We start from the raw sequence: 121,896 nt of genomic DNA, 5'->3' as shown, positions 1-121,896 counted from the left end.
ACAAACCAGAAAATGTTACTTACCTCCATTATACATACACAAAGTACACACAGAAGAGTCAGTGCCACAACATATCCAGAGCTTATGGCGCCATCTAGTGCTCGACCCCCACACAACATAACATAATATATATGGTACAGTGATAAATACATGTCATTTAGGGTTTTATAATTGGGGTCATAGAACATAAGAAGTTGTACTGTCTTTCCCGAAGACAGAATTGCTAAAGGCACAGGATAGGAGAGACGCGTTTATTAGAAAGGTTTCCCACGTTCACATCAGAAGGATTAAAAAGTGCTGTAAACATACAAAAACAGAGATAAGAAGACCCAATAGTAATAAAAAAATAGAAAGTCAAGATAAATCGCGATGAAACAAAAAAACCCTAAAATCATGTCCCAAAAGAAAAAGAGGAATGAACTCAGGTTACAGAAAGATCTTATATAATTTTCACAGATGAACAGAATCTTTAAGACATGAGGCGACCTTTCCGAAAACTGAGAGGAACGGAAATCTGTGGTGTCGCTCATAGCAATCACAGGTTGGCTATGGGCAAACCATAGATGGTGGCACCAAATTTCCAGCAGAGCTGGTTACTAGAGACGAGCAGACAGTTTTCGATACTAATGATATTATTTGTAGAGTTGGACCCTGTTTTCAGTAAATTCCTGCAATTATGGCTTCTTTATCCTTGGGAGAAGACACTACATAGCCCATAAATTATCCCAATTGACTGAAATTTGTTCAGTTGCTATGTAAACACATCTTACTAGGGACTCCGGCCTAAGAAGCCTGTTTAGGAGTAATAACACAAGTGTCCATGGTAACCGCTCAGGTCTCAATTTCTACTAGATATAAGAGCCTCACTTTGGTTGCAATGGGCACAACACCCCCATAATGTGTATGAAGAGGGTCTTTTGGGGCAAAAAGAGTCACATTCAGTAGATTGTGAAGAAAAGATGTGAGGTAAAGATGTCTGACACATCACAAACCCTTGACAGGGCTTATATGTGGACATTGACCACCACATTATCATGTTATTATTATAAGGACGGAATAAGTCAGAATTTACATTATTTCGTCCCTAAGTGGGTGTTTCTGGGTGGCTTTGGGGCTGAAACATGTCACATTAATAGGAATGGGGAAGTTTTGAGGTGTGTACGGAAAGTTATATACACCACCTCCTGGCACCTCATACATGAGACCCTTTGGCACGTTAGTTCCTTCAGATGGCTCTCCGTCCTCCATGTCTTCCCTTATAATAGTGAGGTTACAATGGTGACTACACATGCATCATCCTACATATATATGGCTGCATTATACATCTATATACATTCTATCACGCCCCCCCCCCATTTCCCGCTTTGGTCTGAAGGATTTGGACCACATGTTTAAAGGTGTCTTCTAGTAAAATGAATACATAATGCAATTTTTGTATTCCAATTCATCGCTAAATTCAATAACTCTGCTTGCTGTGCGGCAAATGAGAACATATTCACTTGCATCACAGCTGAGGGTTTGTTACAACTGTAAACAACCTCGACCATTCACTTAAGTCCAAATACATTCGCAGTATGAATCCCTCTCCTGCCCTGATTTTTTGTCACAATGTATCATATATAAAACAGAGGAATGTAAAGGCTGAATAAATCTGTAACAAACCCGCATCTGTGAGAAGATCTATATCTATGCATCTGCACATAGTTAAGAGTTCCCCCCTCAGCAACAGCAAGCAGAGATTCTGATAGCTAGACATGTGACACTCTGGTGCAGGACCCCTGCTATCTTCATCTTTACAGAACCATGGCACTTATGTCCACCATTTCTGGGTATATAAGACTATAAAGGTATATATACTGTATATGTATATAACGAGCCAAGAATGGCGCCGCCTCTCCTACTAAATATATATATATTGTATATACTGATACATGAAACACAGGACGCAGTGAAATGACACTGGAATTCTATCCCTAATTCCCTGTTATCATCTTTTTTGGCTATAAAACTCACACAGTGTCAACTGCATGCAGCGCACAGAGCATTCTGTCACTGCGCTGGAATAGATAAGGATAATATATGGTCTTATCAATGCAATGCAGGCCACAATGGCTGACGGGCACTAGGATGGCCGCCATGTTGGTCGCTGTCCGGTAGATTTGGCTGCGGAGGTGTCCACTTAGATCCCGGTCAGGCTGTTACTGGTGAATAGAACCAGCTGGATAGAGCCAGAAACCTGCGGGTTACTCTTGTTTCCTTTGTCCTGGAGTGGGAGGCTGTGCGGGGTTTGCTGGTTGTTCGCTTCAGCCGTGAGGACCACCTGACCCATGAATTCATCTTTAATCACATTGTGATTCCAAACCTAGAAGGAACAACAAAAAAAATAGATACAAATAAATATACAATATAATCCAATAAACACTCCAAAAATGTTATATAAACCATATTTCATATTTTTGCAGATTATAAGACGCACTCTTACAGTAAGACAAAAAAAAAATCTTGCCAAAAAGTGTCTGTGTCTGGTGAAGTGCTGATGAGGCATTTCACCCTTTCTCAGAGAGATATCTACAGGACTTGAACCCTGTACAGTGCTAGTCCTTCTAATAGCTAAGAAGTAGATGTAATTGTATCTCGTCTAGACCATGCTCTGTGAGCTCAACACATCAGCTGCACAGATCTACATGTAATTTGTTACAATGTATCAGTCTGGGGTCACAGAGCATCGTTTGGACTGGATACAATCGTCTCCACAATGTAATACAACAATACTAACACTAGGGGCCCCCAGTGCATCGAATAGCAATATTTCCACCATGAGTTGCCAGTGATCAACGCTGATACTAGGTGATGGGACTAGAACCGCCAGATTCCTCTCATACTGACCTGGACAATGATTGGTTGTCCCGGCTTCTTCCGATAGAACAGACCCTTGACGTCAAATTGAGGAGTCACTGAGTCCTTGACCACCGGAGACTGGACCTTACTCCCCTCACAACTAATAATCACGTATGGGTCAGCACCTGTGGGAACACAGAATCGGGTCACCCTTATAATATGAGGCAGCAGCACAGAGTATTTCAGAATGGGACTGCATGTGACAGAGAGGAAAATTAGACGCCCCCCAACAGCACAGGGGATTTCGGTAGGAACTGGACTTCATGTAATAGAGACATTAGAGGACACCCGCTTAGGGTGAAAGAGACTATGAATACCAGCAGCACAGAGTATTTCAGGAGCGGGAGGCAGCTTAGGTGTTGATGTTAGTAAGGACTGGATTATATGTGAATAGGGTGAAAAAAGGAGAATCACTTTGTAAAAAGGGTAAGGAGTCGCAGCAGCACAGAGTATTTTAGCAAAAGCACATAAAACTAGTAAGTGTATAGATTCATCATTGCTATATCTAGTCAGCCATGTACTGTAAGTACTAGACTGTAAGCTCTTTGGGTGAACACACTCATTTCCTCCCTATATTTTTGTTTTTCTTACATGACGGCTCACACCTTCAGAGACTACAGATACACGATCTGGGAAACCAGGCGACTCCATTGTGACCCTGAAGTGGAGCTTCCTGCCATTTATACACAATTCTGACATTTCTCTCATACATTATACACTGAGGAGAAGAGGATTCTGGGAAAACATCTTTAATCTGCTGCTCTCCAGCGCCCTCCTCATATTACAGACACAAATTATAACACAATTATAAGAGTCACTTACCTCCTTCAGAGTCCTGCTTCTTAAGACCTGCAGCGCTGACCACATGTACCTGAGACACCACCTGAGGGAAACCGCACATCCCCGACCAACACGTCTTCCGAGGCTCATCCAGGGCAAGCTCACTACCAAGAGACAACACAGGGGTTATGTTACACTCCTGTACATAGGGGGCAGTATTATAGTAGTTATATTCTTGTACATAGGGGGCAGTATTATAGTAGTTATATTCTTGTACATAGGGGGCAGTATTATAGTAGTTATATTCTTGTACATAGGGGGCAGTATTATAGTAGTTATATTCTTGTACATAGGGGGCAGTATTATAGTAGTTATAGTCTTGTACATAGGGGCAGTATTATAGTAGTTATATTCTTGTACATAGGGGGCAGTATTATAGTAGTTATATTCTTGTACATAGGGGCAGTATTATAGTAGTTATATTCTTGTACATAGGGGGCAGTATTATAGTAGTTATATTCTTGTACATAGGGGGCAGTATTATAGTAGTTATAGTCTTGTACATAGGGGCAGTATTATAGTAGTTATATTCTTGTACATAGGGGGCAGTATTATAGTAGTTATATTCTTGTACATAGGGGGCAGTATTATAGTAGTTATATTCTTGTACATAGGGGCAGTATTATAGTAGTTATATTCTTGTACATAGGGGGCAGTATTATAGTAGTTATATTCTTGTACATAGGGGGCAGTATTATAGTAGTTATAGTCTTGTACATAGGGGCAGTATTATAGTAGTTATATTCTTGTACATAGGGGGCAGTATTATAGTAGTTATATTCTTGTACATAGGGGGCATTTGCCTGGAGAAAGCGCCGAACGGCGCGAAACGGCCCGTCGGCATAGCGGCACTGCGTGCCTCCCTGTATTTTACCTTGAATTAATAAAGAAGATTTTCCCACCATTGGTGAGTGCCATCCCTTCTTTTACTCTGCATCTATTTGGATTGTTGCATTTCGTTGGATTGAGCACCACTTCGATGGAGTCATATGCCTGTCTACCCCCTGTCCACTCCATCGTACTGCCTCGCCTCACATTAGGTGTCGGCTGTGCCCTCGTATTTTCTTCTCTACCGTTTTACCAGGGGGCAGTATTATAGTAGTTATATTCTTGTACATAGGGCGCAGTATTATAGTAGTTATATTCTTGTACATAGGGGGCAGTATTATAGTAGTTATATTCTTGTACATAGGGGGCAGTATTATAGTAGTTATATTCTTGTACATAGGGCGCAGTATTATAGTAGTTATATTCTTGTACATAGGGGGCAGTATTATAGTAGTTATATTCTTGTACATAGGGGCAGTATTATAGTAGTTATATTCTTGTACATAGGGCGCAGTATTATAGTAGTTATATTCTTGTACATAGGGGGCAGTATTATAGTAGTTATATTCTTGTACATAGGGGGCAGTATTATAGTAGTTATATTCTTGTACATAGGGCGCAGTATTATAGTAGTTATATTCTTGTACATAGGGGGCAGTATTATAGTAGTTATATTCTTGTACATAGGGGCAGTATTATAGTAGTTATATTCTTGTACATAGGGGGCAGTATTATAGTAGTTATATTCTTGTACATAGGGGGCAGTATTATAGTAGTTATATTCTTGTACATAGGGGCAGTATTATAGTAGTTATATTCTTGTACATAGGGGGCAGTATTATAGTAGTTATATTCTTGTACATAGGGGGCAGTATTATAGTAGTTATATTCTTGTACATAGGGGGCAGTATTATAGTAGTTATATTCTTGTACATAGGGGGCAGTATTATAGTAGTTATATTCTTGTGCATAGGGGCAGTATTATAGTAGTTATATTCTTGTACATAGGGGGGCAGTATTATAGTAGTTATATTCTTGTACATAGGGGGCAGTATTATAGTAGTTATATTCTTGTACATAGGGGGCAGTATTATAGTAGTTATATTCTTGTACATAGGGGGGCAGTATTATAGTAGTTATATTCTTGAACATAGGGGGCAGTATTATAGTAGTTATATTCTTGTACATAGGGGGCAGTATTATAGTAGTTATATTCTTGTACATAGGGGGCAGTATTATAGTAGTTATATTCTTGTACATAGGGGGCAGTATTATAGTAGTTATATTCTTGTACATAGGAGCAGTATTATACTTTTTCTGGGTTAATTCCTGAAGATGTTTACATGTCATCATGCTGCTCTTTCCTGCTGGTTACATTTAGCTCTTGTGCTCTGCTCCTCCTATGACTCAGAATTGACCCTTTTCTCACAGAATCCATCATCACAGCCGGAGTGATGGGGCTGCTCAGAAGAACAATGCGGTCTCTGATAACATGACTGATGTCTCTGTACTGTGTCAGCAGCAAAATGGAATAAACACTCATTTTAAAATAGGAAAGTAAAAATGAATCCCTCCTGACAAAAAACGGTAATGTGTGCGATGAATTCGCCATTATGTATTCAGACGACGGAGTCATCGATATACTTAAAGACACACCACATACAGTATACACAATATACCTTAATATGTTCAATAGTATGAACATATAAAAAGGATCAACATTCTGTCATTTCTAGATGTATAATATTTTGGTTTTTCTCCTACAGATCTCCAAATCTCCTACATAAACATAGAATGGAATAAATTCGAACTGCCTGCTGTTATCACTAGGGGGAGCCGAGGAGCTTACTGCATACAGTGAGATATGGGATGCAGAAAACAAAAAAATGAGGAGAGATCCTCACCAGCAATTAGAAGGCACATCGCTGAACACTCTGAGTAGGTAGTCTCCGGTCAGGCCGGGGTCAAAGGTTGTAGGAATGATGACATATCGGCCCTCCTTCATGTCTTTCCTGAGAAATACACTGCGAGAGTTGATGTATATGGAGCTCGCCACCTTGGGCTGCAACGTATGCATCCGATATTTACGATTCAGCTCCACCTGCGGAGGGGACAAGTATGAGGAGCGTGATGACAATGTATAGCCATGGGGCAATGTGCCTTTAATTCCCAATATCACATAACAAAAATTAAGCCCATCTCACCCTGTGAACATCAAACCCTATGGCTAGATTCTCAGCTTTCCCATCTTTTCGGGTCGTTCGTTTGGTTTTCTGCTGAAGGCAAATCAGAATCTCATCTTCTGGCTTCTTCACATCAAACACATACTAGAGGAAAAGAGATAAATACATCAGCCAAACCAAAACTGTGAGTGCAGCTCTGGAATATAATACTGGATGTAACTCAGGATCAGTACAGGATAAGTAATGTCATGTATGTACACAGTGACTGCACCAGCAGCAGAATAGTGAGTGCAGCTCTGGGGTATAATACAGGATGTAACTCAGGATCAGTACAGGATAAGTAATGTCATGTATGTACACAGTGACTGCACCAGAAGCAGAATAGTGAGTGCAGCTCTGGGGTATAATGCAGGATGTAACTCAGGATCAGTACAGGATAAGTAATGTCATGTATGTACACAGTGACTGCACCAGCAGCAGAATAGTGAGTGCAGCTCTGGGGTATAATACAGGATGTAACTCAGGATCAGTACAGGGTAAGTAATGTCATGTATGTACACAGTGACTGCACCAGCAGAATAGTGAGTGCAGCTCTGGAGTATAATGCAGGATGTAACTCAGGATCAGTACAGGATAAGTAATGTCATGTATGTACACAGTGACTGCACCAGCAGCAGAATAGTGAGTGCAGCTCTGGAGTATAATACAGGATGTAACTCAGGATCAGTACAGGATAAGTAATGTCATGTATGTACACAGTGACTGCACCAGCAGCAGAATAGTGAGTGCAGCTCTGGGGTATAATACAGGATGTAACTCAGGATCAGTACAGGATAAGTAATGTCATGTATGTACACAGTGACTGCACCAGAAGCAGAATAGTGAGTGCAGCTCTGGGGTATAATGCAGGATGTAACTCAGGATCAGTACAGGATAAGTAATGTCATGTATGTACACAGTGACTGCACCAGCAGCAGAATAGTGAGTGCAGCTCTGGGGTATAATACAGGATGTAACTCAGGATCAGTACAGGATAAGTAATGCCATGTATGTACACAGTGACTGCACCAGCAGAATAGTGAGTGCAGCTCTGGAGTATAATACAGGATGTAACTCAGGATCAGTACAGGATAAGTAATGTCATGTATGTACACAGTGACTGCACCAGCAGCAGAATAGTGAGTGCAGCTCTGGGGTATAATACAGGATGTAACTCAGGATCAGTACAGGATAAGTAATGCCATGTATGTACACAGTGACTGCACCAGCAGAATAGTGAGTGCAGCTCTGGAGTATAATGCAGGATGTAACTCAGGATCTGACCAGAATAAAACATGTAGTGAACTGACTGACCTCACCTGTGGGTTTTGAAGATAGCTGGCCTTGTAATTGAGGCAGCCCCCTGACCGATTCTGTAAGGGGTCATCATGCTTGATCCAGGCCCCTTGCAGTACCGCTTCCTCCCAGGTCTTGTGAATACTCAGGTATGAGGTGTTTATAAGTCGGCACATAATAATATCGGTGTAATACTTGCAAAAATCTTCAAATGTCATCCTAAAAACAGGGAGCACTGAGTAAACATTCCTAAAATATCCTTTCAATATAATAAGGTCCAGTGATCCCAGAGACAAACAACTTACCAAAATTCCCCATCGTCCTCCACAGTCACCCCAAGCTTCTCTCGTTCACTTTTGCTTACTTTCTGCCATTCCTCCGAGCTTGGTAAGAAAGAAAGAGATGTATACAGGTATATAGAAAACACCTATAGAATCTGGAGGCGGAAATACTATGTATACATTTATAATATTACCTGTCACTCCAGGCTCCATTCCATTCTCGCTCTCCCCATGGATTGCGCATCCTGATCATATCCAGCTTCTCCGATTTAAAGAAAGCGAGTAATCCGTGACCCAGACGCACTTTGCGAACATCTGTAACCGCATAGGCGTGACCCTTCACCAGACCACAAGCCAAGCGAGCTTCCATGTCATCAGCAGATGTGGCCTACATAACAACTCTGTTATTGTTATAGGTAACGGATTATATAACTACTATAATACTGCCCCCTATGTACAAGAATATAACTACTATAATACTGCCCTCTATGTACAAGAATATAACTACTATAATACTGCCCCCTATGTACAAGAATATAACTACTATAATACTGCCCCCTATGTACAAGAATATAACTACTATAATACTGCCCCCTATGTACAAGAATATAACTACTATAATACTGCCCCCTATGTACAAGAATATAACTGCTATAATACTGCCCCCTATGTACAAGACTATAACTACTATAATACTGCCCCTATGTACAAGCATATAACTACTATAATACTGCTCCCTATGTACAAGAATATAACTACTATCATACTGCTCCTATGTACAAGAATATAACTACTATAATACTGCCCCCATGTACAAGAATATAACTACTATAATACTGCCCCCTATGTACAAGAATATAACTACTATAATACTGCCCCCTATGTACAAGAATATAACTACTATAATACTGCCCCCTATGTACAAGAATATAACTACTATAATACTGCCCCATATGTACAAGAATATAACTACTATAATACTGCCCCCTATGTACAAGAATATAACTACTATAATACTGCCCCCTATGTACAAGAATATAACTACTATAATACTGCCCCCTATGTACAGGAATATAACTACTATAATACTGCCCCCTATGTACAAGAATATAACTACTATAATACTGCCCCCTATGTACAAGAATATAACTACTATAATACTGCCCCCTATGTACAAGAATATAACTGCTATAATACTGCCCCCTATGTACAAGACTATAACTACTATAATACTGCCCCTATGTACAAGCATATAACTACTATAATACTGCTCCCTATGTACAAGAATATAACTACTATCATACTGCTCCTATGTACAAGAATATAACTACTATAATACTGCCCCCATGTACAAGAATATAACTACTATAATACTGCCCCCTATGTACAAGAATATAACTACTATAATACTGCCCCCTATGTACAAGAATATAACTACTATAATACTGCCCCCTATGTACAAGAATATAACTACTATAATACTGCCCCCTATGTACAAGAATATAACTACTATAATACTGCCCCCTATGTACAAGAATATAACTACTATAATACTGCCCCCTATGTACAAGAATATAACTACTATAATACTGCCCCCTATGTACAGGAATATAACTACTATAATACTGCCCCCTATGTACAAGAATATAACTACTATAATACTGCCCCCTATGTACAAGAATATAACTACTATAATACTGCCCCCTATGTACAAGAATATAACTACTATAATACTGCCCCCTATGTACAGGAATATAACTACTATAATACTGCCCCCTATGTACAAGAATATAACTACTATAATACTGCCCCCCATGTACAAGAATATAACTACTATAATACTGCACCCTATGTACAAGAATATAACTACTATAATACTGCTCCCTATGTACAAGAATATAACTACTATCATACTGCTCCCTATGTACAAGAATATAACTACTATCATACTACTCCTATGTACAAGAATATAACTACTATAATACTGCCCCTATGTACAGGAATATAACTACTATAATACTGCCCCCTATGTACAAGAATATAACTACTATCATACTGCTCCTATGTACAAGAATATAACTACTATAATACTGCCCCCTATGTACAAGAATATAACTACTATAATACTGCCCCCTATGTACAAGAATATAACTACTATAATACTGCCCCCTATGTACAAGAATATAACTACTATAATACTGCCCCCTATGTACAAGAATATAACTACTATAACACTGCCCCCTATGTACAAGAATATAACTATTACAATACTGCCCCCTATGTACAAGAATATATCTACTATAATACTGCCCCCTATGTACAAGAATATAACTACTATAATACTGCCCTCTATGTACAAGAATATAACTACTATAATACTGCCCCCTATGTACAAGAATATTACTACTATAATACTGCCCCCTATGTACAAGAATATAACTACTATAATACTGCCCCCTATGTACAAGAATATAACTACTATAACACTGCCCCCTATGTACAAGAATATAACTATTACAATACTGCCCCCTATGTACAAGAATATATCTACTATAATACTGCCCCCTATGTACAAGAATATAACTACTATAATACTGCCCTCTATGTACAAGAATATAACTACTATAATACTGCCCCCTATGTACAAGAATATAACTACTATAATACTGCCCCCTATGTACAAGAATATATCTACTATAATACTGCCCCCTATGTACAAGAATATAACTACTATAATACTGCCCCCTATGTACAAGAATATAACTACTATAACACTGCCCCCTATGTACAAGAATATAACTATTACAATACTGCCCCCTATGTACAAGAATATATCTACTATAATACTGCCCCCTATGTACAAGAATATAACTACTATAATACTGCCCTCTATGTACAAGAATATAACTACTATAATACTGCCCCCTATGTACAAGAATATTACTACTATAATACTCGCCCCCTATGTACAAGAATATTACTACTATAATACTGCTCCTGTACATGATTTGACATCTTCAGCCTCTCTAGTACATGACACAGTTACATGTGACTTCCCCGTCCATGCGCTGTAGATATTCTCTGCCTCGTGCGCTGGGGGTGGGAAGGCCTCACCTTGATGGAGCAGCTGATGAGTCCTCCCCGGTTATGGACCTTCAGGACTCTCTCAAAAAGTTCATTCCTTTTGTTGGCGTCATTGATGTAATCTCCTTCCGAGAGCTCGATGGGCTCAGACACCCCACCGGTAAAATCCACCAGGGCATCGGCCGTATTTCCTCCATCCAGGGCCTCATAACATCCAACTAGTCTGTGAATGAAAGCCAACACCTGACTAGACGCAACCACCAGCCTGGGACGTTACACCGCCAACCCCCTCCCAGCCTGGACATTACACCTCCAACCCCCTCCCAGCCTAGGACATTACACCGCCAACCCCCTCCCAGCCTGGGACATTACAGCGCCACCCTTCAGCCTGGGACATTACACCGCCAACCCCCTCCAAGCCTGGGACATTACACCGCCAACTCCCTCCCAGCCTGGGACATTACACCGCCAACCCCCTCCCAGCCTGGGACATTACACCGCCAACCCCCTCCAAGCCTGGGACATTACACCGCCAACCCCCTCCAAGCCTGGGACATTACACCGCCAACCCCCTCCAAGCCCGGGACATTACACCGCCAACCCCCTCCCAGCCCGGGACATTACACCGCCAACCCCCTCCCAGCCCGGGACATTACACCGCCAACCCCCTCCCAGCCCGGGACATTACACCGCCAACCCCCTCCCAGCCCGGGACATTACACCGCCAACCCCCTCCCAGCCCGGGACATTACACCGCCAACCCCCTCCCAGCCCGGGACATTACACCGCCAACCCCCTCCCAGCCTGGGACATTACACCGCCAACCCCCTCCCAGCCCGGGACATTACACCGCCAACCCCCTCCCAGCCCGGGACATTACACCGCCAACCCCCTCCCAGCCCGGGACATTACACCGCCAACCCCCTCCCAGCCCGGGACATTACACCGCCAACCCCCTCCCAGCCTGGGACATTACACCGCCAACCCCCTCCCAGCCTGGGACATTACAGCGCCAACCCCCTCCCAGCCCGGGACATTACACCGCCAACCCCCTCCCAGCCTGGGACATTACACCGCCAACCCCCTCCCAGCCCGGGACATTACACCGCCAACCCCCTCCCAGCCCGGGACATTACACCGCCAACCCCCTCCCAGCCCGGGACATTACACCGCCAACCCCCTCCCAGCCCGGGACATTACACCGCCAACCCCCTCCCAGCCTGGGACATTACACCGCCAACCCCCTCCCAGCCTGGGACATTACAGCGCCACCCCTCAGCCTGGGACATTACTCCGCCACCCCTCAGCCTGGGACATTACACCGCCAACCCCCTCCCAGCCTGGGACATACTTGGCATAAGCTTTTTCCACCAGGGCGCACCACAGCTCGTTGCGATCATTGGAGTGGCAATAGATTAGCTCATTACGGATGGTCGGCAGTCGGTCATCGATCACCACGTCCACCCACTGCCCAAAGCGCCAGAAATGGAAATGAAAGATGCCAGCGTAGTTTTCCGGCCTCTCAGAGTTCCACTCCTGCTCCTTCCAGTTGGGAATGACCTGCAAAATGGATGAGTGATAATGCAAAGTCCCCATTAAAAGGAATCGGAATGTTGTTAGTAGCAGCGGGACTGCGAAATACAAATTTATATTGCAAGACTGTACTAGGGGGTGGGTCCTGACACTGTTGTGTTCTGTGCTTCCTGCAGCCAGTGTTATGTACTGTCCCAGGAGAGATGTGTAATCAGACTTTGTGAATGTTGTTTGTAGAAGCAGGACTGTGAAACATAGATTTATATTACAGGATTGTACTGAGGACGTGTCCTTACACTTCTGTATTCTGTGCTCTCTGCCCTGAGCTGCTTTACTGGCCCTAAAAGACTGGATATGTCATCAGTAAGTGAAAGCAGATGCAAAGCCAAAATTCTGCAGGATAAATCAAGTAAAATATGGGGGCCTATATAGCTTTATATATGGGGAAATATTTCGAAGGCTTAGATTAAACCTTGTCCTACTGCTAAGACTAAAGGCGGCGCCAAGTTAACGTAAGCCCCACCTCTTTTGTGAAGCCCCACCTCCATCCAAATCCTCTAGGAAAAAAACTATTATGTAAAATCTTTATCAAAATTTTTGCACTCTTTAATCTTTCTCATTGGTGGTTTACGAAATCCTCATGATGCATCCGGTTGGTCCAAAAAATATCTGATCATCTGGACCCCAGCAGCTGCGGTTTATACTAGATACAAGGGATAAGATCCCCTCCCCCTTAGTCGGGAACGATAACGGTTACAGATGAGTATTTAGCAGTTTTACAGTGTTTTTTTGCTGAGATGATGAGAAAACATGATTTGCGCGTGGAGCGGGGGATGACGGACATCTGCTTCCATCAGGCAGGAGCCAAAAAGATGAAAAAGTGCTGAGGTAAGCAAAATCCTACTCGAGGTGATAAATGACTGCCGGCTACTAAGCAGATGTATTATTTATTACAGAGGTCGCTCCATTACCTGCTACATGTAAACAAGACGCCATCTATTATATATGTATAATGGGACCGGGGGGGGGGGGACTTAATGGATCATGAAACATAGCAGCACCTTAAAGAGCACTAATATAAGTAACACAATATGGACAAAAAGTATTAGTGCAGTCACCATAGGCCAACAATGATTAGTCAGAAACTACAACCTAGACAAAGTGATATTTCTGTGTCTCCATACTTCATCTTAAAGATTCATCCTGATAAACCAGGGACATTACTCATAGATCCAGGCACCGGGACTGTGGTATCTTATTATATTTGCTATCCATGGCCTCCTTCCTTCTAACATCAACTTACAATTATGCCAAAGAATCTGAAGTGCTCTGGGTGTGTTACCAGAGCCTCACCATGCTGTAGCTTCACAGGTAGTTACACTGTGCAGGAGCACTGAAGAAGAAAAAAATTTATAAAATAGATTGCGCTCCCATAGTGCAGTAATCACACAGTAAATATAAGATGGCCCACTAGTACCCCGTCCCCTGAGATAAGGGGGTTACCTGTGGCAGGCTTAATTAAAGCCTGTAGTAATGGAGGCAGCACAGCGTCCAAGATTCTGGAACACGGAATGTCCAGTGTAGTAGATCATCAGTGAGGAGAAAAAAAAAAACGGACGAGAGGAGCCAATCCAGTGGGTAGATTTTTATTGGTTAAACCAGGGGTAGTGTAAAAGCGAATAGTAACACGTTTTCGAGGGCGGACCTAACTCTTCTTCAGACTCTTAACTGTAGAAAAGATAATAAAAATAAGCCAGCGCAAGTAATTATATCATCTATGTACTTAAATGTAAAAACATATAATGCAGGTAAAATAACAAATTAAAAAAAAAAATATATATATATACACACACAAATATATATACACATACACAAGTTCATAGGTACATGTCTATATACAAATTTAGCTGAGTATTAGATGACGCAATGATTAATTTATACTAAATTTGTAAATAGACATCTACCTATGAACTTGTGTGTATAATATATATACAGGCAGTCCCCGGGTTACATACAAGATAGGGTCTGGAGGTTTGTTCTTAAGTTGAATTTGTATGTAAGTCGAAACTGTATATTTTATAATGGAAGTTCTAGACAATTTTTTTTCTTTTGCCCCAGTGACAATTGGAGTTTCAAAATTTTTGGTGTAATTGGACCAAGAATTATCAATAAAGCTTCATTACAGACACCTTACAGCTGATCATTGCAGTCTGGGACTATAGTAAAGCATCCAGAGAGCTTCACCAGAGGTCACATGGGGCAGAGGGGTCCGTCTGTAACTATGGGTTGTCTGTAAGTCGGGTGTCCTTAAGTAGGGGACCGCCTGTATATGATAATATTTTTACCTGCATTATGTTTTTACTTTTACGTACATAGATAATCTAATTATTTGCGCTTTCTGATGCACTTTATCCTGCAGCTTTTTATACATTTTTTGCACACTTACGGTAAATGTTATATTTTATACTTTTTTGCTCATTTATATGATCTCTGTTTTCTTAACTATATGATGTGCAAACCTTTAGAATCTGAAGAAGAGGGAAGTCCTGCCACGAAACGCGTTACCCTTGGATTTTAACATTACCCCCTGGTTTTTACCAATAAAAATCCTAGATCTACCTACTGGATTGGCGCCTCTTGTCCATTTTTTTTTCTCCTCACTGATGACCTTTCCCCTTTGTGCGAGATTAAATCAGGCAGAGGGAGGGGGAAGTGCTGAGGAAGGGGAGGCAGTGTAACAGCCTGTGAAGCTATTGCACGTAGGGGCTCATTAGCATAATTTGATAAATAAAGGTTGATTTTAGAGGCCACGGATAACACATATAACACGGTGCCTGGATCTATGAATAGGCGTCCTTGGTTTATCATGATGAATTTTGATGGTAGATTTCTATTGGAGACCTAGCCGCTGTGACTCACAGCTCCACCTCTATGTACACTTCACTGAGTTTATGTCCATGTTGCTAGCAAAAAAAAAGAATTTAAAAAAAAAAAAAAAAAAAAAAAACAAAAACAAAAAAAAAAAAAGAGATGTTGATCACTTACAATTAGAGATGAGCGAACATTAAAATGCTCGGGTACTCGTTATTCGAGACGAACTTTTCCCGATGCTCGAGTGCTCGTCTCGAATAACGAGCCCCATTGAAGTCAATGGGAGACTCGAGCATTTTTCAAGGGGACCAAGGCTCTGCACAGGGAAGCTTGGCCAAACACCTGGGAACCTCAGAAAAGGATGGAAACACCACGGAAATGGACAGGAAACAGCAGGGGCAGCATGCATGGATGCCTCTGAGGCTGCCTAATCGCACCATTATGCCAAAATTATGGGCAACAGCATGGCCATGACAGAGTGACAGAATGAAGCTAGATAGCATCTAAAACATCCAATAATTGACCCTGACACTATAGGGGACGGCATGCAGAGGCAGCGGCAGCAGGCTAGAGAGTGTCATGGCGACATACCCTAAATGGACTCAGGCTTCAAACCAATGGGTGTCAGAGAGGAACCAAAGGAGGTGAGCAAGAAGCGCTCAAATAATATCGGTACATGATAAAAGTTTGCCAGTATATTTTGTGGATTACACAGCAGGGTGGCGACAAAGTTAACATGGAAGCCATGAAAACAACCCAAAATTCTGCCTGACACAGCTCGTTTGATAAGGGGACCATGTATGGAGGCAGTGAACTAGTAGTAGATTAAAGGTGCTGCAGTTAAAACTATGTTAGTTGGATCTTGGCATGGAGCTGGCGCTCCGCTGCCAGGCGAGCTTTCGCCAATCCAAGCCCCTGTCTCTAGGCTACTCCCCAAACAGCACTTCTAAGAACCTTTTGTATAAGATCAAGTGTAGTAGCGTTCTTATAAGTTTAGGATATGGCGGGTGAGGGGAATGTAAACAGATGCGCAAGAAGCGCTGAAATAATATCGGTACATGATAAAAGTTTGCCAGTATATTTTGTGGATTACACAGCAGGGTGGCGACAAAGTTAACATGGAAGCCATGAAAACAACCCAAAATTCTGCCTGACACAGCTCGTTTGATAAGGGGACCATGTATGGAGGCAGTGAACTAGTAGTAGATTAAAGGTGCTGCAGTTAAAACTATGTTAGTTGGATCTTGGGATGGAGCTGGCGCTCCGCTGCCAGGCGAGCTTTCGCCAATCCAAGCCCCTGTCTCTAGGCTACTCCCCAAACAGCACTTCTAAGAACCTTTTGTATAAGATCAAGTGTAGTAGCGTTCTTATAAGTTTAGGATATGGCGGGTGAGGGGAATGTAAACAGATGCGCAAGAAGCGCTGAAATAATATCGGTAAATGATAAAAGTTTGCAAGTATATTTTGTGGATTACACAGCAGGGTGGCGACAAAGTTAACAAGTTTGATGTGGAATGCCCTGTAATAGCTCTTGGGCGGTGTGCCTTTTATCGCCTAGGCTCAGCAGTTTGAGCACCGCCTGCTGTCGCTTAGCGACGGCACTGCTGCTGTGCCTAGAGCTACCGACTGATGGCGCCATGCCCACGGATGGTAATTCGGAGGAGGAGGAGGTGGAGGAGGGTTGGGAGGAGGTATAGTAGGCCTTTGAGACCTGGACAGAGGTAGGCCCCGCAATTCTCTGCGTCGGCAGTATATGACCAGCCCCAGGGTCAGACTCGGTCCCAGCCTGCACCAAGTTAAGTGTAGTAGCGTTCTTATAAGTTTGGGATATGGCGGGTGAGGGGAATGTAAACAGATGCGCAAGAAGCGCATGATGCGCATGGAGCTGGCGCTCCGCTGCCAGGCGAGCTTTCGCCAATCCAAGCCCCTGTCTCTAGGCTACTCCCCAAACAGCACTTCTAAGAACCTTTTGTTTAAGATCAAGTGTAGTAGCGTTCTTATAAGTTTAGGATATGCCGGGTGAGGGGAATGTAAACAGATGCGCAAGAAGCGCTGAAATAATATTGGTAAATGATAAAAGTTTGCCAGTATATTTTGTGGATAACACAGCAGGGTGGCGACAAAGTTAACAAGTTTGATGTGGAATCCATGAAAACAACCCAAATTTCTGCCTGACACACCTCGTTTGATAAAGGGACGATGTATGGAGGCAGCTATATGGACGACTTTTGGAGGTAGCAATGGAGACAACGTGTGGAGGCTGCTATGGAGACAATTTAATTTGGATAGTGCCTGTATGTGGCAGTCCCAAAAATTTTTCAAACCAGAGGAGCAGGTAGGTGGCCCTCCAGTAAAATGGAATAGATTGAGTGCCTGTATGTGGCAGTCCAAAAAAATTTTCAAACCAGAGGAGCAGGTAGGTGGCCCTCCAGAAAAATTGAATAGATTGAGTGCCTGTATGTGGCACTCCCAAAAATTGTTTAAAACAGAGGACCGGGTAGGTGGCCCTCCAGAAAAATTAAATGCATAAAGTACTATAGCTAGAGCCAGTGGGCCCTGTCAAAAAATAGCCAGTTTCCTCTGCTTTACTGTACAAAGAGGAGGAGAAGGAGGAAAATGAGGAGGAGGAGGAGTGGATCAATTATTCAGGTTGAGCTTCCTTCACCTGGTGGAGATTGGAAATTATGAGAAATCCAGGCTTTATTCATCTTAATAAGCGTCAGCCTGTCAGCGCTGTCAGTCGACAGGCGTGTACGCTTATCGGTGATGATGCCACCAGCTGCACTGAAAACCCGCTCGGACAAGACGCTAGCGGCAGGGCAGGCAAGAACCTCCAAGGCGTACAGCGCCAGTTCGTGCCACATGTCCAGCTTTGAAACCCAGTAGTTGTAGGGAGCTGTGTGATCATTTAGGACGATGGTATGGTCAGCTACGTACTCCCTCACCATCTTTCTGTAAAGATCAGCCCTACTCTGCCGAGACTGGGGACAGGTGACAGTGTCTTGCTGGGGTGACATAAAGCTGGCAAAAGCCTTGTAAAGCGTACCCTTGCCAGTGCTGGACAAGCTGCCTGCTCGCCTACTCTCCCTCGCTACTTGTCCCGCAGAACTACGCACTCTGCCGCTAGCGCTGTCAGAAGGGAAATACTGTTTCAGCTTGTGCACCAGGGCCTGCTGGTATTCATGCATTCTCACACTCCTTTCCTCTGCAGGGATGAGAGTGGAAAGATTTTGCTTGTACCGTGGGTCCAGGAGAGTGAACACCCAGTAATCGGTGCTGGAATAAATTCTTTGAACGCGAGGGTCACGGGATAGGCAGCCTAGCATGAAATCTGCCATATGCGCCAGAGTACCAACGCGTAAGAATTCACTCCCCTCACTGGCCTGACTGTCCATTTCCTCCTCCTCCAACTCCTCCAACTCCTCTTCTTCTGCCCATACACGCTGAACAGTGAAGGACTCAACAATGGTCCCCTCTTGTGTCTCGCCAACATTCTCCTCCTCTTCCTCCTCATCCTCCTCCACCTCCACCTCCTCCGATATGCGCTGAGAAACAGACCGGAGGGTGCTTTGGCTATCAACAAGGGAATCTTCTTCCCCCGTCTCTTGTGACGAGCGCAAAGCTTCCGACTTCATGCTGACCAGAGAGTTTTTCAACAGGCCAAGCAGCGGGATGGTGAGGCTGATGATGGCGGCATCGCCACTGACCATCTGTGTTGACTCCTCAAAGTTACTCAGCACCTGACAGATATCAGACATCCACGTCCACTCCTCATTGTAGACTTGAGGAAGCTGACTGACCTGACTACCAGTTCTGGTGGAAGTTGACATCTGGCAGTCTACAATCGCTCGGCGCTGCTGGTAAACTCTGGATAACATGGTCAGTGTTGAATTCCACCTCGTGGGCACGTCGCACAACAGTCGGTGAGCGGGCAGTTGGAGGCGGCGCTGCGCTGCCCTGAGAGTGGCAGCATCTGTGCTGGACTTCCTGAAATGCGCACAGATGCGGCGCACCTTCGTGAGCAAATCAGACAGATTGGGGTATGTCTTGAGGAAACGCTGAACTATCAGATTTAACACATGGGCCAGGCATGGCACATGTGTCAGTCTGCCGAGTTGCAGAGCCGCCACCAGGTTACGGCCGTTGTCACACACAACCATGCCTGGCTTCAGGTTCAGCGGTGCCAGCCACAGATCAGTCTGCGCCGTGATGCCCTGTAATAGCTCTTGGGCGGTGTGCCTTTTATCGCCTAGGCTCAGCAGTTTGAGCACCGCCTGCTGTCGCTTAGCGACGGCACTGCTGCTGTGCCTAGAGCTACCGACTGATGGCGCCGTGCCCACGGATGGTAGTTCGGAGGAGGAGGTGGAGGAGGGGTGGGAGGAGGAGGAGGCATAGTAGGCCTGAAACACCTGGACCGAGGTAGGCCCCGCAATCCTCGGCGTCGGCAGTATATGACCAGCCGCAGGGTCAGACTCGCTCCCAGCCTCCACCAAGTTAACCCAATGTGCCGTCAGCGATATATAGTGGCCCTGCCCGGCAGCACTCGTCCACGTGTCCGTGGTCAGGTGGACCTTGTCAGAAACGGCGTTGGTCAGGGCACGGATGATGTTGTCTGACACGTGCTGGTGCAGGGCTGGGACGGCACATCGGGAAAAGTAGTGGCGGCTGGGGACCGAATACCGAGGGGCGGCCGCCGCCATGAGGTTGCGAAAGGCCTCGGTCTCTACTAGCCTATAGGGCAGCATCTCCAGGCTAAGCAATCTGGAGATGTGCACATTAAGGGCTTGGGCGTGCGGGTGGGTTGCACTATATTTGCGTTTCCGCTCCAGCGTCTGGGGTATGGAGAGCTGAACGCTGGTGGATGCTGTGGAGGATCGTGGAGGCGACGATGGGGTTTTTGTGGCAGGGTCCTGGGCAGGGGGCTGACTATCAGCTGACACAGGGGAAGGAGCAGTGGTGTGCACGGCCGGAGGTGAACGGGCTTGTTGCCACTGAGTGGGGTGTTTAGCATTCATATGCCTGCGCATACTGGTGGTAGTTAAGCTAGTAGTGGTGGAACCCCTGCTGAGCCTGGTTTGGCAAATGTTGCACACCACAGTCCGTCGGTCATCCGGTGTTTCCTTAAAGAACCTCCAGACTTCTGAAGATCTAGCCCTCGCCGCAAGAGCCCTCGCCACGGGAGCTTCACTAGTTGACACATTTGGCGCTGATGCACCAGCTCTGGCCCTGCCTCTCCGTCTGGCCCCACCACTGCCTCTTCCAACCTGTTCTGGTCGAGGACTCTCCTCCGTCTCAGAAGCACTGTGTTCACCCGGCCTCTCAACCCAGCTTGGGTCTGTCACCTCATCATCCTCCGATCCCTCAGTCTGCTCCCCCCTCGGACTTCCTGCCCTGACAACAACTTCACCACTGTCTGACAACCGTGTCTCCTCATCGTCGGACACCTCTTTACACACTTCCACTACGTCAAGAAGGTCATCATCACCCACAGACTGTGACTGGTGGAAAACCTGGGCATCGGAAAATTGCTCAGCAGCAACCGGACAAGTGGTTTGTGACTGTGGGAAGGGTCCAGAAAACAGTTCCTCAGAGTATGCCGGTTCAAATGCCAAATTTTCCTGGGAGGGGGCAGACTGGGGGGGAGGAGGCTGAGGTGCAGGAGCTGGAGGAGTGGCGATTTCGGTGACATGGGTGGACTGCGTGGAAGACTGACTGGTGGACAAATTGCTCGAAGCATTGTCAGCAATCCACGACATCACCTGTTCGCACTGTTCTGGCCTCAACAGTGCTCTACCACGAGTCCCAGTAACTTCAGACATGAACCTAGGGAGTGTAGCTCTGCGGCGTTCCCCTGCTCCCTCATAAGCAGGTGGTGTCTCACCCCGCCCAGGACCACGGCCTCTGACCCCTGCAGTAGTTGGACGCCCACGTCCCCGCCCTCGTCCTCTACCCCTAGCCCTCGGGTTAAACATTTTTAAAATGAGAGTTATAGCTTTAATTTTTTTTTAACTTTTTTTTGTGTTTTTTTTTTTTTTTTTGTGTTTTTGAGTTTTTAAAAACAAACAATGCTATCCTATAGCTATGGCTATTTTCTAGCCAAGTATGAAAGCACACTACTATGCCAGATGAGATGACACTGAGTTATTAAACAAAATAAACGTAAAATAAAAAAGGACAAATGGCAGACTGTGCCTAATTGAAATCCAACCCCTACTAAATTTTCCCACTTCGGTCTTTGCAATGGATATGTGCGTCACTAAGCGCAAAACACAGCGGTCGCAAGTCTCACTACAAATTGCTCACAATTGGCAAGTACATGCACTGCAGCAAGTACAGCCACCAGCAGATCAACCAGAAATCAAATATATAGAACGCTACTGTAGGCGTAAGTAAGCCGTTTGGATTCTCCTATGGCTATTTTCTAGCCAAGTATGAAAGCACACTACTATGCCAGATGAGATGACACTGAGTTATTAAACAAAATAAACGTAAAATAAAAAAGGACAAATGGCAGACTGTGCCTAATTGAAATCCAACCCCTACTAAATTTTCCCACTTTGGTGTTTGAGGTGGATATGTGTGCCACTAAGAGCTAAACACAACGGTAGCAAGTCCCCCTGCTAATTCCTCACAAAATGGTACTAGATGCAAATAAAAAAAAAAAAAGTAGAACGTTATTGTAGCCCTAAGAAGGGCTGTTGGGTTCTTGGAGAATCACTCCTGCCTAACAGTAAGCTAATAGAACACCCTAACGCTTTCCCTGACCAGCAGCAGCTCTCTCCCTAGCGGCATCCAGACACAGAATGATCCGAGCAGCGCGGGCAGCGGCTAGTCTATCCCAGGGTCACCTGATCTGGCCAGCCAACCACTGCTATCGACGTGTAAGGGTACCACGTCATGCTGGGTGGAGTGCAGAGTCTCCTGGCTTGTGATTGGCTCTGTTTCTGGCCGCCAAAAAGCAAAACGGCGGGAGCTGTCATTTTCTCGAGCGGGCGAAGTATTCGTCCGAGCAACGAGCAGTTTCGAGTACGCTAATGCTCGACCGAGCATCAAGCTCGGACGAGCATGTTCGCTCATCTCTACTTACAATCAATGTCATTTACAGAATTCGGAATTCCATCACAAAAAAACAAAACAAAAACAGTACAGTAAAGGTACAAAAACAACTTTATTTGTCATGAAATACACAGTATATTGACATGGTATAATGATAATATCGAACATGCATCAACATAAAAAAAGGGAGAATAAAAGCAAAAGTAGTAGCAATTTTCCATCGAATTAAAAAAATAAATAAAAAATAAACAAGGAATTTCAAAGCCAAATTCAAATAGAGCCATTTTTTTTTTTGCCAAAGATTTGCAATCGGGAACAATAAGGAACTTCTTCTTATAAGTTCACCATAAGAAAAAGCGAGGAAAAAAAAAAAAGGTACATTAAAAGAACATAGAACCTTGGATCTTGTTTTACTATTTTTGGGATTAAAACATTTAAAATATGTATTTTAAAAGGACATTTACACTTTAGCAACCACATTTTAACTGTAATTCTATTGGGTTTTTTTTTTGGACACAGGTCATCTGCAGACCTATCTATTTCCATGGTTACTTCAAACCAGCCCTATGTGTAGAGCTACACAAGTACCAGGCGCTACTTTCTTCAATTCTCCCCCACTCCCCCCCCCCCCCCACAAAAAAAACGGAAAAACGATAAATTCAGAGAGTAAATGCAGGATCTGACTACACACTAGTTTGTTTGTAGTCTGTAACCCTGGAAACCATATAAAAGAATTTATAGAGTAATAACAAAATTGAAAAATTAGGAGGCAATAAAAATTGGATAAATTAAGGCAATAACTATAGGACCTGACTACATAGAGGTTTGTATGTAGTCTGTAACCACAAACCGAAATAGATTTTCAAGCTAAAGCATTTGTAAGGTTGGTTCGTATTTTTTGGTCGCACACTTATTCACACCCGTAAATATGACAGCATTAAGAAAGAATTTTTACGTGAATTATTATGAAACCACAAAAATTTTGGAAATTTTAACAAACAAACAAAAAACGACAAAAGCACATTCAAATCATGATAACTTTACGGTTATACATGTACATTTTGGTGAAGAAATCATTATTGCAGAAGACTGAGATTTTAGGTTCTTAATTTCAGATTTCTTGTAGCTCCTTGATATAGGAGATTTTTTTTTATGTTCTAAATCCCACCGAGCAGGAGACATTCCCCGGTTCAGCACCATCGGTAAAAGTCAGGACAAAGAACATAACCTTTCGGATTTTGGCGAGCTCGCACAACCTCTCCCCAAACTCTTGGGCGTCTGCCTCGTTGAACTGGATCTCATCATCATCCGTTTCTTTCCAAAAGATGGCTGAAGGATCCAGAAGTTGTCTATTCATGAGATTGGTGAGGTCTGGAGTCCAGTGCTGAGATGTCCCAGTGATGGTGACTTTCCCAGGAGTCTTGAGGAGGACTTTCCACCATAGGAACTTCAATTTCTGTTTGCCGAAGTCTAGCCGATAGATGTACTCGTTCGGTTTGAGTAACTTTTCACCTTCTTGGGGCTTGGCGTTCTTCTGTTGGAGGCCTAGCGCTCGTATACGCATGCACTTGGTGAGCTGGGTGTCCTCTGTGAAGACCAGCTCGATTTCCGATGCCTCAGTCGCCATGGTCTACAGTCTTCCCGGGGATGAAACTTATCCAGACGTCTTGCTCTCTTGGTAGTCGGCATAAAACTGAACTGGAGAAAAACCGCGTCTCTCTTCTTTACCTTTCTCCAACTCACAAGTGCTAAGCAACCGCACTTCATTGAGGCAACGTGTCCTTGGAGGATTCCCAAGGATGCTCTCTTGTCTAATTTGCAGCTTTGGCACCACGTAATAGCTTATGTAAATATATCATCAGGGAGAAGCTTTACGTGGATGTTACCATAGCCACATGACGCGGGGAGAAAGGAAACAGTAACAACGCTGTAAATAGGATGCCTTCACTGTATCACTGTACAAGTCTTCTCCTTCACAAGAGTGTCATTGTCCATTGAACTGGACCACTCTTGTGATTGTCTAAAAATGTACTGTTCATGTATACTCGTTTGAGAATTATAAATGTCTAGTACTTATCTGGACAATCACATCCATCTTGGGTTGTCCATCTACCTGGTGAGCCACATCCATCTTGGGTTGTCCATCTAACTGGTGAGCCACGTCCATCTTGGGTTGTCCATCTACCTGGACAGCCACGTCCATCTTGGGCTGTCCATCTACCTGGACAGCCACGTCCATCTTGGGCTGTCCATCTACCTGGACAGCCACGTCCATCTTGGGCTGTCCATCTACCTGGACAGCCACGTCCATCTTGGGCTGTCCATCTACCTGGACAGCCACGTCCATCTTGGGCTGTCCATCTACCTGGACAGCCACGTCCATCTTGGGCTGTGCATCTACCTGGACAGCCACGTCCATCTTGGGCTGTCCATCTAACTGGACAGCCACGTCCATCTTGGGCTGTCCATCTAACTGGACAGCCACGTCCATCTTGGGTTGTCCATCTAACTGGACAGCCACGTCCATCTTGGGCTGTCCATCTAACTGGACAGCCACGTCCATCTTGGGTTGTCCATCTAACTGGACAGCCAAGTCCATCTTGGCCTGTCCACCTTAGGTTGGCCAAAGTTTAATTGTTATCCCCTATCCAAAGGGAAAGGGAAATCGGAAGGATGCTTGACCTGCTGCTCCATCACGGGGTAATGGGACCCCTCTTGTAGGAATCAGTGGGAGTCCCATAGGTCAGACCCCTAACAATTTGAATGTAAGGGGATAAAATAGGTAACCTTTCAATAGGGGACAAGAACCAACCAATGTCAACCCTTTAAAGTCTGGTCATTCTGACAGAAGGTCCTTGGGTCAGTAGATGGAAATCACAGAAAAGGGTTATTATATAAGACAAACCAAAATTTACCACCAACACAGTTTTTGGGTTTTCCAAAGGAATCCACAATCTTTCACCAGAGAAAGTGTGAGATGTTCTGGATAACGGCTCAAGTTGTGATGTCTATTTAAAGGACATCTACCACCACAATGAAGGATTGTAACCAAGCACCCTTGTTTTAAGAGAAAAAGGCTTTACAAATTATACAAATAAGCCTGACGGGCTCCATAGGTGTCAATGAAGCCTTGAGCCCCTTTGACTAATTTGCATTTTTAAAGGCTTTTTCAGTTAAAAACAAGGTCATAGGAAGCTTAAAGAAGAACAGATCCTACCAGAAGGGGCACACACCAGTATGTCAGGGCGCTTGGTTTACAATCCTTGATCCTGATGGTAGATCGCCTTTAAAGGTACATAAAGGAAGCAAAGTGTTGTCTTCATCAGGCTGCCCCTATAGCTGAGGCCTAGCAAAACTTAAAAGGAGTAGAACACATCTGCTCAATATCATAACAGCACCACACATGTCCAGATGTTGTACCTGGTATTGCAGCTCTTATTTAGTCAATGGAGCTGAGCTGCAATACCACAAACAACCTGCAGACAGCAGTGATGCGGATTCTGAAAGAAAAGTATCATCATTTCTTCTTCATCTAGGATCTGGAGGTTCTCCCATTAGGACTTGTCACGCCAACCTGTATACTGGCCCTGGATCTAGCCCATAATTCCATCTATTTCATGTCTTTCTCCTTTGAGAACCCCCAAAATATGGTCTGCTCGGTCCTCCTGTAATTAGATAGTATCTAGAAGTGTTACATATCCTGACACAGACTCTAGATTTGGATCATCTCCAACTGCCCTTGAGGGCCTTCTTGGGTCCCCTGGTGTCCTCTTGAGGGCGGCCGGAGTTTACATTTACTGTACCTGGTGATGTTGGTTGAGCTTATCGATGCGGAATGGTAAAAAGCTTTTCTGTTCTACCAGATAGCACCCGCCCGGCAGTGCTCCGGAGAGGAATGATAAAATAACCTCCAGGTGGGTTAGGTGGCCTCTCACGCTTCACAAAATTTATCCGGAGGTTTTGGAGATCTGTTGGAGCTGCTCGGGAATCCAACCTTTCTGGCAAATGGTGTTTGATACCTACCACCGGGTTACTGGTAAGACCATACATGCTTGTACCCAGGTGGTTCTCCTCTCTGGTGATGCCGGGACTTTGGAAGAGCACCCACCGATTTACACGTAGACTGGAGGAGTTGGTGGCCGACGAGTCCCCAGGTCTAAGCAAAAGGAACCTCTGCAAGCACAACCCTAACCAAGACGACCTTTGTGGAATGAAGATTTGGGAGATACGCCTTGTATGTACTTTTTGCCCTTTCTTCGACCAGTAGCTGGAGACCCCGCAGCAGTCTTACGAAGTACTAAGTACGAGTACTAAAATGCTGCACCGGGCCTGACCACCGCTCATACATGAGAACTATAGGTCTGTATGTTACGTTTCTTCAATTCCTATAATATACTTGGATTAAACACAGAAGTGTTACATATCTCTGCAGCTCCCCCACAGGAGAACTGAAGAATTACACATCCTACACATTAGATTATACACCTTGGGTCCTCCAAAGAGGGAAAATCTGCAATAACTCAAAACTCCCTTCACATGCTGAACCCCATCGGTGTACAGGGGCAGTCATATCCTCCCCCCTCCCTTCCTCCTTATTTGTGGATCTCACATATTTGCTTATTTACTGGAAACAGGAGCAGCAGGTTTTCCATCCGGATTGACGAAGAATCGGCAGTCGCTGAGAGTCACAACTTGGAATAAACAGTAAACAGCGGCCTCTGGAGACAGGGGGCACCGCTGAGCCTCCAGGCAACTGGGCAGGAAAACCAGTGTAATGAGCTCTCAGAGGACACTTGTGACCCATAAGTGCGAGCCCCGGGGACGAGACGCTGCGGCTCATACATAAATATGTGATCCGCAGGAACCGAGGCTCCTCCCGACCATCACATGGATTCACTGACTACAGGACGAGCCGCCAGAAGAAGGACCCTGCAGGAGATCCTCCTAGTAGTTATGAATCATCCGTAATATATATATCTATAACATATATCTACACATATAGATGGATGTTGCAGAGCCAAGACTAGTATAATACGGCTAACGTGGTGAGATGTGTAATCAGACCTTTATGTATACTGATAGTAGCAGCAGGACTGTGATGTATGGATTTATATTCCAGGAAGTGTAGAGGGTGGTGTGTCCTCACACTGCTGTGCTCTCTGCAACCAGTGTTGGGTATTGTCCCTGGAGAGATGTGTAATCATACCTTTCTATATATTGTTAGTAGCAGCAGGACTGTGATGTATGGATTTATATTCCAGGAAGTGTACAGGGGGTGTGTGTCCTCACACTGCTGTGCTCGCTGCAAGCAGTGTTGGGTATTGTCCCTGGAGAGATGTGTAATCGGACCTTTGTATATATTGTTAGTAGCAGCTGGACCGTGATATATGGATTTATATTCTAGGAAGTGTAGAGGGTGGTGTGTCCTCACACTGCTGTTCTCTCTGCAACCAGTGTTGGGTATTGTCCCTGGAGAGATGTGTAATTATACCTTTGTATATATTGTTAGTAGCAGCTGAACTGTGATATATGAATTTATATTCCAGGAAGTGTACAGGGGTTGTGTGTCCTCACACTGCTGTGCTCTCTGCAACCAGTGTTGGGTATTGTCCCTGGAGAGATGTGTAATCATACCTTTCTATATATTGTTAGTAGCAGCTGGACCGTGATATATGGATTTATATTCCAGGAAGTGTAGAGGGTGGTGTGTCCTCACACTGCTGTGCTCTCTGCAACCAGTGTTGGGCACTTGTCCCAGGAGAGATGTGTAATCAGACCTTTGTATATATTGTTAGTAGCAGCAGGACTGTGATATATGGATTTATATTTCAGGTCTGTACCTGCGCGGGGAGTGTCCTCACACTGTCTAGCTCTTAGCTCTCTGCTCTTAACTACTCCCCAGACCCTACACTCCGCAGAAAATTTTAGCAGGATTCTGGTTGAAAATTGCAGCAGAAACAGTGGGGAAAGTCTGCGGAGCAGTTTGATGCAGAGGATTAAGAGCACAGCAGTGTGAGGACACGGCGCAAGAATATACTATCCAGAAACAGAATTCCTTATTTTACAGTACTGTTGCTATACACAAATGTAGGATTAGACATCTCTAAAGGGAAAATATCTAACATTACAGAGCACAGCAGTGTGAGGACCCACACCCAGTGCACTTGGAGAAGACGCATCCTGGTACACAAATCCATATTTCACAGTCCTGCTTCTACTGGCATACACAAAGATATAATTACACAGATATTGTCCCTTGAGATCTGTGTAATTATAACTTTGTGTATGTCAGTAGAAGCAGGACCGTGAAATAAGGGTTTATATACCAGGATGCATCTTCTCCAAGTGCACTGGGGGTGTGTCCTCACACTTCTGTGCTCTGTGTTCTCTGCAGTGTTAGATATTGTCAATGGAGATCTAACACTGCAGAGAACACAGAGCACAGAAGTGTGAGGACACAACCCCATTGCATTTGAAGCTGCAATCCTGGAATACAAATCCACATTTCACAGTCCTGCTGTTACTAATAACATACACATAGGTATGATTACTCATCTCTCCAGGGACTATAGCCAACCCTGGCTGCAGAGAGCAAAGCAGTGTGAGGATCTGGTCCACAATCCTAGAATAATCAGAATTTTTTTGATATCAAAGGTATACTAGGAAAAATATAAAGGTTTTCCCTCCGCCCCTGAACCCCTTACCTTCTGCCATAGAGGCTCCCGGGAGGCGAGGGAGGAACAGGCCGCCACAAACCAGCAGTTTCCCACCTGACCCTGGTGTAAGTCGTGGGCACTGATGCCGTCCACAAACAGATGAGGGTCCGAGCAAAACTCCTGCAAGTAGAAGAGCAAAGGGGTGAGCGCTGTGCACCGCAACTTGTCATCACACGTGTCCAACACCTAGGAAGCTGCACGGTCAGGCCCAAATCATTGTAAGCAATGTGTACAGCCCAGGATAACAAGACACTAGAGGGCGCTGCTGACTCCCATTACACAATTCATACAGCGTGCGCCCTAATAGGGTGTGTAACCAGCTACACAGGAGACACAATACACAATCTAATGGAGAGCAACACAAAACATAACAAGTACATAGTATACATACACATGTGATAACCATCAGCCAGAACTCCCACCCCACTGCCCATAGGGGGCAGTATTATAGTAGTTATATTCTTGTACATAGGGGCAGTATTATAGTAGTTATATTCTTGTACATAGGGGGCAGTATTATAGTAGTTATATTCTTGTACATAGGGGGCAGTATTATAGTAGTTATATTCTTGTACATAGGGGGCAGTATTATAGTAGTTATATTCCTGTACATAGGAGCAGTATTATAGTAGTTATATTCTTGTACATAGAGGGCAGTATTATAGTAGTTATATTCTTGTACATAGAGGGCAGTATTATAGTAGTTATATTCTTGTACATAGGGGCAGTATTATAGTAGTTATATTCTTGTACATAGGGGGCAGTATTATAGTAGTTATATTCTTGTACATAGGGGCAGTATTATAGTAGTTATATTCTTGTACATAGGGGGCAGTATTATAGTAGTTATATTCTTATACATAGGGGGCAGTATTATAGTAGTTATATTCTTGTACATAGGGGGCAGTATTATAGTAGTTATATTCTTGTACATAGAGGGCAGTATTATAGTAGTTATATTCTTGTACATATGGGGCAGTATTATAGTAGTTATATTCTTGTACATAGGGGGCAGTATTATAGTAGTTATATTCTTGTACATAGGGGGCAGTATTATAGTAGTTATATTCTTGTACATAGGGGGTAGTATTATAGTAGTTATATTCTTGAACAGAGGGAGCAGTATTATAGTAGTTATATTCTTGTACAGAGGGAGCAGTATTATAGTAGTTATATTCTTGTACATAGGGGGCAGTATTATAGTAGTTATATTCTTGTACATAGAGAACAGTATTATAGTAGTTATATTTTTGTACATAGAGAACAGTATTATAGTAGTTATATTCTTGTACATAGGGGGCAGTATTATAGTAGTTATATTCTTGTACAGAGGGAGCAGTATTATAGTAGTTATATTCTTGTACATAGGGGGCAGTATTATAGTAGTTATATTCTTGTACAGAGGGAGCAGTATTATAGTAGTTATATTCTTGTACATAGGGGGCAGTATTATAGTAGTTATATTCTTGTACATAGAGAACAGTATTATAGTAGTTATATTCTTGTACAGAGGGAGCAGTATTATAGTAGTTATATTCTTGTACAGAGGGAGCAGTATTATAGTAGTTATATACTTGTACATAGAGGGCAGTATTATAGTAGTTATATTCTTGTACATAGGGGGCAGTATTATAGTAGTTATATTCTTGTACATAGGAGGCAGTATTATAGTAGTTATATTCTTGTACATAGGAGGCAGTATTATAGTAGTTATATTCTTGTACATAGGGGGCAGTATTATAGTAGTTATATTCTTGTACATAGGGGCAGTATTATAGTAGTTATATTCTTGTACATAGGGGGCAGTATTATAGTAGTTATATTCTTGTACATAGGGGGCAGTATTATAGTAGTTATATTCCTGTACATAGAGGGCAGTATTATAGTAGTTATATTCTTGTACATAGGGGGCAGTATTATAGTAGTTATATTCTTGTACATAGGGGGCAGTATTATAGTAGTTATATTCTTGTACATAGGGGGCAGTATTATAGTAGTTATATCCTTGTACATAGGGGGCAGTATTATAGTAGTTATATTCTTGTACATAGGGGAAGTATTATAGTAGTTATATCCTTGTACATAAGGGGCAGTATTATAGTAGTTATATTCTTGTACATAAGGGGCAGTATTATAGTAGTTATATTCTTGTACATAGGGGGCAGTATTATAGTAGTTATATTCCTGTACATAGGGGGCAGTATTATAGTAGTTATATTCTTGTACATAGGGGGCAGTATTATAGTAGTTATATTCTTGTACATAGGCGGCAGTATTATAGTAGTTATATTCTTGTACATAGGCGGCAGTATTATAGTAGTTATATTCTTGAAAATAGGCGGCAGTATTATAGTAGTTATATTCCTGTACATAGTCGGCAGTATTATAGTAGTTATATTCTTGTACATAGGGGGCAGTATTATAGTAGTTATATTCTTGTACATAGGGGCAGTATTATAGTAGTTATATTCTTGTACATAGGGGGCAGTATTATAGTAGTTATATTCCTGTACATAGGCGGCAGTATTATAGTAGTTATATTCTTGTACATAGGCGGCAGTATTATAGTAGTTATATTCTTGTACATAGGGGGCAGTATTATAGTAGTTATATTCTTGTACATAGGAGGCAGTATTATAGTAGTTATATTCTTGTACATAGGAGGCAGTATTATAGTAGTTATATTCTTGTACATAGGGGGCAGTATTATAGTAGTTATATTCTTGTACATAGGGGCAGTATTATAGTAGTTATATTCTTGTACATAGGGGGCAGTATTATAGTAGTTATATTCTTGTACATAGGGGGCAGTATTATAGTAGTTATATTCTTGTACATAGGGGCAGTATTATAGTAGTTATATTCTTGTACATAGGGGGCAGTATTATAGTAGTTATATTCTTGTACATAGGGGGCAGTATTATAGTAGTTATATTCTTGTACATAGGGGGCAGTATTATAGTAGTTATATTCTTGTACATAGGGGGCAGTATTATAGTAGTTATATTCTCGTACATAGGGGGCAGTATTATAGTAGTTATATTCTTGTACATAGGGGGCAGTATTATAGTAGTTATATTCTTGTACATAGGGGGCAGTATTATAGTAGTTATATTCTTGTACAGGCGGTCCCCTACTTAAGGACACCCGACTTACAGACAACCCATAGTTACAGACGGACCCCTCTGCCCACTGTGACCTCTGATGAAGCTCTCTGGATGTTACTATAGTCCCAGACTGCAATGATCAGCTGTAAGATGTCTGTAATGAAGCTTTATTGATAATTCTTGGTCCAATTACACCAAAAATTTTGAAACTCCAATTGTCACTGGGGCAAAAGAAAAAAAATTGTCTAGAACTTCCATTATAAAATATACAGTTTCGACTTACATACAAATTCAACTTAAGAACAAACCTCCAGACCCTATCTTGTATGTAACCCGGGGACTGCCTGTACACAGGGGGCAGTATTGTAATGCACTAGACTCCTCTGTAGATCTTGTAGGGAGAAGTGACTAGGGAGCAGGACTGTATGTAATGACTCGGTAGATTGGATTACGTGGTCGGACATTGATTGTTTATAAAGGGCAGCGCTTTCTCTGGTAACATACGGGGAATTACACCTGAGTCATTATCTGGATTGTGACATTTACTGTATGTCACTAGGTCGCTATGTGCTGAGAAACCAATATGGCGGACACCTCCCCTTCCTGGGTCGGCAGACCCTCCCTACAATGATATAACCTTGGGGTTACATGTGCTATGGAGCCGCTGTAGCCCCCCAGTAGTCAGGACAAGTCTTGTAGAGATAACTCCCTGTACTGCAGATACTGATGTAGACAAACGACTGACAGGAAGCAGGGAATGCGGAGAACGATTTTACCGTTTACTCCCGTTCCTGATAATTCCGTGTCTGTGTTCTGTCTATGGGGGGAATGCGAGGATCTGTACAGTTATGTATTGTCCCTGGAGAGATGTGTAATAACCTTTGTGTGTGTTGTTAGTAGCAGCAGGACTGTGATATATGGATTTACATTCCAGGATTGTACATTCGTGGGCCGTGTCCTCACACTGCTGTGCTCTAAGTTTTGTGCATTAAATTTCCCCTCCGTTTTTGTTGTAGTAATCCAACAAGTATCCTGTAAAAAATGTTTACTCCGGGGATGGCGGCTGTGGAGCATTTCAATGCAGAGAGCAAAGAGCAAGGCTGTGTGAGTAGATGCCCCCTGAAGCTACAATCCTGCTGTATAAATACAATTTTCACAGTCCTGCTGCTACTAACAACATGTTGGTACTCTGTAATGTAATATAATATTTGTATATGTCCTCTATGATTTGTAAAGCGCTACGGAATTTGATGGCGCTATATAAATACAGATTATTATTACTACACAAATGTATGATTGCACATCTCTCCAGGGACAGTGCCCACAACTGGCATCAGAAAGCAAAGCAGGGTGAGGAAACGCCCCCATTACACTTGGATAGATATAGTACTGCAATATAAATCCATACATCACAGTCCTGCTGCTACTAACAACATACACAGAGGTATGGTTACACATCTCTCTACCAAACACTGGCATCAAAAAACACAGAGCACAGCAGTGTAAAGACACACCACCAGTACAATCCTGGAATATAAATCTGTATTTCACAGTTCTGCTGCTACTAACAATAACAAAGGTATGATTACACATTAATCAGGTTGGTGCCCTAAGTAGTAACAGTGTGGTGAGTGAATGCATGTAATTGTATGGCCATGACATCCTATATCTAGCCTGTAGGTGTAGGAAATGCAGGGTGTGTACCGATCCTGTACCGGGTCACTGACTGGAGTATGTACGAGGTGCGGGCTCCGGCCACAGCCCTGTCTGACTCACAGCAGGTAAAGGGGTCAGGTGTCAGGTGATGTAAGCCCTGACATTTACTATTCAAGTCCTTAACATTCTTTACATTTCCACTCATTGGGAACAAGCAGAGAACTTAAAGGGATCACAGATAAATGCCATTCCCCTTGAGGCTCCCCCTGTGCCATCCCCCCCCCCAGAGGCTCCCCCTGTGCCACCCCCCTTGAGGCTCCCCCTGTGCCACCCCCCCCAGAGGCTCCCCCTGTGCCATCCCCCCCCCCAGAGGCTCCCCCTGTGCCATCCCCCCCCCCCAGAGGCTCCCCCTGTGCCATCCCCCCCCCCAGAGGCTCCCCCTGTGCCATCCCCCCCCCAGAGGCTCCCCCTGTGCCATCCCCCCCCCCAGAGGCTCCCCCTGTGCCATCCCCCCCCCAGAGGCTCCCCCTGTGCCACCCCCCTTGAGGCTCCCCCTGTGCCACCCCCCTTGAGGCTCCCCCTGTAATATCCCCCCCAGAGGCTCCCCCTGTGCCATCCCCCCCCCCAGAGGCTCCCCCTGTGCCATCCCCCCAGAGGCTCCCCCTGTGCCATCCCCCCAGAGGCTCCCCCTGTGCCATCCCCCCCAGAGGCTCCCCCTGTGCCACCCCCCTTGAGGCTCCCCCTGTGCCATCCCCCCCAGAGGCTCCCCCTGTGCCATCCCCCCCCAGAGGCTCCCCCTGTGCCATCCCCCCCCCAGAGGCTCCCCCTGTGCCACCCCCCTTGAGGCTCCCCCTGTGCCACCCCCCTTGAGGCTCCCCCTGTAATATCCCCCCCAGAGGCTCCCCCTGTGCCATCCCCCCCCCCAGAGGCTCCCCCTGTGCCATCCCCCCAGAGGCTCCCCCTGTGCCATCCCCCCAGAGGCTCCCCCTGTGCCATCCCCCCCAGAGGCTCCCCCTGTGCCATCCCCCCCAGAGGCTCCCCCTGTGCCATCCCCCCCAGAGGCTCCCCCTGTGCCATCCCCCCCCAGAGGCTCCCCCTGTGCCATCCCCCCAGAGCCTCCCCCTGTGCCATGCCCCCAGAGCCTCCCCCTGTGCCATGCCCCCAGAGCCTCCCCCTGTGCCATTCCCCCAGAGCCTCCCCCTGTGCCATTCCCCCAGAGCCTCCCCCTGTGCCATTCCCCAAAGACGCCCTTTGTCTGCACAACTTGGGAGAGGAGACCCCTTTCCCCAATTTATATAAGATCCAAAATTAGGGCACTAACCCATCATCATTTCTTGGCAAGCACAGCTCCGTACATAGTAAAGTGGCCGTGTCTGGGGAAATGTGTAATTAGAACTGTGTTATATTGTTAGTAGCAGCAGGACTGTGATCTATGGATTTATATTTGAGGATTGCTCTGTGGTATGTCCTCACACTGCTGTGCTCCCTGCAGCCACAGTTACGTATTGTCCCAGAAGAGATGTATAATCATACCTGTGTATGTTGTTAGTAACAGCAGGACTGTGATATATGGATTTATATTCCACGATTGCACTGCAGTATGTCCTCACATTGTTGTGCTCTCCAAGTGCAGTGTGGGCATGTCCTCACACTGCTGAGTTCGGTGTAGCCAGTGTTGGGTATTGTCCCTGGAGAGATGTGTAATCATACCTTTGTATATGTTGTTAGTAGCAGCTGGACTGTGATACGGAGCAGGAGGAGTGTGAATGAGTATGAATTCATATTCCAAGATTGTAGCTAGAAAGCGATTCAATGCAAAGCGCACACCAGTGTGAGGACGCCGCCATGGTCAAACCTGCTGACAGATTCCCTTTCAAGAATTGAACATAAAATAAAGCAGGACTGTAAAATATGGATTGGATTTACATTCCAGGATTGTAGCTTCACCAAATGCACTTGGGGTTGTATCCTCACACTGCTGTGCTTTCTTTAGTAAACTGCTCTACAGTCCCTCTCCTATGAGTAACTGCTGTAATATTCAACCACAAGGCTACTACAGTTTGTAAAGAGCAGAGGGGAGGGGCTGGTTTTTGTAGCAAGTAAAGTGCACAGCAGTGTGAGGATAAAGCTACAATCTTGTAATATAATGGGTGCCTACTCAAACCTGCTGCAGTTTCCCTTTAAGAGTAAGGTCTGTGCAGCTCCCGGCATGGTGCAGATGCCTCAGCAAGTTCTGTGCAGCATAAGTGATACTGATCCGGGGCCAAAATTGATCGGATCCCTCCATTAGGACAATCACATAGATACATCCCATAGGATTACTGATTAAAGGGGATGTTCTGCCAGAGCAATGAATCTGATCTCACCCCTAATTACCAGCAAGAAGATAATTTCCCATCATTGCGCTGGCACATACCCCCGGCCCAGACTACCCAAAGGTGTTATGTTCCAGCTCATCATTATATATTTAAAGGAACATTTTACAAATGTGTTTTTGGTTACAGCCAATTCTTTCTGATACGGAGCTCCACACCCCCTGCTATACACAGCCATCGGGTAAAAGGGTATCTGCCAGGCCCAAAATGCATCCTGGACCAAAAGAGGTGCTGAAGAAAGATACAAAACCGACTTGAAGGAGTTCTGTATACATTGTATGCAGCGAGTGCCCCCTAGTGGTGAGAGCAGGAGGTTAGTATTTGATTAAGGTCTAAAATGTCTCCTAAACCGAAAATAGTTCTGTGTAGGGACCCTTAAAAGGAGCACCAAGTGGTTACAAGTGAACTAGAGGGGTGAATAGATACGCCAGAGCTATCCAATAACACACCACAAGGACATCCAGACCAGTCACATCTAAGACTCTCAGGATTGTGAAGTCACACAATGACAGACCCGGCCACCTGACTGACCGCACACAGACTGTCAATGAGGTCCATACAACGTGTCCCAAAAACACCTCTGATGTCATTACACGGAGGATGATGTATCTACTCTGCCTCCTGCTCTTAGGAAAAGCCATTAACAAACAGCGACCCAAGCCAAACATTGAAGTGTTTCTCCAAATCCTACATAATTTATATAAGAGGCGCGTAATCCATGCAAGTAACGATACCACCGGAGGTGAGAGATAAATACAAAGAGTATAACACAGGATGTAACTCAGGATCAGTACAGGATAAGTAATGTCATGTATGTACACAGTGACTGCACCAGCAGCAGAATAGTGAGCGCAGCTCTGGAGTATAATACAGGATGTAACTCAGGATCAGTACAGGATAAGTAATGTCATGTATGCACACAGTGACTGCACCAGCAGCAGAATAGTGAGTGCAGCTCTGGAGTATAATACAGGATGTAACTCAGGATCAGTACAGGATAAGTAATGTCATGTATGTACACAGTGACTGCACCAGCAGCAGAATAGTGAGTGCAGCTCTGGGGTATAATACAGGATGTAACTCAGGATCAGTACAGGATAAGTAATGTCATGTATGTACACAGTGACTGCACCAGCAGCAGAATAGTGAGTGCAGCTCTGGGGTATAATACAGGATGTAACTCAGGATCAGTACAGGATAAGTAATGTCATCTATATACATAGTGACTGCACCAGCAGCAGATAGTGAGTGCAGCTCTGGTGTATAATACAGGATGTAACTCAGGATCAGTACAGGATAAGTAATGTCATCTATATACATAGTGACTACACCAGCAGCAGATAGTGAGTGCAGCTCTGGTGTATAATACAGGATGTAACTCAGGATCAGTACAGGATGAGTAATGTCATGTATGTACACAGTGACTGCACCAGCAGCAGAATAGTGAGTGCAGCTCTGGGGTATAATACAGGATGTAACTCGGGATCAGTACAGGATAAGTAATGTCATGTATGTACAGTGACTGCACCAGCAGCAGAATAGTGAGTGCAGCTCTGGGGTATAATACAGGATGTAACTCGGGATCAGTACAGGATAAGTAATGTCATGTATGTACACAGTGACTGCACCAGCAGCAGAATAGTGAGTGCAGCTCTGGGGTATAATACAGGATGTAACTAGGGATCAGTACAGGATAAGTAATGGCATGTATGTACACAGTGACTGCACCAGCAGAATAGTGAGTGCAGCTCTGGAGTATAATACAGGATGTAACTCAGGATCAGTACAGGATAAGTAATGTCATGTATGTACACAGTGACTGCACCAGCAGCAGAATAGTGAGTGCAGCTCTGGAGTATAATACAGGATGTAACTCAGGATCAGTATAGGATAAGTAATGTCATGTATGTACACAGTGACTGCACCAGCAGCAGAATAGTGAGTGCAGCACTGGAGTATAATACAGGATGTAACTCAGGATCAGTACAGGATAAGTAATGTCATGTATGTACACAGTGACTGCACCAGCAGCAGAATAGTGAGTGCAGCTCTAGAGTATAATACATGATGTAACTCAGGATCAGTACAGGATAAGTAATGTCATGTATGTACACAGTGACTGCACCAGCAGCAGAATAGTGAGTGCAGCTCTGGAGTATAATACAAGATATGTAAGTAATGTATGTGGAATCGGTAAGTTTCCAGGTCACTTACTTTTGGCCGCTTCCACTCCACTCCTGTTACCCGCTGGGTCTTGTAGAACAGGGAATCATTGTTGGCCGGGAATAGGGGGTCTTCAAAAAGCTCCTTCTTCCTCTGACATTCCTTCTTCAGGGTGTAATACTGCTGGTTCCCGAATTCCTTCACCGATGAAAACATTCTTCATCAAATCACCTGAAGGAGGCACAGAATCACCTTATACGTGATGCAAGTTTTCAGATTATCGTTCAAATAGTTTATTTCTATATAAAAACTGATCCATGAGCAGAGGTGAAGGATCTATGGCGGTGGGGAGACTTCTGGAGGAGTTTGGGGACCCCTTTATGTTATTTTGGGTGATTATCCAACAGTCTCTAAAACATAGAAGACTACAGAGAGCTGCGGGGAGGGTGGAGCACCCACCAGCGCCCCAGGGATAGGGTGGGGACTGGTCTACAGGACTGGGTCTGTGGATGAGATTTACAAGGGAACCTGAGAGACAGAGATCCCTATGATCCGGATGTATATTTCCATGTACATCCAGCAATCCGGAATGTTGGATCATTCCGCAGATTTTAGATCTTATTGATTCTAGAATACAAGAAATTTAAACCCAACATATAATCTATACCAGCAGTAGAGGGGGGTGAGGGATCATATGACACCCCCATAGGGTTATCAGAGGGGGGCTCAGATGTTTCTCTATGCATTGTTCACAGCCACATGTAAGTGGTCCGATAGGACACTGCTATATGGAGGCATGGTGGGGCTCATGTAGTGGGGGCACTATGTGGTTGGCACTCATATAGGAAGCAGTGCGTGGCTGGCACTGTTGTGGGGGCACAGTGTGGCTCACGTTGTAGGAAGCAGTGTGTGGCTGTTACTTTTGTGGGGGCACTCATATCGGAAGCAGTGCATGGCTGGCACTGTTGTGGGGGCACTGTGTGGCTCATGTTGTGGGGGCACTCATTTAGGAAGCAGTGCATGGCTGGCACTGTTGTGGGGGCACTGTGTGGCTGTTACTTTTGTGGGGGCACTCATTTAGGAAGCAGTGCATGGCTGGCACTGTTGTGGGGGCACTGTGTGGCTCATGTTGTGGGGGCACTCATTTAGGAAGCAGTGCATGGCTGGCACTGTTGTGGGGGCACTGTGTGGCTCATGTTGTGGGGGCACTCATTTAGGAAGCAGTGCATGGCTGGCACTGTTGTGGGGGCACTCATATAGGAAGCAGGCACTTTTGTTGGGCACTGTTATATGGTGCAGTCACCCCCTGTTATGTGAAGTTCTATGAGACTTGCACTATTTGGGGGACAATGTTTGGCTGCAATTGTTTCCTCCGGATCCCCGTGGAGACATTTATGGCTGTGTTCACACACTGCAGACACACGACGGCAGAACTGCAGCATTAGACAATGAGTGGAGAAGTATGTGCCCCCTCCCCTGCAGACCCCCGGGGATTCCTAGGACACTTCCCTCTGCCTGGACAGGAGCAGCAGCCGCTGGCGCTCATTCACACACAACCTGTTTTTCCTGTTTTTGTGGGAAATCATAGTGAAAAGTTTACAAACAGCTGAAACCTGAAACTGCGGGGGATGAGTCAGCGACCAATGACAGGGGAGCAGCAGCTGATGACCCCCAGTCACCTCCCCGGCTGCCAATATTATGGTGCCCGCAGCGCCAAACCTGCACCTCATGTAATCATCACAGGTATTATGTAACTACTACCAGACTGCCACTGCACCAGGGAAATAAGAAGGCTCCAGAATCACTGAGAATCAAAGAGAACCTGTCAGCAGGCGTGATCATACAGACTACAGCCAGGGTTATGTCCCTGGAGAGATGTGTAATCTTACTTTTGTGTATGTTGTTAGTAGCAGCAGGACAGTGAAAAATGGATTTATCTTCCTGAATTCCAATTTCCAAGCGTACTGGGGGTGTGTTCTAACATAGCTGTGCTCTGTGCTCTCTGCAGCCCCAATCGAATTTATTATCCATTTGGGAGATGACTAATCAGATTTTTCTGTGTGTTGTTAAAATCCATATTTCATAGTCTTCCTGTTACTATTTCAGGATGGTAGCTGGACTTGATATAAAGAGAGTCCAGACACTGCTGTGCTCTTAATCCTGAGCAGTGAACTTTTCCTTAACACCTACTTTTATTACAGCAGTGTTCACCCAGCAATCTACTACAGCTTTTACTCAGAGCACAGAAGGGTAGTAGCAGTTCTATGCAGATAGCCAAGAGCAGGGAGAAGACATGTCCCCACAAATGAATTACAGAAAGGTATGATTGAACATCTATCCAGGGACAATACATGGAACATGGAATGCAGAGAGCACAGCAGTGTGAGGACATACCCCTGCACTTGGAGAAGCAACAATCCTGGAATACAAATGCATATGTGACAGTCCTGCTTTTACAAAATTCACAGTGGTACGACTAGACATTTCACCAGGAGTCCAGATACAATACTTGTTGTACAACACTTGTTGCAGAGAGCACAGAACACAGCAGTGTCAGGATACTCCCCTAGTGCACTTGGAGAAGCTACAATCTTGAGTACAAATCCATATATCACAGTCCTGCTTCTACAACATTCATAGCAGTATGATTATATATCTCTCCAGGGACAATACAGAACACTGGTTGCAGAGAGCACAGAACACAGCAGTGTCAGGATACTCCCCTAGTGCACTTGGAGAAGCTACAATCTTGAGTACAAATCCATATATCACAGTCCTGCTTCTACAACATTCATAGCAGTATGATTATATATCTCTCCAGGGACAATACAGAACACTGGTTGCAGAGAGCACAGAACACAGCAGTGTCAGGATACTCCCCTAGTGCACTTGGAGAAGCTACAATCTTGAGTACAAATCCATATATCACAGTCCTGCTTCTACAACATTCATAGCAGTATGATTATATATCTCTCCAGGGACAATACAGAACACTGGTTGCAGAGAGCACAGAACACAGCAGTGTCAGGACACTCCCTCAGTGCACTCGGAGAAGCTAATCCTGGAATACAAATCCGTGTCATCTATCCCTTTTCCCACCCTCCAGATAATCAGTGATCAGATCCCCTGTGTCACAGAGGAGCAGTACCGAAAATCAGCATTTTCCTAGTTTATATGAACAATTTGGGATAGAACTTGAGCCTGCTGTCTGTCACCATGGATCCGGATGACAGAGGCATCTCGTTAGGAGGCCCTCAGACTTGGCCGTCCCCATCCTGACCCCGTAAATCACAGATATAATATACACAGCCCCGAGCCCTGGTATAAACACTCCACCTCCGCTCGCCCCAAGAGCTAACGGAACATGACTGTGTGTTTATCCCACGCTTATAGGAGCATTGTCTACACGAGTACACACAATGCATATCTCGGCTTGCTGCCAGTGAATGGAAACGTACGAGGTGAAAGCTTGTCCCGTTCTGTGCACACAGTGGCAGGGCTCCTTACAATCTGAGGACAGATCCTCACACCGAGGTTACATTGTGCTCCTTGCTTAGCAAAACCATGACATAACTGCTATGTGTTTTCCTATCTAGACAATGCTCTGTGAGTCACACACCCAGGGCACCAGGTGATATCTGGGCAGGTGCTGCTTATGGGTTCTGCTCAAAGAACATTGTCTTAACTGGATACAATTATATCGCCAAACTGCAAACCCTGTACATATCTATCCCTGCTCTCAGCTGAGTGGAGACCATTGTATCCAGTCTAGGCAATGCTCTGTGAGATCAACTGCCTTGACACCAGACTGAAGTAAAGTAACAAACTATAAGAGAGATTTGTACAGCTGCTACAGATTGTCTAGACAGATTATTGTATCCAACTGAACATAGCCAGACCTGATCTCAGCTGAGAAGAAATTACAACTGTATCCAATCTAGACAATGCTCTGTGAGCTAAATACACAAGTAGGATCTGCAAAAAAAATGTAGTGAACACCTTGCAACAATGTATCCATCTAGAGCATTGTCTAGACTGGATACAGTCATATCCAAAGGCTGCAAACTCTGCACATAGCTAGTCCTGCTCTTAGCTAAGAAAAAACTACCACTGGACAATGCTCTGTGAGCTAAATACCCAAGTAGAATCTGCAAAATATGTATTTAATGTCTATATAGCTTAGTCCCCTTATCGGCTGAAAAGTAGAGACAATTGTTTCCAGGTTGGACAATGCTCTGTGAGATTACAAAGCCTGGACTCAAGACTTATACACTGTAACAAACTCAAAAGGATGTTTGCGCAGCTGCTCACAGAGCATTGTGTAAGCTGGATTCAATTGTCTCCACTTCTCAGCGGAGAACAGGAATAGATGTGTACAGGGTTTTACAGCCTGCGGATACAAATGTATCCAGTTTAAACAATGCTCTATGAGTGCAACACATCAGCAACAGCTGCACAGATCTCTCTGCACTTTTGCTACAGCGTATACGTCCAGGCTGTGCAGCTCACCGAGCATTGCCTAGACAGCTGAGAGACTGGATGTGTACAGGGTTTGCAAAGAGCAGATAGAAATATATCCAGTCTAGATACATTGTAGCAAGTTATTAGCTCCACTTTTCCAGCTCTCAAGTTTGTGTTTAGCTCGCAGAGCATTGTCCAGCTCTGTACAGGGTTAGTGACGGCAACCACATAACTTGGATATAATATAATTATGCCATATATCATTTATTGTGCAGTCACCTGTGTCCTGCGTCGGCTCCCAACAAGGTGTTAATAACATTACAGCCGCAGCAGCCATTACCCTGATCCCTGTATTATCACCGATGTCCTGCTAATCCCCAAATGACTCCCGAGGATGTAAGGTCACCTGAGCTGAATACCTGGATACTAGTGACTGGGTGCGGGGTGACATCCCCTGTCCGGGGTATAAACACCCTACAACTCACATGCACACACACAGAGCAAGTATCACCACCACAGATGGAAAAAACCAAGCCCCCTGCGTGTAATCTCCACAGACTGACGGAGCAGGATGCTAGGAGTAATATTTTCGGCATTGTATATTATATATAGCAGCGCACCCGCGGGGGAAGATTGTTTCCCAAACAAGAGATGGATCCCAGGAGCGAGGGATGATAATTACTTCTCCTAGGAGCCGCAGACAATGGAAAATACTGGGAGGGTTTCACAATTTCCTATAAGGACGGACTCCAGGGGCTCATCCACAACCGGAGAAGAGATGGAATATATCGCTGAAACGGCACTGGCTATGGATCCAAAAGAGAACCGGCTCCATATATTCCATGAATCCGGAATAATTTACAAGTCTCACCCCACAGTCAATGCTTCTAGCTTCTCCAAGTTTCCATCTTAGCGGCGTCCATCAAGTGTATCACCCAGGAGTCCATCTCCATCATGGCGCTGCTGTAGTAGACATCACAGAGGAACAATCCCCACTACTGCTCTCTAGGACCCACTACAATGGATGCCGGGGGGGCCCGTACAGAGAGCGCTATAATGGATGCCGGGGGGGCCCGTACAGAGAGCGCTATAATGGATGCCGGGGGGGCCCGTACAGAGAGCGCTATAATGGATGCCGGGGGGGCCCGTAAAGAGAGCGCTCTAATGGAGGCCGGGGGGGGGGGCCCGTACACAGAGCGCTCTAATGGAGGCCGGGGGCCCATACAGAGAGCGCTCTAATAGATGCCGGGGGCCCATACAGAGAGCGCTCTAATGGAGGCCGGGGGCCCGTACACAGAGCGCTCTAATAGATGCCGGGGGCCCATACAGAGAGCGCTCTAATGGATGACAGCGGGCCATGCAGAGAGCGCTCTAATGGATGACAGCGGGCCATGCAGAGAGCGCTCTAATGGATGACGGGGGCCTATACAGAGAGCGCTCTAATAGATGCCGGGGGCCCATACAGAGAGCGCTCTAATAGATGCCGGGGGCCCATACAGAGAGCGCTCTTATAGATGCCAGAGCCCTACAGAGAGCACTCTAATGGATGTCGGGGGCCCATACAGAGAGCGCTCTAATGGATGCCAGGGGCCTGTGCAGAAGCTGTCTAATGGATGACGGGGGCCGTACAGAGAGCGCTCTAATGGATGTAGGGGGCCCATACAGAGAGTGCTCTAATGGATGCCGGGGGGGGGGGCCCGTACAGAGAGCGCTCTAATGGACACCAGGGCCCGTACGGAAAGCACTCTAACGGATGCAGGTTGATATAGTGTATATATGTTTTCTGGTGGAATCTTTACACCACAGAGAACATTCTGCAGGAAAGTGATATATGGCACATGTATCTACCAGCAGATATACTTAGGGCTGGGGATAACAGGAATCACCTGAAAGATAAACCCATATTTCACAGTCCTGTTGCTACTAACAGCATACATAAATCTTTGTATCTCTCCAGGGATCATACAAGCCACTGACTGCAGTCTGTATGATGACACTTGTTGACAGATCCCTATAAGAGGGAGGCCCTGGGATACCTCGTGTGTGAGGACATCTACCTCTCCTGCGCTCTGGCTGGTTACGTTATGAGTATCATCGCATATCTCATATCCTGCAGCCATATGACACGCGTCTCCTTACATCAGACCAGACAGATGATAATTGCTGCCTGTACCTGATTGGTAATCATGCATAAGTAATGAGCATCCAGGAGACATCCAGAGACGGCGTCATGTGACCCTCATTCTGGAGTCATCTCTAAAAGATGAAATATTCCCAGTATAGAGGACACACTCCCAGTACAATCCTGGAATATTAATCCATATTTCACAGCCCTGCTGCTACTATACAGGGGGGACAATACCCAAGGCTGGCTGCATGGTCACATTCCCTTTAAGCATGTGAAGCCTGGCATACACCCCACCCATAAATGCACAGGGGGAACACACAGTAGCGCACACTCGGCTCTGCTCCATCCTCTCCGGGAACAAATGGACGTCCTCATGAGAAATCTTCCATGTTAAATGCTTCCATCCTGCGGCCACCGCTCCCACCTCAGTGCGATCAATCCCGACCTCTAAGCAGCAGCTACTTCCACTAATGTTCTCTAAGTGTTCACATTCATTTACAGCACAGATTGTCTCCATCCCGGGCCAAACCTTATTAACTATTCATGGAGCGGAGAGCCAAGGTATCAGCAGGACGCACGAGCACCCGCCAGCAGGACGCACGAGCACCCGCCAGCAGGACGCACGAGCACCCGCCAGCAGGACGCACGAGCACCCGCCAGCAGGACGCACGAGCACCCGCCAGCAGGACGCACGAGCACCCGCCAGCAGGACGCACGAGCACCCGCCAGCAGGACGCACGAGCACCCGCCAGCAGGACGCACGAGCACCCGCCAGCAGGACGCACAAGCACCCACCAGCAGGACGCACAAGCACCCACCAGCAGGACGCACAAGCACCCATCAGCAGGACGCACAAGCACCCATCAGCAGGAGCTGATAGACGCTCGTAGCAGCAGGACTGTGACATAGGATTTATATTCCAGGGCTGGGCCGTGTCCTCACACTGCTGTGTTCCCAGCCCTCTGCCCTCTCTCTACCCTAAGTGATAGCAGTAGCAGGAATCTGACAGAACACTTAAGCAGTAACTGTGACGATACAACCCGATGCACACCCCTGGTATATAAATTCATATTTCACAGTCCTGCTGCTACTAACAACATACACAAAGGAGATACACACAGCAGTGTGAGGACACACCCAAGTGCACTTTGAGAAGCTGCAATCCGGTAATATAGATACAGATATTTCTCAGTCCTAATGCTTCTACTAACAACATACACAAAGGTCTGATTACACACCTCTCCAAGGGCAATACATTACTCTGGCTGCTGAGCGCACAGAGCACAGCAGTGTGAGGACAGTACAATCCAAGAATATGAATTCATATTAAACAGACTGCAATACCTAACACACCGGGTGACCTGGCTGTGTACCAGGATAGCACTGGGGGTAATTGGGCTAAGTAGGGGCTGCAGGGGGCTATTTCTGTATTTTCGGCCCCATCTCATAATCTTTCTATATAGAGAGAAGAAGAGGAAGCTGCATGTGATCACCGCTCCCACCACCGCGATAGTCATGTGACTATCATCCTGATCCCTACTGCCCGGGGTTACATGGTTATACTGCGGACACATGCACAAAGCCCTGACCTACTTATCCACTTACCTCACCCACTCCTGTACTCAGGACCCCTGCACAGGGACTACATAAGGACAGATAGGTAGGTCTTATAATCCCCATTCACGTCTAAAGCGGACTTTCAATTCCTGGAGAATGTCTCTGGAAACTAAAAGCAGTTTAGCTCCACCCAGTTGTCAGATATATGACAGAAGAGTGCAGAGAAACAACAACTATCTATATGTATCCATCTAGCGATAGATAGTCTATGCTCGGACCCCTTAGCTTAGCTGTCCCTGACAGTCCAAATCCTGGACAATTTCAAGGGTTAGCGCTGAGTTGTGAGTGCAGCTTTGGTGGTGACTGGAGTAGAAGACATAATACAGGCTATAAGAAGCAATGCAGAAGGATCTCAGCTCTGCTACAGAACACAATGGGAAACAGATCTCCTGGCACGGAGATGACTTTACACAGAGGGAGGGGCGTTACAATGTTCTGTATCGGCAGAACAACCCGACAATATGCGGATTAGGAACACAAAGCAGACGGGCCGGGGCGAGCACACAGCACACACTGCAAGCCGAGAGTCAATGTTTGCTCTAAGGGCTGGGAGCCGCATCAACAACCCCAAATCTAGAGGTCGGGAGGGAGGGGGGGTAAGAGTCAAAAATATGCAACCCCCCCTATGCCCTACCTACCACATGTATAACATGTCCAACCCCTAACTCCACAGCTGAAGGCAGATGTGTAACCAAGCTCTCTCTAGGGCTAATAGTTTGTTACAATGTATCAGTGCAGATGGAATGTATCAGTTTGGAATCCTGAGGATTGTCTAGACTGGATGCAAATGTTACAATCCCTCAGCTGTAAGACTATGAGGTATGTACAGGTAGGTACAGAAGGAGTCCGTTCACTGACAGCAAGCAGATTACGGTTATGTCAACCATTGCAGTGACTAAGGACACTGCTCCTGCAGGACACGGATATGTAAAGTGCATCCAGGAGAGGAATATACATCATCATGTAGAGATGCTTCTCCTAATACTTTATAGGTGTCAGTCTTAACTGCTGCACTTGCATTCTATTCAGGACTATAACAAACCAGAGCTCTATGAAAGGGAAAGGTCTACCTATAGATTCTTAACAAGTAAAATATATAGATCCTGGGAAAGCTGGGTGACTACCAATATCGCCAGACATTCTAGCTCAGTTCCATCAAAGTGAAGAACATGATGTGCAATACCGGACATGGCCTAAAGACAAGTGTGGCGCTGTTTTGAAAGAAGATAACCAAGCTTTAGTCATTCTGTATCACCCCTTTAAGCTGTGATATGTAAAAGGGGTGCCGATAATTCGGCTCCAGAAGTGTTAAAGAACTGTAAATCTATCAGGAACATAGGAAAGCTGGGTGAGCACAGAAAAACATGTTGGTTGTGATCCAGCTTTCCCGTGGACAGATACAACTATGATTGGACTCCATATTACTGTGAAGCCGTGTCCAGATGATTTAATACAAGATGTTGTTGGAGACAAAGAGGAAATCTTGAGTGATATAGAGACCGCTGCTACGTAACAACCTCTGGCTGCTGAATGATATAACACAAGCTCCGCCTCCAGCGCACGGGCACTGGGTCTGTGGTTAATCATTTCCTTAAAACGGATGTCTAAACTTTACTCAAAGACACAAGAGGAGCAGGAAAAGAGGCAGAAGACACAGAATAAGTCTGCATCGCCCTGGTCATGGTCCTACATCATTCAGAGGCTGATGTACGATAGGACCCCTTATCCTAAGGACCTCAACTACCCGCACCACGGGTCCTCGTACATGACAAATCTGAAATCGGTTCTGATTGATCTCATCACTAGGACGAGATGGATTCAAAGTCTTACAAAGCCGCCATTATACAAGCCATGTCAGTGGTGCCGCCTCGGGGTATAGGACTGTAACATCCCCTGATTGTATCTCAGCAGACATATAGGGGATTAGAAAACCGGTTTTGCGCCATTTTTTGCTTGTTTACCCTCAGAGTGTAGGACCAATAATAATTCACCCAAATTGTGGCCAGACCGGTGGCTGCCCTACTATAACAAACCCCTAATACTACACGGGGCTGGGACCACCACCTCCATAGTGCAGGGACTGTCCAGGGAGATTATACAGACACAGAGGGCTGGAGGCTACAGATAGCACGTATCATCATCTGCTACAATGTACTCACGCTCTGTGCTCAGGAAGGGGGGGTCTACTCTCATCAGAGGGGGCACAGGTCTGTAAACTGTGAGCTTCACTCCCCAATCTGTGTAATCAGACCTTCATGTATGTTGTTAGTAGCAGCAGAACTGTGAAACATGCAATTATGATGTTCCAGAAGTGCACTGTGGGGGTGTCCTCACACTGCTGTGCCTCTGTGCAGTCAGTATTTGGTATTGTCCCTGAAGAAATGTGTAATAATATCTATGTGCATGTTGTTAGTGGCAGCAGGACTGTGAAATATGCAATTATGTTCCAGGATTGTAACTTTTCCAAGTGCACTGTGGGGGTGTCCTCACACTGCTGTGCTCTGTGCAGTTAGTATTTGTTACTGTCCCTTAAGAAATGTGTAATGATACCTATGGGCATGTTGTTAGTGGCAGCAGGACTGCATTAAATTTGCATTTATATTCAAGGATTGTAGCTTCTCCAAGTACACGGGGGATGTGTCCTCACACTTGTGCTCAGTGCTCTCTGCAGACAGTGTAAGGTATTTTCCATTGAGAGATGTGTAATCATACTGCTGTGTGTGTTGTTAGTAACAGCAGGACTGTGAAATCTGGATTTTTATTCCAGTACTGTAATGTATGGAGAGCTTGTCCTCACACTGCTGTACACTCAGACAGTGTAAGGTATTGTCCCTGGAGATTTGTGTAATAAAATTTTTGTAAATATCTACAGGACTGTGATATATATATATATATATATATATATATATATATATATATATATATATATGGATTTATATTCCAGGATTGCACTGAACTTGTATCCTCACACTGCTGTGCTCTGTGCCCTCTACACTCTATTTAATCTATCAAAGAAGTCTAAGAAATGAGTCCTGCTCCTAGTATTATAAGTCTGTGATATACAAGATTTTATAAGATATTATAAGACCCTACACCAGTGGTGGCGAACCTTTTAGAGACCGAGTGCCCAAAATGCAAACCAGATCCACTTATTTTTTGCAAAGTGCCAACACGGCAATTCTAGCATTAAATTATTAAAATCTTCTTGCTCCGTGCTATACTACAGCTTTCAAGGGTCCTGAGGACACCAATATCGTTGACAGAAGGTGGGAAAATTCAGATTGCCATTGGAGCTTCCCTGAACATGAAAAATTGTGGGGCCAAGAGCAGGAGCTACAATGGCGCCAATGATAATGTGACCCTGTCCTCACCTTCTCTTCCTGCAGTCTCAGGTGGACCAAGATGCTTCATTTTTTGGGCTACTTTGGCCTGTAGGAGGATCCTTCAAGTCCTGTCTGGTGAATTCTGTGCTGGGGCAACAGCCTGAGTGCCCACTGAGAGGGCTTAGAGTGCCACCTCTGGCACCCGTGCCATAGGTTCGCCACCCCTGCCCTACACAAAGTGTTACAACACGCGACCCTCCGAGTTCTGTGATCATTATATAGTTACTCTGGATATGTGCTATAACCACCGTATAAAGTAAGACTTGGATTTTATAATGAGGGGGGATTGGATACTAATAATATGCTGTAATGTGTCACTCGCAACATAGTAGATTCTATTCATGTAACTATAAAACACACAGGAAATCCTGGAGATTATAATAAAGAGGGCACGGACCCCCAACCGTTATACACACCCTAGGGAAATCCGTGTGTCCCTGTCCTGTAATAACTATATAATAGACACTGGATATTGTAATACAGAGAGCTGCCCTCCTGCTAGTAAGAGCTTCATAGCAGTTCATCTACGCAGTACATACCAGATGTAATAACCGTAATGTAATAACCATAGAACCGATTAAAATAAGTGGAAATCTAATACAAACATCCAAATTACTGCCCGAAAAACCTGAGAGCAGAGCTCATTACCAGGACTCCCTGAGGCCGCGTGCACGTGCAGCTTTTGTTGATTCACGTTAACAATGTGTTAACGTGTTACGCAATGTTTACATTATGTTAAACGCCTTGTAAGCACACTGTTAACAAGTTGTACACGGAACTGGAGCGCAGTGTGTGAACGCAGGCTTAGGTTTACTCAAAAAAACACCCAATTTTATACATGAACTATAATAACTATATAATAGAAAAGTTGCGATTATTTCGGGGCTTCTACGTCACAAAACTGATAAATCTCCCCCTATCTATTCGATTATTTGAGAATGAACGTAAAATGATCCGACCACAGAAGTGGGGGTCCTATACAAAGTACAGGGGTCTTTATAGGGGGCGCACCTATAGACGTGCACTGTAATAACTATATAATAGACACAAGGGTGTGACTATAATAAGGAGAGGAAAACTAATACAAAGAACTTCGCAAAGAAGCTGAGAATGTGGCTCTGACTTTAGAACACTGAGCGTAAAAAGCAAATACCAGACTCTATGCCTGTACTGTAATAACTATATAACTAACCTGTAATGTAATAACTATATAACTAACCTGTAGTGTAATAACTATACAACTTACCTGTAATGTAATAACTATATAACTAACCTGTAATGTAATAACTATATAACTAACCTGTAGTGTAATAACTATACAACTTACCTGTAATGTAATAACTATATAACTAACCTGTAGTGTAATAACTATACAACTTACCTGTAATGTAATAACTATATAACTAACCTGTAGTGTAATAACTATACAACTTACCTGTAATGTAATAACTATATAACTAACCTGTAGTGTAATAACTATACAACTTACCTGTAATGTAATAACTATATAACTAACCTGTAGTGTAATAACTATACAACTTACCTGTAATGTAATAACTATATAACTTTGCACAGTATCATAGAAAAGGGGTACAGGGACCCCAATATAGAGCCCATCCTCTGTCTACATGACCCTAGTACAGGGAGAATCAAGGACATTTCCTTGATTTTATAAGAAATGTATCCAAAAAAGTATATGCCTAGACTGTAATAAGGTTATAATAGACATATATTATATATAGGGAGTATAAGGGACTTTTTATAGAGAGAATTCAACGCCACCCATGCACAGGGATGACAATGCACATCCCCCGGGGGATTTTATGATGTAAAGCGCCAGTCTCCACCCCTGTACTGTAATAACTATATAATAGTTATACATTATACAGAGGTAGGGGAAGTGTTATAAAGTGCAGCCCCCGATTCTGAATGATCTTTATGAACAGGGCTGAATTTAATGAGAACCTGTCACCAGGTTTACCCCACTAATCTACCAGCCCCCTTAGGTAGGGGATGGAATGTTGTTTCTAGAATTCCCTCTTGTAAGTCAAGCAAATATGACTCTTCTCACGTCATTTTCACATTAGAGGAGTCAAGTTTAGTGGTTGCAGGGGCAGTGTCATCTTGTCTTCTATAGCACCTAGAAACATGCTGCTGGTGTCATATTAAAGATAAGAATCTCATGTTGCCAATGAAGCTTACAGACAGAGATACAGGCAGCTAAAGATACATTTAGAAATGGAAGCTGCAGGTAAAGATCTATATTTTAACTACCTAAATGTCCAGTTCTGCAGCTTACAAAACTGTTAGCTGAACTGTAGGATCGGAAAGATGAGATTGTTATCTTTAATATGACACAACATGTTTCTAGGTGCTACAGAACAGATGATGGGGTCTTCTGAATTCACTCTACCCCTGCAACCACTAAAATTGACTCATCTCATGTGAATGAGGTGAGAAGAGTCATATTTGTCTGACTTCGAAGGGGAGATTGAATGGGTAAATGGATGAGATTTCACAACAAAAGAGAGAATTCTAGAAATTACATTACATCCCCTACCCGTGGGGCCTTTTAGTTTAGGAGGGTTAAATCCTTGTGACAGAGTCCCTTTAAGAAGTTGGCATCAGTCTCCCATGTCTGTAGTGTAATAACTATATAATAGTCCCAGGGTCAACATCTGCAAAAGAGTTTGTATGTTCTCTCCGTGTTTGCGTGGGTTTCCTCCGGGTCCTTCGGTTTCCTCCCACACTCCAAAACATACTGGTAAGGTGGATTAGATTGTGAGCCCCATTGCGTAATCTTTGGGCACTATATAAATAAGGGAATTATTATTGTTATTATAATCGACAATTAGTGCCAGCAATTAGAACAGAGGAGTTGTTGATGAATTCTGTATGAAAGCGGCCCTTGGCTTATTAGAGGTTAGTTCATGTATATAAAGGACTCCCTGCCTGTACTATAATAACTATATAACAGACAAGGGGAGTGGTAGGGAGCTTTACAGAGCAGAATCCTTTCTGAACGGCAGTGATCATGATGTACGGCTTTCTGAGGGTTGATCCATGACATAAACACCAGTCTGCACACCTGTACTGTAATAACTATATAATAGCTCCTGAGTCCCGGACATTATAATAGAAGGGGTGGTACGGGGTGGGCTTTAATAAAGAGCAGATCCTTTCATGATACGCCATGATGCAGGATCCCTGGCTCATTAGGGGTTAAATCACAAAGTACATACTATAGTCCCCACCTGTGCTGTAATAACTATATTACAGACACATTTTCCAGAGCTCCCCATCTATTATAGTGTTATTACGATACAAGAATGGAACCTGGCGATTACTTTATACATTAACCCTCAGAGCGACAATATAATGACCCCTGTACTCGGGTCACGGTGAAAGGGGTCAATCTTTATAAGTCTCCTTCGCCCCTCCCTCCATATCCTGAGCTCACTGTCTATTATATAGTTATTACATTAGGTCAGGGGGGAGGCAGACTCTAATAAAGAGTGTACCCCACTACACTGACTATTATGTAGTGTCCCCTCACTCTTTAAGGGATAATATACAAAGTAAATATTCATATTCATGAATGCACTGTAATAACTATATAATAGATGCTTAACTTTGCCTGTTATAATGACACTGGGTCTAAACAAAGAGAAGAACCTTTCCTGCATAACTGGATAAGAGTGATCAGGTGTTCCCTGGCTCTTGAAGAGTTAATCTATAAAGTGAAAAACATCCATCTTTATCCCGGTGCTGTAATAAGTATATAATAGACACTGAGTGGTAGATATTACATAAGAGGATGGGGGTAAGGAGACTGTAATTAGGAGCAGACTCCATCCAGTGTGACCCGAGTTCAGGGTCCATCACGTTCCCAGTCTCTTGAAGGGTTAATCCAAGAGGTAAATATCCCTCCTATTACCTGTCCTGTAATATGCATATAATATATTATAAAGGAGGGGGGGGGGTCCTAATACAGAGCAGACCCCTTCCTGCGTAACCAGATTACAGTGATCTGGTGTCACCTGGCTCTCTAAGGGTTAATGCACAAAGTAAACATCCGCCTTCATTCCAGTATTGTAATAACTATATAATAGAGAGGGAGCGCTGTGTTTTATAACATAGGAGGGGCTGGGGGGGGATGTGTAATATAAAGCTGACCCCAGTCCTAATTATATAAGTAAATGAGGTATACTACTCCCTGGCTCTCTAAGGGTTAACGCACAAAGTAAACGTCAAGTCTTTATTCCTGCACTGTAATAACTGTATATAATAGACACTGCGCTCTGCTTATTATAACATAGGAAGGGCTGTAATATAAAGTAGACCCCAGTCTCCATTATATAAGTAAATGGACCATATGCTCCCTGGCTCTCTAAGGGTTAATGCATAAAGTAAATAAGCATATAATGGACGCTGAGCTCTGCTTATTATAACATAGGAAGGTCTAGGGGGGAGTGTAATACAGAGCAGACCCCGGTATACAATATATAAGTAAATGGACATATTGCAGGACTGTGTGGCTCTCTGAGGGTTAACACACAAAGTAAACATCAGTCCTGCACTGTAATAAGCATATAATGGACACTGAGCTCTGCTTATTATAACATAGGAAGGTCTAGGGGGGCTGTAATACAGAGCAGACCCCGGTATACAATGTATAAGTAAATGAGGTAGATTGCAGGCCTGTGTCTCTCTAAGGGTTAATGCACATCCCTGCACTGTAATAAGTATATAATGGACAGTGAGCTGTGCAGGGCTATAATACAGAGCAGAGCCCTCACACTGAGCAGCACGCTGCAGCCTCCCGCCTGGTGTGTAATAAGTATATAATACATGTGTGGTGCACGGGGCCTCCCTCCTCAGGTGTAATAGGTGTGTAATGTCTCACCTGTCCCGGGGGTACGAGGTGCCCGGGCAGCGCCTCTCACCAGATGCCAATCACCGCAGCTACACGGCGCGATACTAACTCTACCAGAGGGCGGGGCCTGCCACAGGGGGAGGGGCGGCGCCCGCACGGGGCATGCCGGGAACTGTAGTCCCGGAGAACTGTGCAGCCTCTGTGACAGAAAAAAAATCTATTATTTCTAATCATGTGGTGAAAATTACAGCTGATGTCAATAAATTATTCAGAAACGTCATCAAAACATCTATATATATATATATATATATATATTTTTTTTTTAAACCTTTACATTTGTTATTTTTGGCCTACAAAAAAAAGAGATACCTGGAAGTAGTTGCACCAATCCATTGGTTTATATATGATGGCGGTGCCATTTTCATCACATTGGCCTTGTTTTTCACATCCGTGGTTCAGTGATTTTTTTCGGATACCTCACAGAGACATTGATTTCTATGGATCTTTTTGTCACTTATCCATGTAAACAATTTCTAAACCAGTCCGTTGTTTTCCGCGGATGCGGATAAAGGACCACAATAGAAGTCTAGGGGTCCACAAATATATTCACTTATGAACCAGGTGTGTTTTTAAAAAGTTTTTTTACTTTTATTTGCGGATGCGGAGATAAAACACAATGGATGAACAATATACACGTCAATGTGAAACCACCCTAAGGGTGAAGACACACATGGCGTTTTTGGGCCGTTTTTGGGCCGTTTTTACTAAGTGCGTTTTCAGATCGTAAAAAACGCATGCGTTAAAAAACGCATCCGTTTTTTAAAAACGCATGCGTTTTTGAAAACGCATGCGTTTTTGTCCGTTTTTCATTGCGCAATTTCGGGAAAACGGACAAAAACGCATGCGTTTTTAAAAAACGGATGCGTTTTTTAACGCATGCGTTTTTAACGATCTGAAAACGCACTTAGTAAAAACGGCCCAAAAACGGCCCAAAAACGGCCCAAAAACGCCATGTGTGTCTTCACCCTAGATGATGCCACCCACACATGGCGTTTTGAACCCGTTTTTAATTAGTCCATTAAAAAACGCATCCGTTTTTGACCAGTTTTATATAAGATAATTGGTCAAACCTGTCAGAAACGGATGCGGTTTTTAACGGACTGCTTAAAAACGGGTTCAAAGTGCCATGTGTGGCATCACCCTTATGGCTCATCGTCACAGTTGCAATGAGTGCTATTATTGGGTTGCATGATTTGCGACCAGATCACGGCCCCCATAGATTTCTATGGGTCCAGGTCACAGCGCACCATAACCATGCCGGGCAGCAACTTGTTCTATACTTTGCCAAATATGTGGCTCCTATAGGCCGCATTCACACGTACCGCTAGGCGTCCGTCATAACGCGACGCTAGCGCACAGGGGGAGGTCCTCGGCCCAAACGCATGCGATTGTTAAGCCGATTCCATGCGTTTCATAGGAAACGCATGTGCGTTCGGACCGAGGACCTCCCCCTGTGAGCTAGCGGCGCGTTATGAACGGACGCCTAGCGGTACGTGTGACCGCGGCCATAGAGTGAGGAGGGGTGAAGAACGCTCAGCTTCCCCCGCCCAGCTCTGTGCTCGCCCAGGATCTGGTCCCAATGAGCACACGGCGTAGGAATGCACTGATAATCTGAATTTTGTGTCTTATTTGGTGGGTTCCTGATGCTCCATTCAATAATAAGTCTACCAGCACCAAACGAGAGCAATATCGCCAAGAAAAAAAACGCATGCTAACATCCGTTTTTCATAACCGATTTTCTTCCGTCTGGCATACGCTTTTCACAGACCCTCATGAACCATAGCCTGAGTAGAGATGAGCAGACCTGTAGTTTTAGATCGGGTTTACCCAATCTTGGCCACGATTAGTAGCAAAGGCGGCAGCGGACCCTCTGTTCAAAAAACGTACAGCAGGCATCCGATTTCACTGTCGAGTGCATCTGCCTTTAGGGAGGGTCGGAAATTGCAAAGCATAGTTCTAGACCCACCGCTCCATCTATTGGTGACAAGGAGACCCCTTATTCTCATGATCGTGGGGGTCCCAGCAGTAGGACTCTCACCAATCAGATTGTTATCCTCTATTGGGTGACTAGAGTGATAACAATCAAACTTGGAACAACCCCTTAAATTGCTATTGATTATCCACACAATAGAGGATGACTGATTGGAGAATGGGGGTAACCAGCGCCCCTAATAAATAGGGCTGTCGGTTGAGCACATATCCTGCAGTTCATTGCGCCGTCCACCAGAGCGTTGGGAATTGCCCATCACAAAGCCGGGCTGTAATAGACGCTCCCGTTTATCTACTTTGAGATATCCCAGCGCAGAATTCTTGCATTTAATCTAACGAGACCCCACTCATCAGACAATGTGCCCCCTGTCCTGTGCTTGGCTCATTACAATCAAACGTAGGTCAGCCCCTTTAAGGGGGGTTAATAAGGTTACACAGGTTTTTTTTTTTTATCTTTGAAATTTTCATATGGAGAACGTCCCCATAACAGTGGGATCAGATGGTTCCTCGGAATGTTTTATTTCTCCAATAATCAGGGGTGCAGGATCAGACTACAGATTGCTTGTTTGTTGTCTGTAACCATGGATACTAATAATTCTGTAGTGTAGATGTATACAATAAGCACAGCCCCCACCTATTTTACATTGTTGTTGTTCAGCAATTGACAAAGGAATACAAAAATGTATGTCGTCATTATGGTGATTCCCATTTCCTCACACTACTGTGGGCCCCCAGGAAAGTGCCACATCCCGACACAGGGTCCGAGGTCTGTATTCAGGGTCTCTGGGATATAATAATTTGTTAGGGGGACCAGGGGTCTGTATTAATTTAAGCAATTCGGTCTGAGGTTTGTAGTCATTTAGGGCATCCACCGTGTTGTATACAGAACATCATCCATCAATGAAGCTGGTTAAGAGCTTATTTTTTGCAAGAGCAGTTGTATTTTCAAAGGGTACCAGTTTGGGGGGGGGGTACGTAAACTTTATTAACCCTTTCTGTAGGAGCAGGGGGGAAATTCTGTTCTGTTTTATGCGTTTAACAATTCGAAATGAGCATAACTGATCAAAAGTATGTGCCCCCTGGTTTTGTTATTATACAGAGTGTAGCATTGCTGGGAGGAATCAGGCATCTGTGATTGGCCAACAAGATCCAGAGAACCCCAAATTTTCCCACACCATCCCTCACAGCAGCTCCTTTAATGTCGGACTGAAGCACAGAGTTTCTTTGTAAATTCAAACACTAGAAAATAAGATTGTGAAATATTATGTCATGCCACCCTCTAGTGGTGACAATGGCTCATTACAACAGATTTCTCCTGAGCGTGAAAAAAAACAAAACACGAAAATTTACCAAAATTAAAAACTTATAAAGAAACATACAACATAAGTAATGGATAGGCACAAAATTTATTAAGAAAATAAGTTAGGCACTGTTTCTTAGCAATACATGGCATATAACGTGCCTGTAAAAAGTATTAGCATCCCCCGATATTTTGGTTTTACAAGGTGGATTTCATGGAGTAATGGCCGAAGGAAGAAACTGGTGGAGACAACTTGGAGGAGACGCTTCCGGGCTGTGCACGTGGTGGCAGTGGTGGTTACACAACAGAAGCCAAAAAAAATACTATAAAAAATATTTATAAATATTTAAATCAAATAAAAAAAAAAAAAAAATGGTGATATTTCTTAAATTAATTTCTATTAAGGGAATGTGAACTTGGATTATTTTTTAACATTTTAAAATAAAAAACAAAAAAGTTACAAAAATTATTGTCAAACAGAAGAAGAAAAAAAAAATACGAACCCCCGATGGCGGCCGCGTCACTCCTCTACAGAAAACCCAGTGAAGAAACAAAAGAATTGAGGAGTCCTCCTGCCCCTCTGTGTGGCCCCCCCAAGGTCTCTGTGTACAGGAGGACTGGTCACATGACTGCTGCAGCCAATCAGGGGGGGGGGGGGGGTTGTTGAATACTTTTTAGAGGTACTAATCCACCAAAACAGTCCAATATCCAGTAATAGTCGCCTTCCGTTACATTGTTGTAGTCATGGCAACACACGCGACTCCCAGATACACACGTATGACCCCTGCCCACTAATGCAGACTCCGTGTTATGCTTATTCCACACCCGGGGTAATACTGGATGATGGGAGTCGGCACTTTGCCTGCGCTCCAGTGTGACACAGTTGACGCCATGATGTCTCCGTGTTGGCAGTACCAATGTGAGGTGGTTTATTCTATATACCTCCGCATACAGGGGGCGCTATTGCACACAGCTGCACGTGTATTGGGAATATATAGATGTGTATATAAGGAGTCTGATGTCCACTGCATAGAATGTCGGAATCCTGGGATTATTTTTGTCAGGAATTCCGTGGAATGTTCTTTTTTTTGTCTCTTCCTCTGGTGCAGATTCTTCTCATTGCTTCTTGGGAGCTTCCACCATAATCACCGGCCACATCCCGAAGAGGAACTACATGGAAGGAAGAGCGGGATCAATAGAGGAATAATCATGCACATCCCTGTTCTCTCTAAGCTACATGTGATACATGAGCGTTCTACCTGATCATAGGGAGAACTGTGCAGTCATACAGAGAGCTGCACAGTTCTCTCTAGCACCTCCCTGTAGTCATCTTTATGTTTAGTACAGGGAGGGAACAGGATAAAAAGCAGAATAACCAGGCATATCTGTGTACTTATAGATCATTTAAGCCTTCTCTTTCTTTACTATCATGGATTCTGCACTTTCCCTTTTTTGGCAGAATTACTCCCCTCCCATTAGTGACCAGATCAGGTACTTACCTTCACCTTGGGCCGGTATTTAAGGTAAAGAGTCCGTGTGTATAAGCTGCAAGAGACAAAATCTAGTTAGAAGAGGGGATCAACATCCTACACCCAGATTATTAGATATCCTCAGAACCGGACCACCTGAACATTTACAGGTGACTGCTGCCTGACCCGATAGTAAGTCCCGTTCTACAAAGCTCAGTATCCAGTGTCAGCGGGGTATGACTGCCTAGACCCTAGCTATCACAAGTATCTCTCCAGGGACAATATAAAACACAGGCTGCAGAGAGCACAGAGCACAGCAGTGAGAGGACACGCCTTCAATGCACTTGGAGAAGTTACAATCCGGGAAAATAAATCCATATATCACAGTCCTGCTGCTACTAACATACACGAAGGTCTGATTACACATTGCAGCCAGTATTATGTGTTTATCCCGAGAGCAGAGAGCACAGAGCACAGCAGTGTGAGGACATAACACTGGCTGTGCTCTGTATGGTCACAGCTGCTGACGGGTTCCATTAAGTTTCTGCCAATTCTTCCAAGGCAGGAAGATGAAGACTCTACTCACCTAAACAAGATGTGCAGGTAGGAGCCCAGTCCTGTCAGTATGTGCCACCAGGCGTGGAACTGCGTCACCGCCCCGAGGACAGGAGGCATCTTCTGTCTGACATCCCTGTACAATGACAGAAACAACACGCGTGAGAGAAACAGTCACTATGACATGTGGGCGACCACCAGATAGGTAGGTACATATAGTTCCCTCACAGTCACTCTCTGTATATGATGTAGGCACAGATGGTGCTCCCTCCCAGTCTGTCTGTCTATAAATAGACTGGGAGGGAGTACTATCTGTACCTATATCATCTAGAGGGAGAGAGACTGAGGGAGTACTATCTGCACCTTTATCATATACAGAGAGAGAGACTGGGAGGGAGTACTATCTGTACCTATATCATCTAGAGGGAGAGAGACTGAGGGAGTACTATCTGTACCTTTATCATATACAGAGAGAGAGAGACTGGGAGGGAGTACTATCTGAACCTATATCATCTAGAGGGAGAGAGACTGAGGGAGCACTATCTGTACCTTTATCATATACAGAGAGAGAGACTGGGAGGGAGTACTATCTGAACCTATATCCTATTTAGAGAGAGAGCGAGAGACTGGGAGGGAGCACTATCTGTTACTACATCATATATGGAGAGAGAGAGACGGAGGGAGCACTATCTGTTACTACATCATATATGGAGAGAGAGAGACTGGGAGGGAGTACTATCTGTACCTATATCCTCTCTCTCTCCATATATGATGTAGTAACAGATGGAGAGAGACTGGGAGGGAGCACTATCTGTTACTACATCATATATGGAGAGAGAGAGGATATAGGTACAGATAGTACTCCCTCCCAGTCTCTCTCTCTCCATATATGATGTAGTAACAGATAGTGCTCCCTCCCAGTCTCTCGCTCTCTCTCTAAATAGGATATAGGTTCAGATAGTACTCCCTCCCAGTCTCTCTCTCTGTATATGATAAAGGTACAGATAGTGCTCCCTCAGTCTCTCTCCCTCTAGATGATAAAGGTACAGATAGTACTCCCTCCCAGTCTCTCTCTCAATACATGTTGTAGTAACAGATAGTACTCCCTCCCTATCTCTCTCTCTCCATATATGATGAAATAACAGATAGTACTCCCTCACAGTCTCTCTCCCTCTAGATGATATAGGTACAGATAGTATTCCCTCGCAGTCTCTCTCCATACATGATGTAGTAACAGATAGTACTCCCTCACAGTCTCTCTCCCTCTAGATGATATAGGTACAGATAGTACTCCCTCCCAGTCTCTCTCCATACATGATGTAGTAACAGATAGTACTCCCTCACAGTCTCTCTCCCTCTAGATGATATAGGTACAGATAGTACTCCCTCGCAGTCTCTCTCCATACATGATGTAGTAACAGATAGTACTCCCTCACAGTCTCTCTCCATACATGATGTAGTAACAGATAGTACTCCCTCACAGTCTCTCTCCCTCTAGATGATATATGTACAGATAGTACTCCCTCCCTATCTCTCTCTCTCCATATATGATGCAGTAACAGATAGTACTCCCTCACAGTCTCTCCCCCTCTAGATGATGTAGGTACAAATAATACTCTCTCCCAGTCCATATTTCTGAATTTGATGTAGGTACAGATAGAACTGCTTCCCAATCTCTCTGTAAGAACAGATATTACTCCCTCCTAGCCTCTTGGTCTCTATCAGGGCTAAAAAGCACATCCAATTTCATTGTTTAAATGCTCTAAGCACAGATAGTGTTGCTTTCCTGTATTTTTATGTAAATGGTCTAGGTGCATATAATATTGCTTCAATTCAGGTTTCTGGAATAATGTATGTATAGACAGCTCCGTCTTCCTACTGCCTTTCTGTCTTCAAATATTTACTGTCCCTATCTAGTCGTAAAGCCGACTGTAGGCACAGACAGAACTGTCTCCCTGTCTCTCTCTGTTAATCAAAGCAAATATGGTGCAATTTCCCCATCTCCTAAATTATACAAGGAGGGAATGTTACTTACACCCTCCACCCATTCCTTACCTCCAGGTATCACAGAAAATGTTGTCCACATTCCACAGCAAAAATCCAACTAAAAACACCCCCAGAGAGGTGTAAGCCAGACCCCTCAGCCAGGGGTACACCCTGCAAGACAACGGGGGGCAATCAGAAGCAAAGAAACACATTCAGTATAATGACCCTTGCCCCTTACCCCTGACATATAGAGGACTGTCCACCAGGGGGCAAGGTTTGCTGTGATAAAGATGTCACAAGGAAATGACATAGGATTTTACCAGTCATGTCACAGACATCAAGGAGAGGGACGTCATGGTGTGTAAATAGCAACTGTGTCACATCCAGACCATCACAAAATACTGAAGTAGTAAAACACTAATTGGAAAGTTAACGGCTGCTCCCTCCCACTAACAGCGCCACACCGGACCATGGTGGAGCTGGTATTGCATTGCAGCTCTGATAGACAGAGATAAATGGAGCAGAGTTGTAATACCACACATGGCCATGGAGAGGAGCTGTTTTTGGAAGAAAGCAGCCACGGTTTTAAAAACCTGCACAACCCCTTTAAGTCCCTACTTAAAGAGCTTGTCCATTAGTCAGGTAACTTGATACTAAGGGAATGGAGAAATAAGAAGAGGCACCAAAGTGCAATCGGAGCACGGTGCATAGAAAACAATGGGGAAGGGCAGAGAGGAACAGAGGGAGAATGATGGGGGGGGGGGGATACGTGTATAGAGACAATGGGGGTCATTTACTAAGGGCCCGATTCGCGGTTTCCCGACGTGTTACCCGAATATTTCCGATTTGCGCCGATTTTGCCTGTATTGCCCCGGGATTTTGACGCACGCGATCGGATTGTGGCGCATCGGCGCCGGCATGCACGTGACGGAAATCGGGGGGCGTGGCCGAGCGAAAACCCGACGGATTCGGAAAAACCATTGCATTTAAAACAATAAAAGTGTCGCTTGGGACGCGCTTACCTTCACTAGGAATAGGCCGGTGAACTCCAGTGCGTTCAGATGCTTTTCAGCGCAGCAGCACCACCTGGTAGACGTCGGAGGAACTACCTTGATGAATCCCGGCCGGACCAGAATCCAGCGCAGAGAACGCGCCGCTGGATCGCGAACGGACCGGGTAAGTAAATCTGCCCCGATGTGGCAATAGATGGAGGGGTCCATAGAGAGATAAGTGGTTTGTATTGGAGCTGGTGCATAGGGAGGTCAGATGAAACACAGAAACTTGAGGCATAAAGTCAAGCGGGGGAACCTATAGAGAATAATCTAATCTTTTGGCGGAATAAATAAATAAATTAAATTTTAGTCAAATTTGTCTCAATGCCCATGCAAAATAAACAATTTTCATATACAATGTAATTAAAAACCGGATATAAGCTTTTGAGCCTTGTCTATATTGACTGGAAGGATCTCTATGATACACCAGGGACAGTCTCCTGTCAGCACTCACACTGCTCCTGAGATGCCTGTACATATAATTAGCATAAAATAGAATTTTTATAATGCGCCTCAAACTGGATTTGAACTCAGGAGCCTTGGTATCAAAGGCAGAAACAAAGTGCGGGGAACCATAGGTAATGAGAGCCATTATTACAGATACAAAATACTGTTACATGGAGATGTATCTGTATAGAGACTTAGGGAGGTATGTGGATACAACTACAGGTATATACAAGGTATATGGATACAACTACAGGTATATATAAGGTATGTAGATACAACTGCAGGTATATATAAGGTATATGGATACAACTACAGGTATATATAATGTATGTAGATACAACTGCAGGTATATATAAGGTATGTAGATACAACTACAGGTATATACAAGGTATATGGATACAACTACAGGTATATATAAGGTATGTAGATACAACTACAGGTATATACAAGGTATATGGATACAACTGCAGGTATATATAAGGTATGTAGATACAACTACAGGTATATACAAGGTATATGGATACAACTACAGGTATATATAAGGTATGTAGATACAACTACAGGTATATACAAGGTATATGGATACAACTACAGGTATATACAAGGTATATGGATACAACTACAGGTATATATAAGGTATGTGGATACAACTACAGGTATATATAAGGTATGTGGATACAACTACAGGTATATATAAGGTATGTAGATACAACTACAGGTATATATAAGGTATATGGATACAACTACAGGTATATACAAGGTATATGGATACAACTACAGGTATATACAAGGTATATGGATACAACTACAGGTATATATAAGGTATGTGGATACAACTACAGGTATATATAAGGTATGTGGATACAACTACAGGTATATATAAGGTATGTAGATACAACTACAGGTATATATAAGGTATATGGATACAACTACAGGTATATATAAGGTATGTAGATACAACTACAGGTATATATAAGGTATGTGGATACAACTACAGGTATATATAAGGTATGTGGATACAACTACAGGTATATATAAGGTATGTAGATACAACTACAGGTATATATAATGTATGTAGATACAACTACAGGTATATACAAGGTATGTAGATACAACTACAGGTATATATAATGTATGTAGATACAACTACAGGTATATATAAGGTATGTGGATACAACTACAGGTATATATAAGGTATGTAGATACAACTACAGGTATATATAATGTATGTAGATACAACTACAGGTATATATAATGTATGTAGATACAACTACAGGTATATATAATGTATGTAGATACAACTACAGGTATATATAATGTATGTAGATACACCTCCATGTACCAGTTTTTATCTGTACAGTGACATATATAGATATATAGACGCGAGTGGATAGTCTTGATCCTGACACTGATAACAGCTCGGCTTGGGGCTCCCCGCACATCGCCGCTGCCTCTGATACCAAGGGTCAATGTTAAAATCTGACACGTTGAAAACTGCTGGTAATATAATTGGCATGTGAGCGGCAGTGTGAGCGCTCACAGGAGACAGTCCCCGGTGTCTGAAGCAAGGATTGGTGGAGAGAAGGAACAGGAGGAGAAACTATTTTTAATTACAGTTTCCCAATTTACTGAACAAGAATCCCTCTATTAGGTTCAGCCAGACCCAAGATTCCTAGTGAACGGAGAGGCAGATCCGGTTCAGAACAGGATCCCGGTGTCAGATGTCGGTGCACAGAGCGGTCATGCTGGGGAGAAGCTGTCATGGTGGTCAGGGCTGGATGGAGAGGATAGGGATGTGATGTGCTCCTTACCATGTTACTATATACACAGATCGGAGAACCAGGAAGGTCACCAGCAGCCCGTACATCACCTTGAGGGGGAGGAGACAAAAAATAATGACGTAACTAAGTGTTGGGAAGGGGGTCGTTGTAGCTGCAGTTAGTTGTCTTACTGCTAAGGAGAAATTAGACCTTAGGATAAGATCGCCCAGGGTCCTACAACCAGCGCCGTTCACTAGTCTGAAGAGGCCGCAGCCTCCTTACAGTCAGACAAGCACAGCACCATACATAGTATAGTGGCTGCACTTGGTACTGCAGATCAGCCCTAGTTACTTACAGAGGACCTGTCACCTAAATTTTCGGCACTAGGAGATGTTAATAAAGTAAGCAGCTCCTAGTGCTTGATCAAACGCCACAGTGTTAGAGTGATAGCGTTACCGGAAACACTGCGGCGGGGTACAATGTAATTATCTCGCAAAGCTGTCCGACGTATTCATGAGGGGGCGGTCCGAGGCGCTGCCTCTACCAGGGACCGCCCCGCTCGCTCCATAGGCCGGCAGTGACTGACGCGCGCTAGGCGGCAGTCACCGCCCCTAGCCACGCCCCAACCCCGCCCCCTCATGAATACGTCGGACAGCTTTGCGAGATAATTACATTGTACCCCGCCGCAGTGTTTCCGGTAACGCTATCACTCTAACACTGTGGCGTTTGATCAAGCACTAGGAGCTGCTTACTTTAGTAACATCTCCTAGTGCCGATAAATTGGGAATGAGCAGTAAATTGAGCAGGTCGGTGCAGCCGGATAAACCCCACAATCGCCTTAAGCTGAATTCTAGGATAACCCTTTACTTGGGTTGTCTGACATCAATAAAAAGGTTATTGGTCCCAGCGCTGGAGGAGCAGGCGCCGGCACCGGAGTGGGTGGGTGTGCCAGGCCGATAGAAATGGTCTGGACGGAGAGGCCGTGCCCCTGTAATAAAACAAGAGCATTGCAGCGACAGCCCCCCAGTAATGTTCTGATTAATGTCGGACAAGCCCTTTCATTATCCAGTCCTAAGGTCCTGCTGCAGTGTAATCGGCCAAACCAAGAGTATCTAATAATGTGAGCTGATACAAAACCAATTTACTGGAAACCCGATTATTTTTCAGCATTGTAGAACAGAAGAACGATCCGAGACTCCATCTTCTCTGCCCTGTCTGAGATCCCAGCCCATGAGCCAATCAGGGATCCAGTCCCGGTCTCAGACTTCCCCATGCTTTACACTGCAGCTCCGCTCCATCAGGGACGGCTATGGTCAGTGATAATCTGCTAGAGTCTGAGACGCTCTAGAATCCAGTCCCCATGCTTTACACTGCAGCTCTGCTTATCCATCCACATGTTATCCTGTATATTATCAGTGTAACTTTACCTGATGAAACACCGGCTCCTTCCACATCAAGTAAACCTGAAAGAGAGAAGAAAAAACAGATGTCACCCCAGCTCACACAGCGACACGTAGCGGTCACTCATCTATACAATGAGAAAAATATAAAAATATTTTACAAATTTCTTATGATTTTAGAAAAAAAAAAAAACACCACTAGGGGGAGCAGTCTAAACACATGACATGACCTATAGATGACAGGAGGCTCCTGGGCACACGATTCCTCAGCCCCGGGACTTCTCATTATTTGTAGGTTCCATGACTTATCCTACAACCAACTCAGATGTTGTCTTGTCCTTTTCTCCAATTTCAGCCAAAGCTGCACTCACAATCTCCATCTCTCACTCATCTCTCTGCTCTTTATTGATAGTATGGGGATGCAGAGGAGGGGACACTGCTACGCCCACCACGGGGGCCCCAGAGGAAGGGGGGGACACTGCTACGCCCACCACGGGGGCCCCAGAGGGGGGGGGGACACTGCTACGCCCACCACGGGGGCCCCAGAGGGGGGGGGGGGGGGGGGGGGACACTGCTACGCCCACCACGGGGGCCCCAGAGGGGGGGGGGGGGGGGGGGACACTGCTACGCCCACCACGGGGGCCCCAGAGGAAGGGGGGGACACTGCTACGCCCACCACGGGGGCCCCAGAGGGGGGGGGACACTGCTACGCCCACCACGGGGGCCCCAGAGGGGGGGGGGGGGACACTGCTACGCCCACCACGGGGGCCCCAGAGGGGGGGGGGGGGGGACACTGCTACGCCCACCACGGGGGCCCCAGAGGAAGGGGGGACACTGCTACGCCCACCACGGGGGCCCCAGAGGAAGGGGGGGACACTGCTATCCCCACCACGGGGGCCCCAAAGGGGGGGGGGTGGTGGACACTGCTATCCCCACCACGGGGGCCCCAGAGGGGGGGGGGGGACACTGCTATCCCCACCACAGGGGCCCCAGAGGGGGGGGGGGGGCACTGCTATCCCCACCACGGGGGCCCCAGAGGGGGGGGGCACTGCTACCCCCACCACGGGGGCCCCAGAGGGGGGGGGGCACTGCTACCCCCACACCACGGGGGCCCCAGAGGAAGGGGGGGCACTGCTACCCCCACACCACGGGGGCCCCAGAGGAAGGGGGGGGCACTGCTACCCCCACACCACGGGGGCCCCAGAGGAAGGGGGGGCACTGCTACCCCCACACCACGGGGGCCCCAGAGGAAGGGGGGGCACTGCTACCCCCACACCACGGGGGCCCCAGAGGGGGGGCACTGCTACCCCCACACCACGGGGGCCCCAGAGGGGGGGCACTGCTACCCCCACACCACGGGGGCCCCAGAGGGGGGGCACTGCTACCCCCACACCACGGGGGCCCCAGAGGGGGGGCACTGCTACCCCCACACCACGGGGGCCCCAGAGGGGGGGCACTGCTACCCCCACACCACGGGGGCCCCAGAGGGGGGGCACTGCTGCCCCCACACCACGGGGGCCCCAGAGGGGGGGCACTGCTGCCCCCACACCACGGGGGCCCCAGAGGGGGGTGGGAGACAGCTACCCCCACCCCGGGACACTGCTACACCCCTCCCCCCTGGGGGCCTAGAGAGGACACTGCTAGGGGAAGCTGCTACCACAGACATTACTAACATCTTGGGCCACATATGGAGAGATAAGTACAGAACCACAAAGGAGGCTGAGAAGAGAAAATAAACATTTATGGGGGCACAGGAGAGGCTTTAGGTCTGTGCAGAGCAGATGCCCTGGCAAAAAGCAAGGAGGATCCCCGAAACTTACTGTAGTAACTATGACACTGAAAAGTATTAACAAGACGAGCAGCAAATAATTATAGGAGTTCTTGTTCTTAAAACATTCGAATCTGGAAAGAGAAAGAAACAGAAGGTCACAGAGAGCGAGGTACAGACTGACCCCAGGGATGCACACTGCCCCCCATGGAGGAAAGGAGAAGTGCACGTGATAACAGGTCACAGACGCTCAGCACACAGGACCCTGGAGGGGTTTGTAAACCGGGCCCTGAAGAAGAGCAATTACAAATTCTACCACTAGATGGCAGCAGAGTCCTATATATCTGCTATATACTGTCTGGGTGTATATATTGCTAGAGACAAGTGAATACACAACCAAAATATCAAGAAAAGTTTTTAGTTGCATCCGAATCTGGGAAAGCTGGGTGACAGCCACCATGGCCTGCACTACATGTCGCCCAGCTTTCCCATCCTCAATATACAGAGAGAAGACGTCTTATTGTACATAAATTTAACCACTTAGGAGTTTGGGAATTGGGAACGACTCCTTTGGTAGCAGTTATGGTGGATGTGTTACTGCCCCCTGTAGTACATGATGTGTAATGCAGGGCACTTACAGGCAGTAGACGAACACGCTGCAGCTGTAGATCATAGGCAGCTCATCCAGTAGCTGCAGAAAAAAGAACAAGGATAGAAGGGGTTAATGTTGGCATAAAAAAACAAATACATTAACTCATTTTACACTGCATGCATGCATATTGTTAACCCATAACACACCAAGGTCAATATAATTCACCCACTAGACACTTTGTATATCGGCTTCAGAATATCAGAGCAGTCACATCCTGTATAATAACCCGGTATAAGAAGTAATTGGTCGCCTTCCACAATGTGTGACCAAGAAATTCCAAGCATGAAGCAGGTCACAAGGATCAGAGCCCGAACCTCCAGACCCTCCCAGACATCTCTGACAAGACTAATACTGATCCCTGCCAAAGGATGTGATCAGATCACTGGAGGAGACACAGGTACAGACACGACACCACCAGGACTGTGTGCACTACTCATATCACACCAGCAGAAATGGCATGTGACTACTATAATACTGCCCCCTATGTACAAGAATATAACTACTATAATACTGCCCCCTATGTACAAGAATATAACTACTATAATACTGCCCCCTATGTACAGGAATATAACTACTATAATACTGCCCCCTATGTACAGGAATATAACTACTATAATACTGCCCCCTATGTACAAGAATCTAACTACTATAATACTGCCCCCTATGTACAAGAATATAACTACTATAATACTGCCCCCTATGTACAGGAATATAACTACTATAATACTGCCCCCTATGTACAAGAATATAACTACTATAATACTACCCCCTATGTACAAGAATATAACTACTATAATACTGCCCCCTATGTACAAGAATATAACTACTATAATACTGCCCCCTATGTACAGGAATATAACTACTATAATACTGCCCCCTATGTACAAGAATATAACTACTATAATACTGCCCCCTATGTACAAGAATATAACTACTATAATACTGTCCCCTATGTACAAGAATATAACTACTATAATACTGCCCCCCTATGTACAAGAATATAACTGCTATAATACTGCCCCCTATGTACAAGAATATAACTACTATAATACTGCCCCCTATGTACAAGAATATAACTACTATAATACTGCCCCCTATGTACAAGAATATAACTACTATAATACTGCCCCCTATGTACAAGAATATAACTACTATAATACTGCCCCCTATGTACAGGAATATAACTACTATAATACTGCCCCCTATGTACAAGAATATAACTACTATAATACTACCCCCTATGTACAAGAATATAACTACTATAATACTGCCCCCTATGTACAAGAATATAACTACTATAATACTGCCCCCTATGTACAGGAATATAACTACTATAATACTGCCCCCTATGTACAGGAATATAACTACTATAATACTGTCCCCTATGTACAAGAATATAACTACTATAATACTGCCCCCTATGTACAAGAATATAAATACTATAATACTGCCCCCTATGTACAGGAATATAACTACTATAATACTGCCCCTATGTACAAGAATATAACTACTATAATACTGCCCGCTATGTACAAGAATATATCTACTATAATACTGCCCCTATGTGCAAGAATATAACTACTATAATACTGCCCCCTATGTACAAGAATATAAATACTATAATACTGCCCCCTATGTACAGGAATATAACTACTATAATACTGCCCCTATGTACAAGAATATAACTACTATAATACTGCCCGCTATGTACAAGAATATAACTACTATAATACTGCCCCCTATGTACAAGAATATAACTACTATAATACTTCCCCCTATGTACAAGAATATAACTACTATAATACTGCCCCCTATGTACAAGAATATAACTACTATAATACTGCCCCCTATGTACAAGAATATAACTACTAAAATACTGCCCCCTATGTACAGGAATATAACTACTATAATACTGCCCCCTATGTACAGGAATATAACTACTATAATACTGCCCCTATGTACAAGAATATATCTACTATAATACTGCTCCCTATGTACAAGAATATAACTACTATAATACTGCCCCCTATGTACAGGAATATAACTACTATACACCAGTGATAAGATGATACGTGATTGGTCGGTTATTACCTGCATTTCATACTGTAGGGTCATGTGGAAGCACCAGGATCCCATCCCTACAGCTGTAGAACAGAAGAGCAGAGAGACAATGACACAATGTACAGTACAGGCGTCTAGGGATGGGCTGCACATATCTGCTCCATATGGACACAATGCTGGGGGTTGTAGTGCTACTACTCACCTGCTATCCCCAGGTAGGCTACCAGGTACCTGGTCTCCAGTCCGTCTTTTACAGTCTGAATCGCTCCATAGATGGGAGGTAGAATCATGATCAGGTTGCTGACTGTGTTCCCTATGGAGAGGAGATGAGATACACGAGTTAGATACAGTGTCAGCTGCAGAACACATCAGTTCACAAACAGTTTCATTGTTGGCCACTAGATGTCACCATTACAGGCTGTCAGAAGAACGCTCTCACTTTACAGCCTGTTGCGAAGCTGAAAAACTATGATACACCTGGTAAAATATAATCTTCACATTGTACCCACTGAACTGACAACATGTCATGTTATTCAAGAACCTAGGAAAGATGGGTGACCACTATTAGTTGCAATATGACTATTTATGGTCATCACCCAGCTTTCCCTGCCTCCTGGGGAAGCAAATATGAAAAACATTACAAAAGTGAAAAGGAGGCTGAATGAATGGCATAACGAAGATGCAGTGGCGGCCATATTGGCTGTCACACAGCTTTCCCAGCCACCTGAAAAGTTAAGGAATCCAGTCAGGATACAGTAATGATATTTTCAAATCATCCTGAACAGCAGACACATCCATATTTATAACAGACTGTGGAAAGCTGGGACGCAGATCACATCTGTCATCACCCAGCTTTCCCGGAAACTCTCTGGATGATACATTTGCCTGTGGGTTTGATATGTAAATCTTCCAGCGCTGGTTCCGGGGCACCGGGCAGCCGGGACATATTTCCATATCTGCCACCGGCCACATTTGCCTCTGGCACGGACTGCAGGGTATTGTGTCTGCACAATCCCACAATGCATCTGTGGAGCGCAGCTCTGGAGGAGATGCCCTGTACTGAGATAAGGCGATGTCTGTGTAATCTCATAGTAAGAAGGGGAAGGGAGGGGGGGAATAGTTCTGCTTTTACTCAGTTGCGTTATGTGCAAAGCAGAGCAGAAAGAAGGTGACATGGAGAACTAAAGAGCACAGAGCACAGCAGTGTCAGGACGCACCCCTAGTGCACTAGGAGAAACTGCAATTCTGGAATAAAAATCCATATATCACAGTCCTGCTGCTACTAGTAACATACACAAAGGTCTGATTAGACATCTCTCCAGGGACAATACATAACACTGGCTGCACAGAGCACAGCAGTGTGAGGACATGCACGCAGTGCACTTGGAGAGGTTACAATCCTGTAATATAAATCCATATTTCACAGTCCTGCTGCTACTAATAACATACACAAAGGTCTGATTACACATCTCTCCAGGGACAATACCCAACACTAAATGCAGAGCGCACAGCAGTGTGAGGACAACCCCCAGTGCACTTGGAGCAGTTACAATCCTGTAATATAAATCCATAAATCACAGTCCTGCAGCTACTAGTAACATACACAAAGGTCAGATTACACATCTCTCCATGGGCAACCCCTAACACGGTCTGCACAGAGCACAGCAGTGTGAGGACACGCCCCCATTCCTGCAATATCAATTCATATTTCAGTCCTGCTGCTACTAACAACATAAACAAAGGAATGATTATACATCTCTCCAGGGACAATAACTAACAATGCCTGCAAAGAGCACAGAGCACAGAGCACAGCAGTGTGAGGACACACCACCCAATCCTGCAATATAAATCTTTATTTCACAGTGCTGCTTCAACTAACACAAAACAAAGGTCTGATTACACATTAGTCCAGGGACAATACCTAACAATAGCAAGCAGAGCACACAGAGCACAGCAGTGTGAGGACACACCGCCCAATCCTGGAATATAAATCCATATTTCACAGTCCGGCTGCTACTAACAACATACACAAAGGTCTGATTACACATCGCTCCAAGGACAATATCTAACAGTGGTTGCTGTCTGCAAGGTCAAACCATGCAGTTTAGGTGTCGGCCACTAGATGTCAGCATGACATACCGTTACAGAAAGACCTCTCTCCCTTTACAGTCTGCTGCAAAACTGACCCAACACTTAATTACTGATAATATAAAGGTCTGGGTTTCCATTGCTGGACTTCACACGGGTCAGTATTGCAGTGGTTTATCAGCCTGTACTTAGCGCTGGTTCACATGGAGTTAAACGCCAGCACATGGGTTTATGGCGCAGAATCCAATATCCCATAAAGCAGCAAAATAAGCGGAGGTCAGCGGGATCTACAAATCCCTACATTCAGCAGCTTTTACTACAATCATTACAGATTATTCCATCCTGAAGGTTGTGATAATTAACAAACGTAAAAGGAGCGCAACGCAAGGACGGAACGGAGCGACGCACGGGAATGATGCGTCCTGGGGACAGGAATATTAACCCTATAGTCCGATATCCACAGCTCCGTGCTTTACACTGCAGCTTCATTCTCTATAGAAGATACAGACCGGACAGGAAGCAGAGAACAGAATTGCCTGGAATCTATAGTGGATACAACTGTAACAAACCTTCAGCTGTGAGAGGTCGGGGAATCTAAAGTGACGATGACAATTCTGTTCAAAGTTGCAGAACTGATGGAGAAGCGTCCAGAGGACTTCCAGGGGCAGCGAGGATTCAGTGGGAGCCACGAGGGGCCATTACACACATGAGCGCCCCCACATCTACACTGCGAGCACGTGGCAGCCATTACCGCGCATCACTGACCCCCTACACCTGAGACCACACAGGCCGCACCGGGCCCTACACAACCACAGCCCCCCAACTCTGCACCCTGAGAAAAGTGTATATACTCCAATCATGTATATACAGTATGCACACAGGACACTACTACTACTCCTATCCTACTCCATATATACTGTATGTATGGGCAATATACAGGACTAATTCTTCAATCCTGTATATGTGGACACAGCACAGTACTACTACTCCTATCCTGTATATATGGGCACAGCACAGTACTACTACTCCTATCCTGTATATATGGACACAGCACAGTACTACTCCTCCTATCCTGTATATATAAACACAGCACAGTACTACTACTCCTATCCTGTATATGTGGACACAGCACAGTACTACTACTCCTATCCTGTATATATGGGCACAGCACAGTACTACTACTCCTATCCTGTATATATGGGCACAGCACAGTACTACTACTCCTATCCTGTATATATGGGCACAGCACAGTACTACTACTCCTATCCTGTATATATGGGCACAGCACAGTACTACTACTCCTATCCTGTATATATGGGCACAGCACAGTACTACTACTCCTATCCTGTATATATGGGCACAGCACAATACTACTACTCCTATCCTGTATATATGGGCACAGCACAGTACTACTACTCCTATCCTGTATATATGGGCACAGCACAGTACTACTGCTCCTATCCTGTATATATGGGCACAGCACAGTACTACAACTCCTATCCTGTATATATGGGCACAGCACAGTACTACTACTCCTATCCTGTATATATGGGCACAGCACAGTACTACTACTCCTATCCTGTATATATGGGCATAGCGCAGTACTACTACTCCTATCCTGTATATATGGACACAGCACAGTACTACTCCTCCTATCCTGTATATATAAACACAGCACAGTACTACTACTCCTATCCTGTATATGTGGACACAGCACAGTACTACTACTCCTATCCTGTATATATGGGCACAGCACAGTACTACTACTCCTATCCTGTATATATGGGCACAGCACAGTACTACTACTCCTATCCTGTATATATGGGCACAGCACAGTACTACTACTCCTATCCTGTATATATGGGCACAGCACAGTACTACTACTCCTATCCTGTATATATGGGCACAGCACAATACTACTACTCCTATCCTGTATATATGGGCACAGTACTATTACTCCTATCCTGTATATGTGGACATAGTACTACTACTCCTATCCGGTATATATGGGCACTGTACTACTACTCCTATCCTGTATATATGGGCACAGTACTATTACTCCTATCCTGTATATGTGGACATAGTACTACTACTCCTATCCGGTATATATGGGCACTGTACTACTACTCCTATCCTGTATATATGGGCACAGCGCAGTACTACTACTCCTATCCTGTATATATGGGCACAGCGCAGTACTACTACTCCTATCCTGTATATATGGGCACAGCACAGTACTACTACTCCTATCCAGTATATAGGGACACAGCGCAGTACTACTACTCCTATCCTGTATATATGGGCAAAGCACAGTACTACTACTCCTATCCAGTATATAGGGGCACAGTGCAGTACTACTACTCCTATCCTGTATATATGGGCACAGCACAGTACTACTACTCCTATCCTGTATATATGGACACAGCACAGTACTACTACTTCTATCCTGTATATATGGACACAGCACAGTACTACTACTCCTATCCTGTATATATGGACACAGTACTACTACTCCTATCCGGTATATATGGACACAGTACTACTACTCCTATCCGGTATATATGGACACAGTACTACTACTCCTATCCTGTATATATGGACACAGCACAGTACTACTACTCCTATCCTGTATATATGGGCACAGCGTAGTACTACTACTCCTATCCTGTATATATGGGCACAGCACAGTACTACTACTCCTATCCTGTATATATGGGCACAGCGTAGTACTACTCCTTCTATCCTGTATATATGGGCACAGCACAGTGCTACTACTCCTATCCTGTATATATGGGCACAGCACAGTACTACTCCTTCTATCCTGTATATATGGGCACAGCACAGTGCTACTACTCCTATCCTGTATATATGGGCACAGCACAGTACTACTGCTCCTATCCTGTATATATGAGCACAGCACAGTACTATTACTCCTATCCTGTATATATGGGCACAGCACAGTACTACTGCTCCTATCCTGTATATATGGGCACAGCACAGTGCTACTACTCCTATCCTGTATATATGGACACAGTACTACTACTCCTATCCTGTATATATGGGCACAGCACAGTACTACTACTCCTATCCTGTATATATGGGCACAGCACAGTACTACTACTCCTATCCTGTATATATGGGCACAGCACAGTACAGTACTACTACTCCTATCCGGTATATATGGACACAGTACTACTACTCCTATCCGGTATATATGGACACAGTACTACTACTCCTATCCGGTATATATGGACACAGTACTACTACTCCTATCCTGTATATATGGACACAGTACTACTACTCCTATCCGGTATATATGGACACAGTACTACTACTCCTATCCGGTATATATGGACACAGTACTACTACTCCTATCCGGTATATATGGACACAGTACTACTACTCCTATCCTGTATATATGGACACAGTACTACTACTCCTATCCGGTATATATGGACACAGTACTACTACTCCTATCCGGTATATATGGACACAGTACTACTACTCCTATCCGGTATATACTGTCACCCTGTTCTGCTCAGGCTGCGCCTCTCCCTCCGTATTCCTGTGCAGGTGGAGGAATTTCAGAAATAGAAGGTAACAAGTCGCTCTGGACGGGGATCAGACATTTTTCCTAATGTTTACCCCCGCCCAGCACAATGGAGGAGTCCCAGGGCATATGCACCCGGCCTCCCCCCGCCCAGCACAATGGAGGAGTCCCAGGACATATGCACCCGGCCTCCCCCGCCCAGCACAATGGAGGAGTCCCAGGGCATATGCACCCGGCCTCCCCCCGCCCAGCACAATGGAGGAGTCGCAGGTCATATGCAACCGGTCTCCCCCCGCCCAGCACAATGGAGGAGTCCCAGGGCACGGCGCAGCAGTGATGGGGGGATGTATGGATATATATTTCATGTGCACCGGGGGTACATGCTGTGCTCTGTGCTCTCTGGAGACAGTACTGGACAGATGTGTAATCATACACATGTGTTTGCTGTTAGTAGCAGCAGGACTGTGTAATATGAATTTACGTTCCAGGATTGTAGCTTCTCCAAGTTCCCTAGATGTGTGTCCTCACACTGCTGTGCCCTGAGCATCTAGAGTTAAGTATTGTGCTTGGAGAGATGTGCAATCAGACTATGGGGCAGATTGCCATGGGCAACTAGAAATATTCTGACTTTCAGACAGCTTGATACATCTGCACCTATGTGTTTGCTGTTTGTAGCAGCAGGACTGGGGGGTGAGGGGGGCGACATGTCAGAAGGGGGGGGGCGGCGACATGTCAGAAGGGGGGGGGGCGGCGACATGTCAGAAGGGGGGGGCGGCGACATGTCAGAAGGGGGGGGCGGCGACATGTCAGAAGGGGGGGGCGGCGACATGTCAGAAGGGGGGGGCGGCGACATGTCAGAAGGGGGGGGCGGCGACATGTCAGAAGGGGGGGGGCGGCGACATGTCAGAAGGGGGGGCGGCGACATGTCAGAAGGGGGGGGCGGCGACATGTCAGAAGGGGGGGGCGGCGACATGTCAGAAGGGGGGGGCGGCGACATGTCAGGGGGGGGGGCAGACACGTCAGAAGGGGGGGGGGCAGACACGTCAGAAGGGGGGGGGGCAGACACGTCAGAAGGGGGGGGGGCAGACACGTCAGAAGGGGGGGGGGCAGACACGTCAGAAGGGGGGGGGGCAGACACGTCAGAAGGGGGGGGGGCAGACACGTCAGAAGGGGGGGGGGCAGACACGTCAGAAGGGGGGGGGGCAGACACGTCAGAAGGGGGGGGGGCAGACACGTCAGAAGGGGGGGGGGCAGACACGTCAGAAGGGGGGGGGGCAGACACGTCAGAAGGGGGGGGGCAGACACGTCAGAAGGGGGGGGGGCAGACACGTCAGAAGGGGGGGGGGGCAGACACGTCAGAAGGGGGGGGGGCAGACACGTCAGAAGGGGGGGGGCAGACACGTCAGAAGGGGGGGGGGCAGACACGTCAGAAGGGGGGGGGGCAGACACGTCAGAAGGGGGGGGGGCAGACACGTCAGAAGGGGGGGGGGCAGACACGTCAGAAGGGGGGGGGCAGACACGTCAGAAGGGGGGGCGCCGACACGTCAGAAGGGGGGGCGGCGACACGTCAGAAGGGGGGGCGGCGACACGTCAGAAGGGGGGGCGGCAGACACGTCAGAAGGGGGGGGCAGACACGTCAGAAGGGGGGGGCAGACACGTCAGAAGGGGGGGGCAGACACGTCAGAAGGGGGGGGCAGACACGTCAGAAGGGGGGGGCAGACACGTCAGAAGGGGGGGGCAGACACGTCAGAAGGGGGGGGCAGACACGTCAGAAGGGGGGGGCAGACACGTCAGAAGGGGGGGCAGACACGTCAGAAGGGGGGGCGGCGACATGTCAGAAGGGGGGGCGGCGACATGTCAGAAGGGGGGGCGGCGACATGTCAGAAGGGGGGGCGGCGACATGTCAGAAGGGGGGGCGGCGACATGTCAGAAGGGGGGGCGGCGACATGTCAGAAGGGGGGGCGGCGACATGTCAGAAGGGGGGGCGGCGACATGTCAGAAGGGGGGGCGGCGACATGTCAGAAGGGGGGGCGGCGACATGTCAGAAGGGGGGCGGCGACATGTCAGAAGGGGGGCGGCGACATGTCACTGTTTTTTTTTAAATGGGGGACATTTACAAAAAGAGAACAAGTGGGCCTCCCCCTGTATTGCTGATTACTATTTGGCCACAGTCATCTCATCCACATGTCCGGATCAATATTCCAAAGCCCTTCCCCCTCCCTGAGATTCCAGGGTCATAGGCCAGGAAAAAGGATTGCTACATATATCCCAGGAGCAATGTGTCCCCATAATTATAAAGTCATTAGACATTGCTGCACCTTGTATTATCACTTCATTACTTACAATCTATTGTTCCCTCTTATCAGCCACTTCATACTAAGGAGAGGCAGGAGGTAAGTGCTCACAAGGGGATGACTGCCAGATCTCTACATCTCCAGGGACCAACACAGGTCAGCCACATAATACTGTATTCCTGTATTATCCTCCAGAGCTGCACTCACTATTCTGCTGCTGGTGCAGTCACTGTGTATATACATGACATTACTTATCCTGTATTATACTCCAGAGCTGCACTCACTATTCTGCTACTGGTGCAGTCACTGTGTACATAGATGACATTACTTATCCTGTACTGATCCTGAGTTACATCCTGTATTATACTCCAGAGCTGCACTCACTATTCTGCTGGTGCAGTCACTGTGTACATGCATGACATTACTTATCCTGTACTGGTCCTGAGTTACATCCTGTATTATACTCCAGAGCTGCACTCACTATTCTGCTGCTGGTGCAGTCACTGTGTACATACATGACATTACTTATCCTTTACTGATCCTGATTTACATCCTGTATTATACTCCAGAGCTGCACTCACTATTCTGCTGCTGGTGCAGTCACTGTGTACATACATGACATTACTTATCCTGTACTGATCCTGAGTTACATCCTGTATTATACTCCAGAGCTGCACTCACTATTCTGCTGCTGGTGCAGTCACTGTGTACATGCATGACATTACTTATCCTGTACTGATCCTGAGTTACATCCTGTATTATACTCCAGAGCTGTACTCACTATTCTCCTGCTGGTGCAGTCACGGTGTACATACATGACATTACTTATCCTGTACTGATCCTGAGTTACATCCTGTATTATACCCCAGAGCTGCACTCACTATTCTGCTGCTGGTGCAGTCACTGTGTACATACATGACATTACTTATCCTGTACTGATCCCGAGTTACATCCTGTATTATACACCAGAGCTGCACTCACTATTCTGCTGGTGCAGTCACTATGTATATAGATGACATTACTTATCCTGTACTGATCCTGAGTTACATCCTGTATTATACTCCAGAGCTGCACTCACTATTCTGCTGCTGGTGCAGTCACTGTGTACATACATGACATTACTTATCCTGTACTGATCCTGAGTTACATCATGTATCATACTCCAGAGCTGCACTCACTATTCTGCTGCTGGTGCAGTCACTGTGTACATACATGACATTACTTATCCTGTACTGATCCTGAGTTACATCCTGTATTACACTGCAGAGCTGCACTCACTATTAGCATCTTCTCCTGCCTGTGTACACTACATACTGTAGGTCAGGGAGAACAGATGACCATTAGTCACAGTCGCTGACTACACATCACGTAGTGTGGGAAACATCAGCTCCTCTATTCAAGAACAAGAAGAAAAAAACTTCCAGAATTTGGCAGGGATCCTAATAAACAGCGCAGGACAATGGGGCAGACTGCGGGATCAGAAACGTGAGCGACGAGAAACGAAAGATAAAACAACCAGCAGCAGCTACGGGGGCGCGGCTACTACCAAATGTTCTTCTAAGAATTGTCTTCAAATCCTATATCTTATTCAAGGACCCCTGCTTGCCGTCAGTGAATGGAAACCTTGTATTTTGAGGTTTGAATATAAATTTACTCACAGATAGAAATCCTACATCGTTCTGTGTATTCTCGGCGATCAGCGATGTCCTCTATGCTGTCCTGTGTCTCACTACAAGACAACTGGCTGCAGCAGGACCCATCCCCACCACTACCCCAGGTTACTTACAGCCAGTTTAGACAGTGCTCTAGGAAACCCAGTCTGAATGTTCCTCTAAAAACATACTAGGACTAAATAGATCTGCAATGTCCTCCGCCTGCTCCCCATCCTGTGGGTGGCTGTAAAACTACTGGCTGCAGCAGGAGCCTCCCCATTGTACCTTATGGTAAAATTGCATCATATTTAGACAAATCCAGTCTAAATGCTCCATATAAACAAGGACTACGTTCAGGACTTCTGCCATGTCCTCACCACCCTGTATCCTGATGTAAGACAACTGGCTGCTGCAGGACCCACCTCCGCCGCTGTCCCAAGTTAGAAATATATCCAGTTCAGAAGAAATCCAGTCTCGCTTTACCCAGTACTTACAGTATATGTTTAAGTGAGACTGGATTTCATGGTGGATTGTATAAATTGGAAACAATTGTAGCACAAGGAAGAATGGAGAGGCTCCTGCTGCAGCCAGTTGTCTTACAGCTACACGCAGGATGGTGAGAACATGGCAGATGTACTTTAGCTAGTACTTACAGTATATGTTTAAGTACATCTGCCATGTACTCGCTGTGTGTAGCTGTAAGACAACTGGCTGCAGCAGGAGCCTCCTCATTATTCCTTGTGTTACAATTGTATCCAATTATACAATCCGCAATGAAATCCAATCTGAATGCTTCCTATCAACTCACCATGACTAGAGATCTGCCATGTGCTCCTCCTTCACCTCACCGCCCTGTATCTAACTGCAAGACAACTGGCCGCAGATGGACCAACCTCTGCCACTGACCCAAGGTGCAATGATATCCACTTCAGAGATTTGTATGAAATCCAGTCTCATGTACCAGGTAAAGTACATCTGCCATGTACTCGCCATCCCGTGTGGAGCTGTAAGACAACTGGCTGCAGCAGGAGCTTCCCAATTCTTCCTTGTGGTAAAATCCTGTATCTGGCTGTAAGACAACTGGCTGCAGATGGACCAACCTCTGCCACTGACCCCAAGGTACAATGATATCCAGTTCAGACAATGTTGTATGAAATCCAGTGTCCTCGTACAGGCAGTCCCCTACTTAAGGACACCCAACTTACAGACGACCCCTAGTTAAAGACAGACCCCTCTGCCCCCTGTGAGCTCTGGTGAAGGTCTCTGCAATGATCAGCTGTAAGGTGTCTGTAATGAAGCTTTATTGATAGTCCTTGGTCCCATAACAGCAAAAAATCTAACACTCCAAAAAAAAAAAAAGATTTGTCTGGATCTACAATTATAAAATATACAGTTTCGACTAAGAACAAACCTATGAACCCTATCTACTCGGAACCTATGTAACCCGGGGACTGCCTATACTAGGTAAAGTACATCTGCCATGTACTCGCCATCCTGTGTGGCGCTGTAAGACAACTGGCCGCAGCAGGAGCCTCCGCATTCTTCCTTGTGGTAAAATTATATCCAATTTAGACAATCTGCAATGAAATCCATTGTGAATGCTGCCGATAAACATACAAGGTCTAGGTACCTGAGATCTGCCATGTCCTCCTCATCACCATTCTGTGTCTGGCTGTAAGACAACTGGCTGCAGCAGGAGCCTCCACCTTCTGCTTTGTGTTACAATTGTATGTAGGTTAGACCACCCTCTATGAAGACCACTCTGAACGCTCCTTATAAACTATACCAGGACTAGGTACACAAGATCTTACACGTCCTCCTCACTATCCCGACCCTGGTTGTAAGACAACTGGCTGCAGCAGGAGCTTCCACACTTTGCTCTGTGTATCCGGTTTATACATGAAGTAAGTCAGAGCGGATGTATTGTACCAATGTGATGTCACCAATGTGAAAGACAGACAGCTCCACGCAGAGTGTAGTGGCCAAGTAGTGCTACTGCAGTTAAGTTCTACGTCTTTGCAGAGTCCCAGGAAGGTTCTGCTGTAAGGAAGAGATAAGTGCTCACCTCTGTCTTACCTAGGGCCCTAGAGGGCACATTTGGGTCAGATATACAAGAGGAGTCACAGCTCGTGTGTCAGGCAGCAGTAAGGGCCCAGATGATGCTCCTCAAATGTGAATAACCTACAGCGCGACACGACCAGTTCTGCTACATTACTGTACACATTCCATATAGATCCTGAGCCGCAGGTCTACCCTGTATAACTTCTATACCACACCATACTGACAGGCTCCTGATATACAGAGTGTAGGATAAGTAATGTCATGTATGTACACAGTGACTGCACCAGCAGCAGAATAGTGAGTGCAGCTCTGGAGTATAATACAGGATGTAACTCAGGATCAGTACAGGATAAGTAATGTCATGTATGTACACAGTGACTGTACCAGCAGCAGAATAGTGAGTGCAGCTCTGGTGTATAATACAGGATGTAACTCAGGATCAGTACAGGATAAGTAATGTCATGTATGTACACAGTGACTGCACCAGCAGCAGAATAGTGAGTGCAGCTCTGGGGTATAATACAGGATGTAACTCAGGGTCAGTACAGGATAAGTAATGTCATGTATGTACACAGTGACTGCACCAGCAGCAGAATAGCGATTGCAGCTCTGGGGTATAATACAGATGTAACTCAGGATCAGTACAGGATAAGTAATGTCATGTATGTACACAGTGACTGTACCAGCAGCAGAATAGTGAGTGCAGCTCTGGTGTATAATACAGGATGTAACTCAGGATCAGTACAGGATAAGTAATGTCATGTATGTACACAGTGACTGCACCAGCAGAATAGTGAGTGCAGCTCTGGAGTATAATACAGGATGTAACTCAGGATCAGCACAGGATAAGTAATGTCATGTATGTACACAGTGACTGCACCAGCAGCAGAATAGTGAGTGCAGCTCTGGGGTATAATACAGGATGTAACTCAGGATCAGTACAGGATAAGTAATGTCATGTACTTACACAGTGACTGCACCAGCAGCAGAATAGTGAGTGCAGCTCTGAAGTATAATACAGGATGTAACTCAGGATCAGTACAGGATAAGTAATGTCATGTATGTACACAGTGACTGCACCAGCAGAATAGTGAGTGCATCTCTGAAGTATAATACAGGATGTAACTCAGGATCAGTACAGGATAAGTAGTGTCATGTATGTACACAGTGACTGCACCAGCAGCAGAATAGTGAGTGCAGCTCTGGAGTATAATACAGGATGTAACTCAGGATCAGTACAGGATAAGTAATGTCATGTATGTACACAGTGACTGCTCCAGCAGCAGAATAGTGAGTGCAGCTCTGGAGTATAATACAGGAGGTAACTCAGGATCAGTACAGGATAAGTAATGTCACGTATGTACACAGTGACTGCACCAGCAGCAGAATAGTGAGTGCAGCTCTGGAGTATAATACAGGATGTAACTCAGGATCAGTACAGGATAAGTAATGTCATGTATGTACACAGTGACTGCACCAGCAGCAGAATAGTGAGTGCAGCTCTGGGGTATAATACAGGATGTAACTCAGGATCAGTACAGGATAAGTAATGTCATGTATGTACACAGTGACTGCACCAGCAGCAGAATAGTGAGTGCTGCTCTGCAGTATAATACCGGATGCGTATAGGGGCCTCCTGATGCAGTGGCAGGTGCCCATGGACACGGCTGTAGTGTGAGGTGTGAACAGCGTCTTGCAGTACATAAATGGCCGGGATCCAGAAAACAGGTTGAGCGTGAAAGATGTTAATAAGAAGTTACAGCAAAGATGAGAAGAAGAAGATAAGGACGTGACTCAGGAGATAATGGAGGATCTCTGCATGTGACATCTGCTGCTGGGATGTGGGGGTCACCTTCTACACCACTTACATCAGTAGTATACTACTACCACCACCATCACTACTACTACCACCACCAACATCACTACTACCTCATAGCTGCACAGCGACAACCCATGCATAGTACGGTAAATACTGGCCATTCTAAATTATGGATGGAGATGCCCTTTAAGTAATTTAGTAACTGAAAGTTTAGCCTCTCTGGCAGAGCACAAGGCCGCAGCCTCCACCATGGAGTCATCAGATAGGAGGTGATAAGAGCAGGGGAAGTATTTCAGGTATGTGGAGTGAGAAATGCTGCAGCAAAGTGGAACCTGTCAGCAGGTGGGACCGTTTAGCCAGTGTTATGTTTTGTCCCTGGAGAGATGTGTAATCAGACCTCTGTATATGGTGTTAGTAGCAGCAGGACTGTGAAAAATGGATTTACATTACAGGATTGTAGTGCTGGAAGTGTGTGCTCACACTGCTGTGCTCTGTGCTCTCTGCAGCCAGTGCTAGGTAATGTCCCTGAGCATTATGCACCCTCACACTGCTGTGCACAGTTCAGTGCATTGAACTGTTGCACAGCCCTTACCCTCTGCTCTGAGTAAAAGCTGTAGCAGGCTACACAATGAATACTAGAGCAGTCACTCTAAGCAAAGGCAGCTCATTTCAGAGAACTAAGTGCACAGCAGTGTGAGAACAAAACCTTAGCACATGCTGAGTAGCTACAGTCCCAGAATATAAATCTAGATTTCACAGTCCTGCTGCTACTAACATAAGATTACACATCCCTCCCTGCTCTACTGCCATATAGTGTCGCCCAGCAGCACCCACAGGCTGGAGTCACCCGCTTATACCAGGCTGGGGGGAGGCAGAGAAGAGTACACTATAGATGTGTGTACAGTATACAGAGGCAGTATATAGAGGTGGTGTATAGCATACAGGTATATTACACAGGAGCAGTGTATACCAGCAGCGGCAGCCATGTGTACAGTATATATAGTCACTATATAGGTACAGTACACATGAGCAGCATACACCAGAAGTGACAGTATATAGGGGCAGTATATAGAGGAGTAGTATATAGTGTAAGCCATGTGTATCGATATACAGGGGCAGTATATAGTGTCAGCCATAGGTACAGTATATAGGCAAGCTAGACAGGATCATTATACAGTATATAGAGTCAGTCGTGTACAGTACACGGGAGCAGTATACAATGTATATGTTTATAGTGTATCAGTATATAGTGTCAGCCATATACAGTATATAGGAGCAGTAAAAAGGGGTAGTATGAAGTGTCAGCCATGTGTATCAGTATATAGGGGAGGTATATAGTGTCAGCCATGTGTATCAGTATATAGGGGAGGTATATAGTGTCAGCCATGTGTATCAGTATATAGGGGTGTTATATAGTGTCAGCCATGTGTATCAGTATATAGGGGAGGTATATAGTGTCAGCCATGTGTATCAGTATATAGGGGCTGTATATAGTGTCAGCCATGTGTATCAGTACATAGGGTAGGTATATAGTGTCAGCCATGTGTATCAGTATATAGTGTTAGCCATGTGTATCAGTATATAGGGGCGGTATATAGTGCCATCCATGTGTATCAGTATATAGGGGCGGTATATAGTGTCAGCCATGTGTATCAGTATATAGGGGCGGTATATAGTGTCAGCCATGTGTATCAGTATATAGGGGAGGTATATAGTGTCAGTCATGTGTATCAGTATATAGGGGAGGTATATAGTGTCAGCCATGTGTATCAGTATATAGGGGCGGTATATAGTGTCAGCCATGTGTATCAGTATATAGGGGAGGTATATAGTGTCAGCCATGTGTATCAGTATATAGGGGCGGTATATAGTGTCAGCCATGTGTATCAGTATATAGGGGCGGTATATAGTGTCAGCCATGTGTATCAGTATATAGGGGAGGTATATGGAGTCAGCCATGTATATCAGTATATAGGAGATGTATATAGTGTCAGCCATGTGTATCAGTATATAGGGGAGGTATATAGTGTCAGCCATGTATATCAGTATATAGGGGAGGTATATAGTGTCAGCCATGTGTATCAGTATATAGGGGAGGTATATAGTGTCAGCCATGTGTATCAGTATATAGGGGAGGTATATAGCGTCAGCCATGTGTATCAGTATATAGGGGAGGTATACAGTGTCAGCCATGTGTATCAGTATATAGGGGAGGTATACAGTGTCAGCCATGTGTATCAGTATATAGGGGAGGTATATAGCGTCAGCCATGTGTATCAGTATATAGGGGAGGTATATAGCGTCAGCCATGTGTATCAGTATATAGGGGAGGTATACAGTGTCAGCCATGTGTATCAGTATATAGGGGAGGTATATAGCGTCAGCCATGTGTATCAGTATATAGGGGAGGTATATAGCGTCAGCCATGTGTATCAGTATATAGGGGAGGTATATAGCGTCAGCCATGTGTATCAGTATATAGGGGAGGTATATAGTGTCAGCCATGTGTATCAGTATATAGGGGAGGTATACAGTGTCAGCCATGTGTATCAGTATATAGGGGAGGTATACAGTGTCAGCCATGTGTATCAGTATATAGGGGAGGTATATAGCGTCAGCCATGTATATCAGTATATAGGGGAGGTATATAGTGTCAGCCATGTGTATCAGTATATAGGGGAGGTATATAGTGTCAGCCATGTGTATCAGTATATAGGGGAGGTATATAGTGTCAGCCATGTGTATCAGTATATAGGGGTGTTATATAGTGTCAGCCATGTGTATCAGTATATAGGGGCTGTATATAGTGTCAGCCATGTGTATCAGTACATAGGGTAGGTATATAGTGTCAGCCATGTGTATCAGTATATAGTGTTAGCCATGTGTATCAGTATATAGGGGAGGTATATAGTGTCAGCCATGTGTATCAGTATATAGGAGAGGTATTTAGTGCCAGCCATGTGTATCAGTATATAGGGGAGGTATATAGTGTCAGCCATGTGTATCAGTATATAGGGGCGGTATATAGTGTCAGCCATGTGTATCAGTATATAGGGGAGGTATATAGTGTCAGCCATGTGTATCAGTATATAGGGGAGGTATATAGTGTCAGCCATGTGTATCAGTATATAGGGGAGGTATATAGTGTCAGCCATGTGTATCAGTATATAGGGGAGGTATATAGTGTCAGCCATGTGTATCAGTATATAGGGGAGGTATATAGTGTCAGCCATGTGTATCAGTATATAGGGGAGGTATATAGTGTCAGCCATGTATATCAGTATATAGGGGCGGTATATAGTGTCAGCCATTTATATCAGTATATAGGAGAGGTATATAGTGTCAGCCATGTGTATCAGTATATAGGGGAGGTATATAGTGTCAGCCATGTATATCAGTATATAGGGGAGGTATATAGTGTCAGCCATGTATATCAGTATATAGGGGAGGTATATAGTGTCAGCCATGTATATCAGTATATAGGGGAGGTATATAGTGTCAGCCATGTGTATCAGTATATAGGGGAGGTATATAGTGTCAGCCATGTGTATCAGTATATAGGGGAGGTATATAGTGTCAGCCATGTGTATCAGTATATAGGGGAGGTATATAGTGTCAGCCATGTGTATCAGTATATAGGGGAGGTATATAGTGTCAACCATGTGTATCAGTATATAGGGGAGGTATATAGTGTCAGCCATGTATATCAGTATATAGGGGAGGTATATAGTGTCAGCCATGTGTATCAGTACATAGGGTAGGTATATAGTGTCAGCCATGTGTATCAGTACATAGGGTAGGTATATAGTGTCAGCCATGTATATCAATATATAGGGGAGGTATATAGTATCAGCCATGTATATCAGTACATAGGGGCAGTATATAGTATCAGCCATGTGTATAAGTATATAGGGGCGGTAGATAGCATCAGCCATCAGTCTATAGGCACAGTATATAGGGCAGTATACAGTGCCTGCCATGTATATAGGGGCAGTACACAGGGGCAGCCATTTGTATCAGTATATAGGTACAGTACACAGGGGAAGTATATAGGAGCAGTATACAGTGCCTGCCAGGTATATAGGGGGCAGTATACAGGGGTGTACCGGTACCGCACGCACTGGGCCGGTTACTCACAGAACTCTGCGATGTAGTAGGAGGCGGCGTAGTTCTCCTCGCACCAGTCCAGGGTGGAGGTCGGGGGCCCCCAGTATCCGGGCCTGTCCAGTGCCGGCGCCATGGCTCCGCTGCCAGTCACCGCCGGCCGGGAAGGGGAGTGGGAGGACGGATCGCTGGCCCCGCCCCCTCACTGACAGTCATGACTACTCCTCGGGGCGGGGAGATGCCGCTGGGGGCGGGGCTATCCCGCCGTGACATTGACTCAGAGGGCGTGTCCTGAGCGCGCGCCTCAGGTGACTCTGATGAGGGCGGAGCTGTGAGAGAGTGCTGTGGGCGGGACCGGGAGGACGCGTCAGAGCGGGAAGTTTGTGTGTGAGATGGTGGTCACCCGGAATCACGTGATATTATACACTCCCTCAAGCGCTGCTAATAGGGTCTGTATCCGTGTGAGCTGCGGCTATATGGATTATTAGACTCAGGAGATGCTTATCTTCAGCTGCATCAATCATTTCTAAAGTATAGTGAATATTCCTTTAAGAACAATACAGCTATATGAGGGCTGATTCTTTGTTGGACAGACTGTATTTTGTAATGGCGTCATATTATTATTTATCATATATAAATAAGGTTAAAAATAAAATAGTGGTTTGTACGCTATAAAGTATATGGCGCTGTGTATGTCCAGATTTAGGGCCACAGTTCCTGATATCAGCCAAATGGAATCCCAATCTATTTCTCATTAATGATTCTGTCCATTGTGACCAATATAATAGGTCATGACCCTATCACCTACACTACAGCCATAACTATGACTCGTAGGAATAAATAATGCCGCCATATGTCATAATCACCACTGGAGGAAGTCGTGGTGCAACGGTGGAGCTTCCAGACGCGGTCTTTATTCACAACCTTGTGGTCACGTTCCAATATTATAGTGAAATCTGTTATTATTGAGGAAGAATAAATTGCGTCAGTCGTCGTCTGAGCTGTATACATAAAACGAGTGAGCAGGATCCTAGGAGACCATTCACTACTAACCTCCGGATGACCTATAACCTGGCAGAGCCCAGCTGTATCAGCATTGATATAATTAGTATATGATGGTATTATGTGGTCAATCTATGGCCGTAGTAGTTGATCAATCAATGGCTGAAGAGGTCACATGACACTTGGCTGAAGAGCTTACATGCCACCAAAGGTTACAGTGGTCCGGTACTGGACCCTAGCTCGCAAGGCAAGTGAGTTAAGAGTCAATCCTGCAATTAGTCCAGGTCAGATGGCTGAACCGGACCATCAGGTCCAATCAGCTCTAATTGGGAGCCATTTCTAATGTTTTCGAAGGGGTGCACCTAGAGAACCCCTTGGAGGTAAGTGTATAAGAGGAGAAAATAAAAGGTACTTACCCTGTTTCTGCAGCTTGGTTGCTTTTTTGATACTCCATCCTGGAAGTGTAGTCAGTCACATGATCACTGCATGCAGCCAATCAGTAGTCTCAGTGGCAAGGGTGCCCCAGCCAAGTGGTAAGTTGAACCTTTTGCCTCAGGCAACACCAATTGAAGGAAGGTGGCGGCAGCATCTGCAGCCCAGTCACATGCTACAAATTAGGACCTGACAATTAAATCAGTGTCTCCTCAGCCTGGGTGTGAGACTGTATGGAGAGCACGATATATTACTATATTGTTTTATAGTTCACCTCAGGCAGCAGAGACTGTAGGGTCACCCCTGCAGCAGTGAAGTTTAGCAGTGAAGCATAGTTCCCAACCATCCCAGATTCGGCGTAAGTTCTGTTTCTTTGGGCGCTGTCCTGCTTTCCAGGGCAGTTGGTAGAATGTCCCGGGCTGCCCCTCTCTGCCCCAGGTTGTCCTGCCTCCCAGTCTCCACCCAACACACTAAAGAAGCAGAGCCGAGTCCAGGAGTCAGAAAAAAAAAAGAAAAAAAAAAACATTACTTATCTTTCTGCATCGTTCTCCCATTGTCCTGCTCTCTCCTCTCCCCAGGATCCTGAGATATTGAGGAGGAGAAGCAGGATGAGCCGGGGTCGCTCCTCCCCTCAGATGGCCCTGCATCTCCTTCAGGTCATCTCAGAGCCACAGGGAGAGGTTTTTTGAAGGAAATCTACCATTTGCTTTTATGCATTGTGAACCAAACATGCCTTGAGAATGCTGAAGCTACACTGATGCAGAAACATATCTTGTTTAATCCCTGAATTGAGTGGTTTTTCTGAAAAAACAAAGATAAAATTAAGATAATGGGGCAGATTTACTTACCCGATCCTGTCGCGATCCCGCAGTGCGTTGTCCGACGAGGATTCGAGTCTGCTGCGATTCACTTCGGTCGTGTGTCCAATTTCCTGCATGTGTCGCTTTCGCGCTGAGGTCCACTGGAGTTCACCTTCTTCTTCTCGGTGCTTGTAAGTGCGTGTCTTGCGACACAATTTTTAAATGTTAAATCTTGCCAGTTGTCCGAATCCGTCGGATTTCTGTCAAGCCGGCGCCGATGCGCCAAAATCTGATCACGTGCGCCAAAATCCCGAGGCAATTTGGCGCAAAACGGCGCTCCGTGGACCCTTAGTAAATGAGCCCCAATGTGTCGCACCTGTGGCTGCTCTGGCGCTCCTCCTCTTACACTAAGTATGCTCGGCTCTAGAGATTACTGTAATTGCTGTGTTGTTCCTGACAGGCAGAAGTAATCAATCCCTACACCATCCCCCAGCTGCTGTCTATGAGTCATCCAGCTCAGGTTGTTTAGTCCTGCCTGAATAGTTTAGGAACCTCTTGTGTTTAACATGTTTATATAGGCACCAAGCTTTCCCAAGGTCCTGAATTTTATAATTGTTTTTTGAGCAAAACTACTCGGTTCAGGGATTAAACAAGATATGTTTCTGCATTTATGTAGCTACAGCATTCTCAAGGTATGTTTGGTTCACAATACATTAAAACAAATGGTAGATTTCCTTTAATACCTAAAAGGAGAGAAAGGCCACAATATGAGTGAGAACAGGGGGGCACAATATTCAGAGGATGGAGTAGGGAGACCACAATATGAGGGGGTGGACAGGGCTGGCTCCAGGTTTAACCAGGCCCCTGGGTGACACACTGTCCCCCCCTACGTAGCCACATTGCCGCCCCACCCATAAAACGACACCGGTATAATTGATCCAGGGGCCCCGGCACTTGCCCAGCTAAGCCGGGCCTGGGGGTGGAGGACAGGAGGTCACAATATGAGGGGGTGATGAACATCAAGCCACAATATGAAAGGAATGTAGTTCAGGGGTCCCAATCGGAAGAGGTGGACCACAATATGAGGAGGGGTAGGCGTACAGAAAGTATTATATGTATTAGTGAAGGGGAAATAAATTAAAGTGGTGGGATAAATGTAAAAGGGTATTATACGTTGCTGGGTTGCATTAGGGGGTATTATATGGGTCTTTAGGGGGCTGGTCACAGGAAGGGGCATTATTCTATGTGGGCGCAATTAAGGACAATATTATAATATATTTGGGGCGGGGTTTAGAAAAAGGGAGCCCAAAAGTTGGGAGGTATGACCACCTTGGTATTTCTGTTTCCACTAAAAATCCCTTTAAGAAACTTAAAAAACTATGCAAATAGTTGTTTGTTTCCATGGTTACAGACTACAATCAAACCCTGTGTAGTCAGAAATTCTAGTCATGTGATTTTTTTTTTTTTACTGCTCCTGTGTGAGATTTAAAGAGCCCTCGTCGGTGTTTGCTGCGCCCCCAGACCACATGAGTCATGTCCACGGATAAGGAATATAAAGGACGTGTTTACTGTGGAGATATGGAAGTGCGCGCCCCAGTCCATGAGTCACAGAGCCAGAGCCAGTGTATACATATATTTCATTGTAACCTGCAGGATTGTATGGATTAAAGGATCGAGAGAAGAATGACTGACCTCGTGCTGGGGGTCATAGGGCTCAGCACATCCCTGACTATATACTGTCTACCTGTCTGCTCAAAAAATAAAGGAAACACTAAAATCCCACATCCTAGATCTCAATGAATGAAATCTTCCAGTTGCAATCTTTTATTCATTTATTCATAGTGGAAGGTGATGAGAACAACAAAATATAAAAATGATCAATGAAAATCACAATGAACATCCCCCGGAGGTCTGGACGTGGAAAGATACTCAAAATCACAATCCTGATGAGGCTTGGTAGTGTGCGTGACCTCCACATGCCTGTATGACCTTCCAACAACCTCTGGGCATGGACCTGATGAGGCTCAGAATTGTGTGTGACCTCCACAAGCCTGTATGGCCTCCCTCCAACCACTGGGCATGTTCCTGATGAGGCTTAGTAATGTGTGTGACCTTCACGTTCCTGTATGACCTTCCTACAACCACTGGGCATGTTCCTGATGAGGCTCAGTAGTGTGTGACCTTCACGTTCCTGTATGACCTCTCTACAACCACTGGACATGCTCCTGATGAGGCTCAGTAGTGTGTGTGACCTCCACAAGCCTGTATGACCTCCCTACAACCACTGGGCATGTTCCTGATGAGGCTTAGTAATGTGTGTGACCTCCACATGCCTGTATGACCTCTGTACAACCACTGGACATGTTCCTGATGAGGCTTAGTAATGTGTGTGACCTTCACGTTCCTGTATGACCTCCCTACAACCACTGGGCATGTTCCTGATGAGGCTTAGTAATGTGTGTGACCTTCACGTTCCTGTATGACCTCCCTACAACCACTGGGCATGTTCCTGATGAGGCTTAGTAATGTGTGTGACCTCCACAAGCCTGTATGACCTCCCTACAATGCCTAAGCATGCTCCTGATGAGGCTTAGTAATGTGTGTGACCTCCACGTGCCTGTATGACCTCTGTACAACCATTGGGCATGCTCCTGATGAGGTTCAGTACAGGATAGGGCCTAACTTGCTGATCATCTTGGGGAGTGACGAGGAGTCCGATGGAGGTACATTGAACCTCCGTTCTAACGATCAGTGATGAGACCTTCACAGATCAAGAGACCGGGGGTCCAATGTTCCCTGAGCATAGCAGCCAGTCACGCATAGCCCCGATTATCTCCTGTACCTCGTCCTCGTGACTGGACCCCCGACCTGTACTGAGGTATTATTTTTTTTTCTTTTTTTTACTGATTTAGTCCATTGAGGGGTGAAGAGGGACTGCATAGAATTAAACCATGGAGGGGAAGCCCGCTAAATATAATAATCCATGAGAGAGGGCTGCATATAATGCATGGGGGGATGCATATTTATAATGAACCCATGCTGCTATGTGCTATGTATGTTCCTGCACAGGGGCCCACTGAGGCTCTGTCGCCCAAGGGCCTTCTGAGACCTGGAGCCGACCCTGACAGTGTGAATGTGTCTGAGAAACTCCGGATTCTAAAATTGTTATACCAGAGTTCCCAGCTCTTAATCGCCACCTGGTGGTGGAATATGCATGTACTGACCCGTAGTGTTCACTCACTTGTCATGATTATGATTAAATATGAATAAATGAAAGAAAACAGATTAGTTTTTTTTTCAATAAATGGGATGTGTCAACAGATGTGGTGGCGCAGAACTGCAGCCTGTGGGGCTTATTTACTAAGGATCCGCGGCCGCACTTTGTCGGATTTTCCGACGTTTTCAGGATTTGCGCTGCTGTCACAGGCACATTTACTTAGTTCACGGAAAGTGCATTATCCTGCATGTGTCGCTTCCTCGCTCAGGTCCTGGTGCATGTAAGTGTTTGGGCTTGCGACACAATTTGAAAGTTAAATCCCGCGCTCAGTCCGAATCAGTCGGATCGTCCTATGGCCCTCTCCCCAATTTCACCTGAAAGCCAGCGCAGCTGCGCCAAAATCCTGTCGCATGCTAAATACCTGTGCAAGCCGTGTAATCCCGAAAAAGCAAACAATGCGATGCAAGTGAGCAGCGCGACCCTTAGTAAATGAGCCCCATTGTGTCAGGATCAATGCTCTATCTTTTTCTGGTGCACGACGCGGGCCGCCATTGCCATCTATGGGGAAGTATATGCAGCCGCATATACATCCACCGGCCACTTTATTAGGTACACCATGCTAGTAACGGGTTGGACCCCCTTTTGCCTTCAGAACTGCCTCAATTCTTCGTGGCATAGATACAACAAGGTGCTGGAAGCTCCTCAGAGATTTTGCTCCATATTGACATGATGGCATCACACAGTTGCCGCAGATTTGTCGGCTGCACATCCATGATGCGAATCTCCCGTTCCACCACATCCCAAAGATGCTCTATTGGATTGAGATCTGGTGACTGTGGAGGCCATTTGTGTCCAGTGACCTCATTGTCATGTTCAAGAAACCAGTGTGAGATGATTCCAGCTTTATGACATGGCGCATTATCCTGCTGAAAGTAGCCATCAGATGTTACAGGGTACATTGTGCTCATAAAGGGATGGACAATACTCAGGTAGGCTGTGGCGTTGTACCAAGGGGCCCAAAGAGTGCCAAGAAAATATTCCCCACACCATGACACCACCAGCACCAGCCTGACCCGCTGATACAAGGCAGGATGGATCCATGCTTTCATGTTGTTGACGCCAAATTCTGACCCTACCATCCGAATGTCGCAGCAGAAATCGAGACTCATCAGACCAGGCAACGTTTTTCCAATCTTCTACTGTCCAATTTCGATGAGCTTGTGCAAATTGTAGCCTCAGTTTCCTGTTCTTAGCTGAAAGGAGTGGCACCCGGTGTGGTCTTCTGCTGCTGTAGCCCATCTGCCTCAAAGTTGGATGTACTGTGCGTTCAGAGATGCTCTTCTGCCTACCTTGGTTGTAACGGGTGGCGATTTGAGTCACTGTTGCCTTTCTATCAGCTCGAACCAGTCTGCCCATTCTCCTCTGACCTCTGGCATCAATAAGGCATTTCCACCCACAGAACTGCCGCTCACTGGATGTTTTTTCTTTTTCGGACCATTCTCTGTAAACCCTAGAGATGGTTGTGCGTGAAAATCCCAGTAGATCAGCAGTTTCTGAAATACTCAGACCAGCCCTTCTGGCACCAACAACCATGCCACGTTCAAAGGCCACAAACCACCTTTCTTCCCCATACTGATGCTCGGTTTGAACTACAGGAGATTGTCTTGACCATGTCTACATGCCTAAATGCACTGAGTTGCCGCCATGTGATTGGCTGATTAGAAATTAAGTGTTAACGAGCAGTTGGACAGGTGTACCTAATAAAGTGGCCGGTGAGTGTACATCCCCACATACGGGCGTGTGAATGAGCCCTTAGTGACATTAGATATCTGTACAGTGTGGCAGAATTATTTAGGTTACAATATTGTAACATAAGTTATGTCTACTATATGGCAGTATTATTTATGTAGTATGGTGACATTAGTAACATGTACAGTATGGCAGCATTATTTATGTTACACTATGATAAGATATTGGTTGCTTTATGACCTTAGACTTTCACTGGGCCCCAGACCTTGGTTATTTATGTTCCATTGGGTTTCTGTAGAACCATCCACAATGGGGCAGATTTACTTACCCGGTCCATTCGCGATCCAGCGGTGCGTTCTCTGTGGTGGATTCGGGTCTTCTGGCGATTCACTAAGGCAGTTCCTCCGCCGTCCACCTGGTGTCGCTGCTGCGCTGAAGAGCATCGGAACGCACTGGAGTTCACCGAGCCATCCTGGGTGAAGGTAAGTGCATGTTCCGCGACACTTTTTTTAAAAAAAATGCGGCGGTTTCTCCGAATCCGTTGGGTTATCGTTCGGCCACGCCCCCCGATTTACGTCGCGTTCATGCCGGCGCCACAATCCGATCACGTGCGCCAAAAATCCGGGGCAATTCAGGGAAAATCGGCGCAAATCGGAAATATTCGGGTAACACGTCGGGAAACCGCGAATTGGGCCCTTAGTAAATGACCCCCAATGTATCAGTACAGAAATTCTCCCAGGCCTAGGAGCTTAGAGGAGGATTGTAAGCTCCAGAGCCGGCACTTAATGAGGAACATTTTTTACTGAAATAAATGACTGCTCTCCAATTAGGATAAGTTCCGGGCCCCGGGTGATTATCCGCTTGTTACTCCGCGGTACATGGCGGCCCGTGATGTTTTCTTTGTGTGTAATTAACTCGCTTAACATGCAAAATGGATCTTATTAAAAGTCACCGCCACTTCTATCAATCAAGAGCCCTAGAATCCCTGTGCAGCAGGAGATGGCGGTAAGATTTTCTGTGAGTGCATGTGAATGGGACTCAATCATCGTCACATTCAGCAAAAACAAGTGTCATGAGTACCGCTCCCTGCGGAGCACAACTCCCCGCACCCCCATTATTCATCATCTATCCCCATTGAGTGTATATTATTGCGCTATTACATCCCCCGTCTACTTTAGAGGATGTGTTACTGCAAATTGTAATTTTTATGCCTGTAAAAAGGATGCAGGAGCAAATATATACGAATCAACAACCGTACCAACATACCGTACTAATGTCACCAAGCAATAGCTGAAAAATGTGCATGTCATAATGTATATAAATGATGCTGTTATACTCTACATATACATGATTTAATCACAAAGGAACATAAATAATACCGCCATACTGTACACACAACTAATTCCTCCACACCATAGCAGTAATACCGCTGCCACCTTGTAGACACAATCAATGTAGGTGCAAAATAATCCTGCATTCTGTACACATAACGAATGGCACTGCAAAACAGCATAAATAATTCCGCCATACCGTACATATATGTATGTCAGCACACAGTAACACCAGCTGCCACAATACACACAAAATTATGGCCATAACACTAATCCCATATTGCACAAATATCTAATATCACCATAAAGTAACAGATATAATACTGCAATACTGTACACATACATCACCTACAGTAACATATGTCATGCTGTAGCACTATACATATAATTAATGTGAGCAAAGAATAACATAACTAATATCACCACACAGTGAGATAAATAATGCTGCTACAATGTACACATAACTAATATCACCATACAGTAACATATATAATGCTGCCATGCTGTACGCTTGACTAATATTGCTATACAGTTAGATTAATAATGGTTCCATGCTGAACACATGAATAATATCACCATACAGTGAGATAAATAATACTGCCATACTGTACACATAAATCATATCACCATACAGTGACATATATAAATCCGTCTAGCAGTGTATATGATCAATATTGCCATCTAATGAGATAAATAATGCTGCCGTACTGTAACATAACTAATATCACCATACAGCAAGCTAAATAGGCTGCCATGGAGTGCACATGAGTAATATCGCCATACAGTGAGATAAATAATGCTGTCATACTGTACACATAACTAATATCATCATACAGTAAAATATATAATACTGCAATGTGGTACACATGACTTATATCGCCTTACAGTGAGAAAATAATGCTGCCATAGTGTACACATAACTAATATCACCATACAGTAACATATACAATGATGCCATGTGGTGTACATGTCATACATGCCATACAGTAAGATGTATAATGTTGCCATGCCGAACACATGACTAATATCACCATACAGTGAGATAAATAATGCTGCCATAGTGTACACATAACTAATATCACCATACATTCAATAACATCGCCATACAGTGCATTAGTAATCTGTCATGCTGTACACATTTATAACCCCTGTGTAGTGATATAAATAATGCTGCCACACTGAGCACATAACTTATATCAAAGTATAGTTCAGTGCTGCCACAGTAGCCATAAATGCTCACACAATAGTATAAATAATGCCACCATAATGTAATATATGTAATGTTACCATACAGTATCATAAATAAACCTGCCTATTAGGGCTCATGGACCTGTAGAGGGGAATCTCTGGCTTCTATAAACCTGAGCAGAAAGTTGCTAACATTTGGATGTATTACTACACATCACCTGTAGAGGGCGCTGCAGGGCAGATGAGCAGCTGATGGCAACATGGTCCAGCAACATCATCATCTGAGCTCTAAAGAGACACCCCGGAATTATGTCCCGGAATTATGGGAGAAGTTTTCCATTGTCCACAGTCACCAAGAACAAAGAATACTTGGGATGAATCGCGTGGCTTGGGATGAGGGATTATAGGCGTCTCCTAATGTATAGACAATGTTATTGAAGGGCGAGTTGAATGTGAGAGGAGGAGGAACTCCAGGGAAATCATGTTATGTGACCTTCCATCCACCCATACCCTCTCCTCTGCCGGGGATGACTTCTTTGATCTTTTCAAAGCATGAATGCTCCTAGGGAATCTGGATGATGAAAGTCATGGAGAAGAGCACGATCCAAGATCATGTTTCACAGAGAGGACAGTACCCAGAAGAACTGACAATCTATAATAAGAGAAAACCCGCCCATAAGAGCTTACACTCTACAGGAGAGAGGTCCCTGCACATAAGAGCTTACACTTTACAGGAGAGAGGATCTTGTATAAAAGAGCTTACACTCTACAGGAGAGAGGACCCTGCCCATAAGAGCTTACACTCTACAGAGGAGAGGAGCCTGACCATAAGAGCTTATACTTTACAGGAAAGAGGACACTGCCCATAAGAGCTTACACTCTACAGGAGAGAGGACCCTGCCCATAAGAGCTTACACTCTACAGGAGAGAGTACCCTGTCCATAAGAGCTTACACTCTACAGCAGAGAAGACCCTGCCCGTAAGAGCTTACACTCTACAGGAGACAGGACACTGCCCATAAGAGCTTACACTCTACAGGAGAGAGGACACTGCCCATAAGAGCTTACACTCTACAGGAGAGAGGACACTGCCCATAAGAGCTTACACTCTATAGGAGACAGGACCCTGCCCATAAGAGCTTACACTCTACGGGAGAGGGGACCCTGTCCATAAGAGCTTACACTCTACAGGAGAGAAGACCCTGCCCATAAGAGCTTACACTCTACAGGAGAGAGGTCCCTGCCCATAAGAGCTTACACTCTACAGGAGAGAGGATCCTGTACATAAGAGCTTACACTGTACAGGAGAGAGGACCCTGCCCATAAGAGCTTACACTCTACAGGAGAGGGGACCCTGTCCATAAGAGCTTACACTCTACAGGAGAGAAGACCCTGCCCATAAGAGCTTACACTCTACAGGAGAGAGGACACTGCCCATAAGAGCTTACACTCTACAGGAGAGAGGACCCTGCCGATAAGAGCTTACACTCTACAGGAGAGAGGACCCTGACCATAAGAGCTTACACTCTACGGTAGAGAGGATCCTGCACATACCTGCCCATAAGAGCTTACACTCTACAGGAGAGAGGATCCTGTACATAAGAGCATACACTGTACAGGAGAGAGGACCCTGCCCATAAGAGCTTACACCAGGGCCGATTCTAGCATATTTGCTGCCTGAGGCGAATATTAAAATGCTGCCCCCCCCCCCCCCACTCCCTGTTAAGTAAATGCTGAAAACTTTACTAACAATTAACAACCCTACAGACAGCTCCCTGACACTGTGTGACTGACTACAGGATCTGAGAGGCATTAGTGGCATCTAGTACCTTATAGATGACAATCTCTTCCATCAGGAGGACTTTATTCCAGGTTCTCCAATCCATGACGTATCACTGCTGAATTCACGGGCAGATATCTTCAGCTCCATGCAGCATCTCCACCCGGTGTCCCTAAAAATACCACAGTCACTTACAGTATAAAGTCTCCTGGATAACAACACTGTGCTCCTAAATATTATATACCACTCACAACACAACTGACCGCACTCTCCACACATATAAAACATCCCGTCATTATATATATATATATATATTCTACTGGAATTATAGCATGCACAGCAGCAATCAATATACAACACCCCCAATTTATTAATACAGACCCCCCCCCTAACATTTAGTTTAAATTATGCAAAGTAATCTACTGTATCCTATAACTAATATATCGCACCCTGTTATTATGTTACGTGTGATTTTATATTCAGTGCTACCCTGATTAATGTAAATATATAGCACCCCCTAATATACAGACCCCCCAGCTTAGTAATATACAGTATCGCATATACAGTTCCCCCGCTCAGTAGTATACTGTATCCCATATACAGCCCCCCCCCCCCCCCAGCTTAGTAATATACTGTTTACCCCCCAGCTGAAATCTGGCCCCATATAAATAAATATATCAAACCCCCCCGACAGTATAAAACAGTTATGGCCCCATATAATATATCAAACCTCCCCCCCCCACAATATAAAACAATTATGGCCCCATATAATATATTAACCCCCCCCCCCACACACACACACACAGTTTAAAACAATTGTGGCCACATATAATATATCAAACCCCCCCCCCCCCCCAGTATAAAACAATTATGGCCACATATAATGTAAACAGCACCCCCCCCCAGTATATGACAATTATGGCCCCATATAATATATACCCCCCACACAGTATAAAACAATTATGGCCACATATAATGTAAACAGCACCCCCTAGTATATGACAATTATGGCCCCATATAATATATACCCCCCACACAGTATAAAACAAATATGGCCACATATAATGCATACAGCACCCCCTAGTATATGACAATTATGGCCCCATATAATGTATACAGCCCCCCCCCCCCACACACAGTATAAAACAAGTATGGCCACACACACACACACACACACACAGTATATGACAATTTTGGCCCCCATTCCCCCTTATCAGCCAGATTAGAATTAATGAAAGTGCATGAAAAATAATAAAATACCTACTCACCTGCAGGCAGCTGCTCCCTCGGCGCGCGGCTCCGGTCTTCACGCGGCTCTCCTGTGAGCTGCGGCTCCGCGCAGTGACACAGGCGTCGTGACGTCGTGACGTCATGACGCCTGTGTCACTGATTAGAACGGAGCGACGCAGCAGCCGGAAAGGCGCTGCGTCGCTCCGCATATAAATCGCGCCTGTGTCTTAAAGAGACAGGCACGATTTATTTAGCTGGTGGACGATTCGGGCGTTAATGGACGCCCGAATCGCCCACTTTAGAGCGGCGAATTTCCCCGCCCTGTACAGGGACCCGCAATCTGCCGCCTGAGGCGAGATTTTCATCTCGCCTCATGGCAGATGCGGCCCTGGCTTACACTCTACAGGAGAGAGGACCCTGCCCATAAGAGCTTACACTGTACAGGAGAGAGGACCCTGCCCATAAGAGCTTACACTGTACAGGAGAGAGGATCCTGTACATAAGAGCTTACACTGTACAGGAGAGAGGACCCTGCCCATAAGAGCTTACACTCTACAGGAGAGGGGACCCTGCCCATAAGAGCTTACACTCTACAGGAGAGAGGTCTCTGCCCATAAGAGCTTACACTGTACAGGAGAGAGGCCCCTGCCCATAAGAGCTTACACTCTACAGGAGAGAGGACCCTGTCCATAAGAGCTTACACTGTACAGGAGAGAGGACCCTGACCATAAGAGATTACACTCTACAGGAGAGAGGACCCTGCCCATAAGAGCTTACACTCTACAGGAGAGAGGACCCTGCCCATAAGAGCTTACACTCTACAGGAGAGAGGACCCTGACCATAAGAGCTTACACTCTACAGGAGAGAGGTCTCTGCCCATAAGAGCTTACACTGTACAGGAGAGAGGCCCCTGCCCATAAGAGCTTACACTGTACAGGAGAGAGGCCCCTGCCCATAAGAGCTTACACTCTACAGGAGAGAGGACCCTGTCCATAAGAGCTTACACTGTACAGGAGAGAGGACCCTGACCATAAGAGATTACACTGTACAGGAGAGAGGACCCTGCCCATAAGAGCTTACACTCTACAGGAGAGAGGACCCTGCCCATAAGAGCTTACACTCTACAGGAGAGAGGACCCTGCCCATAAGAGCCTACACTTTACAATATATCTATCTATCTATCTATCTATCTATCTATCTATCTATCTATAATCTATCTATCACCTATGTATCTATCTCTTATCCATCATCCCCTGGTGATGCTCAGTGTAGTGTAAGGTGATTTGTCAGTGTGACTGTGATGACTTGTAACCAGTCTCTGTCTGGATGATTGTATTGCTATTAGATATCTTTGGCCCTGGGGTTGTGTCTCCCCCTCGTCTGTAGCCGCCATGTACCACTGGGATCAGCGTGGGAGGCTGCTGGCAAACCTGGATATATCTGCGAGAGGAAACAGTTTGAGCTTGTTGTAAACTCTAGTAAAATGGAAATATCTGCAGCCTGAGGACGGGAAATCTGTTTCTATTAGTTACGGCCTCAGTCTCGAGAAGTAGGAGACATTCTTCAGTCAGAGCCGCCTTCAGCTGTAGACAATCCTGGGATCTTTCCAGAACATTGCGTTACGTACAGCAGGAAGACGCGTGGCCCCAAGTACCGTCTTATAAACGCGCTGTGATTCATCATCAAAGGGAGCGACTAGTGACATCCTCACCTTCACCAATCACTTGTCTGTAAAATCTGACCTCTGGGGGGATGAAGAGCCCAACACTGCTGCCTACCAATGATGGCACATAATATAAAAGCAGCCTAATAACCACCACATAATACATGAGCTTTCTAATAATCACCACATCATACATGAGCTTTCTAATAATCACCACATCATACATGAGCTTTCTAATAATCATCACATAATACAGGAGCTTTCTAATAATCACCACATCATACATGAGCTTTCTAATAATCATTACATAATACAGGAGCTTTCTAATAATAATCACATAATACATGAGCTTTCTAATAATCATCATATAATACATGAGCTTTCTAATAATCATCACATCATACATGAGCTTTCTAGAAATCACCACATCATACATGAGCTTTCTAATAATCATCACATAATACATGAGCTTTCTAATAATCATCACATAATACATGAGCTTTCTAATAATCATCACATCATACATGAGCTTTCTAATAATCATCACATCATACATGAGCTTTCTAATAATCATCACATAATACATGAGCTTTCTAATAATCATCACATAATACATGAGCTTTCTAATAATCATCACATCATACATGAGCTTTCTAATAATCATCACATCATACATGAGCTTTCTAATAATCATCATATAATACAGGAGCTTTCTAATAATCACCACATAATACATGAGCTTTCTAATAATCACCACATCATACATGAGCTTTCTAATAATCATCACATCATACATGAGCTTTCTAATAATCATCACATCATACATGAGCTTTCTAATAATCATCATATAATACAGGAGCTTTCTAATAATCACCACATAATACATGAGCTTTCTAATAATCACCACATCATACATGAGCTTTCTAATAATCACCACATAATACATGAGCTTTCTAATAATCATCACATCATACATGAGCTTTCTAATAATCATCATATAATACAGGAGCTTTCTAATAATCACCACATAATACATGAGCTTTCTAATAATCACCACATCATACATGAGCTTTCTAATAATCACCACATAATACATGAGCTTTCTAATAATCATCACATAATACAGGAGCTTTCTAATAATCACCACATCATACAGGAGCTTTCTAATAATCACCACATAATACATGAGCTTTCTAATAATCATCACATAATACATGAGCTTTCTAATAATCACCACATCATACAGGAGCTTTCTAATAATCATCACATCATACATGAGCTTTCTAATAATCACCACATAATACATGAGCTTTCTAATAATCATCACATCATACATGAGCTTTCTAATAATCATCATATAATACAGGAGCTTTCTAATAATCATCACATAATACATGAGCTTTCTAATAATCATCACATAATACATGAGCTTTCTAATAATCATCACATCATACATGAGCTTTCTAATAATCATCACATCATACATGAGCTTTCTAATAATCATCATATAATACATGAGCTTTCTAATCATCACATAATACATGAGCTTTCTAATAATCATCACATAATACATGAGCTTTCTAATAATCATCACATCATACATGAGCTTTCTAATAATCATCATATAATACATGAGCTTTCTAATAATCATCACATAATACATGAGCTTTCTAATAATCATCACATCATACATGAGCTTTCTAATAATCATCACATCATACATGAGCTTTCTAATAATCATCATATAATACAGGAGCTTTCTAATAATCACCACATAATACATGAGCTTTCTAATAATCACCACATAATACATGAGCTTTCTAATAATCATCATATAATACATGAGCTTTCTAATCATCACATAATACATGATAATTTTAATAATCATCACATCATACATGAGCTTTCTAATAATCATCATATAATACAGGAGCTTTCTAATAATCACCACATAATACATGAGCTTTCTAATAATCACCACATCATACAGGAGCTTTCTAATAATCATCATATAATACATGAGCTTTCTAATCATCACATAATACATGATAATTTTAATAATCACACATCATACATGAGCTTTGTAATAATCATTACATAATACATGAGAATTATAATAATCATCACATAATACATGAGCTTTCTAATAATCACCACATAATACATGAGCTTTCTAATAATCATCACATAATACAGGAGCTTTCTAATCTCAGCCAGCCCCCATATAGTATACAGCCAGCCCCCATATAGTATACAGCCAGCCTCTATATAGTATACAGCCAGCCTCCATATAGTATACAGCCAGCCCCCATGTAGTATACAGCCAGCCCCCATGTAGTATACAGCCAGCCCCCATGTTGTATACAGCTAGCCCCCATGTTGTATACAGCCAGCCCCCATGTTGTATACAGCTAACCCCCATGTTGTATACAGCCAGCCCCCATGTTGTATACAGCCAGCCCCCATTTTATATACAGCTAACCCCCATGTTGTATACAGCCAGCCCCCATGTTGTATACAGCCAGCCCCCATGTTGTATACAGCTAGCCCCCATGTAGTATACAGCCAGCCCCCTCCCAAGCGCATAAAAACCCCCCCAAAACTTAATATGGATCGTTGGCACGGGTCCCGATCTTCAGTGCGAGGCTCCCGATCCTCGCGGTTCCCGGCGGCTCCTCTTCTCTCTTCTTTCTTCTCTAGCCGGCAGATCACGTCCATACGATCTGCATCTGCCGGCTAGAGAAGAAGGAAGAAAGAAGAGAGAAGAGGAGCTGCCGCCAGGAACTGCGCCGAGGATCGGGAGCCTCGCACTGAAGATCGGGACCCGCGCCAACGATCCGGACACCGGAGGGTGTATTAAGTTTTTTATTCTTTACTTGACACGTGTATAAGCCGAGGTGGGTTTTTTCAGCTTATACACGAGTATATACGGTAATGTGTTTATGATTTTTACTGTTTATTTATATCAGTTCTAGGGAAAGGGGGGGGGGGGTGATTTTAATTTTTAGGGTTTTTTACTATAATTTTTTTGAAACTTTTTTTTTTTAATGTTTTTCAGCCCACCTGGGGGACTTTAACCCTCGGTTGCCTTATCGATCCCACCATATACTGCTATACTACAGTATGGCAGTATATGGGGATTTTCCACCTCATTCATTAAAATGTGCAAATCACACATTGTAATGAATGGGTTAAAACGAGACAGGCTTGGGTCTTCAGAAGACACGAGGCTGTCATGGGGACTGATCGCCGCTCCCCAATGACGTCTCGGGGAACGATGACGCATGGCGCATGGGCGACAGCATCTTTTTGAAGAGATTTTGCTAACACTGATCGCGGGTGTTACCGGTAAGTCTTTGCTGCGATATGCAGCAAACACTTACTGGCTATAGAGAGGGCTCGGCCCGTGAGCCCCCCATGCACCCGCACCCGATGCGTGCCATACTATTAAAAATTATCTTTATTGTGTAAACATCACTAGAGGATTAAATTTTGATAATTTTCTTTTGTGGGTAATTAAGGCAATTATTGTGAAGGTACAGCAAGAAATCAATGATTGTCTCCTGGCCAGAACGCCAAATGAGGAGACTGTGGTTAATGTACCTACCATACCAAATTATAGATGTAGAAAAAGGATTAATGTCAGAAAATAAATACCTTTCTTCCCAATAGGAGGTGTGGGACTGGCCCACCAGAGCATCAGAGAATCCTCCGGTGGGCACCAGGTTCTAACACTTTATAATAGGCCCAAAAGATCTTCATTTAGAATTGAATGGAGTAATCTCTGGATATTATGATCTATTTCATATAGGACGATTCTGATATGACAGATCAGTGATGGTGAACCTTTTAGAGACAGAGGGGCAGATTTACTTACCCGGTCCATTCGCGATCCAGCGGCGCGTTCTCTGCGGTGGATTCGGGTCCGGCCGGGATTCATTAAGGCAGTTCCTCCGACGTCCACCAGGTGGCGCTGCTGCGCTGAAAAGCATCAAAACGCACTCAAGTTCACCGGCCTATTCCTAGTGAAGGTAAGTGCAAGCTCCGCAACACTTTTTTTTTTTAAAATGCGGCGGTTTTTCCGAATCCGTCGGGTTTTCGTTCGGCCATGCCCCCCGATTTCCGTCGTGTGCATGCCGGCACCGATGCGCCACAATCCGATCGCGTGCGCCAAAATCCCGGGGCAATACAGGGAAAATCGGCGCAAATCGGAAATATTCGGGTAACACGTCAAGAAAACGCGAATCAGGCCCTTAGTAAATGACCCCCAGAGTGCCCAAACTATGACCAAAATCCAATTATCTACTGTGAAGTGCCAACATGGCATTTTAAGCAGTAACTTATTGCTCCCTGTTCTTCCATATCTTTAAATTGTATCGAGCACCTAAGGCCACCAATGCAGTTGATAGAAAGAGGGTCTCTCTGTAGAGGAATAATGGTGGGTCCAGCGGGAAGACCTCCAAAGATAATGCGGTTCTGTCAACACCACCTCAATTTTCCTGCAGTTCCAAACAGCCAATGAAGTGTCGCTTTAAAATAGCGCTGAGAGCAGCATCTCATAAGTTGCCTGGGACTGCAGGAAGATTTGGTGGACTGTTTGGTGAACTCTGTCCTGTGGCCGTGCCATAGGTTCGCCACCACTGTTATAGATTATTAGATGTTTCTGATGATACATCCTACATGATATCATTTTTTTATGGTATTTTGAAGGATGGGCCCTCAAGATCACCACCTCTGGTAGGCCCAACACATGTCAGTCCCACATTGCAATAGGCCATGTAGAGGTTGGCTAGTGTGGATGAAAAACTAGCCCCCATGTTTGTAGATAGAAAGTAGAAATTATGGGATAACAGAAAGCTGAGGACATTAACAATGACTGATTGTAGAGTGGAAGTGTAATTACTGTAAAGGAGGAGGTGGTAGGTGACCGCTAGAACGAGGAATGGAGGTGTAAAGGGAATGACGTCACATGTTATCCGACCATATTCAGGTTTCCATTCACATTCATTCATGGCATTGAGGAGACTTTTGCTGTCTTGGATAAAACCATTTTGTGTAGCGGCTGCAATATTCTTCATGCGACACAAATTTCTGTACTAAAGGGGGCGCTCCGGTGCTCAGTCGGACCGTGCACCAGATTTAAAGGTCGCACGCCCCCATGTTAAAGGTGCACCAAAAAAAAAGTGGTGTACTCTGTCGGGGCAGTGCAGGGGGCTCCAGATTCATGAAGAACGTGCACCAGAAATCCTGAATCTGGCGCCCCCTGCACACTACACAGGTCACTGCACGTAGTACACACTGCACTGAGAGAAATATTGCCAGGGAGAGCAAAAATAATCCCAAATTATTTTTCAAGTATATAAATGATAAGAAACTAAAAACAGAGAGTGTGGGTCCCCTTAGAAATAACATGGGGGTCATGGTGGAAGGAGATGAGGAAAGGGCCAATCTACTGAATGTCGCCTTCTCAACTGTCTTTACCCAGGAAAATCCCCTGGTGGAAGACACAATGAGGAATAATGTAAATTCTTTTTATAATGTCAACAGTTTAACCCAGGAAGAGGTACGGCGCCGCCTCGCAACCACTAAGATAGATAAATCACCTGGGCCAGATGGCATACACCCCCGGGTTCTGCATGAATTATGTACGGTGATAGACAAACCTTTATTTTTAATATTTGAAGATTCACTGAGGACTGGTTATGTTCCACAGGACTGGCGCATAGCAAATGTGGTACCAATATACAAAAAAGGATCAAATAGCGATCCTGGAAACTACAGACCCGTGAGTCTAACTGCTGTGGTGGGGAAAAAATTTGAGGGGTTTATTAGAGATGCTATCCTGGAGTATCTTACTGTGCACAACCTTATAACCCAGCGTCAGCATGGGTTTATGAGAGATCGCTCCTGTCAGACTAATCTGATTGGTTTCTACGAGGAGGTAAGTTCCAGACTGGATCTGGGGGACGCTGTGGATGTTGTATATCTGGACTTTTCAAAGGCATTTGACACTGTGCCACATAAAAGGTTGGTATATAAAATGAGACTGCTGGGAGTAGGAGAAAATCTGTGTATTTGGGTAAGTAATTGGCTCAGTGATAGAAAACAGAGGGTGATCATTAATGGCACATTCTCAGATTGGGTTGATGTTACCAGTGGAGTGCCACAGGGGTCAGTATTGGGGCCACTTCTTTTTAATATTTTTATTAATGACCTTGTAGTGGGTTTACACAGTCAAGTTTCAATATTTGCAGATGATACTAAGCTGTGTAAAGTAATAAATACTGAGGTCGATAGTTTAGCATTACAGAGGGATCTGTGGAAGCTTGAGGAGTGGGCAGAGAAATGGTTGATGAGGTTTAATGTAGATAAATGTAAAGTTATGCACTTGGGCCATGGTAACAAAAAGTATAATTATGTTCTAAACGGTCAATTGCTTAGTAAAACTGAAGCTGAAAAGGACTTGGGGGTATTGGTGGATGGTAAACTTAATTTTAGTGACCAGAGCCAGGCGGCTGCTGCTAAAGCAAATAAAATAATGGGATGTATCAAGAGAGGAATAAATTTTCATGATAAAGACATAGTTTTGCCCTTATACAAATCCCTGGTCAGACCACACATGGAATATTGTGTACAGTTTTGGGCACCAGTGTATAAAAAGGATATAGTAGAGCTGGAACGGGTGCAGAGGAGAGCAACCAGGATTATTAGGGGAATGGGGGGATTAGAGTACAAGGACAGATTACAAAATTTGGGATTATTCAGTTTAGAAAAAAGACGACTGAGGGGAGACCTCATTACAATGTACAAATACCTGAACGGACAGTACAAGGATCTCTCCAAAGATCTTTTTATACCTCGGCCTGTGACCAGGACAAGGGGGCATCCTCTGCGCCTAGAGGAGAGGAGGTTCTACCACCACCATAGACAGGGGGCATCCTCTACACCTAGAGGAGAGGTGGTTCTACCATCACCATAGACAGGGGGTATCCTCTACACCTAGAGGAGAGGTGGTTCTACCATCACCATAGACGGGGGCATCCTCTACACCTAGAGGAGAGGAGGTTCTATCATCACCATAGACGGGGGCATCCTCTACACCTAGAGGAGAGGAGGTTCTACCATCACCATAGACAGGAGGCATCCTCTACACCTAGAGGAGAGGAGGTTCTACCATCACCATAGACAGGGGGCATCCTCTACACCTAGAGGAGAGGTGGTTCTACCATCACCATAGACAGGGGGCATCCTCTACACCTAGAGGAGAGGCGATTCTACCATCACCATAGACAGGGGGCATCCTCTACACCTAGAGGAGAGGAGGTTCTACCATCACCATAGACAGGGGGCATCCTCTACGCCTAGAGGAGAGGTGATTTTACCATCACCATAGACAAAGGTTCTTTACTGTAAGAGCAGTGAGACTGTGGAACTCTCTGCCGCAGGAGGTTGTTATGACGGACTCTATGTACATGTTCAAGAGAGGCCTGGATGCCTTTCTGGAGAGAAAAAATATCACGGGTTATGGGGATAACACATTTATTTAATTCTTAAAGGTTGGACTTGATGGACTTGCGTCTCCTTCCAGCCTTATATACTATGATACTATGATACTATGAATGTTCTTAGTAATTGTGCCCCAATAGGTCTAAATTTTGGGGGAGAAGTTTCTTTGTGGGTTTTAGGTAAACCATAAAAGGAAGGATACACAGGAGATCATAAGGGAATTAGTTTCTGTTGATCCAGGGTGTTATTCTGCTATATCAGGGGCGTGAAGGAATTTTCCCCTGCTTTGATGTCTTTTTCTAACCTTCTTTACTATGATACTATGAAAACATTGCCTCTTCATCTACTGTGTAGGGCAGTCCCCATAACATCAAGCATGACTTTCAGGAAGTCTAATGACATGATGCAGGATTACGTGGGATTACATTCTAATAATCTTCACATAATACATGGACATTCTAATGATATTGTAGAGAGCATTGAAAGACGTATACCGTACATTAAATGACAATTACTACCAGGTTGAAGGATTGTAAACCAAGTACACTGACATCATCTGGGAGGATCTGCTCTTCTTTTAGCTTCTTATGCCCTTGTTTTTACCAAAAAAAGGCTTTTATGCAAATGAGCCTGAGGCACAGGGGTATAAGAAACTAAAATAAGAGCAGATCCTGCCAGAGGGAGAACATGGCAGTATATCAGTGTGCTGGGTTTACAATCCTTTATCCTGGTGAATATATAATGTAAAAAATTACATAGTAAAGAGGTTTGGTGGACAATCTGGAAGTGGTACAGTTATTCCAGCCACTTTTCACTTCAGACAACCGACTCCAGCTTCATCTAGTGTGTCCAGATATGGTGGACAGATATGACTGTTGTGATGAAGTGCAACTTTTACAGTCACCTTCTGACTTTGTGAAACTTTTTAACTAAAACGTCTCGTGTCCACTGCAGACATGAACACCCCATGTGCCACACATAATACTATAACACTATAATACTATAACACTATAATACTATAACACTATAATACTATAATACTATAACACTATGGGGGTCATTCACTAAGGGCCCGAATCGCGTTTTCCCGACGTGTTACCCGAATATTTCCGATTTGCGCCGATTTTCCCTGTATTGCCCCGGGTTTTTGGCGCACGCGATCGGATTTTGGCGCATCGGCGCTGGCATGCACTCGACGGAAATTGGGGGCCCGCATTTAAAAACTGCTGCATTTAAAAAACCGAAAGTGTCGCGGAGCTTGCACTTACCTTCATCCAGGATAGGCCGGTGAACTTGAGTGTGTTCCGATGCTCTTCAGCGCAGCAGCGCCACCTGGTGGACTTCGGAGGAACTACCTTAATGAATCCCGGCCGGACCCGAATCCACCGCAGAGAACGCGCCGCTGGATCGCGAACGGACCGGGTAAGTAAATCTGCCCCAATGTGTTTCTGATGAGCAAAAGACACCTAAGACCCATAAACCTGTAGTAAGATTTTAGGAATCTGCCCCAATGTGATTATTGGAGAACACGTGCATAGAAATCCCCCTGTTCCCCTTATATAGTGTAACATCTCCCCAGGAGACATTTGGCGGTCAGGGATGGATTTTTGGCGCGGTCGCTCATGTCTCTGGTATCACACTAATAATTGGATTTTGAGGTATAATAGAATTACATGGATAGTGATGATCGCTGGAAGTCTCATGGGTCACTGACAATCATATCCAGCCGACAACATGAAGCATCTAATAACATCAGAGAAAATGGCTGGACAAAGAGAGAAGCTCACTAGTCTGTTATAATAGTCTATCTACGTCCGGATCTTATCTCTAAATGTATCTACCTAATTTTCATCTTTATATTTTATCCTTTGATCTCACATTTTATAACTATTGTTCTGTTATCTAAATATCGAATTAATTTCTATCCATCTCAGACTATTTGCTACAGGGGGCTACGTGACTATTGGCTTCTGGGGGCTACATGCCTATTGACTACCTGGGGCATTATGACTTTTGGCTACTGATATCTCTTTTATTATTGGCTAATTGGGGCTGCATGCCTATTGGCTGCTGGGGACTACATGGTTGTTGGCTAATTGGGGCTGCTTGACTATTGGCTACTAGAGCAATGTGACTATTGGCCACTGAGGTTTCTGTGACTATTGGCTACTGGGGGTACATGCCTTTTGATCGCTTTGGCCATCATGGCTACTGGTGTCTCTCTTATTATTGGCTAAGGGGGGGGGGCTGCATGCCTATTGGCTGCTGGGGACAACATTACTATTGGCTACTGTGGCAATGTGACTATTGGCCTCTGGGAACTGTGTGACTATTGGCTACTGGGTAATGTGTGACTATTGGCTACTGGGAGCTAGATGCCTATTGACTACTTGAGGCATCATATACTTTTGGCTACTGATATCTCTCTTATTATTGGCTAATTGGGGCTGCTTAAATATTGGCTACTGGGGCAATGTGACTATTGGCTACTTAGGTTTCTTTGACTATTGGGTACTGGGGGCTACATGCTTGGGGCATCATGACTTTTGGCTACTGGTGTCTCTCTTATTATTGGCTATGGGGGACTGTATGCCTATTGGCTTCTGGGGACAATATTACTATTGGCTACTGGGGCAATGTGACTATTGGCTACTGAGGTTTCTGTGACTATTGGGTACTGGGGGCTACATGCTTGGGGCATCATGACTTTTGGCTACTGGTGTCTCTCTTATTATTGGCTATGGGGGACTGTATGCCTATTGGCTTCTGGGGACAATATTACTATTGGCTACTGTGGTAATGTGACTATTGGCTACTGAGGTCTCTGTGACTATGGGCTACGTGACTTTTGGCTATGGGACTATTATTTACTGAGGCTCCATAACTATTGGCACCTGGGGCCTCAGTGATTATTGGCTTCTGGAGTCAACATGATTATTGAATACTGGGAGCTTCCGGAGGCTACCGGAGGATTAGGATCTACATGCTGAAACAATACACAGTAATGGGAATTAACGTACACACTCTTTTCTGTGGGCCTCTTCTAGAGATTGTAACCAGCCTGGTTCCTCTACATGAGAAAATAAAACCTTCTTGCTTGCACCAATTGGTATTTGAGCATTTCCAGAGATGGACATTACACTTTTGTACACTACAATGTCCTTCTTCTGCCTGATCGTTCATGTGCTCCAGGCAGCAATCCCTTTAAGACTCTCCCTACTTTTGTTTTGTATCCAGAGCGGCTTTGTGATGTAGGGCAGCTTCTCCCGCGAGAAGATACCTGGGAATAATGGACTTTATGTGCTACTTCACGCAAGTGGTTTCTGCCAGTTTCCCATGTACCTGACTCCTGCCGGTTTCCTGACTCCTCCACTGTTGATCATCCTTGACCAGCTGTTCTCAAGTGTTAATCATCGACCTTTATACTGTGATGCTCCCCTTGAAAAACAGTCTGATTTCTGACTTCGCATGAACTCCATTTGCCCTGACCTTGGCTTATACCTGACTAATCTTTTTCCAGACCACTGTTTCCCAGGTGGCTTCTCTTCATTCCTAAACCCTATGACAGCCCCACCTATGCCAAGACATTCAATGCTACCACTTCTAGATGTAGTTACCTGGTGATCTTCCTGAAACCTTTGGTCAGCTGTTACCTTCTTTAGAATTAATTCTAGAGGTAGTAACCTGGTGACCTGTCTTCAACCCACTCCTAGTCCACTTCTAAAGGTCCCCTCTCAACCTGAGCCTTTGGTAGGCCGTAACCTTCATAGGGACAGTTACTAGAGATCAATGCCCTTTAACCTTGGCCTTTGATCAGCAGCTACCTTCATATGGACCATTCCTAGAGGTAGTGTCTTGGGGGATCTCCCTGTAACCTGAGTCTTTGGTTTGCCATTACCTTTGTCAGGACCACATCTAGAGGTAATGATCTGGTGACCTCCCAGTAAATTGAGTCTTTGGTCGGCCATTATATACATCGAGACAACTTCTAGAGATAATGACATGGTGACCTCTCTCAAACGCAGTTCTTACTCAGCCATTACCTTCATCATCAGGACCATTTCTACAGGTAGTGACCTGGTGAACTCCCTGCAACTTCAGCTTTTGGTCAGGCATTACCTTCATTAGGACCACTTCTAGAGGTAATGACCTGGTGATCTCCCTGCAACATTAGCCATTGGATGGCCATTACTATCATCAGGACCACTTCTAGAGATAATGACATGGAGATCCCTCTCAAACGCAGTTCTTACTCAGCCATTACCTTCATCATCAGGACCATGTCTACAGTTAGTGACCTGTTGAACTCCATACAACTTCAGCTTTTGGTCAGGCATTACCTTCATTAGGACCACTTCTAGAGGTAATGACCTGGTGATCTCCCTGCAACATTAGCCATTGGATGGCCATTACTATCATCAGGACCACTTCTAGAGATAATGACATGGAGATCCCTCTCAAACGCAGTTCTTACTCAGCCATTACCTTCATCATCAGGACCATGTCTACAGTTAGTGACCTGTTGAACTCCATACAACTTCAGCTTTTGGTCAGGCATTACCTTCGTTAGGACCACTTCTAGAGGGAATGACCTGGTGATCTCCCTGCAACATTAGCCTTTGTATGGCCATTACTATCATCAGGACCACTTCTACAGGTAGCGACCTGGTGATCTCCCTGCAACATTAGCCTTTGGATGGCCATTACTATCATCAGGACCACTTCTACAGGTAGCGACCTGGTGAACTCCCTGCAACTTCAGCTTTTGGTCAGGCATTACCTTCATGAGGACTTCTTCTAGAGGGAATGACCTGGTGATCTTCCTACAACGTTAGCCTTTGGTCGGCCATATCCCTCATGAGGACCACTTCTAGAGGGAGTGACCTGGTGAACTCCCTGCAACTTCAGTTTTTGGTCAGGCATTGCCTTCGTTAGGACCACTTCTATAGGTAGTGACCTGGTGATCTCCCTATAACATTAGCCTTTGGTCAGCCATTACCATCATCAGGACCACTTCAAGAGGTAGAGATTTGGTGAACTCCCTGCAACAAAGTCCAGCTCCCTACATTAGGGTTAAACTGGTTTGGTCCAGAACCCGCTGACAGTCTACACTGCTCTGGAAATATATTTGACAAGGCTTTCCAGCCCTGTGTCTTGCCTCCAAACATTGATGTTAGTAATGAAGCATCTTTCTTCCCGTAATCTTCCTCAGACCGATGGGAGCCCCCAGATAGCGCTGTTTCTAGCAGTTTGCTGACAACATTCTGGCAAGTACGAGCCTCCTAATAAAACAAGAGCATGTGGTACCCGCCTGCTGTTAGCTCTGTCCTAATTAACTGCACATGTTGTTCTCCCACAAGGCTTTGCTGTCGGGGCGTCCGGCTGTTCTATTCAGTGCGAAAAAAAAGGAAGTTACGGATATTTATTTCCAACCTTCCCCTTTCTAGTCCACCTTAAAGGGGCGGCTCACCAGCGCAGGGTGACTCACGCTTTGTACTCTGATCATATATATACGTTTTGGGATTTTTTGGGCTTTATTCATCTCTGTTCCTTCTCATAGTAAGTGAAGTCTCACAGCGTCCGTCCATGACTCACTGGATCAAAAAAGTTGTTTCCGCTTTTATTGTTGATTCTTCGTTTTTTGAAAAAAAATATTTTTATCTTTTGGTAATTTGATTCTTTTATTAGGTTATGAGATTGGGCACAGATCCGCTATTGTACTGTTTGTATGTTTCTTTTAAATAGCGCCACTCGTGTTCAAAGGTCATGTTTGGTACTGCACCAGTTTTGTGGTTTACTTTGGCTGAAAAATTTTGCTTTGGATCTGTCTTTCATGCACCTCCCATAACACAGATTGCAGCAAAGGGCTTGATGTCATCTCTTGCAGATCTTAGCATCACTCCCTACTTCCCCCGATTCCTAGGAACTAAACAACAATATATACTAAGATATTTAAGAATGAACCTACAGTCACCATAGATACAGGAGGACCTTGCATTAACCTTATAGGAGGGTGTGGTGTGAGATGACTAGGATACAACCCATAACACAACATTCTACAGCAAACAGTATCAGTCACCAAACCACAGGAAATAGCCATCAAATACACTGCAATGTCATGAAAGATATCCTGATGAATACATTTTGTTATTCTAAATGTCAAGTACATGACTCACAGTACTAAGTAATGTACTAAGAAGCGTGCTCTAAAATGTGCTATAATACTGCACCTATGTGCAAGAATATAACTACTATAATACTGCCCCCTATGTACATGAATATAACTACTATAATACTGTCTCCTATGTACAAGAATATAACTACTATAATACTGCCCCCTATGTACAAGAATATAACTACTATAATACTGCCCCCTATGTACAAGAATATAACTACTATAATACTGCTCCTATGTACAAGAATATAACTACTATAATACTACCCCCTATGTACAGGAATATAACTACTATAATACTGCCCCCTATGTACAAGGATATAACTACTATAATCCCGCCCCCTATGTACAGGAATATAACTACTATAATACTGCCCCCTATGTACAAGAATATAACTACTATAATACTGCCCCTATGTACAAGAATATAACTACTATAATACTGCCCCCTATGTACAAGAATATAACTACTATAATACTGTCCCCTTTGTGCAAGAATATAACTACTATAATACCCCCCCATGTACAAGAATATAAATACTATAATACTGCCCCCTATGTACAAGAATATAATTACTATAATACTGCCCCTATGTACATGAATATAACTACTATAATACTGCCCCCTATGTACAAGAATATAACTACTATAATACTGTCCCCTATGTACAAGAATATAATTACTATAATACTGTCCCCTATGTACAAGAATATAACTACTATAATACTGCCCCCTATGTACAAGAATATAACTACTATAATACTGCCCCCTATGTACAAGAATATAACTACTATAATACTGCCCCCTATGTACAAGAATATAACTACTATAATACTGTCCCCTGTGTACAAGAATATAACTACTATAATACTATCCCTATGTACAAGAATATAACTACTATAATACTGCCCCCTATGTACAAGAATATAACTACTATAATACTGACCCCTATGTACAGGAATATAACTACTATAATACTGCCCCCTATGTACAGGAATATAACTACTATAATACTGCCCCTATGTACAAGAATATAACTACTATAATACTTCCCACTATGTACAAGAATATAACTACTATAATACTGACCCCTATGTACAAGAATATAACTACTATAATACTGTCCCCTATGTACAAGAATATAACTACTATAATACTGCCTCCTTTGTACAAGAATATAACTACTATAATACTGCCCCCTATGTACAATAATATAACTACTATAATACTTCCCCCTATGTACAAGAATATAACTACTATAATACTGCCCCCTATGTACAAGAATATAACTACTATAATACTGTCCCCTATGTACAAGAATATAACTACTATAATACTGCCCCCTATGTACAAGAATATAACTACTATAATACTATCCCTATGTACAAGAATATAACTACTATAATACTTCCCCCTATGTACAAGAATATAATTACTATAATACTGTCCCCTATGTACAAGAATATAACTACTATAATACTTCCCCCTATGTACAAGAATATAATTACTATAATACTGTCCCCTATGTACAAGAATATAACTACTATAATACTGTCCCCTATGTACAAGAATATAACTACTATAATACTGTCCCCTATGTACAAGAATATAACTACTATAATACTTCCCCCTATGTACAAGAATATAACTACTATAATACTGCCCCCTATGTACAAGAATATAACTACTATAATACTGCCCCTATGTACAAGAATATAACCACTATAATACTGCCCCCTATGTACAAGAATATAACTACTATAATACTGTCCCCTATGTACAAGAATATAACTACTATAATACTATCCCTATGTACAAGAATATAACTACTATAATACTGCCCCCTATGTACAAGAATATAATTACTATAATACTGCCCCTATGTACAAGAATATAACTACTATAATACTGCCCCCTATGTACAATAATAGAACTACTATAATACTGCCCCCTATGTACAAGAATATAACTACTATAATACTGCCCCCTATGTACAAGAATATAACTACTATAATACTGCCCCCTATGTACAAGACTATAACTACTATAATACTGCTCCCTATGTACAAGAATATAACTACTATAATACTGCCCCTATGTACAAGAATATAATTACTATAATACTGCCCCCTATGTACAAGAATATAACTACTATAATACTGCCCCTATGTACAAGAATATAACTACTATAATACTGCCCCCTATGTACAAGAATATAACTACTATAATACTGTCCCCTTTGTGCAAGAATATAACTACTATAATACCCCCCCATGTACAAGAATATAAATACTATAATACTGCCCCCTATGTACAAGAATATAATTACTATAATACTGCCCCTATGTACATGAATATAACTACTATAATACTGCCCCCTATGTACAAGAATATAACTACTATAATACTGTCCCCTATGTACAAGAATATAATTACTATAATACTGTCCCCTATGTACAAGAATATAACTACTATAATACTGCCCCCTATGTACAAGAATATAACTACTATAATACTGCCCCCTATGTACAAGAATATAACTACTATAATACTGCCCCCTATGTACAAGAATATAACTACTATAATACTGTCCCCTGTGTACAAGAATATAACTACTATAATACTATCCCTATGTACAAGAATATAACTACTATAATACTGCCCCCTATGTACAAGAATATAACTACTATAATACTGACCCCTATGTACAGGAATATAACTACTATAATACTGCCCCCTATGTACAGGAATATAACTACTATAATACTGCCCCTATGTACAAGAATATAACTACTATAATACTTCCCCCTATGTACAAGAATATAACTACTATAATACTGACCCCTATGTACAAGAATATAACTACTATAATACTGTCCCCTATGTACAAGAATATAACTACTATAATACTGCCTCCTTTGTACAAGAATATAACTACTATAATACTGCCCCCTATGTACAATAATATAACTACTATAATACTTCCCCCTATGTACAAGAATATAACTACTATAATACTGCCCCCTATGTACAAGAATATAACTACTATAATACTGTCCCCTATGTACAAGAATATAACTACTATAATACTGCCCCCTATGTACAAGAATATAACTACTATAATACTATCCCTATGTACAAGAATATAACTACTATAATACTTCCCCCTATGTACAAGAATATAATTACTATAATACTGTCCCCTATGTACAAGAATATAACTACTATAATACTTCCCCCTATGTACAAGAATATAATTACTATAATACTGTCCCCTATGTACAAGAATATAACTACTATAATACTGTCCCCTATGTACAAGAATATAACTACTATAATACTGTCCCCTATGTACAAGAATATAACTACTATAATACTTCCCCCTATGTACAAGAATATAACTACTATAATACTGCCCCCTATGTACAAGAATATAACTACTATAATACTGCCCCTATGTACAAGAATATAACCACTATAATACTGCCCCCTATGTACAAGAATATAACTACTATAATACTGTCCCCTATGTACAAGAATATAACTACTATAATACTATCCCTATGTACAAGAATATAACTACTATAATACTGCCCCCTATGTACAAGAATATAATTACTATAATACTGCCCCTATGTACAAGAATATAACTACTATAATACTGCCCCCTATGTACAATAATAGAACTACTATAATACTGCCCCCTATGTACAAGAATATAACTACTATAATACTGCCCCTATGTACAAGAATATAACTACTATAATACTGCCCCCTATGTACAAGAATATAACTACTATAATACTGTCCCCTATGTACAAGAATATAACTACTATAATACTGCCTCCTATGTACAAGAATATAACTACTATAATACTGTCCCCTATGTACAAGAATATAACTACTATAATACTGCCCCCTATGTACAAGAATATAACTACTATAATACTGCCCCCTATGTACAAGAATATAACTACTATAATACTGCCCCCTATGTACAAGAATATAACTACTATAATACTGCCCCCTATGTACAAGAATATAATTACTATAATACTGCCCCCTATGTACAAGAATATAATTACTATAATACTGCCCCCTATGTACAAGGATATAACTACTATAATACTGTCCCCTATGTACAAGGATATAACTTCTATGATGTGTCCCTTTGGCATTGTCTTATACCCACGTCATGCCAGTTATTTCCGTCTCTCTTGTACAGGAGATACATGCAGGGAAGTGCTTGGGGTCGTGTCTGATGTGAACATCTATAGAACTTTGTGTCTGGACCGGAGATGTATGAGAAGACGGAGCACAATGTCTCAGCAGGCGTCTATCAGACACAATGTAACATCTTTCCT

At 44.5% G+C, this 121,896-nt stretch overlaps 3 protein-coding genes across 4 annotated transcripts; all 3 read right to left on the bottom strand.

Annotated features, from left to right (window-relative positions):
• Positions 1-237: 237 nt before the first annotated feature.
• On the bottom strand, positions 238-55,570 carry CAPN5 (calpain 5). Of its 2 annotated transcripts, none has more exons than XM_072133937.1 (13): positions 55,422-55,570; positions 38,978-39,157; positions 29,614-29,745; positions 12,801-13,009; positions 11,480-11,672; positions 8,560-8,753; positions 8,390-8,467; positions 8,108-8,303; positions 6,771-6,893; positions 6,471-6,667; positions 3,721-3,842; positions 2,887-3,023; positions 238-2,362 (listed from the first exon to the last, which is right to left on the bottom strand). In XM_072133937.1, exons 2-13 carry the CDS (start codon positions 39,140-39,142, stop codon positions 2,180-2,182), a joined length of 1,929 nt encoding a protein of 642 aa, XP_071990038.1. In that variant the 5' UTR covers positions 39,143-39,157; positions 55,422-55,570; the 3' UTR covers positions 238-2,179. The 2 variants fall into 2 exon arrangements, with proteins under 2 accessions (XP_071990038.1, XP_071990039.1); XM_072133938.1 differs by lacking the exon at positions 55,422-55,570 and adding an exon at positions 47,121-47,144.
• OMP (olfactory marker protein) lies at positions 23,561-24,711 on the bottom strand. The gene has a single exon (XM_072133940.1). The coding sequence runs from the start codon at positions 24,534-24,536 to the stop codon at positions 24,060-24,062; it is 477 nt and encodes a 158-aa protein (XP_071990041.1). The 5' UTR covers positions 24,537-24,711; the 3' UTR covers positions 23,561-24,059.
• A 3,257-nt stretch (positions 55,571-58,827) lies between the features above and the next one.
• ACER3 (alkaline ceramidase 3) lies at positions 58,828-89,686 on the bottom strand. The gene is made up of 11 exons (XM_072133936.1): positions 89,492-89,686; positions 72,093-72,203; positions 71,921-71,973; positions 69,816-69,868; positions 69,230-69,311; positions 67,437-67,472; positions 66,061-66,119; positions 62,820-62,921; positions 60,796-60,900; positions 60,240-60,285; positions 58,828-59,910 (listed from the first exon to the last, which is right to left on the bottom strand). The coding sequence occupies exons 1-11, from the start codon at positions 89,592-89,594 to the stop codon at positions 59,857-59,859; spliced, it is 804 nt and encodes a 267-aa protein (XP_071990037.1). The 5' UTR covers positions 89,595-89,686; the 3' UTR covers positions 58,828-59,856.
• Between the last annotated feature and the right edge of the window lie 32,210 nt (positions 89,687-121,896).

This window comes from Engystomops pustulosus, chromosome 2, assembly GCF_040894005.1.
Source record: "Engystomops pustulosus chromosome 2, aEngPut4.maternal, whole genome shotgun sequence".
Taxonomy (NCBI): Eukaryota; Metazoa; Chordata; class Amphibia; order Anura; family Leptodactylidae; genus Engystomops; species Engystomops pustulosus.
The sequence above is the reverse complement of the archived record's forward strand: the minus strand, read 5'-3'. Positions and strand labels throughout refer to the sequence as shown.

What these genes read in the sequence shown, in the direction of transcription:
- OMP (XM_072133940.1), bottom strand. Translation starts at nt 24,536, where the DNA reads ATGGCGACTGAGGCATCGGAAATCGAGCTGGTCTTCACAGAGGACACC.
- CAPN5 (XM_072133937.1), bottom strand. Translation starts at nt 39,142, where the DNA reads ATGTTTTCATCGGTGAAGGAATTCGGGAACCAGCAGTATTACACCCTG. An exon ending in TAGGGTTTGATGTTCACAGG is followed by an intron (nt 6,668 to 6,770) that starts GTGAGATGGGCT and finishes TCCCCTCCGCAG; the next exon opens with GTGGAGCTGAATCGTAAATA. An exon ending in GATGTGCCTTCTAATTGCTG is followed by an intron (nt 3,843 to 6,470) that starts GTGAGGATCTCT and finishes GTCTCTTGGTAG; the next exon opens with TGAGCTTGCCCTGGATGAGC.
- ACER3 (XM_072133936.1), bottom strand. Translation starts at nt 89,594, where the DNA reads ATGGCGCCGGCACTGGACAGGCCCGGATACTGGGGGCCCCCGACCTCC. An exon ending in AGCCTACCTGGGGATAGCAG is followed by an intron (nt 71,974 to 72,092) that starts GTGAGTAGTAGC and finishes TCTGTTCTACAG; the next exon opens with CTGTAGGGATGGGATCCTGG. An exon ending in CCCTACAGTATGAAATGCAG is followed by an intron (nt 69,869 to 71,920) that starts GTAATAACCGAC and finishes TTTTTTCTGCAG; the next exon opens with CTACTGGATGAGCTGCCTAT.